General features: G+C 39.9%; 2 protein-coding genes across 3 annotated transcripts; one reads left to right on the forward strand and one right to left on the reverse strand.

The window, feature by feature from the left end:
* Positions 1 to 14,730: 14,730 nt before the first annotated feature.
* ankrd49 (ankyrin repeat domain 49) lies at positions 14,731 to 38,276 on the reverse strand. 2 transcript variants are annotated; one of them, XM_049572279.1, is made up of 4 exons: positions 38,204 to 38,276; positions 37,059 to 37,119; positions 35,857 to 36,098; positions 14,731 to 17,585 (listed from the first exon to the last, which is right to left on the reverse strand). In XM_049572279.1, exons 3-4 carry the CDS (start codon positions 36,073 to 36,075, stop codon positions 17,109 to 17,111), a joined length of 696 nt encoding a protein of 231 aa, XP_049428236.1. In that variant the 5' UTR covers positions 36,076 to 36,098; positions 37,059 to 37,119; positions 38,204 to 38,276; the 3' UTR covers positions 14,731 to 17,108. The 2 variants fall into 2 exon arrangements, with proteins under 2 accessions (XP_049428236.1, XP_049428237.1); XM_049572280.1 differs by lacking the exon at positions 37,059 to 37,119 and having other exon boundaries at positions 38,204 to 38,248.
* Positions 38,277 to 48,905: 10,629 nt separating this feature from the next.
* Positions 48,906 to 76,559, forward strand: gpr83 (G protein-coupled receptor 83). Its single transcript, XM_049571358.1, has 4 exons — positions 48,906 to 49,364; positions 52,139 to 52,264; positions 66,137 to 66,270; positions 71,892 to 76,559. The coding sequence occupies exons 1-4, from the start codon at positions 48,906 to 48,908 to the stop codon at positions 72,601 to 72,603; spliced, it is 1,431 nt and encodes a 476-aa protein (XP_049427315.1). The 3' UTR covers positions 72,604 to 76,559.
* Positions 76,560 to 144,179: the final 67,620 nt, after the last annotated feature.

A 144,179-nucleotide genomic window follows, 5' to 3' on the forward strand; every position in this document is an offset into this window, starting at 1 on the left:
TTATGTGTGGCAGCGACCACGGATAAAGGATTTCTGGGAGAGGATCATGAATGAGGAATTCACTAATGTCATGTCCGGTGACGTATATTTGCGAAAAAAATGTTTCCATTACACTTTTGCGATATACTTCTATATCGACATGTCTGAGAAACCACCTCATGAGAGTGTAAAATTTTTTTCTCTATATTTGAGAGGTTTTTTTTCCAAATGTAGGTGCTTCCATTACCAGTTTTTTATTGTGATATTTAGGTTTTACGCATTTCTAGGGTTAATGGAAACGCACTTAGTGGCTCAGATCCAGCCCTCAGTTCCTTCCACAGCTCCAACTTCTTGTGCAAATATGGTCACTTCTGGCCCCCAAAAAACAAGATGGTGAAGGCCAAAATGCTAAACTCAAGGCCTCAAAACAGTAGTCCACAAACCAATGGGTGACATCCATTAGCTACGTCCATTATTTATACAAACTATGGTTGTCACAGTCTGCTTCTCTCCATCACCTGCTCCTGATAAATTTCCACTCACCTGCACTCAGACACAGCCACACCCATCTCATCAAGGCAACTCTGCTCACCTGCTCAACTCAGCCTGCCACCTCATCAGCCCAGCTGCACTCACCTGCTTTCAATTACTGACTGGCTCAGTATAAAGACACATGCTCTCCACACACTCACTGCTAGATTGTTCTTCAAACTCCATGCAAGACATTCCAGCACTCCCCCTTGGTTTGACTTCCTGGTGCCGACCCTGCCTGTTCCTGATCTGCCTCCGTCATCTCTGCCCTGGTAATTACCTCAGCCTTCTGTCTGTGACTCTGATTCCTGCCTGCCCCCTTCCTGGTTCCAGTCTGCTCGGCTCTGTGGCTGCATGGTGCAACACCAGTCCTGCATCCCTCAGTTCTCCTGGTTTTGCTAGCTACGTCTGACTTCACCCCACTACCAGCCTCTGGACCCCCCTGCACTTACGGTAGAGTGCACAACTCTCGGACCGCCTTCAAGTATTGCCTGCCTGCTCTTGCCACATTCACTCACTGCTGTAACTACAGTCAAGCTCACTAGGCCCGTTTCCACTGAAGAAGTTCCTGGTACTATCTGGGGGGCAGCAACTACTACAGGAACGTCCTCTCGCTCGGCCCTCTCAACCGCCGTGTCTCCACTGAGAGCGGAGTTGGAGGAAGGTTCCTGTAAAGTTACGGGCTCTGGATGACGTAATCGTTGCACAACCATTTTGACCAGGGCGACGTAGGGACGCCGTTAACCAATAGCGGTGTCTGTAATAACAAATAATAAAACAACAATAATAAAAAATATTTTTTCCAGCGGATGTCTTAGTTACAACATGATTGAGCTAACTGGAGTAGTTTCATGTCGTATCCGACAACGGGAGGCTTTTAACAGATGACGTCCTGATGTTAGCTTTGCTGCTAGTGTTAGCTGTCCCTGTCAGCTGCAGCCACTGATGCTTTCTAGACATCGTGATTTCCCAAAACTGAATAAATACCACACATAGCAAAACAAAACTGCTTTGCTAGCTCAATCATGTTGTAACTAAGATATCCACCGGAAAAAAATATTTTTTTTCACGGACCATTTAGTGAGGTTTTTTTTTTGTTTGTTTGTTTTTTGTTTACATGGCGGCGGAAGCTATATGACCGAGCTAACCCTCGTCTGCTGAGTTTTAAAAATGCCAGCTATTTTGTTGCTTTCTGTTGTTGTCACATCCCTCCTTGAGTATATCCAATCAGCACCAAGTAATCCCCAAGCCCCAGCCAGGAGTCTTTCGGGCCGTTCTGAGTACCTACCCCGAGGCAGGGACTTGTTTAGTCCCTGTAAAAGTTCCGGAACTCTGTTCTTCGGGGGTGGTTCCTGCAGTGGAGACATGCACCAACGGCCCCGGCTCCGTAAAATTACCCCAAAGGTCCTGCGGTGGAAACGGGTCTACTGAAAGACCTCTGAACTTTTTGCATATCTGTGTAAACAATAAAAGTCATTACCAACTGTCTGCCTGCCTCAGTGTGCTGCATTTGGTACACCCCGTGACAATGGATATAACATTGTCTCTGAACACAACCCAGGCGTTACATAAGTCATTTCTAGGAGACAAAGTTGGAACAGAATGATATGAGAACACATTATTCTTTCTTACTTTATTTTTTGACACCAGTTTAAAAAAAAAGTAGGTAATTCAGTGAGAACTATTATGAAATGTAGACGCATTTTCCATTATGAAAACCATTATGTAAGGTCTAAAGATGCCTATGTCTATGTCATTACTTTGTGATTACTGTTTTGATTTTTTTAATTGGAAAATTGATTGAGTGAACACATTTTTGCTGTCACTTGTCTGTAGTTACTGAAATGCAAATGGCCAAGAAAAGGCTTTACAAATGATTGCAATGTTTCGATGTGCACAGAGTGACAAAGGAACTCTGACAAAAGCTTGAATGATTGTGTGGCAGAGTAATGACATAAAGGCACTGTGCATGTATCTGAGCGAATCTCTGTGATGTGGTGTCCCTGAAGTGACAGACTGAAGGATGTGATCAAGAGTTCAGATTAATTTGTAATGTGTGAATGTTTTGGCTCAGATTTGCCAGCTGCCTTGCTGATTAAATGTTAAAGCATTCAACCATTTTCACCCCAAAGCAAATCATTAAATGAATATACCTCATCACTGCCTCATCAAACATGCATATTGCAGCTTCGTTGGTTGTCCTCACATCAAGGTACGGGTACAAGGGATGAACTTCCCTTCACAGTTGAGGGTTTGAAATAGTTTGCATGATGCTTTTACTGGATCGACAAGTCCTCTGGGTTACACTGATACCCCTTTTTGACAGTCATGGGCTGGCTTGGCTTGGCTTGGCTTGGTTTGGGCCATCAGGGATTTGCATTTCCATTACAACAGGGCTACCTTCTTGAAGGTGTGTCTTATGATTTCTTGTCCTGAGTCATGATGTTCAAAAGCAGAGTGCTGAATCTATGGCTGAAGTCCCCCGTTTTGATATGCTTTTCCACAGCAGGGCAGGTAAAAGAAGTTGGCCTGTTGGAGATGAGCTGTTTGCAGAGGTGCAGTAAGAGCCTGTTGTCTGCAGCTCTACATCTCACTTTGGCTGTTTCTGCTTTTACTCTTCCTCCCTGTGGTGTCATTAAACTTGCCTTTATTGAAGAGAAACTTCCAACAAAGTTCCACTTATTCAGCAATAACACATTTCATTTCCTATAGATTTGTCACAATAATAGTCCTTGTTATTTTGTTAAGTATAAACTTTTATTGTGAAGCAGCAAAATAAGGAAATATTGAGTTTCAAAGTAGCAACTTCACACCGCTTCTAATATGGCTGATAGCTACCATTAAAAATAGTTAATTAAAGCAGATATCTGGTACAAACAGGACGCAGGAGAGAAACTAAACTTCAAACCACAGAGATTCAGTTAGAAGCTACAAAAGTACTGAGAGCTGAACACACAGAGACCTTTAAAAATGCCTTACGCCAGGGCCACACTGCCCGCGGAAGCGCAGCGCACTGAAATTCTCGCGCGCGCCGGAGCACCTCCGTTCACATCAGACGCGCATTTTTCCACGCCGTCGACAAGCGATTCTGCTCCCAGCTCTTGTTTTTCACTGCCTGGCTTGTCAGATTCGCTCGTGGCTCGCGCAGAAAATAGACCAGACGCCGAACTGATCGCTGCAAATCGTGAGCCTGCTGCGGAGCTTCCCGGCGCGGCGCGGCCAGTGTGGACGACACAGTCGGTTAACATGGGCGCCGAAAGGAAACTGCCTTCTCTTCTCGGCGCTTCGAGGCTATTCGCGACGCTTCCGCGGGCGGTGTGGCCCTAGCGTCAGTCTCTGGTCTGCTGAGAAGTGTCTCGCAACACATACGCTGTTTGGGGAGGGTTGTCAGGGGTTGGCCCAGCGTGGGGCACCGAAAAGGGGGGGAAAAGGAGAAGAATTCTAGGGACCCATGATTAAGAGGGGCCCAGAGAGGCCCCTAATAAAATTTTAATACTGACAAAAAATAATATGACACTAAGTTATTAACTAACATATAATCACAAATATATTTTAGTTTTAATGTACGGGTAACAATAACTTTATTTGTTTTGGAAACATTAAGGCGCCCCCTTTCTATTTACGTAAAATGGTTCAGTCCGACTGAATCAGCTGCACTGCGCCAGTAATTTGTCACAGACAGCGGGTAAGGAGGCGGAGACGACAATATGCCTTAAAAATCAGGTAGCCGAAAACGGAAAGAAAGGAAGCTAAGAGAGGAGAAAGAAGCAAAGAGGCGACAGTATGGCACCCAGTATTTCAAAAAGCAAGGTGGGTTTGTTAGTGGTTCATGTGGTGGAAAGTTATGGAATGTTAACTTTGTCCGTGGTCTATAAGCTAGCTCACTTTTCTCCCCATGTTAGCTCATATTTCTGAAGAAAACTCTGGATTTTAAATTTCACTGTTGTTTTAGTTAAATAATCAGTACAGTCAAACATTTAGCAAGCTGCTCATATTCAATCAGTTGACCTCCCCTCTGTCAAAATGATGCCTCGTTCTGAACAGATACATCAAGTACAGCAGCAGCAGCAGCTGTCTGTCAGCCGCCAACTCCACCTGCCCCTGAACCAGTACCCCCACATGAGGAAGGAGGTGAGCAGCTGTGTGTTGAATTAATAATAATGATAAACTTCATTACAGACTCAAATGTCAGATAAGAACAAACAACAATACACACAAAAGATACAAAAGCAGACTGGGTGACTGCTCTCAGTCCAATCAGAGAAATGTTTACATATTCTGGAAATCAGAAGATTAAATAGATTAACAACCATATAGCCTCATATATGTATTTTTTCACCCCAAATCCAATGCCACCACCTGTGAGTCTACAGTTTTGGAGATAAATTAGACCTACAAGAGGGAGACAGTGAGCAGTGGGGGATTGTTAGTGAAAATTACATTTTCTTTTGTTATTTTTGGTCGAATCACTGAAAGCACCTTTAAGTAAAACAAAATGGTGGGAGGCCAAGTGGAGGACGAGATTGTTCTTTTTTCACAAATATGGGAATGATAGTCAAAAATACCATCAAAATGCATAGTTTTATGTAAAATAGCATCAAAAACGGCTGTGTAAGGGGCCCAGTAAAAATTCTTTTCATGGGGCTGAAAATCCCCGGCGGTGCCCCTGGGCCCAGATTTTGGACTTACTCTGGAGAAGGTCCACCTCCGGTGCAGCTTGGCATCGCACAGCGTGTCAAAACTTTCAATGGAACACAAATGGGTGCAGGATGGCTTTACTTGGCACAATGGGAAAAGGGAATGAGATGCCCTCTAGAGGAGGGGAGGGGAACCTCCGGCCTCCAGGCTGTACGAGACCAGTAGTCTCTTATTAATATTAGTATTAATAAAATGGAAAGTATGTACAAATGAATAGGGGATAGTATGTAGCCTATGATACATGCTATATACAGTACAGCACAATGCTACATGCACAAAACGCTGCATGTTATAACCTATACAACACAGTGTTTCTTGGAATCTGATAAACTGTCCAGTGCTGTTAAAACATGTTCAGACTATTAAAGAAACTCACTTTCAAGCTACATTCTGCAGCTGCACCACAAGCCTGCTCACTCACAAATATTAATAATCTCCAATATTAGACTATATGAATTATGTTCCATCAGTGCGACCAATCACATCAATAGAGATCATTATTCATTGATCCTACATGTCTAAAGCTTCACACAGATTTTTATAATTTTAACTGAGATTACACATTATTGGGTGGCATGGTGATGTGGTGGTTAGCACTGTCGCCTCACAGCAGGAGGGTTGCCGGTTCGATCCCGGGTGTGGGAGCCCTTCTGTGTAGAGTTTGCATGTTCTCCCCGTGTCAGCGTGGGTTCTCTCCGGGCACTCCGGCTTCCTCCCACAGTCCAAAGACATGCAGATTGGGGACTAGGTTAATTGGTGACTCTGAATTGTCCGTAGGTGTGAATGTGAGCATGAATGGTTGTCTGTCTCTATGTGTCAGCCCTGTGATAGTCTGGCGACCTGTCCAGGGTGTACCCTGCCTCTCGCCCGATGTCAGCTGGGATAGGCTCCAGCTCCCCCGCAACCCTCAAGAGGATGAAGCGGTTAGAAGATGAATGAATGAATGAATTACACATTATTTGCAATAAACACATGCAGGAGCTGCTCTGACAGACTGACAGCTGTCTGATTTATATATATAAATAAATAAAAAAAACTAGATGGTTCTTCTTACTCCACCATAGCAGGTAGTGTGAATCTCTAAACTGTCTGCACAATTATTACTATTATTATTATCAAGTGTCTCCATGTGACCACGACTGAGGGGAAAGTCCAGTGACAGCTTAACTCTAACTGATAGTAGCCTATAGTAAATGCCTTTCCATAGATGTACATCAGTTTTTTCCCATCTGGCTGTCAACATAGGCCTATTCATTCATGTTTGTATTTTTGATAACAACTTTGATGTAGTGCGACACCTGCTGGTCATTTTAATAACTACTTTTGGCGTGCTTGCTGTCATGTTGATAGTTTTACTGAGAACAGACTTCACTGTTCACGATACATCCTGAAAAAAACTTACTATAGAGCTTTCATTTTCATGGTCTATCAGCTGCATATTAACAGGCAATACAATAAAACACTGTTGCATTATTTCATTGCCTGTCTGTGCGTCTGCAGCCTCCGGATCTGCAGAGACATCCTGCTGGCGTAAAGGCCAAGAGGTAACCTTATTTTGAAGGGCACAGCCCAAATGTAAGTGACAGAGCACGTTAGCCAATCAGAAGTAAGGGAGCGCTGAGAGCCCGCCCACCAATGAAACGAGATATGGAGTGGTAAATTTATTTTTTGCAGGAGGATCAGAAAACAAGAAACTGAGCTGAATTTCGTTTTTTCTTTTTTTTTTTGGCAAAAAACGAAAAACAACAAAAGAACGACTTGTTTCTGGTTTCTGATTGTGTCAGTTATTCCTAGAAAACAAACGGTTAAAAGGTCCCTTGGTCAGTATGGTCCTCAGAGGACTTTATAAAAATTGATATGGCCCTTGATATGAAAAAGGTTCCCCACCCCTGCTCTAGAGGGACAATTAGTGTTTTTTGATCTACGACTATTAAAAAACAAATCTGTTTTTTTATGTGTAGACACTATGGTAAAGGTTTGGTTTGGTTTAAAGACTAAAATGACAAGAATCAGGGAAACATCATGGTTTGGGTTAAAAGGACTCTTTCATTAAGAATACGGGGCCTTCATCATGGTTACACTGAGAAAAACAAAGTTAGACCTGGCATTAACATGCGTTATGGTGATTCAAACACAAGTGGACAGCCGAGACACATCGCTGTTCACACCAGTGTGAACAGAGATAGTCATGCACTTTGTCCAACTTGACATTAAAACGGGTAAGTTATAGAGCTATTAGCCCAGTGCCACCAAAACAACTACCACATCCTGCAATGACGACATAGTACTTGCATCAGGATGCATTAGTGTTTACATTACAAAAGACATGCAGTCAAATGCATCCCAGACCACCTCAGCAAGTGGTTTGAGTGATCGAATGACAATGTGTCTGATCGAATGACAATGTGGCATTTAGACTTGCAATTAGCACTGTTCATTTATGATGGATCACCTGAGACCCATGTCTCCACCCCGAACTCCTCCATATGTGGTCCCTGACACTTTGCTCATGACATAATTACAACAGCCACTAGAGGTGCGTTAGATAGATGTCAACATGTTTTTATAGGGCAACTGATGAAATGACTGCTGCTTAGGAGGACAGTCCCTGCCAAATCATATTTTTAATTATACAACAGTTAGTTCCGACCGAGTAATTTGATTGGACATTGGACACTGGACACAGGCATTTCGTGAGTGCTGATATAGAGTACAACATCACTGGGACTTGTAACAGTAAAATCACTCCACTCACAGGTGTTATAAATATAAATATAACTGTTGATTAACCAGCTGTCACACTCGCAACATTGATGCAAACTGACACTATAGCTATACAGTGTATATATACTGAATTATCAATGATCATCCGATGAGGTACTGATGAGGACGAGGATGAGGGAGAGTGGAAGCTGAATGCGGCCGTGCCAACATTCAGGTTTGCCAACGTTTCATCAGCCGAACAGGACGAAATTACACAGCTGCAGATCAGTGTAAATACAAAGTAGCTTGTGAGTGCCTGGCATGTGTGCTGCGTTGCCTGGCAACGGACTGGGGGAACTGTTTTTTTTGTTTTTCGCGGAGCTACATAACATACTTAAATAATTTATTTCATCACCTTTTGTTAACATTTCCTTACTCAGCATTGTTGTTTAAGCTGTTGTTGAACTGTTGTATAAAAGCAATATCACACTGGAGGTCATGATGTTGTACTGTATGTCATCACGGCTGTAATTGCCTGAGGCCTCGTGCCTATGACCGAATCACAGCTGTGGCGATATACAGAACAACATCACGACCTCGAGTGTGATAGTGCTTAAATATCTGCATGTTGTAACCTTGCTTTTTTTTTCTTTTTTTAAAATTTCTTCTAATATTTTTGTATTAACCACAGAAACAATACCTACACTAACTGGTCAGCATCATTCAGCAGACAACAAATTTAGCGACTAGCTAGTGAACATAGCAGAGATACTGGCAGCTGAAGACAAAGACATTTCCCTCAAGAATTGGTAGAGACCAAAATCAGAGCTAAAAAAGAGGGTATTGGCCAGAAATACAACTCCAAATGTAGGCTATAATAATGTTTCTGCATGTTTACTGGTTGAGTGACTTTTGCTAACACGCTTGCCAAAACAACTTTACAAGGAGGTAAGATGTCAATGTTGTGTTCACAGCTTATTATGGTGCCATTGATTGACCAAAAAGAAAAAAGTATGCCAAATCTCCACTGCATGGTATTGCTCTTTTTTGGTTTTACATTGGCAAAAGTTGTGAATAGTATCTGGTACTGTTTCTTGGTACTAGGTCGAGGTTCCAAGTGAGCTTATTAGATACTAAAGACCACTAATTAGTGTGCGACATGGGAGAGTTTGCACAAACCTGCTACCATCAATAGCAGCTGCAAATTTTTCTATTCACTACACCCAGATTTTTTTTTTAAATGTAAGCCCTCATAACCATTGCTGTCAAGTACAGAAGTTTCGCTCTGTGGATGCTGGTGAAATGATCCAGCAGTGATCACAGCAGTGACACACAGTATCTGTGTTTCATTGAAGATGATATCACAGCAGTTTCACATACATGTAGTGCTGCTATGGCGATCAGCTAAGAATCCCACCTACACTTAGGAGGTATCTGCAGTGGAAAAACCAAATTGAAAAAGTATCTCCTACTAAAAGTAAGTCCACTATAGTCAAGCCGTACCATACAGTGGAAATTTGGTGTTCCACGCTAACTCCAACCTACAGTAATCTTAATCTAAGTCTTCAAACAGTCCTTTAACAATGTGAGGAAAAAACTTACTCTAAAACAAAAGGTTCTCACTCTCCATCTCAGAACTAGCCTCACAAAACCAGACAGCTTATGGAGATTTCAAGCAGTTATTATACAGCACCAGATTTTGTACAGACTCTGTCTCAGAGAGAGGGAGGTGGAACAACTGAGGTCAGTGTTCTATTTTATTATAACACATCAAGAATTCCAACTATTGTAATGCATATTTAGTCACTGATGGGTAGGAGTGCAGAAAAATATCCCGTCACCTGCTGGCCTGCAAAAACAGCCCGCAACTTAAATCACTGTCCAGATGTACAAGCAGTACTAGGACACCTAGTCAGATAATCACAGCCATTAGTCATGGAAATACGGAACATTTCTCTGTATGAGATCAATGAAAAGGACAGTTCGTTGCCCTTTTATTTGTTTGGCAATAACAGTTAAGTGTCTGTTTCATGCTGCTGGCATGAAATACTGAAAAAGATACAGTATTGTACTGGTTGCAGCCATCACTACAGAGCAGCAGGAGTTAGTTGGGATTGATATGCTAAGACCCTTAGTCTGTTTGGTCCCATGTGGTATAATCCATTACCTAGAGCAGTGGTTCCGAATTGGTGGGTCGTGGTCCAAAAGCAGGTCACGGGTCCATTCTGAAAGACAAGTATGATGCCGAATACATTAAGTTGTGTGGACCTTGAACCAATGACTAAGGACAAATCTGGACCCTGTAGCTGGACCAGTTGAGAATCACTGCCCGGAGGACAAGAGGCTAGGGGAGGGAACTAACAAAAAAACTACAAAAACACCAGAAATGGTGCAAAGTTGCACTTGGGGTTAGCAGCCCTAACTCTTAAAAAAACATTGATGCTAAAGAAACAATGACGAAAACCAACAAATACCAAAGCCTTAGTAGGAAGACACTTCAAGACTTCCCCAAGATAAAGGGAATATGGCAATGACATGTAAAAAGGCAAGGAGATGGTGCATCTGATAACTCATGCTGATAACTTGAAGATCTCCTGAAACAGCAGCATGGAACTTCAGGAACATATACAGGAGGAAAGACAGCAGTAATAGCAGAGGAGATGAGGAGATCCTGAATATCAATCGTTTACCTTTGCCATACCAGATGGCTCCAGTCAGGGCAAGTTAAACTGGCCAGTGGTAAGTAGTACCCAGAGGACTCTGCACCGTTTACAAAGACAGTACGGTCTCTGCAATTCAAAGAAGTCCAGAGGGCCTTCATCAGCTGGGTACCCATCAACTCAACGACCATTACAGTAAAATTTCATACCCACACATGAAAGTAAACCTTCAAATACAGCCCATACTCCTTACCAAGTAAGGAACGGACATCATGATTCTAATGAGAGACATGAAGGCAAAGATAGGGGGAAACAACAATGGTTTTAAGATAATAAAAAGCAAGGGCCAGAATGGGGCAGACAGAGGACAAACAACCCAGATATGGCTCTTGCAGGCACAGAGGCATAAAAAAACAAGTCCCCCCTCCTCACAGGGCTTCTAATGGCAATCTACTGCAGCTGTAGAAACAACAACTAATCATAGCTGAGGAGTCTCTATTGCAGCAGTCAATTGTGTCAGTTAAGGCTTATGAACTACACAGATCAGCCAAAACATTAAAACCACTGCCAGGTAAAGTGAGTAACATTGATCATTTTGTTACAGTGCAGTGTTCTGCTGAGAAACCTTTGGTCCTGACATTCACATGGGTGCCACTTGACTTGCTCTGCCCACCCAAACACAGTTACAGACCAAGTTCCGCTCCTTTTGGCAGCAGCACTCTCCGATGTCAGTGGCCCCCCCAGAAGGACAATGTGCCATGTCACACCATAAAAACTGCTCAGGAATGGTCCGGTGAAAGTGACAAAGATCTGAAGACATCGATCTGGTCTCCACATTCCCCAGATCCCAATCTGATCAAGCATTCAAGGAATTTGCCAGTACCCCAGGCGTACCCTTGATCCACAGTGGAGCCTCCTTGGATTGGACTTGGCTCTGACCTGTTGAAGCATGGACACAGGACATCTGGGGGATGTCCCGTGGTGTCTGGCATCAGGGCATTGGCAGTGCATCCTTTGGGTCCTATGGGTTGTGAGGTGGAGTATTGGCATGTCCCACAGTCGCCAGATTAGATTGGGATCTGGCCAATGTGGAGGCCAGGTGGATGCCAGGAGCTTTTTGTCATGTTTCTTGGGACATTCTTGAGTTGTGTTTATGGTGTGGCATGGTATATCATCATACAGGGGAGGCCACTGCCATTGAGGAATGCTGTTGCTCTAAGGGGGGGGATTACATTGTCTGCAATGGGGTTTGGGTGGGTGGAGCATGTCAGGTAGCATCCACATGAATGCCAGGACCCAAGGTTTCCCAGCAGAACACTGGATTGTAATGAAACGATCAATGTTGTTCATTTCACCAGCCAATGGTTTTAATGTTTTGGCTCATCGGTGTACGTTCAGACTGTCAGGTCACAAACTCTCCCATTTTACAGTTAAACAGGACACTAAAATACACTGCCTAATCTGACAGTATGACCACAGTTTAAAAGCCCGAACATACTTGGGCGGAACGTATGCGGAACGGACTCCGCAAGGAATGTCCGCAGTCATTTGGGCTTTCATAGTGGAGCACACTTCCGCGTTGTAGTATCCTGTAAAAATGTCCGTGAAAAATCCCCACAATGTGAAAAATACATGCCGGGCAGTCACTAGTGCGCGGAGCGGAGTCTGCACGGTCGTAAAATCTGAGCTTTGCGTGCAAAGGGCTTGCAGACGCTTTGAATCCGCGTGGACCTCCGCAGAGTCCGTTCCGCATCCGTTCCACCTGAGTATGTTCGGGCCTTTAGAGCAGTGATTAACAGTTGGATTGGAGACTCCTCGGTTCTGATTGGTTGTTCTCCTCCAGCCGCAGTGGATCCTAGGAAATGCCACTGGAGGCACTACAAGGAGGAAGAGGAACATGATTTTTGTCACATGATGTTCTGTCTCATGTACTACTGTCAGGACATAAGGACACTTTCAGTAAATATTCAGTAAATACAAAAAATATATTTTTGTAAGTTACCAACTGTAGCTTTGACTGAATGAAAGATAACAGCATGTGTGAAGTTCCCCCATAGGGCAGAGACCCCTGCAGGTAAGATTGTCCATACTGTTTTACCATTGCCTTTATGAGGATAGATCTTTGTTTCTCCCTTTTCTTAAGAAGCCTTTTGTTTTCTGAAGTTCTTCCCATCACTATTATTAGAATTGCTTGCTGGTTGACGGTGCTGGCTTGCATTAATTCTTCAGTCTTTCAGGCTTGGGGTTTACTTGAAGAACATTTTGGGATTTTACAGGTGCCACAATTAACATTTGCTCACAAACACCATGATTTTGGGAAGGAGTTTGATAAAATCATTCAAAATACAATGTGCCAAAGGATCTTTGCCTTTGCTTTGGGTATATTTTAATGTGTAGGCTGGTGACTAGGTGCCTGTGAGTCCATGAAAAACAATAGTCATGTCATCAGGGATCAGTCCAAGTTGTCCTTGAACATATGGAACCAGCCATCATCTCTGTAAATTCCTTGCATGTGAAAATGTACTCGGCAGTAAACCTGACTTTGATTAAATGTCAAGGTCACCCTGACAAACACACTGACTCAAGCTGGAGGAAGACTGAGTACTGAAGTCAGCTTTGTGCATGCCCATATACAGACACCTTCTTGTTGGTATGGATACATGAATTAACGGAGTATTTCTCTGCCTATATTTCTTACTTCAGGGAAAGACATCTGAAATACTGATCAACGCCGTCTTTCTGTGACATCAAGATGTTTTCATAAGGTTTAGTGAGTCAGTCAGTCAGTGTTCAGGTGAAAAATGTCACAGTGACCTGTTTATTCGAGTTAACGCCTGCACACTGACTTCAAAACACAAAATTATAAAACTAAATAGAGTTTTTTTTTTTTTTTTTAAACTTAACCTTTATTTAACAAGGTTAGTCCCATTGAGATGGGGGGTCTCTTTTTCAAGGGAGACCTGGCCAAGACAGCAGCGATACAGTCACACAGTTACAGTTGACAGTAATTAGAAAAACATTTACAAACACAAAACAAACACTCATGCAATCAGCTAAAACATTAACAGACCGAAAGCCTAGACTCCAAAGTTTTACCTCTCTCTTTAAAGTCAAAGGAATCAGTGTGTGTAAATGTAGATCAGACTGAAGCTTGTTCCAAACATCAGGAGCCGATAACCTAAAAAAAAGCGGAGATTGTGACTTCCTTGTTTCCAAGTTAATAGTGAAGTTAAATAAGAAGGAAGTCTGCCCAAAATTGCTTTGTAAATGAAGATATACCAGTGACTGAGGCTACGAGCAGATAACGATGACCACAGTGATGAATGAGAGAAGCACAGTTCGTAATGAATCTCAGAGCCCTGTGATATACACTGTCCAACAGGTGAAGAGAATGAGCAGGTTGCATTCATAGAAAGTATGTCTCCATCAATTACAGGTAAAAATGTAGAGTGCACCAGTTTCCGTTTTACATTAAAAAGAGAAACAAGTCTTGTTTCTATTATGAAATCCCAATATCAGCTTCAGCTTTTTAACGACATACTGAATGTGCTTTTGAGAAGACAAGTGGTCATCAATTAAGAACCCTAGATATTTAAAAGAAGAGACCAACTCTATTTGATGACCATTTTTTGTGACAATCATTTCTGATCGAGTTGATCTTGCCATGAATTTGGAGTGTAGATCTTCAGCAGGTCATAAAAGGCCAGTGGTGGAAAGTAACTAAGTACATTTACTCAAGTACAAATTTCAAGTATTTCTACTCAAGTCTTGATGAAAAATGTTAATTTCTACTTCTTACTAAATGTTTTGCTCAAAATATAACATCCAACAGTATACAAGTACAGCTGAAAAACTTTGTTAATCAATTAAAAAATAATTGGCAACTATTTTGATAATCATAGTCATTTTACCTGCAAAAACATTTAATGATGCAGCTTGTGAGGATGTTATGATTTTCTGTTTAATTTTGCGAAAATGTTTAATTTAATTGTATTAGTTTTGGTATCTGTACACTTGGTTGGACAAAACAAGCATTGTGATAGTGTCACTCTGAGCTGTGGCACTTCTCACTATTTTCAACATTTTCAACTGATGAAAAGAGAAAATACAATTTCAAGTTCAAGGAATGCGTTAAAAACATTCACTATACCAGTTTTAACACACACACACACACACACACACACACACACACACACACACACACACACACCTCAGCATACTTCAGTGTTAAAGGCTTTTACTTTTACACAGCTGCTTACTGTGGATAATAACCTCAGGTCAGCCTTAAAGGATAACGTCGGTATTTTTCAACCTGGGCTCTATTTCCCCATGTATATGTGTGCGTATGATTCATGGGTACAAATCATTCTAAAATTGGTTCAGTATTGAGGGAGGCGGATGCAGCCAGGAATAGCATATTGTAGCGACCCTGGGGCAGTGGTGAGTGTGGTATGAGTGGAGTCAGCTGTCAGTCAGTGTTGGAGCAGAGAGGAGGAGGGCTGCCCCGCTGGGTACTGTAAGTGAGTATGTGTGTATGAAGTGTGTGTTACGCTAGAAGAGTCAGAGGACAGAGTCTTTTACGTGCTACCCCCTGGAGTGTTACCGGAGTTTTTGGAGTGCTCAAATAAGCGCGCCTTTTTCCCAAACGCAAGAACAGGATGTCACGCAACACCCCATACAGCTTTCATAGGCTGCCTTTGTCGGACGGCGAGATGCTGAAGTTGTGGCTAGTTGTGCTAAGGTAAGGGAAAGGCTAGTATGCTATTTACAGAGATAGCACTGGTGATCTGAACCGGTCAGTGGTGAAAAAAAGCACTTTTAATGCGCAAACTTATACGGGACTCATTTGCCCCCGTTACCGTTTTAGCTCGTTTCGCGGCTCCTGGCTGCATCTGCCTCCCTCAATACTGAACCAATTTTAGAACGAGTTGTAACTATGAATCATACGCACACATACACATGGGGAAATAGGGCCCAGGTTGAAAAATACTGAAGTTGTCCTTTAAGGACTCCTTCAACAAAAACACAACTCTGTGTGCTTTAGAAAATGTGGCATTGAAACTGTGTGTCATTGACTTATAAACATTTGTTAAAGTTCCTTTTTGTAAATCCAACAGCATTAGCACTCTTTGACAAAAGAAACTCGCCTCCACTAAGATGTGCCTTAAGTGCTTCAGAAGGTTTCTTGAGGTGTGTAATTGCTACATATGTCGCGTAACCTCTGGTTCATTTGCCTCATTGGACTAAAAACAGGTTATTCATAGATTAACTTAGGTCATCAGTGAAGAGATCATTTACAAATTAGGTTCCACATTCAGAAAACGATAGCAATGCCACCCCAAACACTTTCAGTGAGCGGGAATACTCGCCTTGACAGACTAACCTTGAAACACTGAACTTTGGATTTGTACTGGGGAACAGCGTAGCGACAGATTTAGTTATTTATTCACACCATCAAGGTAAAAGCAAGAAATGCATTCAAATATATTCTATTTAATTCCCATGCATGCTGTGCAGAATAATCATAATCCACAGCTCCTCTGCAAAGTCACTCCACCTTTCTTCTTTTGCCACGCAGGAACCAGCTGGGCCTGGGCCAGGTGCAAGACGAGTGGGGGGAGGAGGTCGCTGAGTGTCCTCCGTGACTGAGCCTTCATTGAGAACTATTTGTTATTGTTACTGTATATACCACTTGGTCTCGTTTAGGCTGTAACTTTAGGTGAAAAATTTGTAGAATGCTAACGATAGATGATGTTATACTTTGTTTTGATATTTTGTTGGTTTGAAGTTGTTATTAAGTCACCAAATCCAACGTCTTCCAAATGTCTCATGTCAGTGTCATCTATCATGTCAAAACCTGTTTACAAATCGTCATGATGTTATCTTCCATACAACGTGAAAGCCTACCATTGTTAGACATTTAAAATACTGCCAACCCAATTTTCAACCAAAATTTTAAGTCTTTCCCAGGTACTATTGACATCCAATGCCAGGTGGGATAATCTAACAAATGTTGTTACTGTGTGGTGACTTCTCAACAGATGGTACCCGTGTGTCACTCAAAGCATCTACACCTGTAATTATGCTTAACTTTAAGCCTGGATAACATTGGAAAGGGTGAGTTGTATAAAAATTCTAACCCTGTACAGCTGTCATGGACAAGGAAATTAGCTATGGGACCAAAACTGCTTTTGTACCAGGATGTAAACATGTTTATTTCTTCTGTAAAGTTGAGTATTTTCACACGGGTCTCTGTAGGGATTGACTAACTTCTAGAGCCAGCCTCAACTGGTTGTTCAAAAAAACAAAACAAAACAAAAAAAACACAGCATTTTTTGGCACTCGCATGTTGACTTCATCTTTCAGGCCTGGAGGTTGCCGCTTGGTATAAATACAAGTCCAAGTAATGTATGGCAACTAATGTGATGGAAGTTCATGTCTTGAATGTATAACATCATTAATTTTCATATACCTGCTGTCCTTTTTCCTGGCAAAGACAAGACGAGAGTAAGAACATCTGAACCCGGGATTTTATATTCATGAGATGGGTATCACATTGACACAGTCTTCTACCATCTCAAACAGGGCATGATGTGGGCCAGTACGTCGGGCCACCTCACTGGCCGTCTCCCCGCTGCTGCTGCGGAGCTCCGGCTTCAGGTGTCGCTGAGAGAGGAGGAGCTCTAATGTGTGAGGAGAGTCTGTTCTGAAGGGGGTGGTGTTGGAAGCGGCCAGGTGTAGTGGCGTGAGCCCACCGTTGGTCTGGGCGTTCAGTTTAGCTCCATGTTGCAGGAGAAAACTCGCCACGGCAACGCGGCTCCACCGGCAGGCACTGTGAAGGGGCGTCCAGCCGTCAATGGTCCGAGGGTTAACCTTAGACCCGGCAGCGATCAAAGCGGAAACCACATCAACGTGGCCATTATACGCTGCACGATGCAGTGGTGTGTATCCGTCCTCATCACAGCAGTTCACCAGCAATGGGTCAGCAGTCAATAACCTGTGGATAGTTGAAACCTGGGAGGAAATTAAGACATACAGAGGTTTAGAAAACGACAAACTAATCATATATGATATGTTTTACTTGATTTAATAATCAGAATACAATTCCAATTCCAAAAACAAATTGGGACAGGGCAACAGACGACTGGGACAGTTGTGAAATGCTAAGAAAAAAACAGTTTGGAACATTGCACAGGTAAACTGGTGAATTCCTAGGTGATGTGGCCAAAAATGATATGATAAACATTTTTGATATGGGTCGATATTGATGATTATTGGTAATTTAATGACCTTTTCTTAATTATGACCAGGATGAAAAAAGGTTTAATTTGACCACTTTATTTTGAATTTAAACACATTAATCATCCAAGCACAAGGGTTATCATTTTAATGTTAACAATGAAAAAATGTACACAAAACAAACATACATTAAGGTTAAAAATGATCTCATGTTGAAAAAGCAAAGCAAAATCAAGTTGAAGATAAATTCACCTAACATTAGTAAGATGCAATAAATAAATAATTTCTTGCACTCAGTCAATAAAATGTTACAAAATGTTTGCAATGTAAAAGCATTTATCAAATGTAGCAATTGTGCTAGATTAATCTTTGCATCAAAATAAGACTTAAAATAAGGTTCCTCTGCTGCTGAATTTAAGACATCTTCCATGGATATGTATCCACTGCATGTATCTTTTTTTTTTTTTTTTTTTTTTTTTTTTTTTACAGCGGGCATGGTACTGTGACATGCTGCAGCATCACTGCTATAAATTTCTAAAAGTATATAAAGTTGATGCTGGACAAGGACACCAACACCAACAGGAATGCCCATCTGTGGTTGGAGCAATGAGGAAAGTTTTTTCATGGGCTGCTACGACAGGGTGACATAACAGCTTTTCAAAATTGAAGGCTGCTGTTATGTTAGGAAGCACTTGATTTGATATGCAGTGGATTTTATGAGTGGAGCACACATTTCAAATGTTAATATTTTAGTTGATCATTTCATTGCAGCAAGCCAAAATCATGATGGTGATTAATATTTGATTAATTGTGCAGCCCTGACGTAAACTGTAATGTTACTTACAAAATCAAATTCAACTTTGAGGTAGAGTGACCTTGCATCAATAAGATGCATTAGATAAACATTAAAGACATTTCTGAACTTAGTAAATTAAATGTTTGCAGTGTTTTGTAAATGTAGAAAATCTGAGTAAACTCTGAGGCAAATAAACCTAACATCTGTATGATGTGACAAATATAAAAACCTCTTAAACTCAGTAAACAAAATTAAATCAAATGTAAACTAATGTAACTTAGAAAATTGTATTTGACTTCATGTGGCCCAACATCAAGATGTACAGTACTAAAAACATTAAAAGAAAATGACTTCTCAGAGCAGTACACAAACATGATATAACTCTCGAGAACTTCACAATTATTCACAGCTTCATTTCAAATTGTGAGCAGTGAAGACAGGTTTGTTCACCGTCTCTGGTTTAACGCTGCACTGTCAGATGGAATGCTGGTGGTCTGGATGCACAAATATTTCTTTGCAAGTTGGCTCTCTCTTTTGAAGTTGTACTCATGTAGCCTCCACCACTCCAGGGGTTCAGACTCCCTGTCTGCATCAGGACATATCAGGTAGCTTCCCAGCTTGCCATCTACTTTCTACCTTTCGGTGAGAGGCGACGCATCTCCATTGAGGGTTTGCTTTTTGAAGAAACTACCCAGAGATTTTCTTTGCTTCTTCATAACCAGTGGCAGACTTGGTGCAGCAGCACCACCACCACCACCTCTGCACCTGCTCCCTCTGTTCCAAATGAAGCCTCTGCCTGGGATTGGCTGTAGTCATCATCCATCGTTTCAGACAATGCCATTGTTTCAATGGCTTCTATCTTGTCTGGTTTGATGTACAGAGCCTTGAATCTTGGACAGACATAACAAGCAGATCATCAGTGACTCCAGAAAGGGAATCTGTGAATCCCGGTAGAAAACACAGAGCTTCATCCATAGACTAAACGACATGAATGTTTTGCCACATTGGCACCAGGGGCCCGTTGCACAAAAGTAGGATTCAGACATCCAGAATAAATGACTGAGCTGGGTTCAACAAATCCAAAACAAGAGCGTCCAGGCTTTACTGGTTGCACAATGACCAAGCCAGGATGAGCAGACACGGATTCATCAAGCCAGGTGAAACCAATCCTGGATCAGTGCACGCACGCAGCTTCCTCAAATAGACCCCGCCATCGATCACAGATTCACCGATTCACCATGGCAACAAGAGCGGCGTACTTTTCCCCGTCGGAGGCAGAAATCCTCATGGAGGCTTATGAAGAGGTAAAGGACCAAATCATAAAGAAAGGCAACACCGCCACAGTTATAAAACAACGAGAGAAAGCGTGGCAAAGTTGCAGACCGCCTGAATGCGTACGTAGTGCACAAATACACTCACTGCTCTGCTGAAACCATCAATTAAAATCCAAATAGTTAATTAACATCTCCGAAAACATAGTTGTACTCTGATTATGAATCAGTTGAAATTGTAACTGAAATTGACTGCAGATGTGAGTGAAATTGTGTAAATGTAACTCCATCAGACTGTATAACTCTTTGATAAAGAGATGAGCTCACTGACTTGATTGAATTTCCCTTTGGGATAAATAAAGTTCCTCTTATCCTACCTTATCTTATCTTATCTTTGTTCCTCATGCTCCTCTGCTGTTTCATTATATGTATGCAACTGTGTGTGTGTGTGTGTGTGTGTGTGTGTGCATGCATGTGCATGCTGATTGATCATAAGAATATATATATATATATATATATATATATATATATATATATATATATATATATATATATATATATATATACACACACACACATATACACACACACACACTATATATATATATATATATATATATATATATATATATATATATATATATATGTAAAAATATCCCCCGATTTTGTGAATAGGAAATCCTTTCACAGCATTAATGTTCAGGTGTACATGACATTTTGATATTGTCGATCAATGAACACTGTGCATTGCTTGTGATGTGCATTGATTGGTTTAATAGTCTTCATCTTAGAATTTCAGATGGTCTGCAATGCTGACTATCTGATCAGCAATGTTGTGGCAAAGTGGCCCGGGTCAGTCCATGACTCCCGAGTCTTTCGGACCTCTGGAATCTATCGGCACCTATCACAAGGTGAGCCACACAACCTCTGTTAATAACCACTTTTTACATCATGGCTGTGTCAAGAATGCCACTCTATTTATGAGGTTGTGATGATGAGATTTTGTATTGACAGGTGAATTCTCTGGTGTGTTGCTGGGGGCCTTTTCTCCTCACACCATACACAGACCCTCAGGAAGCACAGCAGGCCTATAATCATGCCCATGCCAGGACAAGGGCCAGGATCGAAATGACCTTTGGCCTCCTGAAGGCACGCTTTCACTGTCTTCACCACTTAAGCGTCAGCCCTTTGAGGGCATGTGACATCACTGTGGCCTGCTTGAGGAAGGAGATCCTGCCATCTTCCCTGATGATGACAGTGGTCGGCTGGTCAGGGACCAATATGTGTTAAATTATTTTAGTTAACATGCATGCTTTAAATTTCAGTTAAATATGTCCTGCAGTGGCAAAGGAATTTGTGTTTTTGTTTTTAATTCAATTTAAACTGATTTGGCATCTTATGTTGTTTATGCTGTATACTGTGTGTATACAAGCTTGCAGGGAGGCTACTGCATCCATTCATTTGTCTGTTCATTTGCTGTGTATGGATTTGTCCTGCATTTACTTCAGTGTGCAGACATGTGGGGTGTATCATATACAGACCTTTGAATGTGTATTTATTCTTGTGTTGTGTAATATGCTTTGATTCCGTGCTTTCTATCTTGTACAATCACTGTGTGACTTCAGTTTTGAAAGGAGCTGATGGTTTACTTGCTTTGATTTATCCTTATTCAATAAAGGAACATCATGTTACTCTTTGATGTGTATTTATGTTTATATGGGATGTGTATATATATATATATATATATATATATATAGTCTATGGGAAACTGTAAATTATCTAATGATTGCAAAATCATCTAAAATCATCATTTATCTAAAATGATTACAATTAATTGATTGATTATTGATTCACAAATGTTTAAATAATGACAGTGGGTCTGGTTGAATGTGATAACAATGTGCAGTGGGCAGTGGAATAACTATTGGTTTCCGTTTGTGGTGACTGCTGACTGAGATAAGGGATGAGATTAAACAGATCCTGGAACTTAGCCTGGTCTGGAGCAGGCTAGCTCCACAGAATAAATCTCCATGGTAACTTATGTCATAACATATCCCGCTGTTGTGCAACCGGATCACGGTTAAGTTGAGCCAGAATAACCAAGATATCCCGGCTTAATCCTTTATCCTAGTTTTGTGCAATAGGCCCCCGGTGTTGAGTCTTTCTGTCTGAAGCCAGGACTTCAGCAATGGCGTTTTGTTATTCCAGCACTCTTGCTATCATCTTCTGGTGTGAGCCCCATCTGGTCGGTGACTCAGTGACAAGCTGATGTTTGGGGAGATCGAGCTGTTTCTGAGCTGTGGCCAGATCGCTCTCTTTTTCCCATGAATGTAAAAATACTGCCCCCACTTTTTACACACACCAACAGCTCTTCCTACAAAACTGTTCTTCCCTCCTGCACCTGAGAAAAGAAATAGAAGATCAATAATGAACACAACTATAAACATAGACAGCAAGGTAATACTATGAATCATGCAACAAAAATGCACAGTAATTCTGAAATACTTGCTGCTTTACAAAATAATGTTGTATTGAAAAGCAATATATGATGTACCTGGATGAAACCTTGCACTAAAAATCAATTAATATTCATTTCCATTTTATGAGTGGTTCTTTTTTTATTGAAATGTGTGTTTTTGTGTGTAATGAGTGTACAGACTTGTAAATTTGTGGTGCCACTATTAGTCTGTTTAACATTATTACTGCTGCTAACACAACTCTGAGAAACTATGTGGGGATTACTATGAAATAGTTAAATACTAATGCTACTCACCAGTAGCTGAATGCAAGCAGTGGCCAAAACATTGCAGCTGAGTCCAGTCATTAAGTGAGGTGGGTTTCACTATATTCTCTCCGCTGCTAGTGGTGATTCACACCTGGTTGTTGACTCCAATAGACCAGTCATCAGTCAAGCCTTGAACCATTGACTCCCCGTGTGATCCTCTGGAAAACATGCTGTTTCCACCCATTTACTCTTCAGAGCCCAGCTGCCATCCATGAAATAAATGGTCAAGCTAAAATACGGCTCACGTTTGTGTTAGGGTGGCTGTAGCTCAGGAGGTAGAGTTGTTTATCCCATAATGGGAAGATTGGTGGCTCAATCCCCAGCTCCTGCATGTCGAAGTATCCTTTCAAGTATCTTCGGAAGTATCCTTGGGCATTTATACTACTGAATTAAGTTGGACTGACATAATGTTTAAAATGAGCTGTGGCTTGAAGAGTCCACATTTCAAATTGATTTTGGAAATCATGGATGTTGTTTCTTCAGAGCTTAAGAGGAAAAGGACCATTCAGATTGTTAACACCACAAAGTTCAAATGCCAGCATCTGTGATGGTATGGAGCAGAGTTGGGAAAGGGTTACTTTAAAAGTAAGTAAGTACTTTACTGCATTACTTTTTTTAAAAGTAACCAATTACTTTACTGCGTTACTCCCTGAGTAAAGTAACTCAAGTACATTTAAAGTACTTCCAACGTTACTCCCTGAGAAAAGTAACTCAAGCACTTTTAAAGTACTTTTGAGTATTCTACATTTCCTATTGGGCAATGGACCACAGGGCGCTAAGCCTACATTTTTTGTCTCCAAAATTAAAGTTATGGACCACTTGCCCTTCACTGAGATCCAATTCTCCCAACACAGCCGTCACTTTGACCAGTAGAAACACACAACGATCTGCTGCCGCAGACAACTGTATGACAACAACACCCCAGCGTTTTTAATATTTTCTCTAGGGATGTTACCACACAGAGTAAAAGGGGGAAATGATGGTGTGAAACAGCAGAGGCACTCTGTCAACCCGCTGAGTTAACGTTACTGTCATTAGCATTAAGCTAGCAAACAATGGTACATCCTCACGGTCGGACATAAAGTAATAACATTAACAAATAGCGGTGGGGCTTTTACTCACCACAACTGCAGAGGCTCCCAGCTTCATTTGAAACAAACTACATTATAGACGGTCCGTTATTTAGTAATCCCTCTGTGTTTTGATATTTTTACTTTTTATCCGCTCCCGTTGTCTTTATAAAGTTAACATATCGCGCCGTCATTTCAAACTCAACACTTTGAAATTAAAAGCCCCTTATAACCTCGGCTGAGAGAATCCCTCCATTTTCTAAATAGGCTTTTATTCTGAAACATTTGTAGGAACTTGGTTGTGGAGGATACAGTAGCTTGAATGTTTACGTACAGTACTTCAAATGAAGCTCCTGCCATCTGCTGACGCTTTTAGGTGACTACAACAACATGTCGGCTGGCACATGAACAGACACACTGACGACTGGGGATAATTGGTAAGTACCATCGTGTAGTGTGTCATGTCTGTCAGCCAAGTCACGGCATGATTTTATGACTCCACAATCGTGTAATGTGACATTGTGACTTTCAGAATGGGCAGAAAAGTCATATAGTGTGTACCAGGCATAACGCAAGTCCTGAGTCTGAAATATGTCTGTCAGTGAGTCCTACTCCACCTATTTAGACTCCACTGTAGACAACGGCAGCATTTCTCCAACCACGTAGCGAGCCGCAAGCTCCGTGGCTTCTTTCAGACTGACAGATTTAACGTTATCTCCGTTATTAGAACCAAAAGACAGTCGTTGCTGTTTCAGAGCTGAAGGACCAGCGTGCTTAAAGTAACGGAAGTAACTGATGTCTTGTTTGAAAATGTACTGAAGTATGTGATTACTCAAACAGCAAACTAACGCGTTAGGTTACTCGTTACTGCAAAAAGTAATCAAAGTACTCTAACGTGTTACTTTGAAATGAGCATGATTACTGATTGCCAGAGTGACTCGCTGAGTAAATTCAAATTATGCCCTCACGAGAACTCTGGATTTCCAGGGTATATAAAGACAGCAGCTTGGATTCTCTGTTGTGGCTTAGGGAAAGAACGAGTTGTGATATTTATTGATCTTCTGCACAGCCTAAGCCTCATCCTCCTTCAGCAGATGGCAGGAGCTACATTTGAAGTGCCGTACGTAAACATTCAAGCTACTGTATCCTCCACAACCAAGCGTCCTGAAAACTTTGAAATGTAACCTGTGGATTTTTCTATCCACTAGTGGTACTTTAGAGAAACTGTTTGATGAGCAGACCCGAGGACTGTTTATATCTTGTGCTCCACAGCTGATCAGCAGTGTTGGCTTGAGCTGCTTTCTCTGCATTTGCATTCAGCATGCAAAACAGTACATGCCACTTCTACCGAATTTCAGCATTATAGAGAACAACACAGACTAATGAACACTTATTTCACAACGGGGGCTCATTATTGCTGAATCCAAATTAAAAAGGTACTCTACCTCGTCTGCCAGCACTTAAAGGGGCACTCCAGCAATTTAGTATTGCACTTAAATAAAGTTGGGGGACTTGAAAGAGACAGATTTTCAAATGGTCAACACTGATGCAGCATGCAGGGCATTTTAGTACCCTGGATCCCAGATTACCCATCGTGCAACTCAATAGCATCTACCATTACATCTTCACTTGTTGTTAGTCCATGTTTTTCAGCCCCCCAGCAGCAGCAGCAGTGAGATCAGTATGTTATATGAACATTATTCCTTAGTCTCTGTGACATATTAGGAGGATTTTATGACTATTTGCTTTAGATTTCTTACATATAGCTCCTTTAAGCAATATCACAGAAGAGGGAGTGATGATGTACTGTAGATCGTCACGGCTGTGATTCGGTCATAGGCATGAGGCTGAGGAGTAAGGAAATGTTAACAAAAGGTGATGAAATAAATTATTTAAGTATGTTATGTAGCTCCGCAAAAAAAAAAAAAAAAAGTTCTGCCAGGCAACGCAGCACACATGCCAGGCACTCACAAGCTACTTTGTATTTATATTGATCTGCAACTGTGTAATTTCGTCCAGTTCGGCTGATTAAACATTGGCAAACCTGGATGTTGGCACGGCCGCATTCAGCTTCCACTCTCCCTCATCCTCATCCTCATCAGTACCTCATCAGATGATCATTGATAATTCAGTATATATACTGTATAGCTATAGTGTCAGTTTGCATCAATGTAGCGAGTGTGACAGTTGGTTAATTAACAGTTGTATTTATATTTATAACACCTGTGAGCGGAGTGATTTTACTGTTACAAGTCCCAGTGATGTTGTACTCTATATCAGCACTCACAGAATGCCTCTCGTCCAATCAAATTACTCGGTCGAAAATAATATATGCAGTATACTAGTATAATGCACATTATACAACTGTTTTCACTGTTGCAAAGAGATACATTACCATCTTTTTTTTTTTATCCCTGTGCAATTAATTTGTTCAATTCATGTTTTGTGTTTTGAAAATAGATATGTGGCAACAGAGCTATTGTGTGCATAATTAAATGTGATTAAATTAGGTTGGGGCAGATTTTTTTTCCCTTAAGTGAAGCACTGTTTGATAACCCACATGGTACGTAGTGTTTTCCGTGGCCTTAATGCCTTTGAGAGGTTTCAGGGTTCATTTAATGTGTTCCCTCTTATTCAACTGTTCCCTCTGTGCCATGTAGGGTGCCTTGTGGGGTGCAGTGTCATGCAGCTTTTCCATTCTTCAGCCTAATTAATGCATTTACTTACAACTTGTCACAGCCTGGCTCAAGGGAGGCACAGCCAGTTAGCCTCCACTAGTCTCTGAGCTAGCTCCGGCTCTCCGTTTGGATCCAACCAGAGCACCAAGCCCTGGTTTGTTAATCAGATTAAAGTGGGAAGAAGCAGCGGGTTTATCGGGCAGCTAAAGTGGAGCCTGTGGAGGAAACACCAGGACCATCTGGATGTAATAGTTCGTGGAAGTGCTGCGTTGCTTGGCTGCACAGATAGGAAACCCCTTGGCTGACAGGATGTACCACTCTCTCACTCCGCTCTCTCTGGCGCATGCGCAGAACGTATGTGCTACTTGGCCGTCGGATGTAGTCCGTCTAGTGTGTTCAAATGAAACACAGGGCGACGTGAGGCGACGTAGACGACGCAACAGTTGGCTTTTACCTAGTTCTTTGATGTCGGTTTGGTGTGTCTGCACCTTTAAAGGGAAAGGACAGCCCAAGCAGGAAGGTAAGACGGCTGTCACACACCCCTGCAGCCTAGAAAATTTTCAGAATTAACAAAGTTATGTCACAATCCACAGAGGAACAAGAAAACCTTTGAAGGATTGGTTGCACAGAAATCTTAAGGCAAAGGGGCACGCGACAAAGCATCAGCAACAAGATTAGCAGTGCCTGTAATATGGCATATGTCCAATAGAGTTGAACTTTCTGGAAAAATAGCTGACAGGTCTAACTACCCCATTTACATCTGCTTGCATCAAAACAGCACCATCATTACTGGCATCAACTTGAAGTTGGAATGGTTCTCCTAACTTAGGAACAGCAAGCACCGATGCAGCGTACAACAATGTCTTAACCTTGTCAAAGGCAGTCTGTCATTCAGGGAACCACATGAACTTGACCCCAGACTAGAGTAAGTTTGTAAGTAGCACCACAACAGAAGAAAAAGCAGCACAAAAACTGCAGTAATAGCCAATCATACCAAGAAAGCGTATTAATTCTTTTTTGGTGGAAGGGGTTGAATAAGACTCAATGGCTAAAACTTTAGCATCCACTAGCTGCACTTCGCCTTGCCCCACCACTTTTCCCATATATGTCACAGTGGCTCTGGCAAACTCACATTTAGCTAGGTTTACAGTTAACTGTGCCCAAACCAGTCTCACAAACAGTGCCTTTATTCTGTTGAAGTGCTCTTCCCACGTGTCACTGTAGATAACAACATCATCTAAGTATACTGTACAACCCTGTAAACCAGACACAACTTTATTCATGAGTCTCTAGAACGTTACCGGTGCATTACACAACCCCAGTGGCATCACTGTGTAACTATGGAGACCAGATGGAGTGATGAACGAGCAAATCTCTTGTGCTCGCTTCGAAAGGGGAACTTGCCAGTACCATTTCAAGAGATCAAACTTGCTTACATACTTTGCAGCCCTAACTTGATCTACACAATCTTCCATCCGAGGTATCAGGTTGGAATCTGGTTTTGTAATTGCATTAACCTTGCGAAAATCTGTGCAAGGCCTGAAAGAAGCATCTGGCTTTTTAACCAGCAAACAAGGAGAAGCCCAAGCAGAGGAAGATGGCTCTGCCAATCCATTATCCAGCATGTACTTAACTTCAGACTCTAATATTTCTTGTTTTTCAGGAGACATTCGATAGAAACGCTGCTTAATGGGCTGAGTATCACCAATATCAAAATGCTGAGACTCATCCAAATGACCCAACAATGTGTGGATGTTACCCAAAGCCTCTGAGTTTTTTAGGCGAGGTTGCAACACTCCATAGTTCAGAACACCTTCTTCCTCCTCCGAAACTGCCACACCCAGAGAAGGATCTGGGTCTACAACAACAAGAAATGAGGAATCACCACCTGACACAGACTCATTTGTATCAGAAACAAGAACATGATATGGTTTCAGTAAATTTACATAACATATTTTGGTTGCCTTTCTTTACTCAGGCATAGAAACCACGTAATTGAGCTCTGATACTTGACACAAGACAAGGACCAAAATATTTTGCTTGAAAGGCTGACTCAACTACTGGCAACAACACCAGAACTTGATCACCTGTGCCATATTTGTGTTGTTCAACCTTGCGATCATACAGTCGCTTCATATTTCCCTGAGCAAGTTTCCAGTTTTCTTTAGCCAGTTCATCTGCCTAATAAAGCCTTTGCTTAAACCCATTCACATCGTTTATCAGACTTTTCTCAGGTTTAAGGGACTTCCATTTATCTTGTACAATGGCCAGCGGGCCACACACTTTGTGCCTGAAGACAAGGTCACTGGGGCTGAAACCAGTACTTTCTTGCACAATCTCCCTAGCCGCCAATAAAAGCCAAGGCAGCCCCTCCTCCCAGTCAGCTTTTAGCTCAGTACAATAAGCACATATCAGAGTTTTCAACTGCTGATGAAATCGCTCAAGTGCACCTTGACTCTGAGGATGATAAACTTAAGACTTGTGATGTTTGACCTGGAGCTGTTTAAGAACCTGCTCAAACAGTCAAGGTGTAAAGTTGGATCCTGGTCACCCGGAATTACTTTGGGAACCACAAATACAGACATGAACTGAATGAGAGCCTTAACCACAGATCTGGCAGAGATACGCAGAGGATATGCAGATGAATATCTAGTGGTTTGTTTCCCATCAGTTGACAGATATGACAGGTCTTAATGTATGTGGAAATATCCCTCTTTAACTGTGGCCAAAAAAATAGTGCAACTCAATAGCATCTATCATTAGATCTTCACTCACTGGTGTATGCCCATGTTTGTGAGACTTTAAATTCCCAGTTTGCAGGTCACGGTTACTGCATTCGCCTCTGCGCCTAAGCGGAAATTGAATTCTCAGACTTGACAAAGATCCAGAACCACACAGCACATTATACAACTGTTTTCACAGGCTGAGTTGAAGTAGCCACGTCTAGTAAACTCATCTTTATGTCCAAAATCATCAAAGTGCTAATCTAAAAGCTGGGAGAGGATGAAACAATTAAAGGTTAAAAGAACAGCTCCACCACATGCTACTATTTGATTGTGGGCTGACAGAGATTCAGAGTCAGTTCTGTCGCCTCACATGCTGCCTGGACTCCATTTAATCAGACGCTGAAACCCCTATGAGTATGTTAGAGTTATATTAGTGGCTCACTAGACAGACACAATGAGTAAAAACTATAATTAAAGGACTTCCTTGATTAAGAGGAAAAACATACTGTACCTAATCAGTGATTTGAAGTCATCAGTGGGTTTAAATTAATCTAAATGCAAAGTCACCACACCTGAAATTATCACAAAGCACAGACTGACACCAAATAGCACAAAACTAAACAGACATCACACACACAAGACTACTCTAGTGCTTATCACACACTTAGTGCTTGTGGCAAAGAGATACATTACCTTATTTTTTTTTTATCCCTGTGCAATTAATTTGTTCAATTCATGTTTTGTGTTTTGAAAATGGTTACATGGCAACAGAGCTACTGTGTGCATAATTAAATGTGATTAAATTAGGTTAGGGCAGATTTTTATTTCCCTTAAGTGAAGCATTGTTTGATTACCCACATGGTGCATAGTGTTTTCCGTGGCCTTAATGCCTTTGAGAGGTTTCAGGGTTCATTTAATGTGTTCCCTCTTATTCAACTGTTCCCTCTGTGCCATGTATTGCCTTGTGGGGTGCAGTGTCACGCAGCTTTTCCATTCTTCAGCCTAATTAATGCATTTATTTACAACTAAATGTTGACTTTGCTGCAAGGGACAGTGGTATACTCTGCATACAATAGTATTTTATTTCTGACTAGTTCCGCTTGAACAAAAGGTTTAATCTTTATTTTAATTTAATGGCACAACTTGATCTTCTTTGGAAGTTTTTCCTGAGAAGTTTACAAATACTGGCATAATATTCCTGTTGTGTAAAGATTACAGATGTAAAACAGGACTTCTGCTGTGCATAAACACTCAACTTAAAATTCTTAGTATGAATTAAAAATAAAAAAATAAAACAACAAACAGTAGGTTTTTCAACCTTTCAACCTCTATCTCTTTCAACCTTATTATCAGAGAGCAAGAAACGTTTGGAACTTATTGATGATTTCCATATTTTTGACGGAAGAAATAAATTAGCAGCCAAACTGTGTCTTAGTGCTTTTCGCTATATCAAATTTTAAAAAGTCGCAGTTTTGACTCTTCAATACAAGGAAATGCCTTCAAAAGGAATACCAAATCCCTGGCTGAGAGAAGACAAAAGAAAAGGTCTAACAAATAATATCAGTCGTGTTCTGTTCAACCATTTTAATGTGTTAATAAATTTCAAATTTTCTTAACAAACACAACCATGAAAGTAAACCTGGCAAATCAAAACCCTGCACAGACCACTTGGGGAAAACTCTTCTTCTTTTTAACCACCTGGCTCCTACTTCTACATTATTATCGCATTATGTCCTACATCATTTTTCAGTCAAAACTCAAACCCATCTTAGCTTCTTGCTGTTTGATATTATTCTATCTTTGTGTTTTTTGACTGTTGGTCTGACAAAAATAAATAATTAAAGAAGAAAATAAGAGACATTAGAACATGTCACACTGGTCTATGAGAAATTCTGAGATTTATCATCCAGCGTTGTGTTGAACATGTGCTAGTTCTTGTAATCACATTAGCGCAAGATAGACACAAAATGTGTGCTTTCGACTTGTGACTCATTGCTAAAATTTTTCTCTTTGCAGAGAGCAACCCTTTATAAATACTACTCTGACGTAAATACTTCACTGTAAGAAGTCCACTTAATGAAGCAACACTGCGTACTTTATTCCTTATCAGCATTCACAGCAGCCAGCCTCTCACAGGCATATTTATTAGGCTAAAATTGCACTTTATTAAAACATAATAAATTGATAATATAAAAAAGCCGGCACACATACAACATCCATCTTAGTGACAGTATTTAATAATTGCATGCTGTTTACACACTCTGGTCATAACACAGAAAGTGTGAGGACAGCAGTGGGGGAGTTACAGGAAATCCTTTATTGGTGAGCTCACTCATTCAATTAGGGCTAAGCAAGATATTAATAATATATCAATACTGTAATATGAGGCTCGATGTTGTCTGAGATGTTTGCCTTTATATACTGAGTCATTCTATCTACACCACTTATTATTTATCAGAAATCTTATTGTGTAAATATTTTGTGAAAGTACCAATACACAACCCTGCAATATCGTTACAATATGTATATAGAAGTATTTAGTAAAAAAAAAAAAAAAAAAGTTTTATTTAATACTGATATTGATATTTGATACATAGTGTTTTCAGAGTGAGGTGTGGCTTCGTAGTAAAAGAGTGCAGGCACGAGACCTGCCTGTCACTGCAAATGTTTTGCGCATTATGAACTGCAAAATACAAAAATGGAGACCCGAGACTTTTAAGTCACTGAAGACTTAGATCAAGCACGAATAGGAAAGAATTTCACTTTTAAAACTTAAACAATTAGTGTCCTCACTTCCCAAACACTTCCTGAGTGTTGTTTAATGGAAAAGTGATGTTACACAGTTGTAAACACACCCCTGTCTCACCATGTTGTGGGCATCAAATTAAGAATTAGTGTGTATTTACAAAAAACAATGAAGTTAGTCTTAACATTAAATATCTTGTGGACTGCATTCATTGAATACAGGTCAAAAAGGATCTGCAAGTCACTGCTTTCTGTTTTTATTTGCTTTTTACACAGCGTCCCAACTTTTTTGGATTTGGAATTGTATTCTAATTATTATAACAGCTCATTGCACCCGATTTACCAAAGGAAACCACACTATCTACACTATGAAGTGTATCTACAGTATTTGCCACCATAACAGATCAATATGCACTCACATCTGCTGGGCTGACTTAAGCTGGGCACACATTGCACAATGTTAGCCCATTTTTTTAAATGTTTGTTTAATCTAAACTCCCACTGCATAAAGATTATTTAGCAAGTCAGCACCAACAAACTAACTGGGTATCGACCACACCGTACGATTGACTGAATGAGACTTTGGGGAATTGACTGGGCTCTGCAAAAACTGCACGTCAGCCTAACGATGGCCGACAAAAAATTCTGACATGCCAGAAATATGTCCGAATGTCCAGCACCAGTAGAAAGCAGCTGATCAGGCTATGACTGGCCCTCTCCTCCTCCTGTACACTGCACGGCAAACAATGCCAACAAAGCTGAAATTTGGTCCGACTCTAAAACTAGTTGTGCAGCTCAAAACTGAGGTCAGACACAGGCTAAAATCGAACAGTATATGCTTTCCATTATTTGTTTTGTTTTTTAATTAACTGGTGTTTTCTGCAGTTACATCAGTATTACTGGTGTTTAAAATATTTGTTATATTCAGATTATATGCTGGATTAGGTATCTTCTGGGCTATAGGGATAGGATCGAAAAATCAGAAGAGTAGTCTTTACACGTAGAGAGAGAGGGAGTCTTACATGTTCAGCTGCAGGCTGAAAATATTTGTGTGATCTTTCACGCACAAATATTCCACATAGCTCTTTGACAACAAAAATGCCATGGCACTACAAGGTGAGAGGCCTAATTGCAGTAATCACTTACTCTGTTTTAGTGATCACTAATTGCATTCATGTGAGGTGACCTCCCAAGCTAAAAAATAAATGTTCCTCTCAATTAAGATCAGCTTCCTCCACACAACTCAGAGGTTAGTGCTGTCAGAGGGTTCTGTATTCATACAGCAGCAGTCCTGACTATGGCCATGTGTGTAAGTATGTGTTTCCTCCCAGCCCAGAGAGAATGCACCCCTGCATCAGATTTGTTATAGTAATGGACAAATGCAAATTCAACTTTAACACATGCCCAGTCAGAGGTGGATGTCACAGTTTAAGTAAAGGTTTTAACAAGAAAAACAAGGAGAAGAGAGAGACGGCAGAGCCATAGTGCTGATGATGAGGAGGAGGAAGATGACAGGGAGCTGGTGTTCTGACAAATAGAGCTTCCACTCAGAACGACCTACCAACACAAACTGCATATTTGCAGTGTGTTTAAGAGGCGTGGAAAAAAATAAATAAATAAATACAGAGGAGGACACATCTATAATTGTTACCTCACTTAGAGGTAAGAACATTTTGTAAGAACACAGGAACAACAGAGGTGTGAGTGCTGTTCGCACCAGTGTAACTATTGAAAAGGTCAAACCCTGGAGATGCAGCATGACTAGAGCAGGGTATTAACCCTGATTTCGTACAAATATGTCTAAAGCACCAAGTTTGGAAATAATCATCAACCAAAGTCAGCATTTAATGTCTGGTCAGAATCTAAATTCTGTTAACTTATTCTTTCATCAGATAATCCCTGATTTTTTTTAGACTTGTCAAGACTAACTTTACTGCGACAAAGTGCTTGTTCAGCTACTTGTGTTCAGACAAAATAAGATTTGAGAGTCTGGCTTCTTCTGTTCTGAAAAAGATTAGGTAGAATGAGACGTGCATAATTTTCAAAATGTTCTGATATCAGCACTACTCTAATAAATTTAAATGATACCCACCCTTAACGTTACCAGTCTATTGACGGAAACAAAAACAAGAAGTCTCCAGCCCTGCAATTGAGGATTCTTTCTTATTAATCATTTGTTTCATAAAATTGCTTAATAGATGAAAAATGGAAAGACAACTTTGCTTATTCCCATTCTGCGTGTTAGATTCCACTGCCTTGACTCCCATTGTGCTGGGTTTAAAACTGTTTTTTGCAACACTATACAACAAGCTCTGGATGCAAGGCACTCTACCGGTTTTCCCCATACGGCAAAGTCTTTGTTCAATCACCACTTTTTGTGGAATGTGCACTTTCTGTGTTGGCCAGAGTACATGACAGCTAGCTAGCAGACAGTGAGTCCTCTGCTGTGAGCACTTGGCCAGAAACAAAACATTTTTGGTTCTGCTTTCTTGATCTGCACAACATTATTGCAAGAAATAATGATAAAATAAAATTTAAAAAAATATATAGATGTTACCAATTATTTTGAGATTTTGCAATGTAACATCAGAAAAAAAAACATTAATAAAATCTTACTTCCCAAGTCTTAGCATTTTTAAGACTTTTAAGAGATGGATTTAAGACATTTTAATACCAATTAAGGCCTTACTTTTACATGAATTAATTAAATGCCTTTTCAGATTTTTGAAGGATCCATGGGAACCCTAGGTCAGCAATGCCCCTGCAAATCCTACGAGAAAACCAATCGTCACATGTTCTTGTAACAAAACAAATAGTTTGGGTGAGCAACGAGGACAGAGGCAATTAAAAGTTGAGTGAACTCTGTAAAATGAAGCAAACTTCAAGTAAAGCTGTTTGACGGAATCCAAATGTCCGGACTTCACCACACATACAGACTTAATGGGAGTGTTCCCAGGAAGTCCGGGAGTGCTTAGGGTTGTCTAAATCCACAATTCAACCAGTCCACAGTTCACTTGGGGTGCAGATTTCAGCAGACATCACTGATTTAATAACGCACAATTCATTGCAATAAGGACGTGACAAGTTTTTTTTCAACTGCCTAAAAAAACAACAACATATGACTATGTTGTGTAAAATAGTTACTGATAGTTAGGCCTATTAAAATGCTACTTGGATTGTGTAGGCCAGATGTAATATTCATCCACATCATGATACTGAAATATGTACAAGTACAGGCTGTACAGGAAATGAAAATGCTTTTTATTATTGCATTCTATCAGGCTGCACAGTGTAATAGGCTAAAACATAAAAGAAGGTCCTCTAATGAAAGCCATACTCAATTTATTGAGTTATGTTCCTGTCCTTATTTACCAACAGGTAGACCAGCAGGTGCACAGAGTAAGTTGCCATAGTAACTGACTCAGGGTTTCGCTGAGCTGGCTTTCTGAAACGGAGTTTCCCTCATCTCAGGCTCAACATACTCAAGAGTTTTCACTAATCCTGCTTTCTGAAATAGGGCCCTGGTCTGACTTGGTCCAATCATTCATCTCACCAAAATCATATTCATAATTGGCATAACAGTCATAGTGTGTCTACCTGCCTCTCGGTATTTAAAGTGCGTTGGACAGTATGAGGACTTTTGGGAAGCAACACGTCTCCCCATACATGCTAGATGGACTGCTGTGGTCATGAAATGTAATGCTCTATCTTATCCACTTATCTTATCCAGAATTACAATTATTTCCTTCTTTTATTTCCATACAGATATTCACTGAAGGACAGATATTGACGATGAGGTCAAACAGACCTGAAAGATGGGACTACTTACATATAATGAGCTGCATGTGTTGTTTCTGTAGCAGTAATCTCAATCTACTCATGCCCATTTATTCTCTGTTTACCACTAGTGGGAGTAAAGTCAACACACGTAAAGTCTGAGTTCAAAGGGTGGTGCCAGAACAAAACATCACTTACGCGATTGTTTTCCGCTGCCCACAGAAGGAGCACCTTTGGTTGGTGTTTGAGACTTTCTTCTTTTTCTAGATACCACTCCTCACTGCGGTCCCCCTCCTCCTCGTCCCCCTCTTCCTCCTCATCTTTGCTTCCAGTCCAAAGGCTGCTGGCCCCCCGGGGGATCAAGTGTCCATGTGAATTAAGAAGCTCAAGCTGGTTGAAATCTTCAGGGAACTCCATCACTTGCTGTTTTTGTCAGAATCCTAGCCATAGGAAAAATAAAACAGAATTAGACAGACATAATAACCTCAGTAACTGAGAAGAAATGAAAATCAGCGATGGAGATGGAGATGGTATGTCAGAATGTTGAAAACAACATTTTAGAGGAATGTTAATGTTTGATACTTTTACTTGTAGTAACCTTGGATTCCTTGATTTCAATGTATTATTTGATTTTTTCTGTCAAGTGTCTTGTGAGAGTCAAGGCATTTTAAACTTTCACACTGCCCCTGAAAAGCTGAACTGCCTTAAGATTTCTTCAGTTGTCATTTGTTACCTAGATTCTGAATAGAGTCAGAATAGTCTCCTCTTAAATTCTAGCGTTAAACTTGAATTACTGCCCCTGAGTTGTACACGTCCGCACACCAGTCAAGTTTCTCCATGTCTGTGAAAACATGGATTCTTCACATCCACTGATCCCCTGACAACACAGAAGATCCATACAATCAGCACAGTTTTAAGGTGGGCACCAAAGATGGGTGTCACCAATTCAGTATTTGACCAAATATGTATCACATCCAGACGGTCCCGGCGTTTCTTCCACAGGCTCCGCTTCACTCAGCTTCACTCAGCTGCCCGATATACCCGCTGCTTCTTCCCACATTAACCTGAATAACAAACCAGGGCTCGGTGCTCCGGTTGGATCCAAACAGGTACCATCATCATTGAAGTAGGCAGGGGAATAGCTAAACACAGCCGCCAGGCTGCCCGCCGGGCTACATTTTACAATGCTAATTGCAAATGTTAGCTGGGCTGCCGGGCTACTCACCTAACACAACTGAAAACGACTGACCCATTGCTGGGACAGAGCCGCTAATAACTCAAGCTCTGGACATTAACCCGTGCTACGATTGTAACATTAAATTTAATTGAACTGACATAGTGACATGTGCTTAACGTTACTGTGACACTAATTAAAACAGACATTTGACTTTATGTTGTACCTGTCCAGGAGAAGAAGAGCTTCACATGAACGTGCAGCCGGACCGGCTTGTAAACAATGGGCTGGAGATCAACACAGAAAGAGGGTGTGTGAGGTCATGCTATACTCCAGATGAAATTACACCTCTAGTTCTTCACATAACGATTTTTTAATTCCTTCAATCTAGAAATGATGAATTTCGCTTATTGCTCCTTTAAGGTTTTCTGTTGTTGTTGTTTTTGCTTCTCTTTCTGCTTCTTCTCTCCATTTTATATGATTGTGAATAGAAACAAGTGATAATGTTGCCTTAGGTGTTGAGAAATTGTGATGGACATTTTGTAATACGTTCTGACATGTTACAGACCACATGATAAAAGAGGATCATAACTACATAACAGTTGTATTAAAATCAAATATAATAATAATTAAGATTATTAGAAAATTAAAAATATTTATTAGCTGCAGCCCTAAGATGCAACCCTGGAATCTTGCTCTGACTTTTATTTCCTATTTTGTCTGGTAACGTTACGAACAAACAATTGTTGTTTATTAGTCACAAGAAACGCACTGTCTTATATTTTTTTCCATTTAAATACATGAAATTACATCAACTAAAAAAAGTAGTAGTACTTAGTAAAAAAAAAAAAAACCCAGTATGCTACGATAGAGTTCAACAGAAACACACACTTAAGTCTCCAATATTACACCAAAGTTAAATAACCTTATGATATAAACAGCTGTAATAACCTTCAGGCAGACGTTAACTGTTGATGTAGAATAGTAAAGTAGTAACGTTAGTATTAGTTTTAGCTAACCGAGCTGTGTACCTAATGAACTGGGAACTGTGTATAAAGTGCTGTAGCCATTCACGAGCACATAAACATACAACAACCTTTTCTTGCAATTAATGAAATTAGCCGCTGTAGTTTCCGTTAAACACACAGAATTGTTCATTCAGTTGTTCTGTGCTCGAACTAATAGGACCGGTGAAGCTAGCGTTTTCTGTTCATGTTACCATTAGCCTCCATACACCGTGTATATGTTAGACAGTTACTTTACACGTAACTATTGAAGCTAACATTTATAGTGTCACAACAACACATACTCTCTGTATTCAAGACAGTTAAATGCTAAAAGGAATAAAAGTTACAACGCTTTAAGTCTCACCTTCCTGATGATCGACTTCAAAACGAACCACAGGTCTTCTTCTCCTTTTGTAATTCCGGCAGCCTGCATGCCTTGCCGCACACTGCCGCCTCTCACAGGTCGGGATTATATTGCAGATCGAAGAGGCGGTATTTCGGTCCTGTGGTAGGGAGGGATTTCATGCTCTTTGACTGATTGACGGTGGATTATTCAGGGTCTACATTGCCACTGTGATCAGGTGTGATAATTCAGAACAAAGCCTCACACTTCCCGTCACATGTCACCGTTGCATCTTCTGAGTAGATGTTTTCTGCAGTTATGGAGTCCATTCTCATGTTTGCCTATTTTAGTATTTATTTTACTGCAGATTTTTTAAGAAAACAGGCGGGTTTGGAGGGCATGTTTTCTTTGAAAACCACAAAAATTACATCGTTTATTGTTGCCAGAAACTGTAAAAACAAAAATCGTTATTGTTGGGTTTCAAATTTCCAAATGTCTTTGGACACATCATGTGTGACAACTACTTCTGTAGTGACATTTCATCAAAATCACTTTATTCTAAGTCTAATTTAAAATTTAGCCCAGAATTAAGTGTTTATAGTAATTAACCAGCATGGATGACAAGAATGAAAAACCAGGTCTTTTTTCAACTCCAGGATTTTATCTTCAACTTTAAATTTTTATCTGTCAAACATCAAAGGGTAAGTTTTAAAAATCTAACAACTAATTTATGGCGGAGGGAGGGTCATGCATTTTCTGCCAGTCACTCAGGGAGGCTCAAGGAAAAATATTTCTAGCTTCAGGGAGGGCTGAAAACAACAACAACAACAACAACAAAGCAAAACAAAGTCACACCCCAGCCACCCCCCTCCTCTGACAAGTAAATTTTCAATACTTTATTAAAAACACATCTCAAGGAGAGGTCCATAGCACCATAAGAGCAAGACAAACAGCATACACAAGTAAAATTAAGAAAAAAGAAAAAAAAGACAACAACAATACACAATAAAACAGTGATGTACAGAAAATATAAGAGTCGCACGCAAGTGTACAGGCATGATCGCCAGTGACTCCACATCTTAGATGTGAACCTGACTGAGCTGAGTGCTGGGTTAATTAAACATGAAATAAAACAATTTAATGAGTTCGATACTGTACATTGTGAATCTATACATCAGATTCTGTATCACTGCAGCACAGGTAGGGACCCTAACACTAGCAAACATATGACTTGCACTGCAGCTTCTTGGACCTTTAAGCAGCAACCTCATACGATCATTGTAAGCCACAGTGAGTCACAGGTGGGCAGTATAAAGAGATGTACAGAATGCCTTAAACAAAGAGCAGTCCCTTCCATATTTCTCTTGATAATAGATTTATACTGAGGTGTACCAGTGATTGCTCTCTCTTCCACGTTGCTCTTTAGTGCCCTTCTCAGCTGCCTCAGAAAGCCAGTGTCAAACCTGCTCCTCACTGGGATATGTTTTGTCAAAAGTATTTGTTACCTACCGTGACTTCAAAAACTGTGTCCAAAAACCATCCAGCCGCTCCTGACCTGTCACCCTACAAGCCACAGCCGACTGTAGTGAAGACACATAGGCTATGTAGTTCTTTACCAAATTATCCTTCAAGAACACTGGCCATAACTTCTCAGGGTTGCTCACACCTTGTTCTTCAGCTTTAGTTTTGGTACTCCAGTCCTACTTCTACCTTTTGTTTCCATCTATCAGTTCATCTATCTGAACTTAACAAATCATAAGAGATGCTTGGCAGAAAATTCTATTGCAAGGGAAGATAGAGTCGGCCATATCAGTTGGCCATGTCCTATCTTGTGTTGTTAGTGAAAGTGAAAAATAATTTGTGGATCCACACTGTGATTTAGATCCACTCCAAAATGTTATGGGTTCTAACATGGCCCATACACCCTTCCACCAAGTTTCATGAAAACCAGGCCAGTTTTTCCGCAATTCTGCTGACAGACGGAAAAACAAACCCAACATATTCTCACTCCCATCTCATCACATGTCGATGCTTGTTCAGTGGACTTTTGACGCCTACATGTGATGCGCTTGGTATCCTGGGTGCATCTGTTGTTGATGCTGTTCGACACAGTGTCAATTTGTGCCTGTTACATGCATATGTCTTTTCAAAATATACTCCCATCTCTGTGGTCTGTGGTTGACCTTTAAATTGGATTAAGTTACTAACTTAAATCACTGACAGGAAGAGTTATATGCATGATATGACATTTATGACATGAAATGTGAAGAAGCAGCAGGTATCACAGGCGGAGCTGAAGGTGAGTGAATCATTTTAGCACATAAAACCTGCTGTAGGCCTATCTGGCTCAGTTTTAAAGCTACAGTGAAGGCACATGTATCATTGTGGCAGCAGTAGCTCAGTCCATAGGGACTTGGTTTGGAACCAGAGGGTCATCTGTTCAAGTCCCCGTCTGGTAGCTGGAGAGGTGCCAGTTCACCTCCTGGGCACTGGCGAGGTGCCCTTGAGCAAGGAACCCCCAGCCACTCGGAGCGCCTGTCATGGGCAGCCCCACTCTGACATCTCTCCACTTAGTGCATGTATAGGTCCTGTTTGTGCATGTGTGTGTTTGGACCTGTGTGTAATTGACAACAGAGTGAAAAAATTGAATTTCCCCTCAAGGATTAATAAAATTTAAAATAAAAATAAAAAATTAAATCATATCAAACTAGAGAACCTGAGGCATCCATTGATACCAACACTGTTATGCTACGTTGTTGGAAAGGCGGCCAAATAATGCCCCAAAGTTACGCTAAATTTTGACGAGGAATATTGCCATTTTCAAAATGGTGTAATTATCAATATTTCTGCATACTGGGGTATGCAAGTATGTCTGGAAAAATGAGAGTTGACAGCCATACACTCTTTACACTATTTCAGTTCTGCACACAAATCACCCTTCCCTCCACCCTATGGGGACTTTCCAGCTCCTTACGTTATGTTACAGAGGATAATATGTGGTTTGGAACACTGTACTGACATTTCAGACACTCCAAGTCAACTTTGATTGATTTCAAACCCACTGCACAGTTTTGACAGTTTTGAGAAATCACAATGTAGTAATAATTGGATCTGTTCATTTTTACATTTTGTAAGGCAAAGTTTTGTTCACACAGTGTTTATATTGACCGTGTGTCTCTGCCGAACAGCTGGAGTGTAGTTCAAGGTGTAAGATAAATCATCCACAAATAATCTAGATCTATTTATAGCCATCATACTACACAAGATGCAAAATTTTTCCAAACATCTCCTTTCAAAACTTATGTTATTTCATTTTAGCAGCCTTCACTATAACCATTTAGATACATTACATGTCCCTGTATGATTATTAGAGCTTTGGCAGTTGTTCAGCTGCTGAGCACCCTTGAACCTGATTAGATTCAGAGCCAAAACAGAAACACATAAAAATCAAAGTAGCAGAAACCAATGAAACCTTTTGAAGACCATACAAAGCTTTTTTAAGGGCTTGGAAGGAAAAGGGCAACTTGAATATCCAAAATGCATTTAATCCATTCGCATTACTGTCCAGAAAAGACATCACAAATTAGTCACTGCATGAGCCACATCTCCTGCCTCAGCTGGAAAGGAGCATGATAATAAAGTAAGTGTAGTGTCTCTGTCTATTCATTATAGTTATCAGTTAGAATGGTAAAACCTTAACTAAAACAGCATCTACAGTATGGAGCTTCCTTACAGCTGTAATGATACTGCTGACGGATGGTCACTGCACAAACCCAATATTAATGTATGTTATAACAGTGTGTTCAGTTGTTGGAGACAAATGCTACAGAAATCAGATGGCCACTTATGTTGGGCCATTTTCCTTCAGCTCATTAAGGGATCTCTGTAAACAGCAGTCTGTCGATACACTGTTTTCTTGTGACAAAGAAAGGAAAAAGGAACATATGAAGTACTGAAATGTCATGAGGAAGTATATTTATGTGTTAATCTTGAGTCCAAGATGTCATGGAGCTCTTATAGAGGAATAATCAATGATTCTGAGATGTAGCAGGAGGTAGAAAATATGTTTCTTCATGCTGAAAGAGGTCTTGTTGCTTATTGGTGCTCAAGACCGATGTTTTTGATGTTCCAAAAAACTGAATGCTGTGGTGCTTCCTTGTTAGTTTTTAAATACCATAAGAAACACATCATTTTAAGAATAATAATGATAATCTTTTTTTACAGGACTTTTTTAAAAACCAAACTTAAACAAAAAAGATATAGCGTGATATTTGGTGAGCCTTAAGCACATTTTTGTTGCCTTCACACAGAGCCAATCTAGCTGTTTCCCACTGTTCACAGTCTTTGTGTTAAGCTTAGTTTACTGGCTGCTGGTTATAGCTTGATACTTTGTGTACGAACATGAGAAAGGGAATAAAAGTATTTTCCCAAAATGTCTATTTATTGCTGTCATATTTGATGAAACTGTCATCATATCTTTAAGTAATCCATGAGACAAATAATCTGTGGAAAAAAAAGATCATGTTCCTCTGCTTCCTCATACTGCTCCTCATGGCATTTACAAGAGTCCACTGTGGCTGAACCAAAACAACTAAATATGAATCAAGATTCTTTCACTGCATTGCCTATTTCTCACCTCAGTTGTTTCAGAAATAATCCAATATCACAAATCACAATTTGCCTCAGAGGGCTTTACAGCATACAACATCCCTCTGTCCTTAGGACCCTCGCAGCAGATAAGGAAAAACTCCCCCCCCAAAAAAAACTTTAACAGGGGGAAAAAATGGATTGCATTTAAGTGTACTGTTTAGCTGTAAAATAAGAACCGGCCAGTATATTGGAAACAGCTGAGTCAAAACCAAGCACCGCCCACCAGTCAGACAACACATTAGAAATGACGTGCGAGGTACCCTGGGTGTGTTGATTGTTGATGTTCTGCGACGCCGTGTCAACTTCTGCCTGTAACATGCATTGTCTGTTTTCAAAATAGACTTCTGTTTTCACAGGAAATGTACAGATTGCATACAGTCTCTTTCAAAATAAATGCACTATGTCAGTACAACACCCGAAGTTGAAGTTTTTCTTTTTCTTTCAACCACAAACGCACATGGTTATCAAATAAATGAATTCCACTATTGTAACTTAAAAGACATAAAGAGACAATCTGGGTAAAACCAAGTGAAAGACGCTCAAGTAACATCAGGGTAACTTCTTTGATAAAAGTAAGTTTAAAGATGATACTGATTCAGCCAGCCTTATTTGATAAATTATTGATTTGATAAATAATTTATCAAAGTTTTATCAAAATTCATTTTATGATTTCTGAGATATTGTATTTGATGGATAGGCCTGCAGACTGATCCCAGAATCACTCTTGTGGGGACAACTAGGGGCTCATTTTGCGAAATAGTTGATGTCATGTCATCAGCCACCAGTCAACATATGTAAAGACTATGCCAACATGTTACCATAAACCTAAGAGGCAGGCCAGAAAGTACATGTAAATGACTGCAGATTTGGTGTTGCATAAATATAAAAAATACTGAATTATTGATATCATTAGTGAACAACTGGTCCCCATGTCCTCACACTTGCCACGCTTCCTTTTGTCATCATCCATCCCGTAAGCATGGATTAAGATACCGGGTATGTGTGTCAACGGATCTCACACTATTATATTCATGGCTTTTGTGTGAATTTTTCACTTGACATGGTTTTAAGTTATGACTCAGTTGGTGATGAGAAATGATAATCAGTGATGAATCTGGAGCTCTTAAGTGGTTCTAAATAATACATTTCACTCTCCACATCATGTTCAAAGAAAAAAAACAATTTTCATATCTTGTTAAAGCACAGCAAATTTGCAGAATTTGACTTAGATAATAGGCTCATAAAATATCTATTAAAATATATTTGTATTGAAAAGGTTGAGTTCAGTGCTGTACTTCAACAACACTCTTCGGTTGTTATGAAATTCTGATTGCAGTTCCCCTTTACCCACCAGATTATCAGTACACAAATGTTTCACTCATATCAAGTAACAGCAAAAATAATTTCATGGTTCCTCTAGTACAAAAAGTGATTAAATAAGTTATCAACATGAAGAAATAATGTCTCTTTTTAATTTTCTATCAACAGGAGCAGAACCACTGTGCTGGAAGCTGCTGTCAGTTTGGCTGCTTTAAAGCAGATATCTGTCTCTTCAAACAGCTGCCATCTGTTCCTTCACTAATGAATGTGAAAATCAACAAGTTGTACTGCACAATAAATGTTTGTTGTTCATGTTTGTGCAAGAGATATTGAGTATTAAGAGTGATAAAACCCAAGCTTTTAAAGTGGCTTTATTGTGTGGATGCTGCTAACAAGGAAATTTGTTTGCGAAAGGTACTCAAGTGCAGCACAGCTGCTCTGTCAGGGCTGGATCAATCCTTTTATTGGTCCTGGGGCAACAATTAGTGGAGGGTCATTTTCTAACTGACTCCTTATTAGAAACAGAAATAGAGAGAACTTTATTTATTGCAGAAGGGGAATTCAGCTGTCCAGCAGCTCATAAAAGACAAAAAACAATAACCACACTTGCCCTCATCAACAACAACAGCATAGTGGTATTAAAATAGACATAATCTAAAATAAGTTATTATTACTCCCACTTCTATGCATTGTGTATGTACAGAGGAGAGTGGATACCCAATCCAAGCCCAATAGGACCCAATTGGACCCGACAGGTTGGGCCAGGTTCAAATAAATATTTAATATGATTAAATAATTGAATAGAACTGATGTTCAGGTTCAGGTCGCGTTCAGCCTTTGACGGACTTGCTGTCTGTTGAGGGCTACTTCTTGTTGGAGTATGTTATTTACATGACAACACGAGCACAACACACAGGTTATTTCAATACTCATATAAGTTAACATTGGCTAGCTAACGATGGATGGTGTCAACCAAATTATGTCATCACCCCACCTGAAGCTCAGTGTACCTGCTTGGGGCATTCTGGCCTTTCAGCAAGCAGCAGCAACCAAAACTGGTTGCTGCTGCTTGCTGAAAGGTTGCTGGAGGACTGATCGAACAGAGGAGGACAGCACAAAAGCCAGCAGCTTAAAAATACATTAGTTTCTACTGGCATAGCACACCCAGATCTCTGACCAAACTGTCAGCAGTCCAGTTGCATTGTGGGCAGTGCAGGTGCCAGGTTTTGACAACGATGAGTGTGGAATATAAAAGACAAAGTCTCTGCTGTAGCAAATTTAATCCTTTTTAAAACTGTCCATCAAGAGTCTGACAATGTCGTAAGAATGCATTGCTGATGTACTAGCTACTTCATTGGTGCATATGGGATTGCCAAACAAATCCGAGTAGGTATAGCTGCAGCTGTGACTCACTCAACTGCTCAATGACTCACCCATCATCAGTCCAAGATCAGTCCCTTTTGTGTCCTGGAAACAAAAGCCCTGAAGAAATGGTTAAGTTAGTGTTCAGCTAGCTTTGAAGTGTTTGATTAAAAAACTGTTAGAAATCTGACAACCCGCCAGCAGGCCCTTCTAATCTATCATTGAAAAGCTACACTCCACACAGTGCTATTATTGCTGCCCGTTTCAAGACAAAACCACCACAGCAGGCTCAATAAACACTTCTGTCAGACAAACAAATAATGAACAAACAGTTATTACTTACCTATGAAGTAATACACTCTCAGGTGTAGATTATCTAAAGCCAGCAAGATATTTAGTCCACTCCAAACACATTATTACATCTGTAGATATGCATGAACTCCTGTCACATTGTTTCAAATGTTTATATCTCTTCACATATGATTCAAAATTTTCTTTGTCCTGCACGTGCAGTGTATCTTAAAATGGAGGTGAGCATCTGTGCTTTCTGCTGAGACCTCACTTGAGCCAATAGAAGCTTGAAGTGCTGATGCTATGGCCTGATAGCCAACCAGGTCCTGAGCTTTAGGAATCACTGATATTTCCTGTAGTTTCAAGCTTGTTAAAGCGCCAGCGATTGGCCATATGTTCCAGAGGCTTATTGGTCTTGTAGTAAATGACACTCCTGACCTCCAGAGGAAATTTAAACTGTTATAAATGTACAGAAATGATAAACAAATGGCTCCTATGTTGTTGTAAGGGGAAAAAAATTCAGCCTCTTATCGATTTAGGTTTTCTAGAAGTGTTTTTGTATACATCATGCACCTAATGAGACAATTCTTTCTATGTTGATTAGTTTGTAACTCATATTCAGTAGCATTGTTTTACCTTCTACTTTGAAAAGAGCCAGGACATAACCTTAGAAAATCTTGGAAAACTAATGTTTTCTGTCACATTATCTACTTTCAGTTTGGACTATATGAGGTTTCATGACATGGACCCATTGTGTTTTCCAGCTATAACATCTTTATTCTAGTTTCTTGCAGCACCTTTTTTAAAGAAAATATTCAGGCGAAGATAAAAACCCCAAACAAAAAACCCTTTTATGTCAGTATGTTGCAACTTATATAACACAATGACTAAAGCACTCACAATGATTCTGAATCTTGGAGAGAAAACTTCAGCTCTAGACCATGCATTAGCGTGTACTAAAAATGGAACAAGAATAGCTTTCAGCTCACTTTGGGTAATGCCTTGGGGAGGCATTTCAAGTGAACAGAGATGAATTTTACAGGACCTTTTAAAAGAGAGACTGTTAAGTAGTGGTGTAGTGGAGGGTATATGCAGCTACATGCAGATATACCCACCTCTTTTTCTGTCTGTTTACAATATACCCACCCATCAACCAGAGAGCCACTGTAATATATAAGAGAGTATATGCACTTCCTCCTCAGTAACCTACCCATCTTTAGTACACTCAACTCATCCACTACCACTACACCACTGCAGTTAAGGTTAAATGAAGGTGCAAGAGTTGCACCTCGTTATTTATGAGGAAAGTCACATCTTCACGTAAAAAATATCAAAGTAAATGGATAAAGTGAATTATTGCTACATTTTGTGTCATATTTAGTCACTACAAGTCCTTTTGTAGCAGAGTTCAAGGAACCGCCATGTTGGTAGGCTTGCCTTGTACTGGTGGTTTGCCCAGTTGGTAACAACTTCCTATCACTGTACTTCAATGTGTGTCTACCTGATGACTCAAACACAGAGACAGGCACAACAAGGACAGGGTGTGGGGGAAACACTCTCACACACACTGTTTTATTGTGATCCAGAAGGCTGCTTATACCAGTAGGGGAACTAATTTGGTTTTCTCTGACCAAAGCAGACTACAAAACACTCCAGCGGTTCAGTCTTAACCCATTCAGATGGAGGGCAACTGACTTTCTAAACAGCAGACAATCATCACAGCGCTCTGCTCACACCCTGCATGCTAGACGGAGTCAGATTAAGTTCAGGTGTGCAAATCAGTAAGAGTCGACAGCAAGAGGAAGGATGCCTCTTCACTGGAAATCACAAAAGCTCCTGTCTCAATGTCTGTTCTCGACTCAACTTACTTTTCTTTGAAGTGCTCATGTTGCAAACACCCACACCAAAAATAACAAATAAACCAAACAAGCAATTTAACAAGAAATAGAAAGATAAAAGTTGGTCTTTTGTGTGTTTGTTTGTGTGTGTGTGTGTGTGTGTGTGTGTGTGTGTGTGTGTGTGTGTGTGTGTGTGTGTGCATGCGTGCGTGCGCGCACACACTGACTTTGATCTGTGTGTGCTGCTTTTGTTTCACGTGATTTGACATCCTTTGAGGTCTCGCATGCCCCTGACACATGGTGATGTGTGGATTGCTGTTATCTGGATAATGGCCAGCTGCTTCTCCCTCCCTCATGCAAGACCAAAAACACCCAGCTGTTCCATGATGCATACTCATACATTTGAATAAGGAGAGATCCAGTTAAAGTGTTTAATGATATTTAATGAGGCTGGCAATGGAGAAAGTCTTGATTAGACCCCATTGATGTGATAAATAGCAGAAATTCATCTAAAAGCAAAAATGTGATTCATCACTGCTGTGTGTTTATTTCAAACAAACAGAAGCCCTTGTTACACAGAGATGCTACAGTGAGGCTACGAAGTCCCTTCTTCATGCCTCCTTTGCATTTTTACACAGAACCAAACGACTGAGGCATTGTGCCACTTTCATTTGACAGCATTCTGGCACCATGGAATCAAAAGAGGTGTGATGGGCATGACATGTAACACAACAGTGGTGGCCTCCAGTATGACATATTGCACACGTCAGCTGTGCTTTGTAAACAGCAAGGGCACAATACAACAATAACAATCATTTACTGTGTCTGTTATATGGTGGCTGATCTCATCCTCTGCTCAGAGAATAAGGAGCTCCCAGACCTCATGTTTTTTCCAATTTGTGGATATTTTTGGCTGCTCAACAAAAGAGGAAAGGGAAAGAAAAAAAGATTGGTATGTATTTTGCTGTCTTGTCCTCTCTCCAACCACAACCAAAACAAACAATAAAGTGAAGGGGAAACCAAAGGCTCCCCCCACCCCTTCTTCCTCTCTCTCTTCTCCTCTCTCTCTTCCTCTCTCTCTCTTCCTCTCTCCCAGGTTTAAATAGCCTACAGTAGTCAGCGCTGCTGAGTTGCGTTACACAACTTGTTGCTCCTGCTCCATCATCTCCACAGTGCCACGAGGACGCAGCAGGTGCGCAGCTTGTACACTGTAATAGAGAAAGTGTGTAACGTAAAGAAAGAAAAGAGAGGATAGTGGTAAAATGAGAGCTGTGTGTGTTTGGTTATGTGTGGTGCTCTGGACATGCAGCCCTGACGCTGCAGCAGCAGCAGCAGCAGCAGCAGCGGGACAGTCACTCAACGACTCCTCACTTCTGGGAGAGGGGATGTTTTCTTACACGGAGCATTTCCTGAACGTTTCGGGGCGGCTGGATAACCGGACCTCTGGATTCTTCCTCCTGGACTTTGACGAGGGGATGCTGGAGGACTGGCGCTCTCTGGCGAGTAAGAAGCGCCGCGGCGGGGAGTCGCAGGACAGGAGGGTCAAGGCGCTGCTGGTAGCCGCGTACTCTCTGATCATTGTGATCTCCCTGTTCGGGAACACGCTGGTGTGCCATGTGGTGATGAAAAACAAGCGCACCCAGTCCGCCACCAGCTTGTTTATTATGAACCTGGCTGTGGCTGATATCTTCATCACTGTCCTCAATACGCCATTCACCCTGGTAGGACCACCTTTCAACTTTAATAGGACATGATTACTGATGGGAATATAGCACAGCCCAGTAGGCCTACACTCCATTATGGGCTGCTCTTTTAATTGGAAAAAAAGGCAAACTTTTATTAGGAACGCTAGTGAAATGTGAAGTGAAATGTTTGTGTCTTAAAAACAAGTTTTTAATCATAGAATAACAAATATTTATGGGGAAACTTTTTTTTTTAATTTACCAGTAACCCCACCACCCATCCTTTCCCCCTTCACCACTACTTTAACAAATGTGTGCACAAGGCTGCTTTGAGCCACACACCTGCACCGATGTGTCTTGTTGTTTTGTGCCGTCAGTGTTGTATTAAGACACCAGAAGATGGCGCCATTTGTGTCATTACAAAGAGAAAGTGTAACTCTGTGTGTGTGTGTGTGTGTGTGTGTGTGTGTGTGTGTGTGTGTGTGTGTGTGTGTGTTTTATTTCATTTCATTTGTTTAAGAGATTCAAAAAATGTAAAAATGGCTCATAACTACATCGGGAATGATTATATTTTAAATGAATTGATTGAGACACCCTTAATTGCCAAAGACTTTTCTGATAAGTTAATTTTCAAATTTTTTTTTTTTTTTTTTTTTTTTAGCACTTTAGTATACAAATTGCAAAACGAGAAAGTCTGTGATGTTGGCATTGGTCAACTCAAGTACCAAGCACCACCCACCAGCTGGACAAACTTTCTCAATCTACAGCCAAACAGTAACCTACAGTAAAATATGTTTCTGAAAACATCTGATGTGAAAAATAAGCAATGAAGTTCATGAGAAGTGATTAAGATGACTGACAGCTGCTACAGACTTGGCTCTGATAGGTTGTTTTTGGTGCGCTGGGGTAGATTCTAGCAAATGCCATTAGGAGCAGTAGGAAGAGGGGGAGGGACATATTTATTTCACAGACTGTCTTGTGTACTTCAAAATATAGAGACAGTTGCTGTGTCTCAAATCGCATACTTCTGTACTTACACTTAATATTTTGAGTACATAAGTGCATTCACACTGAGAAGTATGGAAAAATGCAGTGCACTATGAGTACCCGGATGGTGCACTCAAAACGGTCAAGAAGTTGAGTGTGGAACTATGGACACTTCTCGCCCTCAATGGTCGCCATCTTGGCTACGTAGCAGTAGGGGAAGGACCACTTTTCAAACTGGATATGGCGGCCGAGGACTGTGCGATGGTAAATGGGGAACTGCCCATTGGTCCGACATCCCATTGTTCCGACCATATTAAACCCATTGTTCCGACTCCCGTTGTTCCGAAATCATCATGATGCCCTGTGGTTAAGGTCTGGTTAGGTTTAGGCACAAAAACCACTTGGTTAGGGTCAGGAAAAGATCTTGGTGTGGGTTAAAATGAAAAAGAAAGTGACGAACACATAAGCCGTGAGCCTGCTCCGCCTCAAACCTCTCCCAGCTGACCCAGAGCCGGTCGCGGTGCATCATCAAGGCAGAAATACGCCCGCCGGGAGCCGTTCAGCACTGCGGACCATCGGACTAATGGGATGTTGGACCAATGGGCTGTCGGACCAATGACATGGACCCGGTGAATGTCGCTGCATTGTCGTTATATATGTGTTTTTGCACCAAGCACCATATACTGTTGTTGGGTATAAGCCAGCAGTATGTTTATTGGGTTAATTTAGCAGTCTGTAATGATTTGGTGCTGCGAACGATAAAGTGAATGCTAATGCTAGTTTGCTAACTAGCTAATATGCGGTCGTCATTTCCGGTAAGTGCACAACAGCCATGTTTGGTTTGAGACAACGCAACCCTGTCGAAATTCGCGCACTAAGCCAATGAGTACATAGTGCACATAGTATACGACATGGAAGTGTACTAATGAAAGAATGTGATTTGAGACACAGCAAGTGTCTGATCCAAATGAACTCATAAGGAACACACAGGACCTGCATATATATTTTATTGATTCAGAGTGACATGACTGACAGCTACATTACAGACTCCTCGGCTCTGGGTGGTTGTTTTTATTCAAGTGTGGTAAGGTCATAGTGCGACAAGGCAATAAGGCAGAGGAGTATATTTGTTTGGTTTTTCTACAGATTACCTATCTCATTTAGTATTGTGTGAATATAGTAACAATTTAACAAAAAATGTATTCTGTTTAATAAGTTACCAACTACAGCTTTAATCAAGAGACAAATAAGAAATAACATATCTATAAATATAATATGTTTAAAGGAGCCCTGAAAACCTTCATAGAGACATGAAAAAACATTTTAAACAATCTCTCAGTGTATAATATTTATGACCTTTAGTGGGAAAAAAATTATCAAGAAAGGAAGCTTAAAAACTGTCTATAATGGTCTATGAAGAAGAGGGCTCGAAAAAAACCCTTCTTAGATGACTTTCTTCAAAAGACAGACCAGAATATACAGCAAGTATTAAAAGTAATTTAAAAGCTATATGGCAATGTCAGTACAATAACATGGAAAATACAAGTAATTTGGAAAAATATCACAAAAAGTATCGAGGAAAAATATATATGCAACATACATATTAAAAATCTGAGAGGAAGGTTATAAGACTATACAATTTTTCTTCAGGTGAAAAAGTAATACAAATGGTCATTTTGTGGGTAAAGTATTGTTTTCAGTGGTTTTCGTAAAACTCACAGGAACTATACTGAACAGTGTCAGTTAATGTCTGGATGGATGGATGAGGTTGGTAAATAGATACATGATCTCTTGTGTGTGTGTGTGTGTGTTGTGTGTTCCCTCAGGTCCGGTTCGTGAACAGCACTTGGGTGTTTGGAAGGACAATGTGTCACATTAGTCGCTTTGTGCAGTATTGCTCACTGCACGTCTCCACGCTCACACTCACTGCCATCGCTCTGGACCGTCGGCAGGTTGGTCTATAAATATCTATGATGCTCATCTGTCCGTGCAGAGCATATAGCTTGATGCCACTTAATGTGTGATGTATAGAACACTATGCTGTGAAACTAGCTGCCATTAAGGTGAATTTTGTATTCAGAAGGTGTGGTCCCAATACTCTTGTAATATAGTTTAATAGTGAGCATGACAGTGAGGGGTTTTTGCCTGCAATTAAGTCCAGTTTTTGAAAGTTCTGTCCCATAGACAGTGTTGAGAATTCACTAAGGAGAAATTACTGATCTTAAGAAAAACAGGTACATTTACTTTACTTGAGAGTTCCTATCTTCTGCTACAATACACTTCTCCATTACACTGCAACGATAAATATTGTACCTTCTACTCCACTACATTTATCTGACAGGTATAGCTCCTAGCTACTCTTAAGATGAGGATTTTACATCAAACGAAAACATCTAAGTTTCTAAAATACATTTCTGAAGATCAAACCAGAGGTTCTGTTCTGTCCTATTCTGAAGCCCCTTTTTATGATGTCTATAAGTTGAAAGCAGCTCCACCAACAACAGAGACTTTTCCCCTCTTCTCAGATGTTTATTTAAAGTGAAAACAGGCATCTTTTCATCTTTCCCCCGTTGGGTTTCTAAGTGATGTTACTGTGATGATGTTATTCCGTTACACAGTTTCCACAGTTACTTCAGTTGTTCCACCGTCCACCATTTCCACCACTGGGGATAGTAACTGCAAAGACCTTACATATATACTCTTAGGTAACTGGGGATAGCTACTGATAGCTGCCCAGTGGTTGGCAGACACATTTCCTTTGTGCTGTAAATGGAGCACTCATTTTCCCTGGAGATTGTACCAAGTGGCAGACAGAATTGCACAGTGAAAGCGAGACTTATAGGAATCAATCAAAAAACTAATAGTGCCATTACTGTATCAAGTGTTCCAGGAATGATGTTTTTCTGTAGAAGTGGAAGCTAGGGTCTTCCAGGTTCCCCAGTTAAAAGGTCAATGGGATTTTTGATTGGATTTGGGATTATTGCAAATAATAAACTCTGTGATACTTTAACATTTTGTTCAGCAAGAAAATGTTAACAAATGAACACTTTTTTGATTTTTGGAGCCTAAATGAAATCACCAGAGGTAAAAAAGCTAACATGAAGCTATAAACAAACTACACAACAGTCACATGACTTAACGCCTCCACCACAACGAGGTTGTAAAGCCGTGTTCGGGGCGATGACGTTCTGTAATCTCATTTAGCCACATAAAAGCTTCACAGTCATACGTGCTCACTTCTGGAGCACTCTATAGCCATGACACTGTACAATCAACATTTACTTCAGAGTGATAAGTTAAAGCAAAAACTTGTCTAGTTCACTTTAAATACCCGGTTTTATCCAGTATTTCTCCCTTTGTTTTTGATTCTCCCTCTCTCTCTCTCTCTCTCTCTCTCTCTCTCTCTCTCTCTCTCTCATTAATCATCTCAGGATCTCTCAAATTTATCTTGTGAGCTTTTGGAGGGTTCTGACCATAGGTTGGGAGCCACAAGACTAAATTAACTCACTATATAAAACCAGATCCACTTAAATCAACCATAGTAAAATGCTGCTACCATATTGATTGAGTACCAATCTCATAACGTTAGAGTAGTCTCAGCCACAGGGGCATCTCTCTGGAAGGGAAGAAAATATATATACTGACTCTAAACACTGTATTATGAGTTATGACTCAGAAGTACACATTTTTACACAAACTACAGCAATCAGGTGCTAAGGGCTTTTAAAGTACCTTAATCACCTCTGTGATTCACAGCAGTCACATCAGCTGCCACAGCTCCTATCTCTGGCACTGCATATAAATGGGCCAAATCAGAGAGCCAAGCTACAATAAATGACTTCCTGGTGTTTAGTTTGCATCTCAGCTCTCCTCACAGTTTGAGAGCCTCTAAAAGTTGTATAACCAGTGCAACTGAAAACATGCTGATAAGTTTAGGAAATGGATTTTTTTTTAAATGCTGTATTGTAGTCGTCATTTTTGATAGAAATGCAAGATAAATGGATTCTTTTTCAGCTTCTTGAGTTCTCTTGTTGTATCTGAAGGCAACAATGAATTCATGACCCACACAAACTTTCTTCCTCCACTCCTTTTACCATGCACCTGCCACCTGCTTGTAGAAAGACAGTGACAGCACTGTTACGTAAAGTGGAGATACCTGAGACACGCTGCAGGTTACAAGCTGTAATCGTGTTTTACAGCTGTCTGACATTACCGTCTCATTCACTGACTTTCCCCTACACGAAACAGTCCAATGCCTACACAGTGAAAGCTCCCAGTGCAAAAAAATGTGTCACCACTGAGCAGTAAGCCCTCATACGGTACAGGACACAGGGATTCTCATCGATCATCATTTTGTCTCACTGCTGCAGGAGCAGTGTTTTATGACAGTGATTTATGACTGTTAGCATAGGCATTGTACTGTGGGATTGTTCTTAAGCAAGCAGTGTACATGTTATGAACACTAAAGAGTTCATTTTTGACTGGAAACAGCTGGGCCAAGTTGTTCAGAATGTTTAATTTTGGATCAGAATGACCCATATTTGGAAATCCCATGCTGTCCAGGATCAGCTAATCCATTTCACTTTTGTGATGTTTTTTCAAATCAGCACTGGATTGAATCACAAACTGATACAAACTTTTCAAAATTACCCAATGAGGGTAATCAGTGCAATACATGAGACTCCATATCAAAATGTAGGCAGTCTGCCAGCCGTCACACTGCAATTACCACTTATCGCCATAGGTGCTGCAAAAGAGAAAGGAACAGAGATTTTTGAAGATTATATTTTAAAATGATTTTTGTTGTCTTGACAGTTGTTTGGGGGTATTATTTTTTTGGAACAACATCCTTTTATTTATTTATTTTTTTACTTTACTGTACCAAAGGGCTTAATAGCCTAATTACTACTTTATCTACTTTATCAAAGTAACTATTAAATAAATAAAGTGTAAAATAGAAATAAATTTGAGTGACTTAAAAGTTTAATTATATTTTATTTCTAAAATCCAGCCTAAATTCACCCTTCTGTTGGGATCAGGGCCCAATCAGAAGTAATCTGATCAAACTTTAAAAATTGGTTGTTCAGAAGAAAGAAAAAAAAAAGATTCTGAAATTGGATAAGATCATATAATCCGATCTTGGTTTAGATCTGGATCAAACCTTAACAGTTTGTGCTATTTAAAGCATTTTGGTAGGATTGGGATACATTTGATCCAAAAAATCAGGATTATCCTGATCCCAGCAAAAGACTGGATTCAGAGCAGATTTTAGGAACAAAATGTAATAAGTCTTTAAAGTTGTTCATTTATATATACATTTATTTAAATTTTGCACAAAATGTGTTTAACCGCTACAGTGATAAAATAGATAAAGTAGACATTAGACTACCTATGAAGCCTTTCAGTAAGGTATATTAAATATATATATATATTTATAGCTGTTAGTATTAAACAAAAAATATTTAAGGTTTCAGTGATGAAGATCTCTGTTTCATTGTCATCATTTTCTAGACAGATTGGCAGAATAGTTCATGCGTTCATGATATATATATATATATATATATATATATATATATATATATATATATATATATAAGCTATATAAATATAAACCACCATATAAACAGTTATTTACACATTAGCACATGCATTACATTACCCACTGTTATATGAAGTGTAACAAAGCCTCTGGGGCTTCCATATAAGGGAATTGTTACCCCTGTTGATCACTGTACTGTAGTCCCTAGACAGATAGCTTATCAAGGGCCACCATAAGTTCAAGAATGTGTTGTCTTTCCCCTTAATTTGGCACTAAGTCTTTCCATTGGCAAGACTCTGAAAACTTCGTTGTACCATTGTGTAATGGTTGGAGGCTTTACCTGAATCCAATTAAACAATATACATTTCCTAGCTAGCAGAAGAAGCTTATTTAACAGTTTGGACCTCCCAGGGTCTAGTACTCCTGCTATTTTAGATGGCAGGCCCAATAAGTATTTCCCAGGGTCTTTACAAAGCTTGCATTTGAAAATTAAATTCAATTCTTTTGTAACACGAGACCAAAAATGAACAATTCTGGGGCATTCCCAGAAACAATGAATATACTCCAACCTCATTCTTACATGTAATACACATTGGGGACCGACTGGGGTCAGTTTTGTTCAGCAAATATGGTGTCCTGTGTTGCCTGTGGAGAATCCGGTATTGCATTTCTTTATATTTATTGCCCAAAAAAGTTGAGTGAGAGGATTGAATACATGCATCCCAAAGGTCCATTTCATATTCAGTCTTTAAGTCTTTCTCCCATTTTTTCAGAACTGTATCAATCTTTTGCTGATCATGGGATAGAAAATAATTCTAAAAATGCAAAATAAAACCTTTTGTACCAGTGAAACGTATGACAGCTTCTTCCATTGGCCCCAACAGGGGCTTATCCTGGGGAATCTTACATTCTGTAAAAATAAAATGACAGACTTGAAAATACATGTAAAAATCAACCAGTGACAAACCGTACTTTGTTTCTAGTATTTCTGAGGACAAAAGGACATTACTATCATCAAATATGTCCCCTATAACTCTAATACCCTTGTCATACCAAGATCAAAAAATGGCATTTTGAATACCTGGAGGGAAATTTCTATTATTCCTAATTGGAGTCAGATATGATGGACACTTTCTCCTTTTAAAAAAACGGGACAATGCTTTCCAGACTTTAACTGTATTTGAAATGATCAGATTTTTTGTCAGTCTAGGGTGTGGCTTTCCAATATTTGTGAGCTCTGCTAGTAATGTATGAGGGGCACATTCCCACACTTCAAACAGTTCAGGGCCTCCTTTAAGATAGGAGTGCACCCAATCATAAATAATATGACTATGACAGGGCCAGTTAGGAGTGCACCCAATCATAAATAATATGACTATGACAGGGCCAGTTATAATACATAAGTTTCGGAAAATCCAATCCAATCCTTACTAAAATGAATTTTATAGCCTGACAATAATCCAAACTTATTGATAATTGACATTAAAGCTGGTATAGACTCCCGAGGGCTAGAGATAAACAATAACACATCATCTGCATATAAAGCAGTTTTATAAATGGTGTGTCCGATTTTGATCCCTGAAATATTATCATGTGATCTGGTAGCTTCTGCTAACGGTTCAACTGCTAAATTAAAAATCAAAGGTGAAATTGGATCCCCCTGTCTAGTAGACCTACTCAGTGTGAATTCTGATGATTTCATACCATTAACTATAACACAAGCCCTCGGGGAGTAATACAACAGCTTCACCAATTTAATAAATTCCCCAAGATCAAAGCTTTCCAGAGCACCGAACAGTTAGGACCATTCTATCCTATTGAAAGCCTTTTCGGCATTGAGAGAGATAACAAGGCCTTTGTGTTTACTGTTACTGGAGTACTGGATGATACTGAATAATTTCCTGTCCTGTGGTAACCTTTTTTTTTTAATAAATCTGGTTTGGTCATCTGTGATTAAAAATGGTAAGTAGCCCTTGAGAAACACTGCCAATGAATTTATTTATGTCAGACATGCAGAATATAATATTGCAAATGTAAGGGCTTTCATCAGTGGGCCACAAGCTCAGTTACCATTGTGTTACCTCATTTGATGATAGATAGTGACTTAACAGACATTAATTAAAAAAAGAAAATACCTTAATTTTAACTTTATCTCTTTATATTAAAGTAGTTTCTAACAATTGCATCCCATCTGCTGTTTCCTATCTTTTCAAATAAAACACTTAAAGTGACCCCCCAGTAGTGTTGTTTTTGGCAGCCTGTTTTAATTTTAGTTTTAGTCTAGTCTTTGTGTTAAACTGTCATTTTAGTTTTTATTAGTTTTAGTCACGTTCATACTCTTTTTTTGTCTCGTCAAGTTTCAGTCAACTAGAAGTCTGAGCATTTCAGTCTTATTTTAGTCAGAATGACTATTTTCGTCTCGTTTTAGTCGATGAAAACTGATGACATTTTAGTCTAGTTTTAGTCAATGAAAATTGTATTTTAGTCTCTTTTTAGTAATGCAATTCTATTATACCCAGTTAATATAGTATAAGTACCTTGTATGGAATAACCAAACCAAAATTTTCTTTTCTAAATTAGCTCCTATAGTTAGAGCTAAATATATATTTATTTATACAACAGTTAGTTCCGACCGAGTAATTTGATTGGACGAGAGGCATTCCGTGAGTGCTGATATAGAGTATAACATCACTGGGACTTGTAACAGTAAAATCACTCTGCTCACAGTTGTTATAGGTAAGAGATAACATATAATGAGCTGGTGAATACTGGGAAAATAACTTCCGACAAGGGAACAGAACCCTGATGCGCACCCTGCCCTGCCAGCAACGGCTGAATCTTCTTGTCAGGCCAGCGTCCCTAGCAAAGCTGGGCTACATAGCAACAGTCATTACACAGTAATATCAGACCTCTGAATGCCGCGACTGACCAATCAGAATACAGCATTTAATAGAGCCGTGTAATAAATATAAATACAGCCGTTGTTTAACCAACTGTCACACTCACTACATTGACACAAACTGACACTATAGCGTTACACCAAGAAGATGGATATTTTCCCCAAAATTAAATTTGAATTAAATTATGAGTGGTCGTCAGGAGAGGACGAGGAAAAGGAAAGCCAGGACTCTTCTGTGCAGACCTCCAGGTGTGTTTGTGTAACATCAGCCGAGCTCGACCAACTGGAGAGGAGCAAAAATTAAGCGAACACGGTCAGGAATTATCAATCTGATGAGGTACTGATGAGGATGAGGGAGAGTGGAAGCTGAATCCGGCCGTGCCAACATCCAAGTTTGCCAACGTTTCATCAGCCGAACTGGACGAAGTTACACAGTTGCAGATCAATGTGAATACAAAGTAGCTTGTGAGTTCCTGGCAACAGACTGGGGGATCGCGGAGCTACATAACATACTTTTATTTCATTACCTTTTGTTAACATTTCCTTACTCAGCATTGCTGTTTAAGCTGTTGTTGAACTGTTGTATAAAAGCAATATCACATGAGAGCGAATGATGTTATACTGTATATCGTCACGCGACTGTAATCCGTCGCGCAGTGTGACGCACAGCCTAGGAAACAGAAATACTGTAAAATAATAATAATAATGCGACTAAACATTATAATGTTATTTCATCTCGTCTCGTTTTGGTCAATGAAAATGAAGAGACATTTTAGCAGAGGTTTTATTTTGTAAACCACATTTAGTCTCGTTTTTATTCGTCAACAATATTGCATTATATATTTAATTATAGTTATCGTCACATGACCACCATTTACGTTGCGTCTCGTCTCGTTTTCATCACGTGATAAAGGTTCATTGACAACGATATTTAGTCATACTTTTCGTTGACGAAAGCAACACTACCCCCCAGTGGCTATTCTACCTGATTTTTTATATAGCTTGTAGCCTACATTGTGATGTTTGGTTCCATTTAGATCATAGATTATAAGGATTTGGTAATCTAGAAAAGTTTGTATCTGGATCAGGGTGATCCAATTCTATGTTGCTTTAAAAAAAGTGGTACAAAAGTAAGATGGATTAGCTGATCCTGGACAACAAAATATGGGCTTTCCAAACAAATTTGAACAGCTGGGCCCAGGATAATGCAGTCTTTCAGATCAAATGTATCCCAATCCAACTAAAAGGTTTTGAACACATACTAAAAGTTTGATCCAGATCAGAACCAAGACTAGATTGCATGATCTAATCTGATTTCATTATCCTTTTCTTTCTTTTGAACAACCCATTTTCAGAATTTGATCCAACCCGATAGCAAAAATCCCATCAGAATACTTCTGAACACCTGGACCCAGATGGCAAAGATGTTCTCACCTCAAAGTGCATTTAATAGCTTTTCTGGAACTTAATCAGATCTCACAATCTCCATAAACAGATTAACTTTGCTCAGTTATCACTTAAGTTTTGCATTAAGAGGACTTTTCGCTTCACATTTGCATAAAAGTTGATCACAATTTTAGTTCCATTTTTATCTTTTATGGGGACAGTTTGTTTTTGTACTACTCAACTCTTCCACAGAAACTCACACATCCATACATTGCTGATGGATTCCAACACTCTAATGTTTTTTTTAGTTAGTTTAGTTTAATTTAAAGACATTGTTTATCTCTAGCAAGGGAATTCTTGTCACTCTGCTTGAGCCAGTTTGTAACACAATATCCATCCATCCATTTTCATCCCCTTATCTGGGGTCGGGTCGCGAGGGCCGCAGGCCTAGCAAAGCACCCCAGATTTCCCTCTCCCCAGCAATGCATTCCAGCGTCTCCTGGGGGACCGCAAGACGTTCCCAGGCCAGATGAGGTATGTAATCCCTCCAGTGGGACGTGCCCGGAACACCTTCAGCAGGAGGCGCCCGTGAGGCATCCTGATCAGATGCCTGAACTACCTCAACTGATCCTTTTGGCTTTGCTCTGAGTGCCCTCCAGATGTCTGAGATCCTTACCCTATCTCTAAGGCTGAGCCCAGCCACCCCATGGAGGAAACTCATCTCCGCCGCTTGTATCTGTGATCTCATTCTTACGGTCACTACCCAGAGCTCATGACCATAGGTGAGGGTTGGGATGTAGATGGACCAGAAAATCGAATAGCTTCGGCTCAGCTCCCTCTTCACCACGACAGACCAGCACAATATATGAAGCAAAGAATTAAAAGACAGAAAAATTCCTACACTCAGTTAAGCTGGCACAGAGTGGATCTAGTGGACTACAGTATTTTGAAGATAGAGACAGTGAGAAATAATATAGTGCAAGCACATAATGTGTCCCAAGTCCACAGTACCAGCTCAGTTGCCAGAAAAAATGTTGCAATGCATTGGAAGTTTATGCAAACCATGGACATGAAACATTTTATATTTCAAACCTACCATATCAATGTTTCTAAAGTGACAAAGTACAGTATATGAGCTGACAGTCTGTCATCAATCTTAACCTTTTCAATGTCAGTGACCTGTCCTGAGCATAACCAAGTGCTTTTTGTGCCTTAACTTATCCACGTTAACCATAATGTTTTAGAAATGTTAACTGTTGTTGAAATGCAATCTGCTACATAATAACATACAAATGTAAGATATGCATGGTTTGCAGAACTGTACAATGCCAACATTTATTCTGGTGATTGGGTTGATAGTGCACACGGCAGCGGTAGCAAACAGCAGCCTGTGAGTCAAATCCAGCTCCTGTAATTTGGCCACAAATTTACACAAATCTGTGTAAGTCACAGTCTCATTTAATTCAAAATAAAATAAATGACATTTATATATATAATTGAGAATATAATAAATGATATTCTTTATGATAAAATATATTAAATGACTGGCGTCTCAGACACTCAGACAGGTAGCAGTGTACTAATTAGAAAAGGCATGCTGATGAAAAAAGACTTTTCAAGGCAAATGACAATATTATTTTTCTTTAACTATAAATCAAAGAGATCACTGTTTATTGAGAGTGGGAAAAATAACATCTGTCCTTGACCACGTAACCCTAAACAACACACAGCCATTCATAACTTCTTGAATTTCTTTTGTGTGTAGCTTTGTGCTTTGTGGTTACCACTCAAAAATCAAATGTATTTTAGTGTACGCACAAACTGAGTGCGTTAATTTTTCATTTTCCAGTGGGAACACACTTCATATTCAAACCCTGCTGTGACCGAAAATGGATCGGAAACATGACAACAGTGCGCTCCTGCCAGAGCTGTCCAGGGTGCTGAATATGAAGAGAGACAGTGTTGGGGTGGAGAATAATAATTCAAAGTAATTTCAGGCATCTCAAAATGTCAGAGATGTGGGTGTACCTGTAAATTTGCAACTACACTGTCAGGTTAAGGTGTGGGACCAAGAGGCAAGTCTGTGAGTCAAATGTTGGTATGTTTCATTTGACTTTTAGCCAGGAAAAGCTCCACACTTTGGATGCCATGGAGGCCACAACTACAGAGAATATTCTAATACCATTAAAATGATATGCATACAACTTAATGGCCTTGAAAAGATGCAGCACCCACAGCGGCTGTGATGTTTTACTTTAAGTCTTTAATTATTGTAATTAGATTTGTATGCCACTTTATGCTCCACAGGTCTAGCAGCTGTCCATTCTCTGTTGTAATTTAGCCTGTGCTGTACAGATCTGCCACAGGTATTATTAAAGTGCTATTTTAAGTGTTGGAATGGCTTCCTATTTATAATGTACAGTGCGTCATTTACATCCATGGACCATGCATTATGCATACGCAGTCATCCACAATCAAATAACACAGCAGAGTACAGGTGGATGATCATACAAAGGGAAGCATTTGAAAAGATTTCCAGTCCATGATGTACCAGCATATCAAACATCAAACATTTTCACTCAGTGGCAGCTGTACTTTAACTTTGTAAAATGTTCCTCCACTGCATAAATTCACAGACAGCCTCTCAGCATCCTTGGGTCAAATTGTTACTAGCAATTTTGATGACTAATGCAACCTCTGCTGCTGTTGCTGGAAATTACTTTGAGCCATATATATTCGAAGATGATTTATGACTACATACATTATCTCATCAGCACTGACACCTGGGAAAAAAATTCATCTTAATTCAATAAGCCACACCTACTGGTGAATTAAAGTCTTCTTTTCCATTTAATATATTAGTAGGAATTTATAATGGAGTATTGTCAGTTATCTCCCCCAGTTATGCAGCGAAGGCTGTGTCCCATTTGTTTATTAGAACACTTTTTTCTTCTTAACATTCAATAACCAGTACCAGCTGTAGAGATTATTAAATGTCTACTTTATTCTTCTTTCAATATTTGCCGGTCTACAACCCTAAAGCAACATAAAAGGTTGTATTTTGTAAATCTTTTTTTTTTTTAAATTGGTTTTGTTAGTGACATTGTGTACGCGAGCTGAATCTCTCCTTCACAGCAGAGATGGTTACCACAGTTTGATCTCTGAGATGCTTCAATTCTAGACTGTTTAACACACAACCCTGAACTCTGAAGGAGAATAGGCTGGAAGTGACCATATTTGGGCGAGTGGCTGGAGCTGTGGAGGAGTGGAGGAGGGGTGGATCTGAATGAGAAGCCGAGGACACTATCGGCAGCCTGTCACTCAAAGACGCCCGCCCTTAATTATGTGTAACTTTAAGCCTTAATAACACATAAATGGGTGAGTTAAATAAAGATTCACTCCTGTACAGTTGTCATGAATGCTGAAATTAGCTATATAGACCAAAATCATTTCTTGTGCCAGGCTGTAAACATGTTGATTTCTGCTGTAAAGTTGGGCATTTTAACATGGGGGTCTATGGGGATCTACTGTGTTTCGGAGCTAGCCTCATGTGGACATTAGAGGTACTGCAGTTTTGGCTTCATTTTTCATCCCCTGAGGTTGCCACCATGTGAACACTGGCAGAAGTGCAAGCTAGCTTGTAGCTATATACTGTAGCAAGACAACAAAAATCACTGAAATTACCAAAGATTTTTACATATCTGGACAATTTACCAGGCATCTGAAGTTTGGTGGAAATGTTATCCAAGTCCCAGTTTTTCTTCTGGTTATCCTCATGAGTATTCAGATGCCAACATTATCAGCTACTCCGTCTTGTCTTCTTTTTGCTTCCATGATGCCTGCTATTCAATCAGCAAAATCCAAGCGGCAACCGCCAGAAGTTCAACAAGGTGAATGTGGGTGGCAACCACTTCATACTCCTACTATCATGTTGGAAACCACTTCCCCGTCTGCTGCCTGCCCCTAACTGAAATGACTGGAGGCAGGGAGTTACCGCATGGCAGTGTGAAAGCAGCTTTATTCTGCCAAAGCCAGACTCCATTACCAATAGTAATACTATGTATATTTGTTCATGCACTGTACTCAAGTATAATTCTGAGGAGCTTGTACTTTACTTGAGTGTTGCTTACTTCACAGTTTTCTGCTGCTTTATACTTACACTCTACAGCAACTACTACTACTCTGAGGGAAATATTGTACTTTTTATCTCAATACATGTATTCAACACTTTTGAATTCTAGTTCCTTTTCATGCAAAGATATTGTAAAAACAAATTTTAGAAAATATGATGCATCATTAAAGATTAAAATACCCAACAGTATATGAAGCATATAATAGCAATAATAAAATGATATGAAACAGAAAAGGTATGTTTACTTTTGATTCTTTAAGAACATTTGTTGCTTATCCTTCTATATTTTTTTACATAATGCTGGATTTTTAAATCAAATGCACAATGTCGGTACTTTTACTTGAGTAAATGATCTGAATTCTTCAATTTCCACTGCTCTCTGATACACCATACGTACACACCAGACGCCCATATGCATTTGAAATAAGAAAAAATATTTATTGCTGGAAAAATAGCTGAAAACTGTCAGTGTTGGAGAGCAACAGGTTACATGTAATTAACTTAGTTACAATTACTGAGAAAACATATGTCATTCACTTAAAGTTACTAATGAAGGTGTTGGTGACAAGGGGTTACATTCAAATATGTTCTTTCTGGTAAAAAAAAAAAAAAAAAAAAAAGCTTATATTGTAGAATTTAACATTCATTTTGTTGCTTTACATTTTAACTCTGCGGGAATGCCTTCTCTGTACACAGCCTATTTTTGGACAGTTTTTAAGCTTTATTGCTCAGTTTAAAACATTTGTAAGAAAAGTAGTCAAAACGTGATCAAATGTAACAAGTTACATTACTTTGATAAAGTTATTTACATTACTGTACTTACTGCATTTTTAACAGTCTGTAACCCATTACATTTCAAAAGTTACTTTCCAAACACTGAAAATTGTATGAGAAAAACTGACATGTTAAAATGTGAAATTGTATGCTATAACCAAAATGAAATATTAATTTAAAAAAAGTTAACATAAAGATTAATAAATTGGGCAAAGGAAAAAAATGCATACAAACAAATATTTAATCGTTTTGTTAGTATGACCAGTAAAGTGTCAAAATAGATGTTCTCATTTTGCAGAATGGTCCCGTCACATTATTTTATTATAGAATATTATATTGTTCTGTTTGCATCACTAAAAAGTACATGTAAGAGCAATACAGTGTCGTAGTTTGTTAATGTGTAATGGATTAAAAGCTACAATATTTCCCTCTGAAATGTAGTGGAGTGGAGGTATAAAATAGCATAAAATGGAAATACTCTAGTATGTCAAGTACAGGAAATGTACTTTGTTGCATTTCCCCACAGACTTTCTTGTATTGCAGTCAGAGGAACAGGAAGCAGTATCTTGCTCACTCAGTTGGTATTGTCAGTGTTGGCTGATGCTTCACCGAGTAAGTACAGACAGTTGAGCAGGGACGTTGTGTCTCTGCGGTCATCACTAGTGTGAACTCAAGTTCACAGTAAACAAATATATAAAGACCTTCTCCTTCTGACACTTCTTCAGTTTGTGTACCAGAAACCAGGCAACTGTCCAACACAGCACAGACACACTGAGCCAACAGGTTGATAAACAGAAAATGGGATGCTGTTTACCACCGGTCAAAGCTTTGACTGAAAAAAGTGCTTCTTGTAAATTACATGCTGAAGTGCTGCTTTACAAATTAGCCTGACCTCCTGTAATATTATTCAACTGTGGATTTTAATTGGATATGAGTCATTTCTGGAGCTGATATTAGAAATCAACCCCCAGATGAGTACACAGATGTGAACGAATGATGTATAGTATTGATTCAGTGTGTGTGTGTGTGTGTGTGTGTGTGTGTGTGAGTGTGTTTGCACTGACTTTGATCTGTGTGTGCTGATTTTGTTTCAGGTGATTTTACATCCTTTGAGGCCTCGCATGTCCCTGACACAAGGCGGTGTGTGGGTTGGTGTTATCTGGATAATGGCCAGCTGCTTCTCCCTCCCTCATGCAATCTACCAAAAACTACTGACTTTTACATACAGGTAAAATGATACACACTCATGCATTTCAATAAGGAGAGATCCATTGAAAGTGGAGAATAATAATTAATGTGGTTGGCAATGAAGGAAGACTTTGGTGGTTAGACTCCATACATGTGATGACAAGAGAAAAATATGAGAGATTATTGTTATTGTTATACGTGGGCTGGTAGTATAGGCGCCTTTCAAAGCACTCAAGGACACCGTACTATACACATTAAAAAATAAACAAACAACAATGTATCCATATGTCATTTAGACAAACAATGCAGTAATATACAATAATAAGTTAGTGCAGATCTCGATAAGTGTATCATTATTAAATCAGATTGAATATGCCAACCTGAAAAGGTTTCAGATGGGATTTAAAGGTGGAAAGGGAATCCATCTTGTGAATGTCATGGGGGAGAGAGTTCCAAAATCGGGGGGCAGAATTTACCCTTCTCATATAGCTATTGGATTTAATGACAATTTTGCCAGTGTGGGTGGCAAACTTGCAGAAAAAATAGTTGATGTAGAGGAATGTCCTATTGATAACATTGCTGTCTTTACATGGCAACTCATGAGACATGAGAACAAGGACGTCTCTGAACGTCGTTGGACGTCGCAAGTTGCAATGTAAACACAGCGTGCCTGCAGGCTAACTGACCACGGTGAGAAATGATGCTATAAAAGTGCAGTAAATTAGTCTTTTCAATTCAGTTTTGCATACCGCGGCTTCAGGGCACTTGGATTATGACAGACGAGCCGTTCTGACGTTTTTGAAATGCATTAGCTGAGTTTATTACATTTTCAAAATGATTTTGGACATGGGTTCCATGCACTTCAAGTGTATGGAAAAATCCCGCTAGCTGTTATCCTCCGATACCCCGAATGAGTTTTGTGGATTAAAAAACTATACTGGACTTCTTGTCGGCGGGTCAGTGAGGGTCAGTAAGTACTGTCTGTATTTTCAATCTAAAGTGGCCATTTCCTTTAAAGGTGAGAAGCAGAATCTTGAAGTCGATGTGATATTTAACACGAACCCCCTGTAGGTGCTGGAGAACAGGAGTGATATGTTCTATGGCAGGGGTTCTAGTAATGATACGGGTAGCTGAATTCTGTACCGATTGGAGATGCTGAAGACTCTTGAGAGGAAGATCAAAGAGGACAGAATTGCAATAATCAATATTGGATGGAACCAAAGAGTGAACGAGAATAAAAGCGCTATGAGGTTTAAGTCACAGGCAAAGACGATAGTAACATTATTGATGTGGGCCTCAAAGGACAATGTACTGTCCAGGATGACACCCAAACTCTGAAGAGACAGACGGACTTTGGAGTTTTCAGTGGTCAGAGATAAACTGTTTGGTTTAGCTGAAGTAGAATTAGTACCTGCAAGGGATTTAGGAAGCACAACTTGTCAGTACCATTATGAAAAATCTTTTTTTGCTTATATCTCCTCATAAAAGCATTTTCTTAATGTTTTTGAGTCCATGATTTCATTTCATTTATTAGGATCCCCATTAGCTGCAGCCGAACCAACAGCTATTCTTCCTGAGGTCCACACCAAACACAATGCTACATACATGACAGTACATAATCACTAAACACATCCCACCACCACAACAACAACAAACAAAACACAATACAACAGGACAGACAGGACCTAGCTCTAGTCATAGAAAAAACAAAATAGAACAGGTATAACGTTCAAATGACTCATATTCAGGTTATTGCACATGGCATTATAAATGAAAACCAAAATCAAAATGGGCTTACAGAAAAGCCTCCAAGCGCTTCAGATATCTGAAGATTCTTTGATCATCAGGATATTAATCAGCAAACAAAAACTAGAATTACCATCTTGTGGTTGTATACCTCCGTGAACCAGTCAAGTTAAATACCTTTTCGACAGTCATGGGCTGGGTTGGCTTGGTTTGGTCTGGGCCATCAGCCCAGCACAGCAGGGATTTGCATTTCCATTACAACAGGGCTACCTTCTTGAAGGTGTGTCTGTAGCCCCTTTTACACTGCCAGATTTTCCGTGAATGTTGGGCCGTTTTGCCGGCAAGCTGCGAGAGTTTAGACACACAGAGCCGGATTGGCAAGTTGATCCGAGGTGCCCAATTTTGTGGCCTTCCGCCACGGGAGGGGCTGTTGATGACTTGTGGGAGAAGATGTTGATGACGCCGCACGTGCGACCCACTGGCGGTGGATAAACAGGAAACAGCTGATAGCAGGAATTAGCGAGCAGCTAGTAGCAAGAGGGAAACACAAACCTGACAGACACTGTAAAAATGAGCAACTGGGGAGACAAATAATTGCGCACCTGCCTTGCCCTCACAAACGAAGAGGCCATTAACCGTCAGATGACGGGGACGGTGAAGAACGGGCCAACTTATGAGAATCGCCGAAGGACTGCCCTTCCGCAGCTTCCCTCCCACGTCACTGGTTATGTCACACACTGAGCTACACGTTCTGTTACTTGCTCACGCCCCCCATTGCCCCGAAAAAGGTGCATTCTGTATAAACAAAAGTAGGTAGGCGGCATTTTGCCGCACTCCCTGATTTTGTTTTAATACTGCCAATGCTGAAAAAAGACTGATTAGGCTTTCCTGCAAATTTGCACAATTCCTGTTTAAAAAGGGCTTTTAACTGATGACGACGTGTCTTGAGTGAAGACATTCAAAAGCAGAGTGCTGATCCATGGCAAAAATCCTGTTGTGTTTGCTGCATGTGTTTCCACAGCAGGACAGGTAAAACAAGTTCACCTGTTGGAGGTGAGCTGTTTGCAGAGAAGCAGTAAGAGCCTGTTGTCTGCAGCTCTTCATCAACATCTCACTGTGGCTGTTTCTGCTTTGACTCCCTGCCGTATTTTAGACTTGTCTTTATTGAAGAAAAGCTGCTAACAACATTCTGCCAATTCAGTAATTAACACATTTCATTTCCTTTAGATTCTTCACAATAAAAGTCTCCCATTATTTTATTGAGTTTTGTTTTCGAGCAGCAACTTCACATAATTAGTATGGTGGATAACATGAAACGGTAAAATAAAGCAGCTATGTGTTGGGATTCACAGGACCACAGATGGTTTATCATTTGGTAAAATCATCACTGGACAATTTAAAGGCTTTTTCCTCTGCATGCTCTTTGTCTTCAAACAAAGAGGGCTATGCCACACCCATCTCCACAGGAGCTCTCACCTCACACCTCAGTGAAACTCAAGTCCCAAAACTTGATTGGACAAGACCTTTTACAGTGACATGTGACTCTGATGTCACAGGCATCTGTACAAGGTTTGCTCCCTTCAGATCTTTCTTTCTCTTCTTGCCCTGGAGCTTCAACAGCTCACACCGCTCTCCAGCTGGGCTTGGAACAGCCCAGAGGCCTAGACCCTGGCTCCATAGCCCCAACCACTAAAGGGAGAGCAGCTGATCACAGACTCTGGCAAACACGAGGTTTGCAACTAGCTTTCCAGCAACAAGGAACTAAGTGAGTTAGCACCCAGCGTCTAACTCTGCAAGGACCCCGAGTGACCAGCTTCCTTGGATCAGAACCTTTGGAACAAAGGACACAACAAAGACTGCAGCTGAAACCATATTCCCAGCCTTCTTCTGCCAGCTAACAAAGCAGCACACCACCGAGTGACTCTTTCTCCCATCCATTCAAGGATCGGTAATGTAACAACTGGGCATAGCTTATCACAGCTTTACAGGCTAAGCAAGACTGTTTAACTTGTTGTATGTGATTTGATGCTGTTTACGGAGTTATTGCTGTGATTGTTGGCAGTTAGGTCATTGATTAGTTGACTTCGCCAAAGCTAAGTGTTTAGTTTGCTAATACTGTTCAAAAACAGACTCTTGCACACAAACAATCTCTGCACTAATCCAGACCATTAACAACACAAATCACATTGACATAGACTCATTAACAAACAGGATTTCAACAGAGCTACACCCAAACAGGCATTTCAAAGCTCCTGCTTCTTTTCCTTTGTCTTTGTCCTGACCACACGGTCAGACAAACACCTCCCCCGAAACTGAAGCAGCCTTGATTCGGCCATTTTGGTAGTTCTCTGTTGTCAGCCATTTTGCTTTGTAGGCCAAACGGCTCCTTGATCACCACACCCGCCTTTATCTTTCCCTTCTTTCTCTCTCTCTCTCTCTCTCACACACACACACACACACACACACACACACACACACATATACACACCAAGCTTGTATATAGTTAGTTAGAATTTGTGTGTTTTGGTTTGCTTTGCTAATTTGTGAATAAATATAATTCTTTGGAATCATACCTGCTGTCTGTTTAATGTTGCACAAAAGTGAATGAATAGTCAACCTCTGCTGTGTCAAGAACTCCGAAATCCTTCAGGCATTACTGTTAATTTTGGTTGTTGTCATTAATTTAATTATTAATCAAACTCCAAATTAATAGTTTAGCGTATTTTATGAGACTGATATCTTTAACTGGCTATCATTCTTCCTTTTACGGGAATGGTGTCCCACGAGGTGATTTAATGTTAATTAAGTCACAGTATTTAACATAATTATTAATTATTAATAATAATTATTAATTATTTCCAATAGCCAATTAAACCCCAACATATTTGGTACCTCCGTGTGAAGCCTAGTGTGTTGACCCCAACATTTATGGTGCTGCCGAGTGAGGTAAATACCCCAACATATGTAAAATGAAAACAGGACACAGGAGAGAAACTAATCTCCACACAACATGAGATTCTGGTAAAAGCTACAAAAGCACTGAGAGCTGAACACACAGAGACTTTGAAAAATGCCTTGCTCTCTCGTCTTCAGACAGAGGTGAGTAGAGTCCTGCAACACACATGCTTGTTTGGGGGGGAGAATGGGGGTCATCTGGGCTTGATTGCGGTCGGCGAGACATCAGGCGGCCTGGCTTTTGGGCCTATTGTGGTGGAGGTCCATCTCCGGCATGGCTTGGCGTGGCATGGTGTGTCTAAACTGACAATGGAAACACAAAGCAGCGTGGCATGGCTTTATCACTTTTTCTCTCCATTAGACATTTGTGTAAAGTTTTGTCCTAATTAGCATATGAATTTTTGAGTTATGGCCAAAAGTGTATTTTGTAACGTCACAGTGACCTTGACCTTTGACCACAAAACTCAAATCACTTAATTCTTCCATCCAAGTGGACATTTGTGTTGAATTTAAAGACATTCCCTTATGGTTTTCTTGACATATCGCCATCGAGAGAATGAGACAGATGCAAGGTAACACTGACCTTGATCTTTTAACATCGATATCCAATCAGGTCGTTGTTGAGTCCAAGTGGACATTATTGCCACAATTTGAAGAAAGTCCCTGTCTTGAGAAATTGTGCTCATGAGAAAAAGAGAGACAGACGGACAGAGGGAGGACAACTGGCTAACACTGGTGCAGAAGCATGAAAAAAAAATCATTTGAATCAGATTTCAAGGAAAAATGCCAAAAATTGTCTTGTGTGTGAGGTTTTGCCATTGCTTCTTTTTCATCATATATTATAATTAAATGAGTAATTGTGGGTTTTTTGGTTGTTAGTTGCAGCCCTACACTCACCTGTGACCTAATCCAAACCTTGTTCAGTAATCTGTCACTCCTGCTTCTTCTGTTTCTCTCCAGTAAGGAAAAGGAGCGCAGCCTGTGTGTGCCAGACTTCCCAGAGCCCTCAGATGTCTATTGGCAGTACATTGACCTCCTGACCTTCATATTACTCTACATGCTACCACTCCTCATCATCACCGCCTCCTACACCACAGTGGCCTGCCGGCTGTGGCGTCACAACGCCATCGGTGACACCACAACAGCTCAGCACGCTGCCCAGAGAAGAAAGCGGCGGCGGACATTAGCCATGTTGCTCCTGGTGGTCGGGGTGTTTGCCGTCTGCTGGTTCCCTCTCAACTGCTACGTGGTGCTGCTGTCCAGCCAGGCCATCCACTCCTCTAATGCTCTGTACTTCTGCTTTCACTGGCTGGCTATGAGCTCCACCTGCTACAACCCTTTCATCTACTGCTGTCTGAATCCCACCTTCCGCCAAGAGCTGAGGCTGCTCTTTGACATGTGCAGGAAGAGGCGAAGGGTGGTGGTTGGGCTGGAGCCAGAGCTCCGCCCTGTTGCTGCTCCTTGTCACAGGACTGCCTGGCCCGACAACCACGAGTCCTCAGGGCCAAGGCACACCTTATCACACCCGGGCCACTCCTCCTCACAGCAGAGTCACGCCTCCTCCAGTCAGTCCCACAACATCAAAGATACACACGTGCTCTTCACGGCCAGGCAGGTCCTCACAGGAAGAACTGACATCCTCTCAGTCGAGCCGATTGTGGCTGTCAGCTGACAGGGGACATGGGATTGTGCTGTTTGAGATTCTTAATCCTATTTTAGGATTTCATCATGTTCCAAAGAGGATATCAGAGATCTCAGAGATGTATGGCTGAGACTTCACGCGGTTGTGATGGCAGGAGAGTGAGAGGACATGGTGATGGCTTTAAAAGGAAGAAACTCATGTTGTTTTATCCACCTTTATGTTCTGCTTCTCACTCAATTTAGGCATCAGCCCTTAAAAGTCCAGTGTGTAGGATTTAGGGGGATACACTGGCAGAAACTGAATGTAATATTCAAAGTTTTCATTAGTGTATAATCACCTGAAACAAGTAACTGTTGTGTTTTTGTTAACTTAGAATGACCCATTTATATCTATGGTCCTCCTCCATGGAGTCCACCATGTTGATCTATAGTAGCCCAGAATGGACAAACCAGCTCTAGATGGGGCCGTTTGCATTTTTGCGGTGGCCCCCATAGTCCTAATTACAAGTTTCAGTTGGTTGCAATCTGCAACCTCACCCCTAAATGACACTAAATCTTACATGCTAGACCTTTAAAGCATTACCAGCTGTGCTTGAGCTGTCGATCGTTTCACATAATCTTCATCAGCAAATGGAGTTTGGCCAGTTTATCATGTTCAAATTTCCATTTTTTTCCTCTGCCCTTTTAGGACACCTCCTCCATGTTGGCTTTAGTTGAGTTGAGATTAAAAGTTAATTTTTTGATCTTGGAAACAGCAGCTGACAAAACAGTCTCACCACAAAGTCCATTTAGCAGGGCTTCTTGAGCTTTGGATCAGTTTTTAGAGATTACTGTTGCAGCAATGACATATACATGCAGAGGATGTAATGTGAAGCTAACTGGGCTCATTCCTAAAATTAATTTATCTCAAGTTTCTTTATACCATATATTTTATGAAAGAAAAAAAACCCTCATCTGATGTAAATTTTCTGTCTAAAAATATTTTTTTCTGATCTCAACCAGCTCTGTACCAACAACATGGGTAGTATGTGTAAATGAACTATGTTAAACTTTGCTCCATTGTACCAGCACCCACATCTCCCTGCTCATCTCCAGATAACGCCAAACTGGATTTTTGCCAGCTCTCAAGTACAGATTGTACCGCATTTTCTTATGCCCACCTGCACAGACAAAATCATTTAGAAGCAGATGAAGAGAGAGATGCCTCTCTCTTTCTCTTTCTTAAACTCAGATCAAACTGTAAAACTAAGCAGTGCTGATCAAATATAAACCAAGTTTCTGATATTCTATTGTCTATTTCTCACCTAAAATGTTTTCAGACACATACTTTTGTGCACTGTTTGTAATCCAAGGCTGTTCTTGAACAGGAAGTGGACCATTTCCTGTATTGTAGAAACAGAGGCTGCAAATACTATGATGGACGTATTTACCATGAAGTCACACAGTGGTTTGTGGACTTCCATTTTTAAGCCTCGAGTTTAAGATTTCAGCCATCGCCATCTTGGTTTTTTGCAGGCAGTACTGACCAAATTTGAGGGGTGGCTCTAACTGAGAAGCTGAGGACACTTTTAACAGACAGCCTGTCACTCAAAGTGGCCCGCCCTTAATGATATGTGACTTTAAGCCTTAATCATTTTTAAAAGGAGCTAGTTATATGAAATATCACCCCTGCAGAGTTGTCATGAAGGGGGGAATTAGCGATAGAGACCAAAACCAGGCTGTAAACATGTTTATTTCTGCTTTAAAGTTGGGTATTTTTAATGGGGGTCTGTGAGGATTGACTGGCCTCTGGAGCCAGCCTCATGTGGCCATTCAAAGAACTGCAGATTTTGCTGCTTGGATCACGGTTTAAATATGGACCAAGATTCTGTTACGACATTTTTCTGTTTACTCTGTGCACGTAGAACCAATTTTGAAAGTAACTGCACCTTTCTACTACACAGACAACCCATTTTTGTGAAAAGGCTATCTTTCCGGCGGTGAAATGCTTCTTTAATCTTTTGAGATAACTGTCAGGTCTGTTTGCCTTCACAGGTTTGCATGACTGACAAAGTTCATTCATCCCCGAAAATCTCTCTGAAAAAAATATGTATCACTTAGTTGTGACATGAAAACTGTGGTTTACCATTGTGCCTACGAGCACAGAACCTCAGATAGCGTTCAGAATAAAATATTGATCACACTGATTCTCAAGCTGCATCCTGCTGCTCAACCGTGTCTCTTTGATTCATATATAGCCACAGGACTTATAGAGAATGCATAGGGGGAAAAAAACCCACGCCGACAAAATATTACAGCAGGCTACATGACTCACCCTCATCAACATATATTCTGCACCATAGACTGTGTCGTCTTTTAGTTGCTTCAAAAGTCTCTTTACAGTGTTGCCAATAGTGAAAGAAAAACTATGTTTTTGGTCATCAGTCCAGACAGACACGTTGGAGCTTTGCATACCAAAGACAGCCTGCAGCAAAATTCTGACGGTGTTCTCACAGTGTGACTGCCACTACAAACCAACCAATGATGCAGAACAAATATGATCACTTTAGTTACGGTTCACACTGTTGGCAGATTGCTAAGAGGAAAGCTTGCAGGTGTGTCACACTGCATTTTGAGGCTGAGCATCAGAGCGTGCTCACAGTTCATTTAACGGCGTCAGTGGAGTTTGCTTTTGTTCACTCCCAAGTAATCCCATCCAATTAATTACATGCCTTGAATATGTAACTTGTGCTTTACTTTAACCATCTAAAAGGGCTGTAAAATAGCCAACTAGGCTACTTTGGATGCTATAGAATTTGAAGGCAGAATATTTCTTCAGTTTCTGAACTGCTGTGTGAAGGTCGCTCTAAAGTAATTGAATGGTGTTAAAGATAATAACAGCCTCTATGAATTTTATTCAAAGATCATATAAAACCGAGCAAAAAAGAGAAAAGAATGAATAACCTCAGCTTTCGTAACTGCATGATCTCCAGCCATTGCATATCACACTCTTTGAGCATCTGTCATGTCCTCACTTTGCCTCATTCATGAATGTGTTTACTCCACTCTGCCAATGAAAGGAGGCAAAGTGAAAGCGTTCCTACCACCTTGTCATCTTTGTGTGTAGGTTTCTTTTGTCAAATTGAACTGGGAAAATCATATTTTCCTTTAGAAAAACGGATCCTATTTCATCCTATGGTGTCATCAAATCCAGTGCCAGACATAGTAGATTAGGCGCCCTAGACAAGCTTCTCCTGGCCCCACAATAAGAATCACTCTTGGTGGCGTTCTAGGGATATGTCCCCAGCCTGTTCTCATTCCCAAGTTGTCAAATACTGCTGCTTTGTCAAGTGATTTTGACCATTACCAATGCAAAAAGGCACCTTTCCCAGCAGAATGATACACACCGGGCAGCACCAGTTGATAACCCCACCCAGCAGTGTGTCATACTGCCATGAAAGATGCATCAGTCTCCAGATGGCATCTGCTTGAAATGCTGCGAGTAAAAACCTAATATAAGGAGCTGGAAAGTTCCTATAGGGCAGGTGGGAGGGGCGGTGGACGGATACAACAAACCCCAGACTTTCACCTGTGTGAATGTTTGAGCCAAACCATGATGTTTTATAAACCTAACCACATGCTTTTTTGCATAAGGAAAAGAAACGTCAGTACGAGGTGTGATGTTGTGAGTTTTTTTTGAAAAAGACTGTATGCATCTAATAAGCAGAAACTGTACATTTCCTGTGAAAACAGAAGTGTACTTTGAAAAGACACAATGCATGTAACAAGCGCAAATTCGTGGCATCCCGGAATGTCAACAACAGACGCAGGAGGATACCTGGCCTGTCAAATGGAGACGTGAAAGTCCACTGAAATAGTGAAGGTATTTGAAGAGTTTGGATGAGGACGCATTGATGTCCCCTTTTAGGAAGATCTGCCACTGATCACATCACATTACAGGTCTGAGAAACATCAAGTACACCAACATTTTGGTGGATTAAAATTAAAATGGAGCTAAAGCATCTTGCTGAGAAAAAAAATCTGCATTTTTTGTTGGACTAAAAGTCATATCAGCTCTTCATCAAAAATGTGTGTCTTTACGCACATACAGTACATTCATTGTAGCAGAATATTAGAGTGTGTTAATCAAATATTAAACACAGAGTGTGTCATTGTCTCTCGCAGTTGAAAATAAGGAAATTTGTTGTTGAAAAATATGTGTTATATATTTTAAGCTTTGAAGGTTCTGTTATTATATTATAAATGAAGCAGAATAGGAGACGAACACATTCATGCAACAAAAAGCATTAATGAAGGTCAGATCATGAAAATATATTGTTGTGAGTTTTTCAGTGTTTCTTGTGAACATAATATAATCTGTGTTTGAGAAAGTGAGAACAATAAACTGTGTGTACATGTGCACAGTTGCATAAAAGAAAAACTGCTGAAATTGCTTGACATTTGTCTCTCTGTGAATAATGAATCTGTTGCTTTATTTCTGGTTTGTTGGTTGGCTAATGGGAAACAGAGGAAATGATCAATAGGCCAAAATAAAATCTTTGCAACCTTATGTCTCCTCTTACTGTAGTTTTCCAGAGTTAATGGTTCAGGGATGTGAGTAACATGAGTGTTTTTTTAATGTGTCTGTCTTTGTCTTTAAACATCTGTTGTTGTTGTTGTTGTTGTTGTTGTTGTTATTTTGCTGTCCTTTGTGAATGTTTTACACCATGACATCCCTATCCTCTACAAGATAAAATATATTACTATAAATAAAAACAAGGAAACTTGATTCTAGTTGTTGTCTTTGAATGTTCAGACTTTTATTACTTTTTTTCCCCTGAAGATGGTAAAAGGCACTGAACCAGTACAACTGCTTTGATTCTTACCATATGATGCAGGGGGGGAATAAGAGCATTTCAGCCACAGCCTTCAAATAGAATACTGATTGGGCACATATGCAATATGATTAATACACACGATTTCATGAGATATACTGTAGCTGGATACATTTGCAGCTGAGAAAACCAGAGCTTAAACATAATCCATACAGAATTATTGATTTGGGAGAGCTACTGTGTAGAAACCTTTCCATACACTCGTGTCACAAGGTGTACTTTTATCTTAATGCTATTCATTTCTGTCCAGACAGGCAGTAAGCCTGAGTGACAGCACAGATAGTGCAATTCTCCAGACGAGTGACCTATGGGACCAACAGGTAGCATTTCTCTGGCTGGCATTAGAGAGCACTCTGATCCCATGGATCAAAGCAGTACAGTCTGGGGTGACCATTATGAAGATGAGATCCCTTCACTATATGAAAAATAGGGTTTGTTTTTCAGTGCCTTCCCAGAAAAAAAAAAAAAAAAAGATCCCAGTTGATATTGGGCGAGAGGAGCGGTACACGCCACGCAGGTCACAGAGACAGACAAACATTCACTCTCACATTCACACCTACGGGCAATTTAAAGTCACCAATTAAAACCTCTTGTAGCGAGTTTTGTTAGGACCCAAATGCAGCACACAGGGAACCAGGAAAAGTTAGTAATGACTTTTAAAGCAACAACTAAGCAGGTAGAGGACTGGGCAGGTAATGAGCACACAGTAAAGTCTCTGGCATTCTGGCTGGTTCAGCAGGCCGAACTGGGCCGGAAACAGGTGAGAGGGCAATGACATTTGCCCACACACACACACACACACACACACACACACACACACACACACACACACACTGTTAAGTTCAATAATAGGCAATGATAGGAGAAGGTAGGGGACGTAGTGATAGAGGCAGAAGCTCCGGAAACAGATACATACTGTACACAGTTCAAACAGACAAACCAGTAGGAGACAGGCAGGAGGTAGGTCAAGGTGAGGCAGAGGGTCGAGAAGCCAGCAGGTAAATACTCACAGAACACACACACACAATGGTGAATGTGGCAACACACAGAAAGTGTTTGAACTGCAGAAAACCACAAGTAAGCAGATGGGAACGTGAACATTGTAGCATTGTCGCCAGACTGTAATGGCAAGCAGTCACAGGTAAACAGGAACCAAGAACGCAGAAGCTTCTACTGATTGTTTGGCAACAAAGCGTGGTGCATTTATTGGGAATCAGTCAAGATGTGTTGGTCAGAGGAAGGCAGGGTTGGCAATGGGAAATCAGTCCAAAAAAATGGCTGGAGAGTCTTGTATGAGTGGTGAAGAACTATCTGGCAAAGAGTGTCATTGAGGCTGGGATAAATAGGCTATACTAGCTGTGGGGGCGTCGGTGGCTTAGTGGCAGTGTTGGGTAAGAGTTACTTTAAAAGTAATCAAAGTACGTTACTGCGTTACTTTTTTAAAAAGTAACCAGTTACTTTACTGCGTTACTCCCTGAGTAAAGTAACTCAATTACTTTAAAAGTACTTCCAACGTTACTCCCTGAGAAAAGTAACTCAAGCACTTTTAAAGTACTTTTGAGTATTCTACATTTCCTATTGGGCAATGGACCACAGGGCGCTAAGCCTACATTTTTTGTCTCCAAAATTAAAGTTATGGACCACTTGCCCTTCACTGAGATCCAATTCTCCCATCACAGCCGTCACTTTGACCAGTAGAAACACAGCACGATCTGCTGCCGTAGACAACTGTATGACAACAACACCCCAGCATTTTTAATATTTCCTAAGTAAAAGGGGGAAATGATGGTGTGAAACAGCAGAGGCAGTTTGTCAACCCGCTGAGTTAACCTTACTGTCATTAGCATCAAGCTAGCAAACAATGGTACATCCTCACGGTCGGACATAAAGTAATAACATTAACAAATAGCGGCGGGGCTTTTACTCACCACAACTGCAGAGGCTCCCAGCTTCATTTGAAACAAACTACATTATAGACGGTCCGTTATTTATTAATCCCCCTGTGTGTTTATATATTTACTTTTTAAGTAAATATAAAATAAAATACATATATATATATATATATATATATATATATATATATATATATATATAGATATAGATAATTGGTGAGTACCACCGTGTAGTGTGTACCAGGCATAATGCAAGTCCTGAGCCTGAAATATATCTGTCAGCAAGTCCTACTCCACCTATTTAGACTCCACCATAGACAACGGCAGCATTTCTCTGATCACGTAGCGAGCCACAAGCTTCATGGCTTCTTTCAGACTGATAGGTTTAACGTTATCTCCGTTATTAGAACCAAAAGACAGCCGTTGCTGTTTCGGAGCTGAAGGACCAGTGTTCTAAAAGTAACGGAAGTAACTGATGTCTTGTTTGAAAATGTACTCAAGTATGTGATTACTCAAACAGCAAACTAACGCGTTAGGTTACTCGTTACTGCAAAAAATAATCAAAGTACTCTAACTATTACTACTAGTAACTACTACTAACTACTTTGTAACGCATTATACCCAACTCTGCTTAGTGGTAGAGCAGGCGCCCCATGTACAAGGCTATTGCTGCAGCGGCAGGGGTTCGAATCCAGCCTGTGGCCCTTTGCTGCATGTCAACCCCCTCTCTCTCCCCCCTTCACGCTTACCTGTCCTGTCCATTAAAGGCAAAATGGCCAAAAAAATATCTTTAAAAAAATATATACTGGCTGTGTGTAATCAGGAATGGAGTTGCCTTGATGAGGTGGGCTGCAGCGCAGGAAACCAGGGTAAAAGGAAAACTACTGAATATGAGCCAGGTGATTGGGCATGCAGAAGTAAGCAGGTGACTGGTAATGCAGAACTGTGACACAAACTCCACACAAAAGGGCCCCAGCTGGCCAGCGACTTGGAACCTGGAACCCTCTTGCTGTGAGATGACAGTCAGTACGTTTACATGCACAGCTTAATCGAGCTATGCTCAAAATTCGATTTTGCCGTCTAATTGGACTTCTGTCCTTGTCCCAGTTTACATGCAACTGAGAAAATCGAATTACTGACGGGAACCTGTCCTCCTCCTCAACCCTAGGTGGTGATATGTGTCATTTCAGTGGGTTAATACGGCCCCCTTTCTGGTTGACCTATTACGTCACTTAATAATAAACAACTGGAGTCAGGCGGCAGACCGGCATTTTCGAACAACAGCAAGCTATCCCTCGTGGTCATGGTGATTTCGAGAGGCAGACAAGAACGCCGTATGCTGTTGGAGGGCTACAACAATAGCATGTCTTGTCTGTTCCGGGGTCATATGCCAGTGCAGGGGGTGTGGAGCATGCGCACATGCATTGTCTAGTTTAACTCCGATTAAGGCGTATACATGCCAGAGAAAATTGAATTCCAATCACATTATCTGGGTGTCCTAATTGGAGTTACAAGCACTTCAGTTGTCCAGTTAGAGTCGGATTAAGGCAATAATTCGTTTTTTCAAGTGTCATGTAAACGTACTGTGTGATAACGAGTGCACCACAGTAGCATGAACTATCTTCTGGAAAAGAAGGGCTCAATTTCCATCACAAAGGAAGTGTGTCAACCATGCATCAGTGACATTAATATCTGGACGACCAAAAATTTTCCACAATTAAACAAAGACAAAACCGAGATTCTTGTGGTGGGTCCCAAACATCTGAGGGAGTAGATCAGTTCTAAACTGATTTCACTGTCTCTTAAGCCCAGTGAGCAGGTCAGAAATGTAGGTGTTGTCGAGGATCCAGAACTCAACTTTACAAGCCATATCACAAGTTTCACAAAGACAGCATTTTACCACCCAAAAAACATTTCCAAAGTTAGATCAATGATGTCTCAGTCAGACGCTGAAAAACTGGTTCATGCTTTCATCTCCTCCAGACTAGATTGCTGTAATGCCCTTCTTGCCGGACTCCCTAAAAAGACTGTGGCCAGAGTAGCCAGAGTACTGACCAGGACTAGAAAAACGAAACATATTACTCCCATACTCAAAACAGTTCACTGGCTTCCAATAAAAAAAGAATTGATTTCAAAATACTCCTCACTGTTTACAAAGCACTTAATGGTCTGGCTCCTCAATACATTTCTGACCTGCTCACAGTCTACATACCTGCTCACAGTCTACATACCCCCCCAGAACCCTCAGATCATCAGACACTGGTCATTTATACAGAGCCCCTAAAGTCCCAAAGGTGGTATTTTTTTATCTTGTGCACACAAGTTAATATTTTGTGGGAACAAGTTATTATCTTGTGCGAACAAGGTATTTATCGCACAAGATAATTTACTATGAACTCATATGCGTCTCTAATGATTTCTGATGCACACAGTCACCATATTATGGAGCGAACTGAGCTAATCAAGTTTTATTATCATCTTGGAATGTCATACAATGAAATTCTTGCTTCTCTTGCACGTAGACATGGGATTGTTATCAGCAAGAATTATTTGCGGCGCATACTGAAGGACAGCAGGCTCAGCCGACGGAAGGACGACGCAGATTTAGGCCGTGTCATTGACTTTGTCCAGGAGCAACTACAGGGTCCAGGGAAGATGCATGGGTGTAGACGGATGTTTACGAAGTGCCGAGAAAATGGCCTTAAAGCAAATAAAGAAGAAGTTAGAGTTATAGCTGATCTTGATCCCGAAGGGTCAGCATACAGACAGCAACGGAGGCTTCATTGGCGAGTCAGGACTAATGACTGAACCAATAGCAAACGCTATAGTAACATTGCCAGTGTATTCCATCTCTGCATTGTATAAGTTACTAATACAAAATCTTCTTGGTATTCTCTCAACAGATTATATGCCTGTATTATAACAGATACTACCCTTGTATATCGTAAGAATATTTATTTTTAATATATTTATTTATAATAATATATTTTTAATAAAGTCAACCTAAAGACCTACCTGTTCTCCCAGGACTATGAGTTAGTGTCTCTCTCTCTCTGTCTGTCCCTCTCTGTCTCTTCTTCCCCTCTCTGGTGTTTCTTCTAGGGATGTGTGATTGGGTATGTCTGGGTGGGTGGGCTAGGGACGAATTAATCTCAGGACTTAATTTGTTTTTATTCACACATGTTGTATGTAAAAGTGCATTGAGATTACTGAAATATGCTATATAAATAAAATTTGATTGATTGAACCATTTTGCAACCAAAACAGGAAGAGGACAGCACTTTGTTTTCCCTGGTAGCTACCAGTAATTATCCCCAAAGAGTATCAGTTTAAGTTCTTTGCAGTTACTATTCCTATAAGCAGAAATGGCAGATGGTGGAACAACCGAAGTTACTGTGGAAACTACCCGGCAAAAGAAAAATAGCCTCATAGCCTGTTTCTAGACTATGAGGGAAACAGAGAGTGATCTGGTTGTCTTTGACACAGCATAGTATTAACTGTAAGGCTGCTATCATTAGTATTTGTATATCAAAGTGTTTCCTACAGAATTAGAAACTATGTCTGGTGGTATCAGACCTTTTTCTGGTTTTATGAGTGTGTGCTGGTGTCCCTTTGTGTAATTCTGTGTCCATTCTCTAAATTCAGAGGTTTTTGCAGGTCCATGGACATGGTTCAGGTGGAACTGTTCATGAGTTGTTCCTTTGGCACCAGATGCTGATATCTTGGCAGGATGCCAAAAATAAATGAATGCGTGGGAACCTTGTGTTAATAATAGATCATAGGACTATTTGTATGTGAAGAGTTGCTCGTATGAACCTATAGAGAATTATCACCTGACTCTGTAGCTTCCCTTTAGCTCAACAGAATTTATATCCTCCAGCTCATTGTTTTGGTTTTCCTGCCCACAACTTTACGGTTCATTTTCACTGCACTCATCTGCCACAGCGCGCAACTATGTTCAGTGAAAAAGCTCTGATACACTCATTGTACACTACCTGCAGAGTTTAAATGGCAGACAAACACAGTCAGCAACTAGTTGGTGAACTTAGTGGAGCATTTATCAGCAAACACAAAAGGCTGTCCTTGCAGGAAGAATGGCAGTATCAGCACTGTTGCAGCAAGTGCCCCAAAACAACATATATTCACATTTAACTGACAAAGCTGTTTACAGGTATAGTAATTATGATGGGAGCAAAGGAAGGAAGTCATGTGACATTTTAGTAGAGCGACAAAATCAGCAAAGAGAAGAGGTCAGGGTGGACCACAATTGTTGCATAAGCATGTTTTTTGTTTTTTTGTTTTTTTTTAAATTGTCAACGTGATAACAGAGCACCCCTAATCTTAACAAAGTAGTAATTTAAACCCAAACCACGACATTTCCATAAATGTAATCAAAGTTAGCAACCATCTGGTGAACATTTATCAGCTGAATAAACTGCTATTTCCCTCAGGGAAGTGGCGGAGACCAAAATAGTGCTGATCGGAGAATAAATATTGGACTCACTTGTTAATGTCATGCTAAACCTAACCCTGGTAGAAGACAAGACACAAATTGCAATCTTGGGACTTAGTAATGTCATGTGATTAGTAATGTATGCGTATGCATGTCATAACTCTGTCTCTCTCCATATGTTTCCTGTCTGTCTCTAACAATGTCACTCTCCAAACAAAGGCAAAACACAAGAAGAGAAACAAAAAAAGTGTTACATGTTCTTGGAAGTGTAGATATAGCTGTTTTTCAGCATTTCAACAAACAGTCGATGCTGATCATATTTCAGTTTTTCTCGATTGCTTAGACACATTTCTTGAAACTAAGCTCCATTCCCCAAAACTCTAAACACAAAACCAAAACTGCACACTCAACTCCCCAAAGGTCAAACTTCCAGGTCAAAACCAAACGTTGCCTTCACACATCACACAATAGTCCAGAAAAACACACACACTACAAGATAGTCTTCGACACTGCGGAGATCAATTCATAACACTGCAACAGAAACCTAAAATAAATAATGTTGCTTCTGGTTCTTCCCCACAAAATCTCTTCACAGTTTTTCTTGATTGCTTTGATGCAGCAGTCAACTCAAACTCCACATTTTCAAAACAGTTAACACACAGGCCGAAACAGTGGCACTCATGGTCAAAATGACACATTTTGTTTGCAAAAGGCTCTAACCGTGCCAAAACATTTAAAATATGCAACAAAAGCAAATTTTGCCATCAAACAACACAACTTGCAAACAAGTGTATGAGCTCTTCCAATCAACCATTACACAGTGGATAACAAAATACAAAATACAGCACTCAGTGTGAATCAGTGCACCATTGCTTGTCATTGTAGCCTATTACTGTACGTAGCTTTCATGCCAGTGCCATTTGTTGTCAATGGCTGAAAACTGAAATACTGTAAACATTACACAAAATACATGTAAACCAAAATAAAATCTGTTAGAGTATAATAAATTAAGAAAATAAAAATAAAATCTATTACAGTAAAGTATAAAAATCTATTACTGTAGAGTATAAGAAATAGCCACAACTTACATACTGTAACTGAGATGCATACAGAATGATAGAGCAAACAGCTACAATAAATATATACATGCTGTACAGTACTGTAAGAGCTCAGGGTACAGCAATCTAAAGTAGAGTACAGTAGAGAGCAGTATGTACATAATATACTTACCTATTTTCCTGTCTGAAGGTCCGTATGATGGAGGCAACAGTGAGGCGGATAAGGTTTGGCTGCACTCGTTGCCCAGCCTCCCTCATTGTCAGGCCATGCACAAGGACATGGTCAACAAGAGTGGCACGAATTTCATCACTCACTACTTGTCTCTTCGGCCTCGGCCTCCCTCTTCCTCTTCCTCCTCCTCTTCTTTGACCTCTTCCTCTTTCTTGCCATCCAGGATCCATTGTTCTAAAAAATGAACTGACCCAGGGCCCTTTTAGACGTTCTGATTGGTGTGTGAACAATTTTGTCTCCTAGTGTTTTCAATCAGGTAATTGTGTGCTAATTGGGTTCAGCCTTTGCTGACTGAGTGAACAGTATTGAATGCTTGTGCTTTCTGAATGAACACAAGGTGCAGGCAATGATAATTACAGGGATTTGTGTGTACAATTTTGCACTAAAAGTTAACCTAATTTGAATCATGTGTGTAAACAGCTCAGTACGGGTAACAGTTTAGGGAAATGGGTGTGTCTTTTGGGAGATGGCATTATGCATTAGGATATTTAGTTACTAAGTCTGGTAATAGTGTGTAAGCAATTGAGAAAAAGTGTAATAGTATCATTGCTGGAGTGATCGAAAAGGTGGTGCTGCTCTTTTTCTGGCCATTTACAGAAAAGCCATAAAATATAGGAGAGTGCTCCCACTTCCTCCTCAGTAACCTACCCACCTACTTACACTGGAGAGGGAAACTATTTGCTTTGACTTAAAAAAGTTAGTGTCTTTGCTGCCTTGAAATTTTAAGTTGACTGAATTTGAAAAGACAAGTTGAGATAAATTTGTCATGATTCAACATGTCTTTTTAAATTCAGGCAACTTCAGGTAGCCTTGACACCAACCTTTTTAACTTAAAACAAATAGTTTATTTTTGCAGTGTAATAGTATGCCCACCTCTTTAATTACTAATTACTACACCACTGATCAAAGGTCTTCTTTCTAGTGGAAAAACTGCTTAATGAATTGATGTGGAAGTTGTAGGTTATACTCTTCTTTTGATAAAGCCTTGGTAAAATGTTTCACAAAAATATCATAAAATTGCTCTAGTTTAAAAAAAAAAAAAAAAAAAAAGAAAGTCACCTGCAGAGGATCTAACCCACAACATATAAAATAAGGGACATGAGCAACGGTGGAAGAACCATGTTTGGAGATGACAGAATCTAACAGCTTCCATAAAAACCAACAGCAGCTCTGGTGAAATGCTTTCTGGTTAAAGGGATAGTTCGACATTTTGGCAAATTCGCCTATTGCCGTAATCCCTATAGTCATATGAGTAGGTACATTACCTTTAATTGTCAGTGCGTGCTGTTCTGAGATCGGTGGGGCAGAGCTGCCCGCTGAAATGGAGGTGAACGGTACAGCCCCTTCTCTCCCTCAAAACTAATCAAATACACCATCAGATGACTCCAAAATGCTCTTGTGGACAACTTGTAGCTTACACATTCACCACGCTATGAAATAATAATGTAATATTACGAGACAGAGTTGTTTTGAAGCTAAATGCAGAGCCGGAACTACATTCCGGACATACAGTACTTGCTGGGCGGAGTGATTTCAAACAGTGTATGTTTAGTGCAGTTACTCCCGTCATCAAAACAACAAGTTTGTTGAGAAAAAGCCAGAATATACAGAGGAAGAGTTACAGGCTTTGGAAGAAGAGAGAGCAAGAAGAGAGAGCAAGAAGAGAGGCTGAGGCTGCCGAGCAACCAGGGGCTGACTCAGAGCCGGTGGTGTAAATGTGGGGCTTACTGGCCACTTTATTAGGTACACCTGTGCAATATAAATATAGAGTACGCCTAAAAATAATCACCGGAACACGGGGAGAACATGCTAACTCCACACTCATAAATCACCACAACTCCTGAGGGAACAACAATATAAAATGTTCCCTAGCAGCCTGTTTATTCCCAACAATGAGAAGTAAAGCCAGTCACTTCACTATATGCTCTGGGCAAGCACTTATCCATAACATAACCACAACAACATTTGCATTTTAATCTTATTTACCATGCTTGGGTTGTAGGCTAATGTTACTCAACATGGAGGTAACGTTACAGCAGAGAGATTGCTGAGCAAAATACACAACGATCACTCACCACGTTTGCTCGTTTTGTGATGCCGACAGATGGTATGGCAGTATCTTTCAAGAAAAGCATTTGAACCATTCCTGAGCTTCTGCGCTCCATCCTCTCAACGTGGTCCTCCGGTAAAAAATGGCAAGAGCACACAAACATTTTCCGGACCATTTCCACAGGTGTGTTGGGGTCGATGTCCAGCACAAATAGCCATTGTTTTATCCTGTCCGTATTACTGGTTGGAACTACGTGAAACTTAACTTTGCTCCATGTCTTCGGCTTGTTACTGCAACCTTTTACAATGCATGTAAACCATGATTTACAAAAGCATTTGTAAACTTTCCTCAAACCTTCTGGTGTGTCCAGGGGCCTGTATCACGAAGCAGGATTAATGTCTTAGCGAGGTAACTTCAGGGTTAACCCTGGGTTTTCGGTCTCACGAAGCCGGTTCAGTTCTTATCGGGGTAGATCACCATGGTAACTTACTCTGAACGGCTAAGTTCAGGGTTGAATCTGATCCTACAAAAAGCACCACCCACTGGCCAATCAGCTGTTCGGAAAAAAATGACTCCGCTGACAGAAATGCAGCCCAGTCATGACGGGAAGTTTAATTAATTTGATTGATTTTGATTTGAAAGTTTATTTTGAACATTTAAAAAGAAAAGAAAGCAACAACAACAGACAATGAAAAGATTGTTCAAAAAGGAGTGGAAAGAAGTCGAAATTTCATCCCAACCCTTCATAAGAAAGAAACTGATCATTTGCGGACACTTAATAGCACCATTAATTAGTGCCAACATTTTGTTTTGTTGGAGGAAATGATCCCTGTTAAAGATAATGGGCCTAATTGACAGCTTTGCTGCTGGAAATGTGGAAAGTAGCCAATCATGTCTACACTTCATGGTGTTTGAGGGATTTTCCTTTTTGTTTTTTAAAGAGGGAGACTAGGTATATTTTTGTGCAGCTGTTAATTTCTAACACAGCTCAATATCAGGATGATTTTATTCAGACTATCAGTTTGGTGTTGATATGATTTAATTGTGGCATCAGCTTTAAGCTTTATTGTAGCATATATAACGTTATGACAAAGAAGACCAATTTATCAGACGCAATGATGTTAGACGATAATTGTAACACACGCAATTCATCTGCGCAGCATTGATTTCATGGGATTCAAGGGTGTGATCAGTGTCAGATGTACAGGTCCAGGTACTGTAGCTACTTGAACCAGTGATGAGTCATTTAACCTGCACATAATTTTATTTGCTACCTTGTATTGTCTTGATTTTTCTCTCTCTCCTCCTCTATTTCTTCTTTCCTGACCCGTTTCTTTTCTTCTCTATTATGGGATTTCATTGATGTTTTGAATTTCTTTGATAAGCTTTTAGTGGCTTCTAACCTCTCCGGCACTTTTTTCTTTTTTTTAATCTTGTAAATGTTATACTGTCTGTTTTTAACATTATGTGCAAATAAACTAATCTAAACTAAAACTAAACATTATTCATCCCGTTATGCGTTGCCACGCATGTTTCCTCCTCCTGCAGCTGCCACGGTGTTGGCCTTTTCTGTAATGTTGCTTTTCTCCTCCTCATATTTTAGTAGAATTAATCTCTGATCCTCACTAGAAATACTTTTTTTCCCCCACATACGGCGCTCTGTGAGGACGCTCAGTGACGCTGTACTTCTCTCATGATTGTGATTGGTCTGCTGTAGATTGGTCTACGGCTCTTGATAAAGCAACCCTGGGTTGAGTTACCAAGTTGATATCCAGCGTTGTGATACCAATTATCCTGATTGCCATTGTTAGGGTCAACCCAGGATAGGTCTGGGTAACCCAGGAAAGGTTGATCTCGCTTCGTGATACAGGCCCCACCTGACGATACCGCAAATAGCTACAAGCAATAACAACGGCACTGTCTCAGGTAAGCACTATGTCACTCCGCCCAGTGGTTTACTCAAGAAAGTAGTTTCGAGTATTTGCCTCATGTGTCATAATGTTACTTAATTATACATTATTATTTCATAGCGTGGGGAATGCGCAAGCCGTGTGTTGTCCACTAGAGTGTTTTGGAGTCATTTGATGGTGTATTTGATTAGTTTTGAGGGAGAGAGGGACCTGTACCCTTCACCTCCATTTCAGCGGGCAGCTCTGTCCCACCGATCTCAGAACAGCACGCACTGACAATTAAAGGATAATGTACCTACTCATATGACTATAGGGATTATGGCAATAGGCGAATTTGCCAAAATGTTGAACTATCCCTTTAAGGGGATTAGTTCTGTGGCACTGAAAATACAGCTCAAGTTCAGTTCATGTAAACAGAGCAAAGCGCTTGCAGAAATCAAAACCTTGGTGTATCTGAGACATAATGTTCACTCTCTGAAGAGTAGTACAGTTGAAGAGTGAGCTGTCCATGAGCTGGAGAGGTGCACGGACTATGTTGACTGCTAAAAAAAAAAAAAATAAGAATGCATACCAAGTGCTTCAGCCTCTGCTGTGAGCAAGCTGGTCCTTTCAATGATTTTTCAAAAGGCGTTTATATGAGGTTCAATTTAAAATGTAGACGTGCTGGTAGGATCAATGATGAGGCAGTTTTCTTAACAGTCTCCGACTGAGAGTTTCTAAATAGAAATGTGGCCTCAATTGTACTCAGGCCAGAAAAGGTAAGACACGGTACATTTTTTCTTTCCAACAGTAGGTTGCTTTCCTATTGCAAGTGACTAATATGTACTGTAGGTCTATTGTTGGCTGTAAGCACACATTATATTCATTGTATAGCATACATTTTCACATAAAAGGCAATAAGTGTGGTATAAGATACATCTATTAGATTATATCTAAACCCACTTAACCTCTTTTAGGTTCACGAGGCAGGAGGCAGTCTTCTATTAATCTGAAGATCAGTTGTTCGATCCGTGGCTCCTCCAGTCTGAATGTCAAAGTACGCTTGGGAAAGATATTGAACCCTGAATCACGTTAGTGGTTGTGAATGTTTGATGAGCAGGGGGCACCTTGTATGGTAGCCTCTGCCATGTGACATGTAGTGTAAAAGTACTTTGAGGGATTGGAAGACTAGGTGCTAAACAAATGCAAGTCCATTTACCATCAGAATGCAAGTCCTTGTTATGCATTATACATCTTTATTGGGTAATTTAAAGCAGAGGAAGTAAGACTGTCTGGTAATCCGGATTAGTACTTGTGTGATAAAGAATTACGAGAAGCCTAAGTGTGTACTGCTGAGGCTACACTGTAGCTGTTGTGTAGCAATAAGTGCAACTAATAGTGATAGTTGTTTTACATGTTTGGAGACAAACAGGAATTCTGTTACGTCAGCACGACATTTTATTCCTCCTAAAGTCTGAAAGATTAAACTGCAAAGGGAAAGGGCACAGGCCGTGCTGAGTTAAACCATCCTTGGGGTCTTGGCCTAATCTTTTCCAGGAGCCCTGTTCCACAATGCAATTCCCCAGCATCACAGCAGCATGTTTGGTCAGGATTAAATACAAATCTCATCAACACAGAGCTGCAAAGTCCCCAATTTAGCAAACTCAACCAACTTTAAGTAAACAATTTTCAACAGCTGAATGCATCTGTGAGTCCAAACACATATCCAAAGACAGCTATGAGAGCTGCAACTTCATGGCAGATTTATGGCCATGCCAGCAGTGTACCTCTATATGGGAAGGTATATCCACCCTTTTGTCCAGGCTCGAATATCTCAACAACTTTTAAATGGATTACCTGAAATTTTGTTTAGATAATCATGGAAATCATGGAATCATACTAATTTCAGTGATCTCCTGACTTTTCCTTTAAATGTCCAGGGTGCAGGATTTGGGGGGATTTACTGGCAGAGATAGAATAAAATACAAGTATGTTTTTTGTTTAGTGTATAATCACCTGATAATGTTTTCATCACCTTAGAATGTACCATTTAGATATACGTAGGGAGCAGGTCCTCATCCACGAAGATTGCCATGTTGCACTGTCTTGTTTCTTCAGTAACCCAGAACAAACAAACCAAACACTGGTTCTTGATAGGGCTATTCACAGGGCTGGGCTACAAGATCATCTACAATGCTCCAAACAGGGTAGAAGCAACATAAATTCGTAACTGGAAACTGCTGAAATGGGCCTATTTGACTGTTACCTGTAACAAAGAATTTTTTTTTAGACATTATTCCTATTTTTACTTCTGTAGGACCTGGACCTTCCATGGTTTTGTGTCTAAGTGACTAATGAAATTGATTTTTGAAACTGGTCCAATATTGAGCGAAAGTGCTGCAGCCAGTAGTGTTGATTGGGCCTGCAATTCAATTCTCCAGGGCAATAACACACCGTCAACATGTATGTCTACTAAAAGTGCTTGTTTTTGCCATTGACAGGCTCAGATTTTTATTGTAAGTGTATGACAACATTATAAAAAGGATCCTACAGAGAAATAAAACATCCTGACTTACCTTTTGCTTGATCTGGTCTGTTTGTTTTTGTGTCTAAACACGTCTTGCATCAAGTCTTGCAAGTTGAGTTGCTGCAGGAAGATAATAAATGATCAAACAAAAGGCGAGGACAAATATTTTATTTCTCTATAGGGACCCTCTCAGTAAGGTTGTCAGAAAATTATGCTGACAATCTGAGTCTGTCAGTAGCAAAAAAAGACTCTTGTGGACGTACATTGATGATGCGCTATGGGAAAGATGTTCTTTTACTATGTTTTTGTTAAATTGTATGGTATTGTATTTTGTCAAGCTTTTTATAACTCTGATTTCAAAAGATGCCATAGAAATAAAGTTTATTGTTATTATGATGATGATGACGATGATTATTATTATTAAGGGTTCAAGCCTGGAGGGATGAAACCCTATTGTTTTTGTGCTGTTTTTGTTATTCTTATTCTTATACAGAAATGTTTTCGCAAATCCCCATAAGATGGTACATCTTAACAAAAGGGAATTTTTTATTTACCAATGACTGGACATAAGACAGCACGGTGGTGTGGTGGTTAGCACTGTCGCCTCACAGCAAGAGGGTTCCTGGTTCGATCCCGGTTGTGGGAGCAACCTGTCCAGGGTGTACCCCACCTCTCGTCTGATGTCAGCTGGGATAGGCTCCAGCCCCCCCGTGACCCTCAAAAGGATAAGTGGTTAGAAAATGCTCAAGAAATATAATGCCAATCAGCCAGATGTTGACGCTATCATTAGGGTCGAAGAAATTTTGTTTTGAAAGGCCACCCCCCTCACACTGTATGTCGGATTGACTTGAACTTCAACAAACACGTTCAGCTCGATGTGCTCTACAAAAGCCTTAAGAACCATAAAAGTATGCCAGAATAAAGTATCCGCCATTCATGCTCCGCCTTGTCTCAGACCATTAGTCCAATCATGATGAACAGACATTGCTGATCTAAAGTTATCAAAGGAATTTTGATCCATCAATCCGTTTTAAAGTTATGCATTTTCAAACATTTGTCTTTAAGTTCAATTTTACATATACTCGTTCAAAAATTGCTTAAGCAGTAGTAACCAAACTTAATGCACATGTGTGAATGCTTTGTCCAAGTTTCGCAGAGCAGTCATGGGATATTCTGCCACTAGAGGGTGCCACAAATGCAAAAGTTTCTATCTCATAATCAGCCACAGTGATTTGCACGCAACTCAGTTTGCACTCTCGTAAGTCATGTCTCAGTGGATTCATAAAATTTGAAAATGATTGCTTTAAGATTGCTGTAAGAAGGTGTGGCTTATTACTGTAAAACAAAATTTTGAGACATTTCACATTTACAATAAAGCACTAGTATGTTCTACAGAGCTGAGCTTTTTCAGCACATTCACTGAATTGTGACAGAGGTTTGTCTCACTGCAACCTATCGTCAATTCAGAGGTCCATCACTCTATATTTTTAAGAATATGCAAAATAAATTAATATCTGTCTCTCCAAACAGTGTTCAGATTGGTTTAACTGTTAGTCCAAAGTGATATTCAGTATCTTGATGCTAGTAGTATTGTATGCGCAACATTTTTTATTTTATCTCATTTAACCACGTCACCAAAATATATGACAATGTATGAAAAAGCAGCAGAATGATGTAAGGCTTTTTTTTTTTTATCACAAATGCTTTGACTATTACTGATATCTCTGCATTTTGAAGATGACCAATGAACTTCAGAACTTCAGAACTTCAGCATGGCTTAGCACATAACTCCACAACCTCTGGGCCAGTCATCACAAAACTTGCAAGTAATGTCTTAACAGGTACCAGGAATTTTCTATGAGTCTGTGGTGGCCAGTGCTATCCTCTATGCTGTTGTGTGCTGGGGCAGCAGGCTGAGGGTGGCGGACGCCAACAGACTCAACAAACTGATCTGCAAGGCCAGTGACGTTGTGGGAACGGAGTGTGACTCTCTGATGGTGGTGTCAGAGAGGAGGATGCTGTCTAAGCTACGAACTATCTTGAACAATGTCTCACACCCACTCCACCATGTGCTGGTCAGGCACAAGAGTACTTTCAGTGGGAGACTCATACCACCAAGATGTACCACTGAGCGCCACAGGAAATCATTCCTGCCTGTGGCCATCAAACTGTACAACTCCTCCCTCTGAGTGGCCCTGTGACTATTTCACACACACTGCAATAATTTAATTTAACTTGTGCAATAACCCCATTCACCCTGACTGTATATATTCTGTTTGTGTAAATAATCTTGTTCAGTTTACAATATATATATGTATATATATATTTATTTACGTTTATGTTTGTTAATAATTCCTGTTTATTTAACTCTATATTTGTTAATACTATTGTTTAAATTTCTTATATTTTCATGTATCTTTCCACTCTTGCAAGGAGCACCTGTAACATAAATAATTTCCCTTCGGGGATCAATAAAGTATTTCTGATTCTGATTCTGAACATATCCTGAAAAGTTTAACTTAAATTGACCTCTAGGGGGCACCGCAAATAGAAAAAAAAAAAAAAGGGCATTGGCTAATACAAATCAGACTATAACTCAGAAATGGATTGTCCAATCATTATAAAACTTGCTAATAAGTACCTAATAATAATTAACCACATGGGTTAAATTATTTTGAAATCAGTCAATAGGGGGCACCACCAGTTCCAAACAAGTGCAGTGGCCTTTCGCTTAATTGGGCCATAAATAAATGATATACGCAAGGCAAGGCAAGGCAAGGCAAGGCAATTTTATTTACATAGCACCATTCATACACAAGGCAATTCAATGTGCTTTACAAGAGAAATACATTAAAAACAATAGATCATTAAAAACAAAAGCTAAAAGCAAGAAAATAAATAGTTACAAACAGTGCAGAAAATGCATTTAAAAAGCAAACATAAGGCAAAAGCAACAGCAGACAAATATAAAAACAATAGCTACAGATTATCCTCACAATAAGTTACATATCTAGTTCACTGGTAAGCTGCAGTAAATAGTAATGTTTTAAGCCCTGATTTAAATCAGCTGACAGTTTCAGCCGACCTCAGATATTCTGGAAGTTTGTTCCACAGGCGGGGAGCATAGAAACTAAAGGCTGCTTCACCTTGTTTGGTTTTGATCCTGGGAACACTGAGTAAACCTGTTCCAGATGATCTGAGGGGTCTGGATGCTTCATAACGTACAAGTAAATCAGAGATGTATTTAGGCCCGAGACCATTTAGTGCTTTATAGACAAGTAACAAGATTTTAAAGTCTATCCTTTGACACACAGGAAGCCAGTGCAGTGACTTAAGCACTGGTGTGATATGCTCCACTCTCTTGGTGTTGGTGAGGACTCTGGCAGCAGCGTTCTGGACGAGCTGCAGTTGTCTGATTGATTTTTTACTCAGGCCTGTAAAGACACCGTTACAATAGTCCAGCCTGCTGAAAATGAAAGCATGAACAACTTTTTCTGTATCTTGTTTAGACAGAAATTCTTTTATTCTTGCTATGTTTTTAAGGTGGTAGTAGGCTGATTTAGTAATTGTCTTAATGTGACTATTGAAATTTAGGTCTGAGTCCAGAACTACACCAAGATTTCTGGCTTGATTTGTAGGTTTTAGTGTCATGGCGTCAAGGTGAGCACTGACTATTGATCTTTGTTGTTGGGGGCCAAAAACAACTATCTCAGTTTTGTCTGTGTTTAGTTGTAGAAAATTCTGGCACATCCACGTGTTGATTTCGTCAATGCACTTATTTAGTAGATATAGGGGACTGCAGTCATCTGGTGACACTGTTATGTAAAGTTGTGTGTCATTCGCACAAGTATGGTAGGAGATGTTATGATATTCCATAATCTGAGCAAGAGGGAACATATAGTTGTTGAACAGAAGAGGCCCAAGAATGGACCCTTGAGGAACTCCACATGTAATTTTGTTTCGCACAGATTCATAATTGCCAAGTGACACAAAGAAATCCCTGTCTTGTAAATAAGATTTAAACCAATTTAACATGGTGCCAGAAAGTCCCACAAACTTTTCTAGTCTGTCGAGCAGTATCTTATGGTCAACTGTGTCAAATGCAGCACTGAGGTCCAGTAATACCAGAACCGAAATCTTTGATGCATCACTGCTCAGATGAATGTCATTTAAACCTTTTACAAGTGCAGTCTCAGTGCTGTGATGTGCTCGAAATCCAGACTGAAAGCAAAGTCATTGCATGCCTAATTATAATAAATAATAGAATATTATAGATTAGACAGAGAAAAGTGCCAGTTTCTTTTAATTTTTTTTTTAACAAAAGTTACCTTCTGTAGCTTTAAATGAGGAAGCGGGGAATAGATACTGCCATTGTTGAAAACGACTCGATGATATGAGGTCAGTTCACAGCCTTTAGCGGGTATTTTATTGTAAACACAGCTTACAGACTCCCACACCACAACAAGAGACAGCCCCCCAGAACAGCTCACCGAACATTCTTATACTCCTCTTTAGACAGACATCCTACCTAACTTTCTGTGTGTGTGTGTGTGTGTGTGTGTGTGTGTGGGTGGGTGTGTGAAGTGTTTTGGAACATTCTGCTCTTCTTATCTTGCCCCATTGATGGTTGTTCAGTCTAAGTACATATTCTGGTATTCTGATCATCATTTTTCACCTTCAGCTGTCTTGACAACACAGCATGTGAGTGTATGTGCTGCTAGTTAGAGCAAGCAATTCTGAGACTTTGAGAATAATGTAAAAGCTAAGCTGCGCCCACAAGCTACGAAAGTTTTAGTAATTCTAAAATACTTACATTTCTTTGTCAGACAAATACAACTCAGAGCCCCTTTTCTATGTGTACACAATACAGGACACTTGAATTCACAGATTCGTGATTTATACTTTTATTCACAAACCTTAAGTGGATACAATGTCTCTACAATGGTCAAAAGTTTTGCTGTAAATAAAGCTATCATAAAGCTGCTTACTCTAAAGTCTAAACTTGGCAGCTATTGAATTAAATCTACTTTTTGGACAAGAGCACAGGGACAACTTCTTCAGGATAACTTCATTCACTTTAATGTTCATCTCAACAGTAGGACAACTGAACTCTGGCAACAAAAGTGATACTGTACGTGAACTCATCGTCATGTCACACCACCAACCTCGACCATAAAATTACAGGCAAGGTGCATTATGTTACATAGTTCTGCTATCTTCCTTCCTTCCTCTATCTGAATGTTACCCACACATTTTGACAAAGATGTGTATCATGCAACAAGGCACGCCTGCTTTGTTGTTTCGGTGAATTGTTGAAAGATCTATAATTTATAATGCAACAAGTGAACACGCCTCACAAAAGCCCATTCTCCATCTCACAGGACCAGTGATCAGTTTTGTGACACAGCCAGTCAGAGGTGATTTGTCACATCTTTTAACTGTGGCAGCAGCACGCAGCAGTGACTTTCACTTTACAAATGTATCCGCTCCACTTCACACGAGCTTCGGTGATATTGTTCTGCAAGAGCCACATACAGCCAGCAGTCTGTGGTTTCCTCCAGAGCTTAAGTACAGTCAGGCTTGACCTCTAGAACAATGATTATCAGTTTATGTATGTCTTTAATCATCACTAAAAGTTGAATAACACAGTGGTGACATTAATGTTTTTTGTGGCGTTTTCTTTTGTGGAGCCATTTTAATGACAGTGCTCGCCTTCTCATGTGCAAATGTTCCACCAAAACAAGTTCTTCCTTGACACTATTTTGCAAGAGCATGTTGCTGCATCCTGGGCTAAGTGCTGCCCAAGATGAATGTTATTGGATTAATGAAACAAACACAAGCTAGTGCATCCCACCCTCCCCATAATGGCTACGTAACTGGAGATTCCAGACCTTTCTCTAAGGCCAACAGCACTGTGGAGATACATCTGGCCACACGTGACTACGCACTTTCCTATCTAAATTTATGGGGCACATATATATATATATATATATATATATATATATATATATATATATATATATATATATAACTCCTAGGTCTCTGGGAGTTTTATATATCTTTTTTTAGGTTGGAAGCTGCTTCGATTCTTCTCTGCATCAATGAAAGAGAGAGCAGGGCAGAAAGCTGGAACAGAAGTATGAGAAGAGGGTTTATTTCTATTGGAAAACTTACATATTTTTAGTAGGACAAAACTTTTAGATATTTTGAACATCAAATGAGGTTATGTTGATGGAAAGAGGGGAGAGCTATTTAAGAACAGGGATTTTTTTTTTTGTCATTTTCTTTAAGAGGGGAGATGCCCCTGCACCTTGCCTCAAACTGAGCCCTGCTGGCAGCACTTAGATGTTTCCATCTCCACAAAAGAGAACAAAGAGCTTCACTGAACTGCTCTTACATCAGAGCCGCAGGTGAATTTCTGAGACTTGCACTGTGTGCTTTAAATTACTGTACCATTCTGTCCCTAATGGAGGACCTTGAGTGGAAGTGGAAATGTGGATAACACCAAATAGGTGGTATAAGAGCTTGTGAGCTGATACATAAAGGTCACCTTGACCAGCGATGCCAACACAATGCCATTTACATAACATCAACGTACCAGGAGCCGCACATTAAAGAAGGATATGATGGGACAGAGGCATGGCGCTCTCTCAGCATGAGTCAACCTTCATGTGATTGTGTAATCACCGACATGTCGTACATTTAGCCATTATGAAAATGCCACAACTAAGTTTCATATCTTTGAAATGATGGAAAAAAACTTGTAGTAGCACACAATTTTATCAAATTATCTGCGTTTTACCCTTGCATCCAGCCAAGCACAGCTTCCAGGGATCGTTTGGGCTTCTGACGTAGGCGGGCAAGTGCTTTTACCTTTGTGCTCTTAATTTTGAAATAATTCTGACAAAATTATAGTGTTGACATGTCTGTCACAAAATGACAAAAGAACTGCCACTTTCAGTGAATAACAAAATATCAGCGTGCTGAGAGCTTTATTGCCTCTCTTGTCTCTTACTGACATTAAGGGTCCCATTGTCTTTCTCTGCAAACATCCATGGCCTTTCCGATGTCCTGTACATGAACACTTTGGCTGGAACAGTGTTGTGTAGCTCCTGACAGATAGTGGATGGTGAAGAGATGTTTGGTCAAATCTGACAAAAAGTGTATTGGATTAAAATCTCTAACTGCACCTTTAAACTTTAGTTTGTATGTTGCCTAATGTTCAGTGATTATTTTACAGTGTAAATATAGTGATCACACTTACAGTGAACAGCTGCTTATGGATCAAAAAGCTTGGGACAGAATCATCCCTGTAGAAAAGCTGTTTAAATAATTCACTTGTCATTGAGTTGTCTGCTCACAGTACAGTGCTTATTTTGAGTCTTTTCATACACGAAGAGAAGATATATGGAGAAACATTCTAAAACTAAAGTAATTCTATTTTTTTTCATTACTCTCATGATACTTTCCCTAGCAGTGCCCATCTGCTCAAGGGCTGAAAAGTGAAGCCAACGGGGAAGTGCCAAAAACTGCAGTTCGTCGAATGACCACTTAAGGCTGGCTCCAAAACAAGTAAATCCCCTTGGAACCTGATGTTAAAATGCCAAACTTTACAGCAGAAATAAACACATTTGCAGCGGTAATTTCAGTAATTTATAGAGGTGATTTGGGTCTACGTTATTTCTACAGGAGTGAATTTTAACATAACTCACTCGTTTAAAACTTATTAAGTATATAGTTATGCATAATTAAGGGCGTGGCTGATCTGGGTGACAGGTGGGTGCCATCTATTGACAAAACATGGTTAACAGTGGTAATCTAGCACAACCAACTAACCACAAAACCAGTGGGTGAAGTCATAGTAGCTATGTCCATTATTCTGTTCAGTATAGAGGCTGTCCCTGCATGCACATTGAAATCATGATCTATCTATCTATATATATTCACAGTATATATATATATATATATATAATCACTTCTGAAGGCTAAATGTTTTCTCCACTATGCAAGGTTGTGACAGATCGAGCATTGGAAGAGGGAATTGAGTTTACATTTAGAACCAACCTGATCTCACAGAAATACGTGAAATGACCACGACCTCTTATCACCGCATTCCGTGGTGGCAGCACGTAATGGGTTGACATTACGTTTCAGAGTTGTCAAATAGTGTTGTAAAAAAGTAAAACGACTGAATATATCAAATATCTAGTACAGCCGAACTATCATGTTATTATTATTGGTGGGAAATTATAACAGAGGAATATATTTGCCGTTTTAATATCAAGAACATTTTCGTGTTTTTGTGTGTATACAGGACGTTATTGAATCAGGGAATCCGTGTGGACACCACGAAAAAGGATCCTAACTGACTTTACATTGGCATTGTTTCCGTGGTACCAGTATGTAATTTCAACCCATTACATGCTGCCACCACGGAATGCGGTGTTAAGAGGTCATGGTCATTTCACGTATTTCTGTGAGATCAGGTTGTTTATAACTCATGTTAACCTTGTGTTATTTTGTGCACAATGTCATCTCTGTACTATGTCATGTATTATGTCATCTCTGTTCTTTTCATTTGAACCAAGATGACTGTTTGACAAAGAAATATAACCTTTTTTTCATTCTTTTAAGGCGCATGTAGGCTTCAGAAGTTTATGCGTTGGCATGCATGAGAAAAAACTTGACAAGGAGAATGAGCACTGGCTGTGATACTGTCAGGAGTAGGTGGAAGGGAATTATGCTTACAGGACCTGAAAATGTATTTTCTGTATCAGTGTCTGTCTAAAAATCCTAAAGGAAGATGCTGCCAAAGTTATCAGTTGGCAGTGGGCAGTTCATGCACTCTTGTGCACTAATCAGGATTCGGCAAAACTTGAATCAGACTTTGATGAGTTGGTGGATTTTTCAGTCGTTATCAATCTAAGTCTAAATCAAACCATGTCCACACAGCCCTGATGAAGCAGGTTATCTTAGCCCCATCAGTGATGCTGGGTCTGCTCTTATGTGTTATAGAGAAATAGTTCTTGAAGATTTCAGGGACAGCCTTTCACTCTATAATATGTAATTTCAGATGAATAATTCATAGCAGTGAGGATATATATATATATATATACAGTGTGTTTGTGAAGTAAATATAGTGTGAGAAAATATGGAATGAAAGTCAGAACATAAAGAATAAAAGCTTCAATAAATGGAATAAAACTTGAGAGTCAGCGTATATAGGGTGAAAGTTTGAATATATCTAATGAAACTTAAATATGTATATGGACTGAAAGTCAGAATATATAGAACAAAAGCTTGAATATATGGAATGATCCTTAAATGTATGGAATTACCTTGAAAATATAAATGAAAGTCAGAATATATAGAATGAAAGTGTAACTATACACTGAAAAAAAGTCTTTTGGATTTACTTGATTTTAAAGTGTACATTGGTCCCACATGATCCGAATGTGGACAACTGACATAATTTCCCTCTTTTTCAGAATGAATTATTGCTTGTCAAACAAAACTATTTCATACACTATTTCATACACATCATCATGTTGGTTGTACATATTTTGTCAGTTACCGTAATACCAATTTATTTTGCAATGTTAAATAATGTAACATGTCCAGGGTACCTGATTTTTAGCTGTAACTTCAGCTTGATTTCTTTTTTGTGTTTTTATTTAAATTTTCTTTTTATAAGCAGTGGCATCAACAATTATGTCAAACAAACATTATACACATATTTCCCGCCTCCCACCCTCGGACCTGAACACTTTGATGACAATATAGATAGCAGAGATTGGACAAGGATAGCTGAAGCAAAGTGTATCAATTGAAATTCATCTTTCAAGTCTGGCTTTAATTTGATCTGCTGCCATATGCCAAAATAAAATATTTTGTTGTTTTGCATTATGGATTCGGGCTGTATATATTTCTAGATAGATAAAATCAAGGAAAGTTAAATACCAGTGGGAGATGTTAAGTGTGTGTGGTGGTTTCCATCTGACTGCAATTATTTTTTTTGCTGCCGTTAGGCCAGCAAGTAATATTCGTTTTTTACATTGTGATGTATTAATTGTGGATAAGTTATTTAAAATAAGTGTTTGAGGGTTAACTGGAATAATTTGTGCTGTTATTGAAGATAGTGCAGCTGCAACCTGCTGCCAGAAGTTGGCAACAGGTTGGCATTCCCAGATCATATGCATGAAAGTCCCTGGTTTATTCTGAGGGCATAGTGTACATAAAGAATTATCCAGGATCTTCATATGGTAAAGCTTACAGGGTGTTAAATAAGTTCTGTGCACAAATTGGTAATGTATAAGCTGGTGATCTGGGTTTCTGGAAGATGCAATTATTAGCCCATACATCATTCCAGTAGTGGTTTGGATCCGAATCTGGTATGTCCCTTCTCCATATTGCATCTAGGGCTAAAGGTTTATATGAATTTTTTAAAATGTATTGGTATATAGTAGTGACCACGCCCCTTGTTTTTAACTTGGCTATTAGCACAAACAAGGGATGTTCAGATAAACTGACATCATTAGGTACACCTTGCGCCTTAAGTGCGGCCCTAATCTGCAAGTAAAAAAAGAAAGATGTATTCCTCTTGAGGGTCGCGGGGGGGCTGGAGCCTATCCCAGCTGACAATGGGCGAGAGGCGGGGTACACCCTGGACAGGTCGCCAGACTATCGCAGGGCACATAGAGACAAACAACCATTCACGCTCACATTCACACCTATGGACAATTTAGAGTTATCAATTAACCTAATCTCCAATCTGCATGTCTTTGGACTGTGGGAGGAAGCCGGAGTGCCCGGAGAGAACCCACGCTGACACGGGGAGAACATGCAAACTCCACACAGAAGGGCTCCCACACCCGGGATCGAACCGGCAACCCTCTTGCTGTGAGGCGACAGTGCTAACCACCACACCACCATGCCGCCCATTGCGCCCAATTCGTAAGCTAAAATTGTTAAAAATTGGGGTATTCAGATGCCACTGAGTTTTAATATTACATAGCTTTTCCACACAATGCCATGTTGAGATCAGATGAGCTATGATTGAACCAAATTGTAATTTGCAGATTTTAGTTGGTAAATTAGATAACAGATAGATAACAGATAGAGATAGATAATAGATAGTCTCTCTCTGAGAGACCAAGGATGCACTATGTTTTCCTCCAGTGTACACCATGAGACATTAGCTGTAGGATTAAACCATATAGTGAGTGGGCGAAGGGTAAAGCCCAGGAGTAGAATTTAAAATTAGGCAATGACAATCCTCCGTCCCTTCTATTTCGCTGGAGAGTAGGAGTTTTCAGTCGAGGCCTCTTGCCCTTCCAGATAAATTTGTTAATGTCTTTATGTCATTTTTCCCAACTTCCCGCTGGGGGAGTAAGCGATAACATGGAACTTACAAAATTAATTCTAGGTAGCACATTCATCTTTATAATAGCTATACGAGCCTGTAATGAGTTTGGTAGATTCATCCATCTATCCAAATCATATTTAATTTTCTTAAAGGTATCTATGAAATTGTTCTTGACGATAGCCTCCAGAGAAGCATATACTTCTATCCCAAGATACTTGAAGTGCTGCACTACCGGTAACGAGATGGGTAAGTTAGCTGCTACACCAGCATTATTTAGTGAGAGTGGTAGCAATGCTGATTTCTGCTAGTTAATCCTAAAACCAGATATTCTACCAAAGTGATCAAAAATAGTAAGCAGTGGAGGAATAGAGTTAATTATGTCCTCCAAAATAATATATCGTCAGCATATAGACATATATATATATATATATATATATATATATAATGTCAAGTATTGTGAATTCAGATTGGGCAAATATTGTCTGCTTGGCGCACTGCTTGAGCGAATGGTTCAAGTGATAAAGCAAATAAAAGTGGACTCAAAGGACAATCTTGTCTTGAGGACCTAGAAACATCAAATAAAGAAGAGCAATTTTTGCCTGTCAAGACAATTGCAGATGGATTGGTATACAACACTTTACTCATTGATATAAACCCCTCTCCTAATCTCATTTTCTCTAGTGCAGACCACAAGTAGGACCACTCTAAGCGATCAAATGATTTTATTGCATCCAAAGACAACACTGCTGCTGAATTATTCTTCCCTACTGAATCCAAAATATGTAGTAGCCATCTAACATTGTCACAGGCCAGGCGGGATTTAATAGAACCTGTTTGATCACAGTGAACAAGTGTAGTCATGTGAGCTTGTAGTTTGCGGGCAAGAACCTTGGCAAAGATGTTAACATCACTGTTCAATAATGACAGCGGTCATTATTGAACAGAGGGTCCTTATCTTTTTTTAATAATAGAGATATTAAAGCAATATTAATATTCCTAGAGAATGAGCCCTTTTCTATAGAATAATTTATCATATTTAGAAGCAATGGACCAAGAGTATTCCAAAATGTTAAAATAAATTCAGGTGGAATCCCGTCTATTCCAGGTGATTTTCCTGTTTGCATTTCTCTCACAGATTGTTCTAATTCTTCTATTGATATAAGATCAGCCAGTTTCTTAGCTTCTTCTTCAGATAAGCAAGGTAGTTCTAGTTTATTAAGAAATGCATCACAGGCAGATTTATTATACACTACTTCTGATTTATAAAGCTCAGCATAAAATGATTGAAATACCGAGTTTATTTGTTTTGGTTCTGTTACCAACATCCCATCTTTAGATTTAATGGTTAGAATGTCAGCAAATTGATCACTGGATCGAATTTTGGGCGCTGGAGCTGGTCCTTAGGAGGAGTTGGGCATGAGATAGTTGAGTCACAAGCACAATGGCAGACAGACAAAGTTTGGAGACAAGAGAAGAACAGCCTAGCGAAAGAAAATGAGCTCCTCTGTATGAGGAGGCAAAGAAGAGCAAAAAGGAGAGTGATAAAAGAAGAGGAAAAACAAGAATAAACCTCAGTCAGGCGTTCAAGAGATGGAGGGAGCTCCGTGACCAAAGCAGCTTCAAAACCGATGTCCAGCTAGCTTTCTTTCTAATGGATCAGTAAGTAACATGGCTAAATGTTAGCTAGACAAGAGAGGACTGTACTGTACCGGCTGCTAGTTCATTCCTAGCTGGCCAGCATCGCAAATCGCCGCAACCAGGGACCAGGTAGCGAGTGTTGTTTGGCTGACATCCTCGTCGCCATTCTACGGCAGCCCTCAGACAGTGATACCCCCTAAGGCCAATGATGTTTATCCCACCAGAACACTACGCTCTGAGAACGCAGGGTTACTCGTGGTCCCTAAAGTCTCCAAAAGTAGATCAGGAGCCAGAGCCTTCAGCTATCAGGCTCCTCTCCTGTGGAATCATCTTCCTGTTACGGTCTGGGAGGCAGACACCGTCTCCACATTTAAGACTAGACTTAAAACTTTCCTCTTTGGTAAAGCTTATAGTTAGGGCTGGCTCAGGCTTGCCCTGTACCAGCCCCTAGTTAGGCTGACTTAGGCCTAGTCTGCCGGAGGACCCCCCTATAATACACCGGGCACCTTCTCTCCTTCTCTCTCTCGTATCCTATTACTGCATCTTGCTAACTCGGTCATTCTGGATGTCACTAACTCGGCTTCTTCTCCGGAGCCTTTGTGCTCCACTGTCTCTCAGATTAACTCATATCGCAACAGTGCCTGGACAGCGTGACGTGTGTGGTTGTGTTGCTGCCGTGGTCCTGCCAGATGCCTCCTGCTGCTGCTGTTATCATTAGTCATTAGTCATACTTCTACTGTTATTATACACATATGACTATTGTCACACATGTATACTGCCAGATATTAATACATACTTTCAACATATTGTACCATAGTAGCCAGAACTATAACTATAATATTATTACTTTCAACAATGTTGTTGTAAGCTACTGTCATTACCTGCATCTCTCTCTCTCTCTCTCTCTCTCTCTCTCTCTCTCTCTCTCTCTCTCTCTCTGTGTCTCATTGTGTCATGTGGATTACTGTTAATTTGTTATGCTGATCTGTCCTGTACGACATCTATTGCACGTCTGTCCGTCCTGGAAGAGGGATCCCTCCTCAGTTGCTCTTCCTGAGGTTTCTACCGTTTTTTTTTCCCCCGTTAAAGGGTTTTTTTTGGGGAGTTTTTCCTTATCTGCTGTGAGGGTCCAAAGGACAGAGGGATGTCGTATGCTGTAAAGCCCTGTGAGGCAAATTGTGATTTGTGATATTGGGCTTTATAAATAAAATTGATTGATTGATTGATTGATGTCACATACCAGTGACATCATTGGCCTTGTGAAGACCTCCTCAGAGGTTAAATACCTGGGTTGTTTCCACACCAGTTTGTCAGACTAGTGGAGGACACTCGGCCCGGCCATGAGATAGCCTACTTAAATGATATTCACAGTTTACTCAAAGATGCTAATAATAATGATAATTTTAATATATTTAAAGTTTATATGTATGGATAGAAAATTCAATTATATTACAAAATAATATCTCTCAAAGACAGAAATTCAGATAGGCCCCTATAGATACGGGACACATACACACACTAGAGTGTGGCCACCTGATCCAAGGCTGACGGGTCCCGACGGTAGGCCTACCCGACGGGTCGGCCGGGTTCGGTCAAAAATGTATAAATTGTACTCGGGCTGGGGTCGGATTCAGTCAGCTTTCAGTGAAAATGTAGTGTAAAAATAAATAAAATCCTATTGACTGTCCTGTTTATTACTTGGGCACTGTTATTTACGTGACAACACCTGAACATAACACACACAGACACACACTGGCTGTTTGTTTCTACCTCTCCCCTCACTGGAAGTCTCGGACCTCCCGCCGCCCACCTCTGCCTTGATTAAACGCTGAAAACAAAATAAAAGAGTGAGACAGGTTTTTCCTATTTTATCTTATTTTGTTATATTTCTCCCGCTCCCCTCGCTGGAAGCCTCGGACCTCCCGCCGCCCGCTCCCGTCTCCAACACGGAGGTCTCCCTCTCCGTGGAGCACCCACGGCGCACGCCCGGCCTGTTGAATAGCCTGTAACCATAACAACTGTGTGACACAAACTCAGTGCTTTAGTCATTAAATAATGTCGGGTTCGGTTTGATTTCGGACATAACAAAACAGAATGACTGTCGGGTTCGGACAGAAATATGCGGCCCGTGCTGCACTCTAACACACAAACACACACACACACACACACACACACACAATGAAAACCGGACATTATCATCAATTTATAAACACCCCCGAGACGCCCCGGACAGGACGTGAAAAGTGGACATGTCCGGGCAAAAGAGGACGTTTGGTCAGCCTATAGAGGTGAAACGTCTTCTAAGACAAAACCAAGTCCAGTTGCGTTCGATGCAATTGCCTTGAGATAACTATGACCTGGATGAATGAGAATATCCACAGGCACGATATCCCCCTCCCTTACTTCTGTTCTCTTCTCACGGAGGCAGCAATCGACGGACATCGCCCAGCTAAGTGAACTCTGAACTTTTTCGCATCGTTTCCATACGGTACCGTTTATTTTAGAATCGGGACTGTTTACATGTGCTTAGAACATGGCACTCTTAAATACTTGACTTGACTTGACTGGTCAATCAACAAAATTCTGCGGTGTTTATTTCTTGAGGTATCACCGCTGCGCTGCTGCTACGTTGCTAGGGACGCCATAGCAACAACCTTAGACTGAGGAGCATCAAAAGCAGTTAACGTTAGTCCACACAGCTCTCCCAAGCTGGCCTGGAGAGCAGGGAGATCATGTCGGTCACTGGCCATAAATGTGAGGGCAGCCTTCGCAGCTACTGGGCACCCAGCATCTCCGAACGGGAGAAGTGGAGTAAAATCCTCTCCTCCGCTCCCGTTTGTCTGGTGAACACCTCTCCTCTGTAAATACACTCTGCCAGCAATTTAATAATATTGATGCCAGTTGTAACATTTGAATGTTTTAGTAGTAAGCCATGTTCTAAGCAGGATAATGTATAGTGAGCCGGTGACAATTGAAAAATAACTCCCGACAGGGGAATGGAACCCCAACGCGCTCAATATACATTGTCCCTTACATATTGGTATAATTCCACTGTGTCTACTGTTGTTTGTACTGATACTGTACATATTGGTATAATTTACTGTGAGTTGTTTGTACTGGTACTGTGCATTCTGGTATAATTATTTGCATTACTATTTGTTTTTTCTTCAGATAAATCTGATAATTGTTGCTCGGTCTCTTTACTCATTACAGTGTCCACACACCTTCTCATAATACACAGAGGTATACCGGTGGCTTTACAGCCTACATTTATTTAATTTAGAGAGTCTAATAGAGTCATATTATTGATTATCTCTGATCTCCACAGTGAATTTGGTCATTGCGACAGTGTGACGCAACAGCCCCAGGTGGTGTCAAGCTAAAAAAACTCTGAATCCTATCTGTTGCCTCTTTAACAGATAAGATTCTGAATATATTTGAGGGCTAATGTTAGCTTGGCTCACGAATAGTGGCCAACATTTCCATTAACATTAACTAGCAAGTTTTTTACCAGCAGATAAACTAGATAAAAACTCACACAAAATATTTCATCTCAGGGGCCATCTCTAATTTTGATTTGATAAGTTTTAATGACCTTTACAATGCAGAGAGCTCTGGAGGTCCATGACAAATCCTATGGTTTGAGAGGGAAAATGGTTGGGCTGAGCCTGTTTCCAGGAGGCAGGGCTTTCCATTTTGAACAAAACATGGTTTCTTTCATTCATTTCAGTGTGGTTGTAGACTTTACAGCCCTCAAGATTCAATAAACTCTACATGATTCAAATATGTTTGAAAGAGAAACATTAATGAATTATGTAGTATACACTAAGTACATATTTGTAAATTGAACAACCCACCATTTGTGTAATGACTGAATTCTGAATACATGAAATGAAACTTAAATACATGGAATGAAAGTTAGAATATGTAGAATGAAAGCATGATAACACATTCTCATACAATGGTTCGTATAACGGTTCCTATAATATCCTACAAATTAGCGGCCCACAAATTACGTTATACCCTTGACATAAGAAACATGTTTGAGCATATTTAGGTTTACGCAAGTAAAGTTTCTTTGGTTAGGTTTAAGAAAAGAAACATGGTGAGGATGAACCTTAAAATGGCTCAAAGTTCACACAGTTTTAAAACCAATATCCAATAGCCTTCCAAAATACGTGCACAAAATACTAAATTCATAGGAGTATGCACTAACAGCACATGAAAACAGCCCTAAGCTTGAATATATTAGAATGACAGTCAGAACATATGGAGTGAAAGTTTAATATATAGCATTAAAGTTTAAGTATTTGGAATAAAAATTTGAATATATGGAATGACAGTCAGAATATGTGGAATAACATCTGACTTCATCAAAGTGCTGGCACCATTTTGTGTTTTAGATGTGATTAATAATAATATTGCTGCGGTGTGTGACACTTTGAGCAAGTCAGCACCAAATCTAATATTGTCATTGCCAAGTAATGAAGAGATAATTCCATCCCTGAGGGCATGATAGATATTTGAAATGTGCCATTAAGTTTATAAAGTGAAATTATGCTTACTTTGTGTTGCAGCAGAATGGGCAAGCACTTGTTGGAAGCTGATTCACCTTTATCAGGCAAATTAAAAAAAAGTCTCATTTTCAATTATGGAATGCAGTAATCCTTAAGATGGATTTCTGCCTTTTTCTTATGCTCAGGGTTTCATGAACACCTGACATGATGGGAATAATGTCCTTTATTGTTGTAAAACCTAATTGTGAAAGCTTCACACAGTAATTACAGTACGTTGGGAAAAGAGGGCGAACAGCCGAAGTAAAGGGGGCACGGACGTAGTGTGTCTCATTGGAGGAGTGGAGCATGGTTTTTAACCTGCTACACTGGCTCCATCTTTGCCGTGTGTGGTTGCTGTCAGCTTCACTGTGTGTGTTTTGAGTTTTGCCAAGTGATAATGCAGTTGGTTATGGAGGGTCAGAAGTGCAGACTGCAACATTATAGTAAGGCTAAGGCTTCTCCCCAAGCGGTAAAATATGGCAAGTAGGGATGAGATCATGTTGACTGCTTGCATGGCAACTAATGGCACTTCACAAGTGTCAGGGGAATTACTTTCTGTCATCAATGCTGGTGCTTTTAGGTAAAGTTAGCAATTCGGATGGACAACTCACAACTGCACTTTTCCTGTGCATCCCTCAACCATATACTGGCTCCCTAAAATTGCTCTCAGTCATTAAAACTTGAAGCACCCCTGCTGTAATTGCATGGGCTCTGCTAGAAAAGATTCTCTATAATCTTTCCTCTTGTCAGCATCTGAAAACCTAAGCCAATGTCCTTGTTACTGCTCTCTTCCATAAATATCTTGACTTAATATTGTCACAAAGTAGACTTGCATTTTCATTTAACAATCCACTTGCACGCAACCAGCTATTCAAATAACCTTTTTTCTGTCTTCTTTTTTTTTGAAGCCACAGTTAGATAAAACAAGCATCACACAGACGACAGATAACCTTTCCCTCTGAATCTGCTCCAACATAACTTAACTAACTATAACTATATAACTAGTTATCATGCCCACCCATTGTTAATTAGCAAAATGTTGTTGCATTCAAACGGCATCTACATTTTTCTTGCTTTACCTCTTGTGCTCCAAGTTCAACAGGAGGTGACTGATTTTTTTCCTCTTTAACCTTGTTTTTTGTTTTAAAACAAGAAGGCTCCTCACACACGTCTTTACTTCGTGTCACTCCTGTTTTGTGCCTGAAGCGTGGGAAAATTTTAATGACAGAATTTTCACTTCAGTGTGTTCAGTAAGTTTGCAGGGTTGTAATGGTGTGGTGCAGTTTTATTTGGAGAAACATTATGTGGTTTCATAAATATGCAAGAGATAAGTGTTGCTGAGGAAATTAAAATAATAACCAAATTATACGCTAGAAAGACGTGTGAACACAGCCTAAAAATACACTGTTCATTCATCAGGAAAGCCTCCCTCTTAGCCATCACAACCCATCACGAACACAAACGCAGTTTCTGCTCTGTTATTAGTGGCTGTGTCTAGACAAAGAACGTGTAGAATAATTACTCTTCTGTTCACGAATGTTGAAGTATTGACTGTGGAGAAAAATGTATTAACTGCAGTGTAGGAGATGAGCATACATTATGTATTTCTCAGGTCAAAGTGTTGATGCGACAGTCAACACCATCAGTTCTCTGTAATGTGGACAAGTGATTGACAAGCAGTATAATTCAAAGCTGCACAAAACACTGTTAATAACAGTCTGTATATTTGTCTTCCAACGTGTTTAATGTGTGTGCAGACTGAGGATGTCAATGTAATCTTTCCTGCTCTCAGCATTCGTTTACATTCAGCACTCTTTGTTCTGTGCAAAGATCAGGCACTTGTACAGATAAACCCCAGATGGTGCTCAAGCGCCTGCCTTTTTGCCCTCTGTCTAGATAAGCCCCCTTTTTGCAAGACATTTTTTTCTATTTTTTTGTCTAATTTCATAGTTTAGTATTTTAATTTGACCCATGACATCAATTCTCAATTAAATGCGTGTGCTATGCCCGCCAACTGCATTTGAGTTTTAATTCTGCAAGCCTACAAGAGCCCCTGCCCCTCCCTCTTTAACTTCCTTTGTTGTCACAGCCAAGTTAAGCTAGGCACATCTCCTGACCTACTGTCATGGACAGCCAGGTAACCATAGTGTCCACCCTAAGCCTTAGCACTGTTTGTCACTGTTGCCAAATTAAATAGCTATAACAACATCTCAATACAGCCAGTCTAATTTAGGCAACAACCCTCCATCAAGCCTAACAACAAGTAAGCTAGTCTATCATTAAATCACACTGACTCCCACCAACTGCCCACTGCCAGTAGAGACAGATGCCAAATCGCTTTCCCACTCTCATTTGTCTTTAAAAAACTAACCTTAACTTGAAATAAGGTTTAAGTCTTCCACGTCGCACCTCTGATAATTCATTCAAGCAAATCTGATATGTGGTTTGGTGCTGCATATGCTGTGCATAAAGAGAAGGAGCACTGAGTTGCTGCCGCTGCTACAAGCATCTGTTCTCTGGGATTCTTTATGAATATTTAAAGTTTATTTAGAAAATAATCATAAGAATTCAAAGGTGACTGTTAACTGAAATCACAGCGGTCTTCTCATATACACAGACTTCACTGTTTACAAAATCTCAGGAATGAATTTAAAAAAAGGCCATTTGACTGCATAGCAAGTTAAAGTAAAGGGTTCTAATGAGAAATCAACAACCAGAGAAAATACAAAAACAAGCCCTGCAATAAGGCACAGTCCCTCGTTTATACACAGTAAAATGTGTGTTGACTCAGCAGGCATAACAGTAAATGAGGAAAGTTGATCTTCAGGAGAATAAATATCTGAAAGCAGTAGCCTACAGAATGCCTGAGAGTCTCAGTCTACTAAGACTACTGTGTTATATTCCATCATATTTTTATTTTGAATTCTTACTTGTAGCCTAAATTTTTGTGTTTTCCTTTACATAAATCAAGACATCCCCACCCTAAATGGAGGCAGAAACATTACCAGAACGCAGGAAGTCTTAATATGTGACCCCTGCAATATTCAAATGAAATGACGCCCTTGTCTACATCACTGTGTTGCATCAAAGTATTGATAAATTAAAAATTAACATTAACAATTAGGGTTGCCCTTTTTTTTGCTTGAGCACCTGCCCATAAAGGTGTCAAAGATGTATCATAAAGCTTGAGGCTACGAGGCCGCAGCAGCTTGTGTCTTTTTACTGTAGAATGACATTCCCCCTTTGTGTATCCAAATGTGTCCGAGCTGAGCTGCATGATATACACATGAAGAGGGAACTTTGCTACTCACAATCCAGTGATCCCCAAATGTGTTCTTCAGCCATGGCACCTCTTAATAATTTGGCTATTTACCCCCATCCCTATGTTGTTATGGATCCCACTTTGTGCTGTGATTGGCTAGTAATCATTATGTTGATGCATCAAGGTCGGAGGTGTTCAGAATTAGGTTAAAGAAGTCATGGTTACTAGCTAATCAGGGATATTCTCTGTGATTAAAGTGGTGAATTTACAAAGAAACAACTCACTGCCAGAAAGTTTGGTGATGTGCAGGCCCATACGGAATCTGCGCCCACAGATTTTCCACAGATTTTCTGCAGATTTTAGAAATATAGATGCTGCTTGTAAAACTCATAATGTTGTCACTGTCTCGTCCACCTCCTTGTGCATGTGTGTGACAATTGTATTGTATTCAACTGGCATTAAAATCAAAGTTAGTGGTGTAGTGAGGAGAAATGTCAAAAATTAGATTTACGGTTAACAGATTGTTCTCTCTGCTCCATTCCATTTTAATGGCCATGTGTCCCACAGTATATTGACTGACTTTTCCAAAAAATGGTTTAATTTTTCTTGAACTATTCATGATTCAATAAAATTTCTGATTCAAAGTTTCTATCAAAATCTACTAAGTAGTTATTTTAGCCTGCTTAAAGTTATTATCGGTGTTAATGTATTGTATGAGGTTATTTTTGTTCAAAAACAATTGTTATCATAAATGAATACTGTCAATCACATTAGGCAATCTGCAGAATTATGCAGATTTTCATTTTGGATCACTGCAGAAAAGAATTAAATGTGGATTAAAGGGCAAAACAGTCCAGGTAGGGAGCATGATGTGGTGGATGAAAGGGTCAGCCACAGGAGTTTTACACCAGAGACTGGGGTTCAGGTCCTTTGAGAGTCACTGTTGCCTAATTATTTAGACCTACTACTTTGAGCTGTTGGGCTGTATAAAGCTGCTGAATGCACACACTGTACAGAAACTAGACTCACTGGTGCTGCCAGAACACCCAGGAATACACACACGGGTGTTAATAGCCACATTGGCTGTTCCATCCCATGTGTAAATGGAATTTTTGGCTAAAGACACCTGGGTACTAATAGCATCTGCCTTTTTTCAAATAGCACCCAGTCCCACCCACACAACAATCATATTGCTATGCTGTAGTCTTCTGTACTCATTCACCATTTTGAGCTAAAAATGATACAGTGCATTTTTAGTTTCATTCCTACAATCCACTGTTTTTGAGCTGTTATTCATAATTGTTATTCACCAAGACGGCACATTGTGTTTCAATGACATCGGGCAACTGTGAGCTATTATTGATGATCAGATAGCATTAATTATATCTGCACGGTACCAGAGTTTTAAATGTGTTGATTTGAATGTTTATTGTTTTTATGACAAAAACATGTTATATAAATCCTTATTCATCACAAATTAGGGATTGTTCGTCCTTGTTCCTTAGTAACCACTCACAGTTTTGTGTACTGTATTGTAATATATATATATATATATATATATATATATATATACACACATACATACATATATATATATATATATATATATAAAAATATATATATACACATACATAAATACATATATATATATATATATACACACATACATACATATATATATATATATATATATATAAACATATATATATACACATACATACATACATACATATATATATATATATATATATATATACTGAGGGCTGCAAAAGAAGTGGTATGAATGTGACAGCTGTTTTTTTTTGACATTCTGCATTTGCTCCAGAAATATGGACCTTCAGCGAGTCCCAGAACTGGGACACAGCTCCTGTTTCTGTGTTGTTTATCTTTTGATTCAATCATTTCATGCCTGTCCATCAGATGTCCTCTTCATGCCTGCCCTCTCTGTGCACCCACACAGTAGAATACTGTGTATAATTACCATCAGTGACAAGGTCGTGATGATGACTGCTGTTGTTTTAACTTGACTGCATTATCACTTGACTTGTCTGTCAAAATGTGCTCTTGGTGACACCAATTGTTGCAGAAACTACCACAAAAGTAGTTTGAAGTGCTTTGTCAGGAATGTATATGTCCCTCTGTCTGTTTGTGGACAGATTTCGTCAATGCAATAGCATCACAATGGTGCAAGATGCAGTCATGAAACTCTACGGGTTTGTATGTTTGTTACAGTTCATGATTTCTCAGGTTATACAGTTTTACTGACTTATTCACTTCTTTAATCACACTTTATGGTTGCACAACAGTAACGAAAGATCGTGCAGGTTCTATGTGAAATACCTGTTACATGTACAGTATGTGTCATCTCTATAATTGGGTGGCTGACAGTTACACCGTGGGAACATTTGACACCCCAGACTTGACAGTTGATAAACAGCGTGCTTTTAAAGAGATTTCTTTTTTCATGGCAGCAATGTTCCATTTTTCTGCCATTTTCACAGGTCTCAGGGTTTCTCTCAGAGTAGCATGTGGTATATATGAAATGTTACCAGCTGGGTGTGCAGAGAACAACATGTGCTCCTTTGGCGTCTAAAACGATAATAGAAATGAGGCCGGGTCTACGCAGGGGCAAGAGGGGGCAATGCCCCCTTAAACAAATGTCTTGCCCCCTCAAATCAAATCTGCTGAAAAAGGCACAAAACAGAAAAGCTTTCTCATCTATCTCCACTCCACTCTGTGCTGTGTGCCAGCTGTGTGTGATCTACTGTCTGCAGTCAGCAGAGACCCTCCCCCCAGAAAACACCCAATCACTGTTTAGTATGCAAATGAGCCAAGATGCATCGGCGTCAGGTTTCTCAGTCTCAGTGAGGCAGAATGCAGCAGTAAAGTGAAGCTCTGTTAAACTCGTCGTAGCGTCTCGTGTTGTGAGATACTTAATATATAGTTAACAAGAAAAAACAAAAGTAAATATAGCAGTGTGAGCATAGAGTGTGAGCCTGTCAGTGCGAACGTTTCTCCAATCACACAAGCACAGCGAGAGATGAGTGCCTGCTGCATGTCACATACTGAGGACAAATGCCCTGTGTGTATGGCAAGCCATTTTAACATTTAATCACTAAGTTTGACTATCCGGAATTACCATTATAGATATCTATAACGTCATTTTGACTAGTAGTAATGTCATTGTGACTAGTATGAATTTTAATTGAAGATATCTGTAACGTCATTCTGACTAGCCAAAACTGAATTACAGATATCTATAATGTCATTCAGACTAGTCAAAACTACAGTTACAGATATCTGTAATTCAGTTTTGACTAGTAAGATTCAAACTATTTTTGCCATTCATGTGTATGGGGTTTGTCATTATAGATATCTCCAATTACATTATGACTATCTATAATTCCAGTTGTAGATATCTACAACATCTGAACATCTGGAACATCTGAAACTCAATTCAAGATATCTAGAAAGGACCATGTAGATATCTTCAACTGATGATAATTAAAGATATCTTGAACTTGAATTATGACTAGTCAAAATTAAATTGTAGATATCTCAAACTGGAATTACAGATATCCACAATTCAGTTGCAGATATCCGCAACTACATTGGAGATATCTATAATGACAAACCCCATACACATGAATGGCAAAAATAGTTTGAATCTTACTAGTCAAAACTGAATTACAGATATCTGTAATTAGAGTTTTGACTAGTCAAAATCTAATTGCAGATATCTTGAATAAGAGTTTTGACTAGGCAAAATTATGTTGCAGACATCATCAATGAATATCCAGTCTAGCGATTAAATGTTAAAACGGCTTGCCATACTGTGTGTGCCAGACCCCGATGTAAAGCCCTGCCCAGCCTCTAGTTCTGCACGCTGTTTTTTGATAATCACAGCGATTTTTACAAAGCTTTTATTAACTTTCACTCCTGCAGCTTTCAGCAGCTCAAAGGAGTGAAGAGAAATCTGTTAACAAAAAAACAACAAAAAAATGACAAAAAAACCCCAAACCAAAACAAAAAAATATAAAATGTTCTGCTCTGGCCTGTATCTGTTGCGTTTGTTAGTTCTGTTAGTTTGAGAAGTTTTTTTTATAAGACTAGCTTTGGTAAATACTGGCTATAGTGAGGTTATTGTAATTATTAGGTTCAAATTTATTTCATATGCCTAGATGCCTAATGGCCATCCAAAAAGATAAATGGTCAGATGTTGGTTGTGCCTGGATGAAGGATATTTTTATTTTAATTTTTTCTTAATTTTAATTTTATTTTTGTTTATTTTATTTTTCAGTTTTCCTCCCTGAGGGATTGCCACCTTATTGTGGTCTGGGGGTTTGTGTGCCTCAGTGACCCTAAGAGCTATACCAGCAGGAGCTTAGTCTTCAGGCGCTTGATGATCTCAAACACGTGTAAACATGTACACAGACTCACCTCTAGTCTGTAATCGTCATACAAAAAGGAAAACTGGAAGACCGACAGGATGCTTGCCAGTTAGCACATTAACAACACAGTCTAATGTTGGAAGAACAGCATGTTATACAGTACAGGCCAAAAGTTTGGACACACCTTCTCATTCAATGCGTTTTCTTTATTTTCATGACTATTTACATTGTAGATTCTCACTGAAGGCATCAAAACTATGAATGAACACATGTGGAGTTATGTACTTAACAAAAAAAGGTGAAATAACTGAAAACATGTTTTATATTCTAGTTTCTTCAAAATAGCCACCCTTTGCTCTGATTACTGCTTTGCACACTCTTGGCATTCTCTCCATGAGCTTCAAGAGGTAGTCACCTGAAATGGTTTTCCAACAGTCTTGAAGGAGTTCCCAGAGGTGTTTAGCACTTGTTGGCCCCTTTGCCTTCACTCTGCGGTCCAGCTCACCCCAAACCATCTCGATTGGGTTCAGGTCTGGTGACTGTGGAGGCCAGGTCATCTGCCGCAGCACTCCATCACTCTCCTTCTTGGTCAAATAGCCCTTACACAGCCTGGAGGTGTGTTTGGGGTCATTGTCCTGTTGAAAAATAAATGATTGTCCAACTAAACGCAAACCGGATGGGATGGCATGTCGCTGCAGGATGCTGTGGTAGCCATGCTGGTTCAGTGTGCCTTCAATTTTGAATAAATCCCCAACAGTGTCACCAGCAAAACGCCCCCACACCATCACACCTCCTCCTCCATGCTTCACAGTGGGAACCAGGCATGTGGAATCCATCCGTTCACCTTTTCGTCTCACAAAGACACGGCGGTTGGAACCAAAGATCTCAAATTTGGACTCATCAGACCAAAGCACAGATTTCCACTGGTCTAATGTCCATTCCTTGTGTTTCTTGGCCCAAACAAATCTCTTCTGCTTGTTGCCTCTCCTTAGCAGTGGTTTCCTAGCAGCTATTTGACCATGAAGGCCTGATTGGCGCAGTCTCCTCTTAACAGTTGTTCTAGAGATGGGTCTGCTGCTAGAACTCTGTGTGGCATTCATCTGGTCTCTGATCTGAGCTGCTGTTAACTTGCCATTTCTGAGGCTGGTGACTCGGATGAACTTATCCTCAGAAGCAGAGGTGACTCTTGGTCTTCCTTTCCTGGGTCGGTCCTCATGTGTGCCAGTTTGGTTGTAGCGCTTGATGGTTTTTGCGACTCCACCTGGGGACACATTTAAAGTTTTTGCAATTTTCCGGACTGACTGACTTTCATTTCTTAAAGTAATGATGGCCACTCGTTTTTCTTTAGTTAGCTGATTGGTTCTTGCCATAATATGAATTTTAACAGTTGTCCAATAGGGCTGTCGGCTGTGTATTAACCTGACTTCTGCACAACACAACTGATGGTCCCAACCCCATTGATAAAGCAAGAAATTCCACTAATTAACCCTGATAAGGCACACCTGTGAAGTGGAAACCATTTCAGGTGACTACCTCTTGAAGCTCATGGAGAGAATGCCAAGAGTGTGCAAAGCAGTAATCAGAGCAAAGGGTGGCTATTTTGAAGAAACTAGAATATAAAACATGTTTTCAGTTATTTCACCTTTTTTTGTTAAGTACATAACTCCACATGTGTTCATTCATAGTTTTGATGCCTTCAGTGAGAATCTACAATGTAAATAGTCATGAAAATAAAGAAAACGCATTGAATGAGAAGGTGTGTCCAAACTTTTGGCCTGTACTGTATATATTTATAGTGCACCTGTAAACAGTAACACAAACCATCACCAAACATTTCTGTTTAACAGCTCAATGGCTAAAGAAAAATCATCTTACCTTATGTAACAAGCTCATTTCAATTTCACTCCCTCATGACTTTAGCTCTTTGTTCCTCACATCCATTTCTCTTCTCATGTGCTGAGTTGAAATGTCATTCAGAGTGATTTCAAACACAGTTTCAACAGCTGTCAACAGTTTTCAGTAATATCTCATAATACTGAAATCTATCTATCTTTTCAGATAATTTTTGGGTGTAAAATTGCTGCAGTAAACATGGCGTACAGAAGATGCTGCGCTAACTCCCACTCACATCCTTTAAAGGATCGGTGTGCAAGTGGTGAGGTTGCAAATTGTTAAAATCCCCCTCTGGACAGTGATAATCCTCCCTTGACAGCCCAACACAATAAACTAAAGTCTCATTTTTATATCATACCACCAATTTAACACACTCACCACCTGGTGGATCAGCTCTATCTGTCCTCATACATCTTACAGCTTGGGAAATGGTTTTAGATGGTCACTAGTTTAGTCTCCTGTACTGCACACATAATACCTGATGTATCATTTATGGCTCAAATTTCAAACATCTTGCCACAAGCAATCACACTCTCAGTGCTCCACTGTAAGATATAACTTACTGTTTCCCAGTTGAGTTCTGTGAAAGATCGGCCAATTTTCTTTTCATGACACGCTCCTTAGATTTTACTCAGTTCTTTTCCTGCTACCTTGTACAATTAATCTGCATTTTCTAATTTCTCATTCAAACCATCAATAATCAGTTTACAAAAATCCTTGCCTGATGTTCTGCCCAAAGACATGGAGAAAGTGAGATGGTTGCTTTGATAGATCTAATAGATTTAAATACACCAATCTCAGTCAAACACAACACAAATTTATTCTCTGTCACATATTGATAGGCTGTTTTCCCTATTTTACGAACGGATATATGTTTCTCTCACTAACTTCACCTTTTAATCACCCACTACTCCTCATTCTACCTACTTTACTTTCCTTAGCCTGAGGCCACAGAGGAGGCAAAAAACACAAGTCTAAACAGACTTTTTCACAAAAAAAGAAGAATCCACATCACAAATCTGAGAGGAACTTAGTAAAAGAATTGAAAATATACTTCTTCTAAATACAGAGATAGAGAAAATTAAAGGTTCAGTGTGTAAGATTTAGTGGAATTTAGTGGTTATAGTACCGATTATTGCAGATCACAACCAGCTGAAATTTCTCATGGTTAGAATTCCTTCAGTGTTCATTGTTCAGGAGGTTTTTACTTGGAGGCAAATTATCTGCAGAAGTCTCCTCCTCTCCAAAACAAACAAACTAGGTGATTATAAAAAAAAAAAAAAAAAACTGAATAAAGCAGTTTGACGTTACAATTCAGGGTTTCTTTGACACTGTTTGGCAGGTTGGAGATAGGCTGCTAACGTAGCACCTAGCTAATGTGTGATCATTTTTTATCTCTGATAACTCTGATGAACACAGAGGTCTATTCCTCCGTAAAACAAACAGACCCAGTGCTTCAAACTGGTAAAAACATGAATAAAGCAGTTGAATGTAAAGAAATAAATACATTCTTTTCTGACGCTCTACTTGTGGAGGGACTGCTAACTACGGTGGCTGATGTGAAAACATGAATGGCCCTATTTGGAGCCAGTGATTGGTTTGTCCACTCTGGGCTACTGTAGAAACATGGCAGTGCAAAACGGTGATCATAGACAAAGACGTGATCCCTATGTAGAAATAAACAGCTCATTTTAAGGAAATTTTAAGGTCAGAGATGTCTTGGATCAGACATTGCGAAGACTTATTAGAAAAACGCATGAATTAGTCACTGAATGTCAACCCTGAAACACAGAAAACATTCTCTTATTTATTAAGCACTATCTGGGTATGACAAAATGTTGTGGTGAAAAAGCAGACCTAAGGATGTCTGGGACACACACAGACACAACAAAAAACTCCACTCACCAGTGATGTGTGGACAACGCCCCAGGCTTTTTTCCTTGCTGATATTGTGCTGCATGTTTTAGTTGGAAAAATTTACAGTTTTGCAGCTTTGTGACCAAAAGAGTGAAAAATAAAAAAAAATATGTACATGTACATGCTGTTGTCTACTCTTGAATGTATCAAATGTTGCATCCAATATGTAGGAAAAACAGAGAGACAACTCAGATTCAGTATCAATGAACATAAAAGTGAAATCCATTGCGCTGATCCTAAATCAGCTGTTGCAAGACACTTTGCAAATAGCAATCTATTTCGGATTTGGCACTCTAAGGCACAGAGCTGATGACTGTTATTGATGTGCTGGAGGTGTGGATCAAGGTTTACTCCAGCATGAATGCAGATATATCCTCTACTTTAAAATGTTACATCCCAGTGGCCTCAATGAGGAGCTAGATATGATTCATGATTGATTTTCTTTTCTGCAACATTTGTATGTGTATATATACAACTCAGTATGAGTATGACAGTGTGTCAATGCTATTGAATTGTTCTGGTATGCAGGTGTGCCTATAATGACCAGACTTGCTGGTAATAGGCTTCATGTGTATTCAGCAAAGCCTATGTTTGACTTTTTTTTTTTTTAAATTTAGCCAGGCTTGGATGTTTTGCTTTGTAATAAAGGCGTCCCTTGTCTAGACATATGAAGACTACGTCAGATTGTTGTCACATGTAGTACACAACCAGAACTTGCCAGAAAGTCCTACAGCTCCTTCAGTGTTGCTGCAGGCCTCTTGGCAGCCTTCCTGACCAGTTTTTGTCTTGTTTGTTCCTCGATTTTGGAGAGATGTCCTTTTCTTGGTAAAGTTACTGTTGCTCCATATTTTCTCCACTTTTTGATGACTGTCTTCACTGTGTTCCATTGTATATCCAATGCCTTGGATTTTTTTGTATCCTACTCCTGACTGATAGCTTTCAACATGAGATCCCTTTGATGTAAGCTCTATATGGACCATGGCTTCTGCTGTAAGATGCAACTGAGTAAATGTCAGGAAAATCCTACTAAGATAGCTAAACCTTATCTGGGGTTAATCAGAGTCACTTTAACTGATGGCACGTGTGTACTGGCCACTATTTAACATAAGTTTGAACGTATTAGTTCAAGGGTGTGCACATTTATGCATCCAGGTTATTGTAAGTTTTTATTTTTTTGTATTTTTTCCCCTAAATATTTGTTTTTCAACTGGATTGTACAGGTTATAGATCACATTAAAGGTGAAAAAGTTTAAAATTTATTTATCTTGGTCTCATTTTTTATATCACAAAACCCTGGCATTTTGACAGGGGCGTGTAGACTCTTTATATGTCCACTGTACAGCTCTCTCTATATGAATACATTTCAATATATATGCACACACATGCACGCCCTCATTTACACATGCATACCTGCACACACATGCATATACAGTATACAATCAGTAGTATCTATGACCAGGTACCAAATGCTCTGAACTACATGTTTCACCAAACTAAATAAAGAAACAAAAATTAAAAAGTTTTACAGGCCTCTGCCCATGAATAACCTCTTTAGTTGCTTTTTTAAACTTTCTTTACTTGTTGCTTGAGTGATACAGTATAGTAAACTATTGCACTGACAAATGGCTCTATAGATGACACTTCTTTTCATTGCATTTGTTCTAGGTTGAGGTAATGTAACCAGGCAGGTGCACAGATAGACCCCAGGTGGTGCTCAAACACCTGCCCTTTTTGCAAGACAGGTTTTTTTCTATTTCTTTTAAGAATTTTATATTTTAGTTGGCACCATGGCATGAATTCTCAATTAAAAGTGTGCTGTATGCCCGACAACTGTTGAGTTGAGTCCCTGTACCTTTTCACAGCCACCACAGTTAAGTACACAAATTAAACACCATGTCTTCCTTACCCACCTTCATGAACAGCAGGTGACTATAGTGTTTGCCCTAAGCCTCTGCATTGTTTGTCACTGTTGTGAAATTAAACTACTATTAAAACATTTCAACACAGCCAGTCTAATGTAGGCAGTAGCCCACCATTAAGCTTAACCACAAGTAAGCTAGTCTGGGATAAAATCACACCGTCTCCCTCCAGCTCTCTGGATCATTAAGTTTCACCAACTGCCCAGCGTGAGCAGAGACAAACTCTGAACTGCGTTCCCATTTCCACGTGTGTTTTTAAACTAAAACTCCATTAAAAACAATGTTTACGTCTCCCACACCACGTTTCTGATAATTAGTTTAAACAAAACTGACGTGCAAATTGGGGCTGCGGTGAGTAAAGAGTGCAGAGGAGCAGAGAAGAAGCACAGAGCTGCTGTTATTTATTTTATAGAGCACTAATGTGTGCACAGTGTAGCACTGTTGTCTTTGTTGTTGTCTGTTATAAATAAAAAATAAACGTAGAAAGTAAATGTGTATGTGCAGCAGCTGCTAGTTGCATATAGTACAGTTATTTAAACATCTCATATGTGAGCGAGACAGACACTTCTGCTCATTACTGTGCACAAATGTACTGTGTGTAGTTAGGTCTCAAGAAACCCTCATGGTGCGGGCAGATAGAAACCTCCCAGCAGGGAGCTCTTTGCATGCACACAATTATTTATTTTTTTTTATTTTGCACCAGCACATCCAAAAGATAAAATAAAATAATTGTGGAAGACATGCTCTTTTTTTACACTACATCTGCCCTGCAAAAATGTCCTGGTTTCGTTTATGGTTATGTTTTTTCTGGAAACATATTATTCTTGAGTACAGAATCATTATGCATTCTCTTATTGAACACTTAAGTGCAAGATGAGCTGCTCTGTTCTGTACAAACTGAAGCTTGTACAGCTCTTTATGCGCAGCACTTGACCAGGTTGCTGTGCAGTAGGCAAGATGAGATAATGCCAAGGCTTGTTTAGCCTGTACAGTGATACTTAGTGTAAGGAAAGAGGACCGTCCTCTGATAATAAATATTCCTCTGCCACTTTTTATGCTTCCATGCCGGCAATAGCCATGGCTGTGAACGCAATATCTCAAGAATGTTATGAGGGACTTTCTTCAGATTTAGTACAGATGTTGACTTGGACTCAGTAATGAACTGATTAGTTTTTTTTGTGGTCAACTGTGACCACAAAATCTTGATCTTGTCTGTCTCATTTTGGTGAATGTAATATCTCAAGAATACCTTAAGAGGATTTTTTTTAATTTGACACCAATGTCCACTTGGACTATATAATAAACTGATTAGAATTTTGTGGTCGAAGGTCAAGGTCAGAGTGACCTGCCAAAATGTTTTTGGCCATAAGTCAAGAATTGGTATGCTAATTATGACAAACCTTTACACAAATGTCTGAAAATAATGAAGTGATGACATTTTATATCCAAAAGGTCAAAGGTCAACTTCACTGTGAAATCATAGTGTCCTGCATAAAACACTTTTCTGGCCATTATTCAATGTCATAGCTCAGGAACAGAAGGGGAAATATATGGTCAGATGCTTAATTGGTGACACTAATGGGTGTCCACCTTGAGACTGTGCTGATTGTATAGAGGGGACAATGGGTGTGAAGCATCAATGTTTTCACAGACATGGATGTCATCTGTAAGAGAAACGTGACCTGTGTGCCAAGGCGGCGTGGTAATTCTAGTTCCAGTTATTTTGTCTATGTGCTTCTGCCATGATAGTTGTGCAGCAAGGGTGACCCTAGAAGTTCTGCCGTGACTTGCTCAATACAACTGCCCTTTATAGAGATGCATAACTGGTTCTCTCGCCTCAGCACATGGTTTGAGCCAAAAGCAGTACATTTTGTCCTTGACACATTCAGAGCCAGACGTTAATGGTTATTTAGTCTGAGACTGAGTTCAAAGAGAACATTTAACTCATCCACACTGTTTGCTGACAGGTGGAGTGAATAACTCTGATTATTTTGTTCCAGTGCGTTGTTCTGCTAGGAAACCTTTTGTTCTGGCATTCATGTGGATACCACCTGACATGTTTCACCCACTCACACACCGTTGCAGACCAAGTGCCCCTTCATGCCAATGGCAGTGCCCCCCCTCCCTCCCCAGTAGTATAATGCACCATAAACAACAATTTTATGTCCAACTTTTGGAACTTTGGCTTTCTTACCAACTACCATTAAATTGTGATCACTGAATCCAACTGAATTTGACACAGCCTTTGAGCACATCTCTTTAGCATTAGTGAAATTATGATCTATGCAGGCCGTTGATTTTTGTCCTGCAGTTTGTATAAATCTGAGTAGCTACATTGATCATTTAATATAAATTACTTAAATTTACTTAAATTAATTACAGTCTTTGCCATATCACTGAGTTTACTTCTCAGTAAACATGTTGCTAAGAGCCAATCTATGTTAAGATCCCACAGAAAATAAATCCCTCTGTCACAGTCTGTAACCTTTTGTAACTTGAGGCATATTGAATATTTGCACTTGGTGGTCTATAACAACATGTTTGTAATTTGCACTACGGTCTTTTAGCAAAGGACAGCCCAACATGTCTGAAGATTTTGAAATTGAGGAGGAACAGCATTTCTTTGTTGAGCCGTATTTGTTTGAGCCCGAGTATACTCAGGCTACTGGACGAAACAGCCGCCACAGCTCATGAGCCTCAGCCAGCCGCAGGTGTAGTTGTTTCAAATGCAAAGCAATGCCAATGGATGAGGAAAGTCTTTGCTGCTCAGACTGGGAATTGGCGATGCCTGCACTTGAGAATCTGGACATCAGTACTGACGAGACTGCTGCTCTTCAGAGACGTGCATCGCCGATCACCCTGAGCGCGCGCAGGTGAGCGCAGAGCAGAGAAGCAGTCAGAGCTACAGGCTACAGTCCGGCTAAAAACAGAGTTCATATGACGTTTTTCGAAACAACTTTTTATGTTGCAGCTGCAGCACACTTGGATCACTACGGATGATCAGTATGGAGATACTTTGTGGATTCAATTCTGTGTTCTTGGATGTTAGTCTGGGGTGCCGTCAGCCATTAGGTGTGCTAGCCACTCGCCCCGCCAATCTCCGCAAGGGATGTGAGGACTCTAAAACTTCACCAGGGCCTCCGTCGGCATATGGGTGAGTAGATAATGGCTGAATTTTCATTTTTGGGTGTACTATCCCTTTAACTCAAATAGCTAATCAGCCAATCATGTGGCAGCAATTCAATGCATTTAGGCATGTAGACATGGTGAAGAAGAACTGCTAAATTTAAAACCAAGCATCAGAATGGGGAAGAAAAGTAAATTTACGAGACTTTGAACATGGCATGGTTGTTGGAGCCAGAATGGCTGGTCTGAGTATTTCAGAAACTGCTGACCTACTGGAATTTTCATGCACAACCATCTCTAGGGTTTACAGAGGATGGTCCCACATAGAGAAACTATCCAGTGAGCAGCAGTTCTCTGGGCAAAAATGTCTTCTTGTTGCCAGAGGTCAGAGGACAATGGTCAGACTGGTTCAAGATGATAGAAAGGCAACAGTAACTCAGAAAACCACTTGTTACAACCAAGGTATGCAGAAGACCATCTCTAAATGAACAATACATTGAACCTTGAAGCAGATGGGCTACAGCAGCAGAAGACCACACTGGGTACCACTCCTGTCAGCTAACAACAGGAAATTGAGGCTACAATTCACATGGGCTCACCAAAATTAGACAATAGAAAACTGGAAAAATGTTGCCTGGTCTGATGAGTCTCAATTTATGCTGCCACATTCAGATGATAGGGTCAGAATTTGGTGTTAACAACATGAAAGCATGGATCCATCCTGCCTTGTACCAACGGTTCAGGCTGGTGGTGGTGGTGTAATGGTGTGGGGGATATTTTCTTGGCACACTTTGGGCCCCTTAGTACCACCTGAGCACAGTTTAAACACCACTGCCTACCTGAGTATTGTTGCTGACCGTGTCCACCCCTTTATGGCTGACTTCAGCTCAGCCTTCAATTCCATCAGCCCTCACAAACTAGTCAACAAACTGCAAACACTTGGCATATAACCATCTCTGTGTCTGTGGATCATGGACTTTTTGACCAACAGGCCCTAGCATGTCAGACTGGGCCATCACATCTCCTCCTCTGTCACCCTCAGCACTGGTGTACCCCAGGGCTGCGTTCTCAGTCCAATTCTCTACTCCCTCTTCACTAGTGACTGCACCTCCACCCAAAACTCAAACCTAGTGGTCAAGTTTGCAGACAACACAACCACTGTGGGTCTTATTAGCAACAAAAACGAGGCAGTGTACAGGGAGGAAGTCCGGACACTGTCTGCCTGGTGTGAGGAAACTGACCTCAACCTCAATGCAAAGAAAACCAAAGAAATAATCATAGATTTCAGGAAAAACAAGAACACACTTCATACTGAACTGCGCATTGACAGGGAGAAAGTGGACAGAGTCTCCAGCTTCAAATTTCTAGGAGTCCACATTTCTGAACACCTCACACCTGATCAAGAAGGCCCAGAAGTGTCTCTTCCACCTGAGGACACTGAAGTGCAACAGACTTCCTCATAAGCTGCTCATCAACTTTTACAGATGCACCATCGAAAGTGTACTAACTTATGGGTGCACAGCCTGGTACTCCAGCTATACCACAACAAAGAGAAAAGACCATCAGCGGGTGGTTAAAACAGCTCAGTGGATCGTCAGCTCTCCACTCCCACAGCTGAGCAACATCTACTCAAGCCGCCTCCACAAGCGGGCCTGCAACATCCTTAAGGACCACTCATACCCTGGACATTCCCTGTTCAGCACCCTCCCATCAGGCAGGCTGAGAACCATCCGCGCCAGAACCAACAGACTAAAAAACAGCTTCTTTCCAAGAGCTGTGGATTCTCTTCTCTGACATAAACACACACTATTCTCATAAAAACACACATACACTTACCTGACGAACAGTACGAGTGCAATATCTGTGCATTATTTTATTTTATCTGTGCATTATCTATTTATTTATTACCTTAACCTATTTATGCCCTTTTTATCCTGACTTTTGGTGCTGCAAATGAAATTTCGTTGTGTTTTTTATATGCAATGACAATAAATATCTATCTATATGACCACAGTGTAAGCTACCCATCTTCTGATGGCTACTTCCAGCAGGATAACTCACCATGTCACAAAGCTCAGATTATCTGAAAATGAAGTCCAGGGATGGATGCAGGATGATGGCAGGAATGATGAACACAGAAGGTACGCAGAGGGACGCAGAAGATAAGCAGAGGGACGCAGAAGATAAGCAGATGGACTGACAAAGGACAAAGGGAAACACACAGGTATATATACAGAGAAGACTAATCACAAGGACGAGAAACAGCTGGAGAAGGAAGACATGGGCAAAAGGAGTGAAACAGGGATTGGCTGACAACAAGGGTGGAGCAGACAAGACTAATACTAAACAGGTGTGAAGTAGAGCTTAGATTCTCTGCCGGAGCCCGAGCCCGGCCCAACCCAGCCCGCGGGCCCAAGCCGGGTGGTTGCCATACCACCACCATAGCTGTTTCTGTCATTTCTGAAAACACTATGTCCGGACACAGCAATTTCATAAAAAGCTACTGATGGATCTACTGTAAGTGAGTTTCTGAAATAGCGAGTATGTGTATTTTCAGTTCTAAGTAAATAGGACACTTCATGTACTTTAAGACTGCATACGTTAAGATGCTTAATTTGCACAACCCTTCTTTGGTAAACTAAGATGCATTATGAGTAATTCATGTAATTTTCCATTTGATAAACAAACAATACGAAACAGAACATTAAACCCACTGTACAAATTACTAGGCCACTTCCATCTCTTCTTGCTTTTATAATAAGGTAAAGTCATTTCAACTAATGACTGCATAGCTCCTTCTGGCTCTTGCTTCCTTCATTGCTGGCAGCAGATAAGCATGCTTCTTGTGCAGTTGCTTAGAGAAATATTCATTTATATGCACTGTAGTGTTCTTGAGGTTAGCTCTATAGCCTTTGTCATGATAAGTTGTTTGTCTTTTGAGTGTATAAACTTAACCACAACTGGCCTGGGCCTCCCAGCATCACCCCTGAATTCTCTGTTCCGGTGTGCACACTCTATCTCTCTTGAGTCTGCAATCAGTTTGAGCTTTGAGTTGAACAGCTGTACCTTGGTCTCAGTCCCAGCCCAGGTCTCATTTGTCATTCTTGATGCCTTCAGTGACTAGATTATTCCTTTGGGTTTGGGTTTCCAGATAATCCGACCTCTCAGAATTGTCGTGTTATTTCAATTGCTTTGATTTGATTTTTTTAAGACCTATTTTACAAGATCCTTAGCCTGAGCAGAGAAGTTGGTCAGATCATCTTTTATTTCATCAATGGCCTTCAAAGAGTATTTCAGACTGTTGTTCCAACATGTCCTTGAACATATCCACAGTAACAAAAACACGCTCATCGCCTTGAATCTTGTTGTTGATATTTTTGTGAGCTGACATCATCAGATCTGACTCCAAAGCAGCAAGTACTCTCAGATGGATTCAGGATTGAGGTCCTACCAGAATGTTCCAGATCTCCTTTGTCAATCCAAAGTCCACGAGTGTGCTCCTCACTAGCTTGGCTGTTTCAAACACAGCTGGTCGAGAAGGCAGAGGTAGCAGGAATCCAACAGATATCACAGTAAGCAAAAACCGTCTGCCACTCCTGGCCGCTTATTCATGTAGACTAAGGTCGAATGTTTGATTGCACACCGGATTAATTTAAAAATTAAATTTTTTTTTTTTAAATGTTAGAAATCTATTTAAAACACATTGGAGTGTCAAGCGCTCAAGCACAGCCGAGAAACAGGAGGTAATGGGATAAGGAAACCGCTGAGATCTTGATGGATGTAAAGTGGAGTGGCCTAGTGCTGAGCTCAGCCCTTGGCGCTGAATATGATGAAACTGGAGGTGAAAACGGTGGAGGAGGGTGGTGCCAATACGCGCTGAAATGACAGCTGACAGCAGGAGAGAGGATAACATTAGAAATCTAATTGGCTTAACATAAAAAGCAAGAGATATAGTCAGCTGATAAACAACAAAGTGGGATAAGTAATGAGAGAGAAATGTCAATGAATTAGTAGCCTAAATATAGTCTTCCTGATTCTACTAAGTTTCACTACAATGATGTATATGAAGGCTAAATGAGGTCATGTGGCTGAATGTTGGTTTTTTTTTCATTCCATTATCTTTTTTCCACTGGAAAAAAGGCCACTCCAAAAATAAGTTAAAAAAAATAGAAAGAAAGGAAAAAATCTGCCAATGTGAAAATTCGCTTGATAAGATTTCTTGAAATAAGACATTATATTTAAGCCTTACAAGATAAGAGATCTTAAAATTAGCGGAGAAAACTCATTCTTAGCTATATCGTACTAGTATTGTGTCTTATAATAAGCTTGTGATGCTCAAAAATAGTATTTTTCCCCTCAAAAGTCTTTGGTGTTGCTTCTTGTGTTACATATTTGTGGCATGGACTGTGAAACAACTTTTTCGCAGCCCTGCCTTGTGGGGTGTGGAATTGATGGCTGTCCAATTGGGTACAGGGTGTATAACTCCTTCTACTATCACGTAAAGTGGACACACGCGCATCATCTTCTCCAAGTTGAAGCGGCGGAGGCGGAAGGACTGACTCGCCACGGTTTACCCAGAGCAGGTGAAAGGACATCCGCAGACGACCAAAGAAATGCAAGCCCTGTGCCTGAGGGGGAGGGCTCACGCATCGCCATCCCAACAGTAAGTCGTACACAAGTCGTGAAGCAAGCACAACTCGGGTTGTGTTTGATCCGAGCACGTCAACTAAACATGTTTGTTTTTGTCAATGACAGACCCAGGTTGTAATTTCAAGCTAAAGTAGGCTAATAGCAGTGTTGAAAGTAATGTGTTACTGTAATTCCACTACTAACGAGTAATCGAACCAGTTCCCTCCTTTATTAGTTTATTGGAATACAAGTTCAGTTCAAATGCCTATAGTAATGTTAATTTATTGGCAAGAGAGCAAGTGAAGGGATACTTTTTTTTTAGTGTGTGTGTCAATCTTAACACTCATGAAGTACAGGTTTTTCTGATGCTGTCAAAGTCATTGTTTTTTGTTTTTTTTTACAGTTTTGTTTTAATTATTTGTTGTTTTTGTTGTTATTTTACATACTCAAAATAAAGACATCAATCAGTAAAAATTTACCCATCTTATACCTTTTTATAGGAAGGAATCTAGCTAGCTAGATTACCTGGGTAGTTACTGTCAGAGTGTCTGGTGGTGCTACCCACCAATGCCAATATTTTTTCCTGTTTTAATAGATAAGTTTGTTGTTAATCTATTTCAGAGTGGATTTCAAGAAGATGGAGAAGGTCGCATAAATGTTCACCTACCTAAACATGCAACTGCCTTTGTGCTTCAAGCCAGAGAAACCCATCAACTGACACAGGTAATTTATTTTCCAATTAACTGTATTTCATTTTTAGTAGCAAGCTTCAAAGGAATAAGCTTAAACTGTAGAATGACACATACTTTGCTTATAAATTCTGCCCATCCACTATATTTACTGAGCATGAGCTAAGAATAGAGACAACATAATACATACAACACTTATACTTTTATTGAGCACTGTCCACTTGTGATCCTATTGCTCAAAACACGTTATATGATCAACTGTAGACAAGGTCTTAAAGCTGCAGAAGGCCATATTATTTCATTATAGTTGCTATTAATTCATTGCACATCACTAACTATGTAACTGAAGGGTAAAGTGTTTCTGTGAGTTTGCGTGTTGACTGCATTTTTATATGAATTTCATAATGTAGTATTTTTTTGGTTTGTTTGGTTTTTTTTTTCCTCCCCAGAAAGCTGTTAACCAAATGGTGAGTGGAGTCCTGCAATATCAGGCCGCATTATTGAGAAAACATCTATGTTTTAAATGTGTCAGTGTATTGTTTTGAATGCCAACCTCTCTCTGCAGTTGGGTGGAATGATCATCATTTAGCTTACGAGGCAAAAGTTCCCTACCTAGCTCAAGCCAATATTTTTGTGGATGTTCAAAAGCTTGTTGATTATACACCATACTACTATGTAAATTTCAATAATAGCAAGTACATTCCACTGAAGTTTGATCTCACAGACATCATCAAACATCATTCTTAAGTCTGTATTGAGTGCGGGTATTTGGGCTTTTTGGGCTTTTTTAAGCACTAACAAACACTGTTATTGATGACAGTATGTATTTTTACTTCTTATTTTTGTAATAATGCGTTGCAGTCTGTCCAGAATATATCAGAACAGAGAAGGATATTCCAGCTTTTGCTTCTGTCTTTTTTACATATCACATGGACATGGTTTGATGGAAATGTAAGAAAAATAGCAATTTTCAATAAAGCAGATTTGTTGTCTTAATTGAAGTTAAGTGTATTTCTTGAAACAAGACGATTCATCTTTTACAAATAATACAGCAGCTTAAAAACTTTTTTGACATTTTGAAAATGTCAAAAAAGCTTGTTTCATCTGAGATATGACTCAAAACAAGATGTTTTCAAGACTATTTCACTTAACAAGATATTCAAGATGCATCATCTAAAAACAAGCTCCTATAGCTCACTTAAATGTTACTCTTTAGGTGATTATGTCTTGTATTAAGTGTGATGAGATATTTTGACTAGAAATTAGAAAAATATACTTGGCAAGATTTTGAGTTTTTGCAGAGGAACTACAACCATGGACACTCATGTCTCTCATAGATGCCCATTAGCATTGGCAGCAACAGAAGCTTGGCATGACCTTGCAGCAAGATGTGCAAGGTCATGCCATAAAAATCATTTCATGGACAAAACCCACCTCCAACTGTATCTCGATGACTACTGAGATTCATTTTCTTTTAAGCATTTATACCCGTTGTGTATGACAAGGTCAAAGAAATGAGGTGCACATAGCTGTCAGTAGTGAGACTAACAAGTGGACATCTGCAGGCATATGTCTTGAATGAGTCATACACGTGAAGTGAACACTGGCATAGTGCTTGTGTAGGAGGCACACATCCACAGCCTGTACTGCAGGTTTTTGTAATAAACCGCTACATTTGTTACCCACAGTTCCAACACTATGGTCTTGATAGCAATCAAGCTGAATGTCTCCTCAAGAGAAGTACTTTGTTAACATTTAACTTGCAGCACGGGGCCGGATGTGGTCCATGTCTAAGTAATTTCTTTTTTCTGCTCGACACTTTTGCACTCACTGAAGCAAAAAAACACTCAAGCACAAACATAAGTCACAACATGGGATTGTGACAGGTGCAGGATTTGGAGCTGTTTACAGGCGCCTTTGACAGAGCTGGGCCACATGACAAAGACCAAACAACGAGTGCTGTAGCAAATTACTTTGGCTGCTGAGTAACAAGTAAAGTCATGTAATTACTTTTTCAATGAGTAATTGATTACAATTAACTTGCCCAACACACAGAAACTGATGTGCCATTCTGATGTTAATATGTTGGTCAAAGATATATGATGGAAAAATCATGGATATTTGCTGGAAAATCTCAAAAGATTCTTCAAAATATGTATAATCAATGTTTATATTTAATTTGATATTTTACTTTGGACCAGTGGTCGAAAGTAAACTGAACAAAGACGCTCAGTAAATGACTTGCTGGGTTAAATGCAGAGCTGCTGTTTCTTGCTGGCAACACATCACCTCAGACAAGTCAACAGAAAGAAATTTACCTTCACTGTCAAATAATACTGAAAGGGTTTTTTTGGAGGGGGGGAGGGATTTATTGAATAAACCTGCTGACCATGTTTTCAGCACAGCAAGAGACATCATTAAAGCGTGTGTACCATTAAAGCAAGCTGTTAAGGTAATATTTTTGAAGGCCAATTGTGGGAGTAAGTGGTTTTCTGATCATAAAAATGCTACACTTACAGCCTGTACCTGCCACTCTAAAAACTGCTGGGTTAGAAGTAACCCAATTTAGGTTGTTTTGATAACCCACTGCTGGGTCAAAAAGGGACTGAATTGTTATAATCCAACAGGTTTGGGTCATGGGTTAGACTAGACTCATTTTTATTTATTTATTCATTTATTTTTATTATTATTATTTTTTTCTTCCTTTCCCCCCTTCCTCGCTCTGAAATTATATAACGCAAAGTAAGCTCTGGCTGTGCATCCCCACCTTATGTCACTGTACTTGCGGGGCACTAATAAGATTTTTCTCGCCAGTTATATTTTAGGGGTCCTTTTGATTGTCCCCTGGCACACTGGCTCTATTATGTTGGTATACTGTAGATTATTTTATGTTGGAAGCTTAGGAACTTCACTCTGTGTTTTATGTTCTGTCTTTTTGTCTTATCTGTGTACATGTCCTTCAGAAATCAGGTTGCACTGGCAAACTCTATCATTTAAAGAGAATTATGGTTGGTCTTAACCATCTAACTCTGAATGTGCAAGGCTTAAACTCTCCAGTAAAAAGATTGAAGTGGCTGCAGTATCTATATCGCTCTTACGCAAGAAACAAATCTGAAATCTGCAGATGTCAATAGATTTCAGACTATAATATATAAAGTATTAGCTTTTTCTTCTGCCCCAAATAAGACGAAGGGGGTGCTGATTTTAGTTAGAAGGAAATTAAATTTATCCCTAAAATTATCTGGTTCTGATGATGAAGGAAGATTTTGCTATGTGATTGTGACTTTCAACAATTCTAAGATCTGTCTGACAATTCAGTTCAATTCAATTCAATTTATGCCCCCAATGTCTTAAACTCTGATTTTTTTTTTGACTCAAATCAAATCCACCCTGCTGTCGTTTCCTGATACTATTCTGATTTTGGGTGGGGACTTCAATGTGTTAGTTGATCCTGATATTGATTCTTCTAGTCCTAAACAGGATTCACAAAGAGCCTCATCTGCCTGTATAAGATCTTTTTTAAAGGACTTAAATTTGGTCGATATATGGCGTCTTTTAAACCCTGCAGCTGAGGATTACACATTTTTTTCTGCACGACATCACCCATTTTCTCGTATTGATTATTTTTTTCATTCCTCCCATGTTATTAAAGTGCACCTCCTATGTATCCATACTTCCCATGCTACTCTCTGACCATTCTCCAATTATACTCTCTTTAGAAAATATTTCAGGCTTAGCTAAATTTAAGAGATGTTCTGTTAAGTTAACATACCTGTCACTTTCTACTGCACAGGCGGAATTTCTTCATTTGAAAACCCGGCAAAAATACTATGTTTTTGCAGAAAGACCTAGTAGGCTCTTAGCTCTTAAATCAAAACAATCAGAACAATTGGCCTCTGTGGAGTGTGTTAAGGATAAAGATGGTGTACTGTGTACTAATTCATCAGACATCAATCATGCTTTCACGTCCTTTTACTCCAATTTATATTCGTCTGCAGCATCTGGTGAGAGGCAGGATATGGTGGAGTTCCTTAACTCTTAAAATTTACCATCCCTCTCACCTTTGCAATCTTCACAATTAGATGCTCCAATTACTTTAAAAGAGCTCAAGGATTCTCTTGATGCAATGCCAAAAAACAAATCGCCTGGTCTGGATGGAATCCCTTCAGAACTGCTTTCTGAGCTTAGGCATAGTAGGTCCCATCCTCCTTGGGTCTATTAATTACTCTCTTATGAACAGCTCTTTCCACAGGGATCAAAATATTGCTCTTACCTCTCTTCTTTTAAAAAAGGATAAGGATCCATTGGAGTGCTCCAGTTACCGTCCTATATCCATTATTAATTGTGATCTCAAACTATTTGCTAAAGTACTTTCAAGGAGGTTAGATTCCTGTATCACTTCTCTGATTCATCCTGACCAGACTGGTTTTGTTAAGAGCCGTTTGACATGTGATAACATCTGCTGTTTACTACATATAACTGAGGCAGCATTTGAAGAACATCCTTGGGCAGTCTTATCTTTAGACGCAGAGAAGGCATTTGATCGCGTTGTTGTGGGCTGTTTTGCGACGTTTTGGTTTCGGTTCCTCTTCTATAAAAATGCTTGGCACCAGGGGCAATTCTAGGGTCAGAGGTTTAGGGGTGCTGAGCACCCAGAGAGCTGCCTGGCCAGGCAAGATAAATTTCACTGTTTTGTACATTTTAACTCAATTTAATTCCCACATTTGTGAAAGAAAAACACTTTTTGGGAAAGTCTGAGACTAAACCATCAAATCTGATAAAGGTTATTTAAATGCTGAGCCACAGCAAAAGAGGAATGGATTGGAATCATAAAAGAAACATATCATAACCCTAATTTCTGGGGGAAGATAACTCATTGTGATACAGCAACAGTATGTATGTTTCTGGAGTAAACCAGGCCCCTATAATGAGTACCAAAAATACCAAAAATGGACCTTGGACTTATTTTTTGGACTTTTATTTGAAATGCAATGCACAACACGTAACATTAACACATTGACAGTAATTGACTTTTTCAGTGTTTGTCTCTGCCTTTTTCCTTCTTGTCTGTATTATATAATACAAATACATAAATAATAATACACTTCAAAAAAGAAAAGTGCTTGAAATCTACAAAATAATAATAATAAATACACACAATAGGAATTATAATGTTAATGGGCATCCAGTCAGTTCGCTAGTCAGTAGCACCTTGGCTTTAATCAAGGGCGTAGGTTTGATTTTCACATTGGTAGGGATATAAAAGTGCTCCACGGCAGCGGCCTGTACGTTGATGATTTTTTAATGCAATTTCATGTCATGTGAAACTGATCACTGCTTTATAATGCATATTTAGATATATAGACTAAATACAAGAATGTCTTGGTTAATGTATTCTCTAATGTTATCAGTTACATGAATATACACTGATAACTTCACCACATCTGTCCGTATGTGCTTCCTAGGGTAAACTATAATAACAACAATAACAGTATACTCCGAAAGGCGTAACTTCAGTACCAGCCTGCGGTCTGCAGTTGGGTTGGTAACAGTGATCCGAATTGATATTGATATTGGGTAAAAACATATATTACGCATGAATCAATTACCCGTATTCACAATGCTGAATCTCACTATCAACAAATATCCTTTACGATTCAATCTCACCTGTGAGGCTCCTGTGTCTCTCCTCCATCTCCTCCAGTCTCTCTACTACTTGTCATCTGACAAAAAATATATTGATGCAAGACATGTGAACAGTGGGACAATTTGAGATGCAACAGACATAGATTTTGATTGTTGCAGCCTGAGGAAAACATACTGTATGTTTTACAATTGAATTGTGTAATTCATTAAACAACATCTGAATGTATAAGTGTTTACACTTTATTTATTCAGACTGTTTCTATCATGTGATCGTACTACAAATACTAATGTGAACTGTGTCATCACTACATGACACCGATGATTGCTCATGGAGCATGTGAAGTGGAATTTCATGTTCTCTGGCATAATATTGATCTAATAGTTGCCAAACTTAGCTCAGCTAGTATTAGCTCGTTAGCATCTCATTACCTAGCAAAGAGTTGCCAAGGAACGCCATTCAGTTAGCCTAACATCAACAGGTGTTTGTTTAGCTTATTTACTGAATCAACCGACTCACCGTTCACACTCGGCGCTCCGGTGTGCAGCGCTAACAGTGACGCGCGTGTGCGTGTCGTTCCTTCATGAACTGCCCTGAACTGTAGGACGCGCACCCACAAAGTCAATGGAGAGAGCGGCGCTGGGGAGGACCAATCACACGTTACCAAAATAACGGTAGAGCCAATCGATGACCAATACGAGGTTAGAGGCGGGACGTATGGTAGACACCAACCATTGTTAACCCTTTGTGTACCATATTGAGCGGACGCCAACAGCCAGTGTTGATGTTGGTAGGGACAATACAGAAGGGGCTGAATATTGGTAGGGACGTGTCCCTACTGTCCCTACCCAATCATACACCTATGGCTTTAATATTAACACATGCACATGACACAACAGCTAGCTTCTCTCATTCCAGTTCAAACAGAGGACAGTGGTAATGACCACCTGTAGCTAGAAAGAACGTCAGCTAACTCCTACCTGACAACATGAACAGTGGCCTACGATTAAATGCAGCAAAAATGAGGACTGGTAATGATAATGATGTGTTGGTATTGAGTGGTAGAAGTTAAGAAATGTGCCACATATCCTGGTTTAAGCCAGGTACTTACACCACTACTGCATATCACCCACTCTGGAAGGCAGCGCATTGCTATGTGCAGATAGAGCACTCAGAGCCCGAGTTTTCTTCTTCTTGTAAGATTCCGGCAGTTTAGACGCTGTTTAGCGTATTACTGCCCTCCACAGGTCCGATGATGAACTAGATTTTTACATCCTGTGTTGCGCAGGAATTGCAAAATTGCCTTGGACATCAGTTTATGGTTCTCACAGTGTCCGAACAAAGAAAAAACAGAAAAAGCCTGAACTCCAAGTCCTAACAGTCTATCAAACAATGTTTGTCTTTCTGTCCTATATTTTCTACACTCCAGAAAAACATGTTTTACTGTCTCAGAGCTCCCACACTCACATAAACCAGACACATGTTTTCCTACAATAAACAAAAAGTGATTTAGCCCACAGTGACCCAGTCTTAATCTACACAGTTTAACTGAATCCCTACAGGACTGAACGGTGCAGGTACATCTTTTTTTTACTTGAGACTGTAAAGAGAAATAGTGTCTACCCCTGCTTTCCTTTTCCCACCATCTCTGCCATTCCTTCATTAAGCCCTCTTTAATTATTTCTCTCAGCTCCTCTCTCCCCCAGGGTATATGAACATCTCCTTCTCTACTCAAACTCTGTTTTGCAATCTGATCCACCTGCTCATTCCCCCCAACCCCCACGTGTCCTGGAACCCAGCAAAAGGTGATGTTAGATCTAAATCCAATTCTAAAAAACACAGTTAGAATGTCAATAATAATATCAGGTCGAGCCTTAGATTTCCCCCTTCTTAAGGCTTCCAGAGCAGCTGCAGAGTCAGAACAGATTACAACCTCTCTAGGTCTGGTTTCCTCAGTCCACCTTAAAGCCAATAAGATTGCCATTAGCTCAGATGTGAAAACAAAGCTCCCATTAGAGATACGCCGGCCAATCTTCACCCCAAGCTGCTCCACATACATCCCAAACCCAGCTCTCCCACTAACTGGATCTCTAGATCCATCTGTAAAAATAGTTTAAGTATTGTCTCTAATTGAATTTAGATGTTCTGCTATTTTTGGAGTTACCAGCTTCTTATCTTTTTCCTGTAGAAAGACCAGTTCAATATTCAGCTCGGGCAGCACCCAATATGGCATAGGTAGACAGCTTGTATGTTCCGCTACACTAACCTGTTCCAAACCCAGCCTCCCAGCCCACTGATTTATATTTGCAGAAAATGTTTTATACTTATTGCCTCCATCAGACTCTTGTAACAGGCACCTTGCTGGAAAAGTTTGATGACACCCACTTAGTTTTACCCAGACTGTAACCCTAACTTAATGCGCCTTAACCATAAGGGCATTTCTCCCATTTCAAAGCCTCAAAGCCTTTTTCACATTTTACCAAAATTTTACTGACATGCACAGCCCAAGTCATCCGTTCATCCGTTGAACGCTTTTACCTTCTCCAGTGGAGACCCATACATATACAATCCAATATTGGGCAGCTTCCTTTTAAATCCAAATACCATATATTTAGACTTAGAGGCAGATATTTTGAAGCCCCATGTGTTCCCCCATTCCTCTACTGACTCTAATGCTCTTTGAATCTGCTTTAAAATAAACTCAACATTTCGCCCTCTTTTCCAGATAGCCCCATCATCGGCAAACAAAGACAACCTGAATGCTCCCTCTACTTTGCCGAAAATGTCATTAATCATTATATTAAATAAAAATGGACAAATAACGCTTCCCTGTGGGGTTCCATTCTCTATTTCTACACTCTTTGAACTAACACCACCCACCATAACCTGTATAGTTCTATTCATTAAAAAATCCTTGAGCCAATTAAACATCCGCCCCCACATGTCCAAATCGCTGGCAATTATAACAGCGTAGCAGAGGTCTGATATGCCATACTTCCTAAAAACACTCTCTGCGGTAGCACACTGTCCGTGAATGTTAATAGGACCGGTGGATCCCCATCGGCTCCCTCCCTGCGCCTAAATCTCAGTACCTCAGTTATCTGGCCGCCCTTAACATTTTCTAAGATTTCCTTCTCCGACAAGCCAGCAAACACTCCATACACAACTCCCCTGAGCCCCTGCTGGCTTCCTTTAGGAACCAAACTCTCCACCTATACCACAAACTTCCCCACTGCCCGAGCATCATTATATTGTTTCTTGTTTTTGCAGCAAACTCTCAGCATTCCATTATATAGTATCTTGGCTGGAAAAGCCCTGCCTATCTGGTTCTCTAAAGTGTTAGTTACTTTTAATGGATTTATTGCTTTAAACCCCAGATCTCCCTGATTAGCCCCCTTAACTTTAAACAGTACCACAAACTCTTCATTTGCTCCAGTTCTCCTAATTTTATTTCCTTCATCTCCTGACATTTCAGGTCTCTCACTCGATGCCATTCTCTTATGGGGGGGGTTCTGCTGTATTTTTGTTGTTAAAATATCACGTTGCAACCAAGTACTGTAGGGTTTTGACACTTATAGCTTGTTAAAAAGGGACATACAGTAAAAAAAATTTTAGGGGTGGGCTAAATGGGCTAGAAACGCCTATGGTTGGCATACTATATTCCTCTCCCTCTGCTCGCGTTCAGACTGGTCACTCTAGCCCCTCTGATTTTGTTTTATCAGGAGGAACCAGGTAAGGCTGCCCTCTCTCCACAAGTCTCTTTGCTCTGTCTCTGGAACCATTAGCTCAGGCAGTCAGGGAAAGTCTTAATATATTACCCATTAAAATTAAAGGGACATCACATCATATTTCTCAGTATGCTGACGAAATCAATACTCATGCCCCTATTCAAGTCTAGTTCAACTTACGATTTATCTAATGTACCACTTTCTTTACAATCTCAGGGTTTTACTTATTTAGGTATACATATCAGACCAGGCTCTATACAACCAGGTGTTGTATAGAGAAATATTTTTCTATAGATTGCAAGTATCATGATTTATCACCTATTTGGCATAACAATGCCCTGTTATCTGGATCAGCAACCTTTTTCACAGTGGTCTAAACAAGGTATTCATGTGTTAGGTGACATTTTTAATCATCAAGGCTTTCATTCTATTCAAGATTTAAGGGATTCTTATTCGCTTCCAGGCACTTCTTGTTTGTTTGTTTTTTATCTTAAGCTCCGCACAGCACTTAAAACATATGGCGTTCCCTGGAGTACATCTCTACCTCAACACCCTTTGGTAGCAGTCCTAACAAACAGTACTAAATTGGTAGCCTCAATCTATAGAAAACTCTCCTCACACGACTACAAAGATCTTCCAATAACTGCTAGTTGGGAGAATGATTTTAAATCTCTCAAGTTTAAGTGGAACTGGTCAGTCATTTGGAACATGGTATTTTCTTCTTCTAAAAATATGGCTCATCAGATATGGAGCTTTATTCCTATCTTTATTCAGGAGAGTGGTCTATCAGTTTGAGAGCATTATTTATTGATTTCACGCTCAAAAACCCTGCCCTCGCATTCAAATAGCCTCTGCTTGCGCTTGGATCTACTCTGTTTCTGCTCAAATTGTGTGCATGCACCATGTTGCTCACACTCAGATACCATGTTGCTTACACAGATTTCCTGATAGAGCTTCGGCTTTTCTCCTCGCGCTCAAACTGTTTCTGTGCACTCGCAGAATTTCTGCTCTCAGATTTCTGCCCTGCTCTTGGATTTTTTTTTGTGTAACAACCCTGTTAAATTCCCCCAACCAATAGAACGCCAGGTTTACTGTTGACCAATGAAATGTTCCCTGCCTCCTTGCGGGCGCGCTCACTTTAGTTTTAGAGGGTACTCTTTAACCAGGTTCATCCACTCCCACCCTCCATGGCTTTATTAAATGTTCTTCCCTTGCTTCCTTTACAACTTTTATATATATAGCCTACAACAGTTAGTTCCGACCGAGAAATTTGATTGGACGAGAGGCATTCCGTGAGTGCTGATATAGAGTACAACATCACTGGGACATGTAACAGTAAAATCACTCCGCTCACAGGTGTTATAAATATAAATACAACTGTTGATTAACCAGCTGTCACACTCGCAACATTGATGCAAACTGACACTATAGCGTTACACCAAGAAGATGGATATTTTCCCCAAAATTACATTTGAATTAAATTATGAGTGGTCGTCAGGAGAAGACGAGGAAAAGGAAAGCCAGGACTCTGTGCAGACCTCCAGGTGTGTTTGTGTAACATCAGCCGAGCTCGACAAACTGGAGAGGAGCAAAAATTAGCAAACACAATCAGGAATTATCAATGATCATCTGATGAGGTACTGATGAGGATGAGGGAGAGTGGAAGCTGAATGCGGCTGTGCCAACATCCAGGTTTGCCAATGTTTCATCACAGCTTCCAGGCACTTCTTGTTTTTTTTTTTTTTTATCTTAAGCTCCGCACAGCACTTAAAACATATGGTGTTCCCTGGAGTACATCTCTACCTCAACACCGTTTCCCTCTTGCTACTAGCTGCCCGCTAATTCCTGCTATCAGCTGTTTCCTGTTTATCCACCGCCAGTGTGGCGTCATCCATAACTCCTCCCACAAGTCTTCAACAACCCCTCCCGCTGCGGAAGGCCGCCTTGGTCTGTTTAAACTAAAAGGGTTCCGCCAATATGACTACCTTATGAGGTGGAAAATTGGGTGCCTTGGATCAACTTGCCAATCCGCCTCTGTGTGTCTAAATGCTCGCAGCTTGCTGGCAAATCAGCCCAACATTTGCAGAAAATCTGGCAGTGTAATAGAGGCTATAGAGACGGACGAGAGGAGAAACTCAATTACAACCTGCTGTACATGTTTAACTTGTAATGACATGTTGAAGGTTTTTTTTTTTTTTACCAGTTTTTCTTTGCCATGTAATCAACTGTGAGTTTCATGTGTAGTTGTCGCTCCTCGAAGAGATAACATTGAATTGGTAATTAATCTTCTGTAGTGATTAACAGTTAGTGTACAGAGTAGGCCTAATAATGTTAGCTTATGTTAGCAAGCTGAGTCATTAATAGGTCTGATTTGTGCCATAATGGTGTAATGCAAAATATTACACATTAAATTCACAAGTTTTTACATGACTGACAAAACAAACTACAACACGACAAAGGTTACATGGAAAATTACTTTCATTTGTAGGACAGATTGCAATTGCACTGCTCTCTCTCTGCTTGTCTGTTTGACAGGTATTAACAGGCCTATGTTTAATGTGAGTTTAATGTGGGCCAATGTTTAATATGAGCCAAGCGGCACATCTCACAACACCACACAAATGGCCACAAAGTACTTTATAATGTTATTTATAGGGAAAATATGCTAAGCATAATTTAATGTTTTTATCACAAATATGCATGTCAGTGTTTGTTGGATGGATCACCAGCCAACACTGATATGGCATCTTTTAATTGAGCGACAGCAATGAGGTATTATTATTAGGTATATAATGAAGTACAGAGAAAATGACCTAGTAGTGTTCAAAAGTGTTGTTTTTTTTCATGTAGCAGATGATCTCACTATATAGTCATCTACAGAGAACTCTAACCTGACCTCCTTCTCTGCTCCCATAGTAGTTACTATGGACCCTAGATGCCACCTTACAATAAACGTAAGCATGGGTTGTGATAAGCTCCTTGTACAGTCAACCGTTTTTTTGGTGAGAGTGACCTGTGTAAAATGTATAAAATTGTATAGAAAATGTATAACATAAATGTCACACTCATGTTTCTCAGACCAAACCTTCTTTTGGCAAACAATTACATACAAAAAAAAAGTTTTCAATATATGTTTATGGACTAATTAGATCAGTAAGTCAGAAAACAACAGAATTACATTATCATATCTGTATACAGCTAACCAAAGCCATAAGTTAATATTTATATTAACACTCATATATATACTCCTCCTCAGTATTTACCTTTGTAAAATAAGAGCCAAAGTATTAATAAAATGTATTTCTATAATTAGTCAAGTCAAAGTTTATTCATTAAGCACATTTAATCAAACACAAATATGGTAATAGATAAAACAATAATAAGAAATCAATTTAGAACAAAGTTACAATAAAAGAGAAAGTAAGAAAGAAAGAGCCAAGAATACTCGCCTAGCATGGATTGAACACCAAGGAGAAAAGATGGAGCAACTAGTTTGACGACCTAAGTGCCCTGGTAGTACTGTGAGGCTGAACAAGCTCTGAGAAATAAGATGGTGCCAAACCATTTAAACATTTTAAAACAATTAATAAAGCTCTGAACTGGATCCTAAGATTAACGGGCAGCCAGTGCAAAGATGCAAGGACAGGACTAATGTGATCACGCTTTTTCTTTCCAGTCAGCAGGCGGGCGGCTGCATTTTGGACTACCTGTAAACGGCGCAGTGCTGACTGGTCAAGACCGACAAACAAAGAGTTAGAGTAGTCTAAGCGTGATTAAACAAAGGTATGGACAACTCTCTCAAAATCATTTCTGGGGAGATATGCCTTTACTTTTGCTAATAGTCTCAACTGAAAAAAGCTCGTTTTGACTATAGA

The sequence above is a fragment of the Epinephelus fuscoguttatus genome, linkage group LG3, assembly GCF_011397635.1.
Source record: "Epinephelus fuscoguttatus linkage group LG3, E.fuscoguttatus.final_Chr_v1".
NCBI lineage: Eukaryota > Metazoa > Chordata > Actinopteri > Perciformes > Serranidae > Epinephelus > Epinephelus fuscoguttatus.

Bases quoted from the DNA above. Each gene is read 5' to 3' on its own strand.
- ankrd49 (XM_049572279.1), bottom strand. From the start codon at position 36,075: ATGGAGTTCCCTGAAGATTTCAACCAGCTTGAGCTTCTTAATTCACAT. The intron at 17,586-35,856 runs GTAAGTGATGTT...ATTTCCTCCCAG, and splicing joins GGGCAGCGGAAAACAATCGC to GTTTCAACTATCCACAGGTT.
- gpr83 (XM_049571358.1), top strand. From the start codon at position 48,906: ATGAGAGCTGTGTGTGTTTGGTTATGTGTGGTGCTCTGGACATGCAGC. The intron at 49,365-52,138 runs GTAGGACCACCT...GTGTTCCCTCAG, and splicing joins TCAATACGCCATTCACCCTG to GTCCGGTTCGTGAACAGCAC. The intron at 66,271-71,891 runs GTAAAATGATAC...GTTTCTCTCCAG, and splicing joins CTACTGACTTTTACATACAG to TAAGGAAAAGGAGCGCAGCC.